Source organism: Pollachius pollachius (genome assembly GCF_949987615.1).
Source record: "Pollachius pollachius genome assembly, chromosome: 15".
Taxonomy (NCBI): Eukaryota; Metazoa; Chordata; class Actinopteri; order Gadiformes; family Gadidae; genus Pollachius; species Pollachius pollachius.
Window position 1 is genome coordinate 22,000,751 of NC_136948.1, and position 144,179 is coordinate 22,144,929.

Here is a 144,179-nt window from a genome sequence, read left to right on the forward strand (position 1 = left end):
TACTGGTATCAAGTTTCCAAAGGTATGTTCTCACCTTCCAGAGCTGAACTTCTGTGTTGTAAGTAGTCGTGATTCGGCTCAACAGGCGGCCCAGGTTTCTGTCGTTAATGGTGTATCTGTTGAAAATGTACAGCTTTGATTATAAAGAAAATTCAATGCTCCATCTCCTAACCAAAAAATAGCTTGTCTAATACAACAATGTTACCAAATTGTTGTTGCGCAGACATTAGTTTAGATAATTCAATTAAAAAAATGTATTGAATTGTATTACTACTGTTGTTGTTATTATAATTATTATAATTATTATTATTATTATTATATAGTATTACTGGTACAGTCAATTTGACATTTGAGGGAAGATCCCTGCTTTTCCGTTCCACTTTGGCCATTGGATTGCACTGACCTGTTCACTAGGTAGTCCCAGTTGAGGGTGCTCCAGTCCCAGGCCATACTGCTGCCCAGTGGATTCAAGGACACATACCGCACCACAGTGAACAGATCCTGGGTCCTCATCACACTCTCATCCTTAGTGGCCTCTAGCAGCCTGGGGGACATCACACACTAAGTGTTTCCAAGAAATATATACAAATAGAGAGATAATAATCCTTTAATGGCCCAAAAAATTGCCTCACTGTTCCAATTTTGTCAACCGTATTGTGTGGAAAGCTGCCTGAGAGTTCTAGTAATAGTACGTAAACATGGTTGTTTGGTGTGTACATGTGTGCATGTCGTTTGCCTTGAATATACACATTAGTCTTTTTTTTTCAGGAGATTCTTCAATTGTCTAGTCTATTTGGTTGTTTCATTGCGTCATCATGTCGGATTCTTCACGTTCTATCACTAAATATACACATACGAGGGTCCATCTTTTATACTTGAACTATGTCATTGTCTGTTCTTAAGTAAAGTAAAATAAGTTAATAAATACATAATAATAATAACCATGTACAATTTATATTTGTGCACATAAGATGAGGAGGCTTTAAGTTACTTGTAGAGAAGATTCACATCCTTCACAGATGCCAGCCCATACAACAGCTTGTCCTTCTCTTGGGCCAATGTAGAATCTTTGTATCTCTGGAACATAACGTTCCACTGGTCCTTTGTGCCAGAGTTCCTCATCCCATAGCGGTAGACCAGCAGCCTCAGGTTCACCGCCACATGACTGAGGAGGGAGAACATTGGATTAGTCTACGTGGAGCACACGTTAATGTCTGTATCAATGATGTCTTTTAAGTGAATGTGTGGTGGCATGACACTGATAAGACTCAACAACTGTATTGTGGGCAGATACCTGATGTTTCCAACAATCCACTTATCAAAGATCTCTGATGCCTGAGCTGTTGCAGTAGGATCCTCCATCTGGCAAGCAATGCCCAAAACGGTCTCTCTCAGTAACCTGAGAGAATATGCCCGAATGAATTACAGTATAAATGTAATAAATAGCAGCGAAGTTAACTCCACACATGATTTACTTGTCAACAAATAGAGTTTATTGTTTAGATAAAAACAAAAGAATAATTTAAGTGAATGCATTAAATAAGCAAACAAATGAATCAACTATCATCATTGTAATGTATTTGCTAATTTAGTTAAAAATAATGAGAAAACCAAATCAGAACTGAAGAAAGCAATGGGTAGTATAACAGACTTGATTCAACAACAGTTATTTTTCTTTCAGGCCCTACCTTACTGTCTGTGTTCCTTGATCTTGCCAACCAAGTTGGGTTGATATTGGAAAAACAAGGTCACGAAATAATTTCTGAAACATAAAAGTTAATAGGTTACATATGTAAAATGTAAAAAAAAAAGGATCAAATGTAAAATGTAATGCATTCAATCTTTTATTTTATTTAAATATAATGTTCATCAATGTTGTAAGCGGAATAATGGTTTGACAACTCGGGGGCGGGGGGGGGAAAAAAAAGGTGACTTCACCTGAAACTTTGGGTACAGTGTTGTGTCTGACAACATGTCCCGGACGTAGGCGATGGAGGATGCCAGGCGTTCCCACACTATATATTCCGTCTCATTGACCAAGTACTTGGTCAAATCAAAAGCAGTCCCATAATCTACCACGCCAGCCCTGAGGAAGAGAGAAGGAAGAAGGGCACAACATACAGCGGGAGGAACATGCTCAATATGATACGTTTAGAATCAATGTATTATCTACCTGGCCAGTGCAAAAACATCATCAACATAACCGGTACGATCCGCTGCATCAAACACCTGTTGAAGAGGGATGATAAAAGTTTTTTTCTTCTCAATTCACTGTCAGAAAAATTACAGTAGCATTGCATCCTAAAATCTGCTTTAAGGACATGTGGGCATCCATTATCTGTCTGTTTGTATAAATTGCAAGTAACCTTTCCCACAACCAGTTGCATTCCACACAACCATATTAACATCAAATTTTTTCAAGCCTTAAATTGTTGTCCCCTGTTCAATTATGCTGTTGTGCACTTATGATTCACTAAAAGTGAATATGCAGATTTAGGATGGATTACCAAGTGGTTGGTTTGAAATTGTAGACCTATTGCCATCCACATGTCTTTGTCATGGTTGACTCTGTAGAATCCGACGTAATTGTTGTTCACTTTAATAAGTTCCCCTGAGAGAGAGTTGTCCCTAATAACAAGACCTGAAACATCAGAATCATCATTTCAGACTGCAGGTCAAACCACATCAATTGCTTTATATTTAAATGATAATAATTTCCAACGTTTTCTCTAATTCAAAAGGCAATAGTACTTGAGCTAGTTTTGTTGAACATCGAAGTTATGTTGACATCACTTCTCAAAACCTTTGCTTTAACTGGAAATGTCCACTTGTAGCTGCAATGCAAACAAAAAACACAAGATATACTTGTCAACTGCGGATCATGGATCAGCACATTAATGCTTGTCTGTCAGATGCTTCCTGGAAAATATTTTCTGGCCGCAGCCGGTACTACAGACATTTTAGTTAGATTTTCATAGCCGGATGAGTCGATTAACTTTCAAATAACTAACTTTAATAAACTTTAAAGAAAGTCTCTGTTGAGGAAAACATTACAGCAGTCTTTTTTGTCTTTATAAATAAGATAATGCTAGCGTTACTACGGTTTGAATGGAAACATCCGTGACAATTATGGAGTTCAGAAGGAAGAGGTTTCTGAATCCGTTCAGTATATCAGACCCAAGAGATGACGGAGGCTGGCTCGGGTCGGCTTTGGGATCCAGGAGAAAGCGCTTCTGAGTCAAAGTGGCAACGCGGCCTGAAATTAAAAGGTCTAAAACGGGATAGCCCATCTGCTTGGTCCATGTGTCCATCACCTCTGCAACGGGCAGCCCATTCACCTGTGGGAGGATTCCAACCAATACCAGTTTGAATATGTTCTCTAAAACAGTGGCCCAGTCCGGAGATATCATCTCCCGGTATATTACAATGAATTACGCTAACATGTAATCGAAAAGATGACCAAATACAACCATACACTAGCAAGTGATGCCCAGAAGTCCTCAGTCTTGGCATTCTTAAACTGGTTATCCTTCAAGTATTTCTATTGGGAGAAAAATAAAATGAACACAACTAACACAATAACTTTCTTTTTATGTGAGAAAAGTACACAGCAAAAGAAAATAGCAACTAGTATTGGAATAAGTTGGAAATATTTGAGAGTTATGGTAATGTAGATATTGTTATAGAATAGCTAATTATACTAAACAACTTCAATTCGATTTGGGGGCACTTCCAACGGCTAAATATCAAGTGTATGTATTTCACGTACCCGACAGCCATCTCTGAAGTTGTCTTTTCCCATCCAGTCCTCCAGCATCCGCAGGATAGACGCCCCCTGACACCAAGAACAACTCAACATCACATCCTCAGAACAGACTCCCTCTAACACCAAGAACAACTCAACATCACATCCTCAGAACAGACTCCCCCTGACACCAAGAACAACTCAACATCACATCCTCAGAACAGACTCCCCCTGACACCAAGAACAACTCAACATCACATCCTCAGAACAGACTCCCCCTGACACCAAGAACAACTCAACATCACATCCTCAGAACAGACTCCCTCTAACATCAAGAACAACTCAACATCACATCCTCAGAACAGACTCCCTCTAACATCAAGAACAACCTCAATATCACTGTGGTCTTCATAACATCTGGCTCCATTACATTTTAATTTATAGTTGATTTTCCATCGCCACCAGGTTTAAATGTTTCAAAATCAGGCGCGCCACCACCTGCCCCCTTGACACTATCCCTTCCTCTCTCCTCCAGGCTGTCTCAAGCGACATCCTGCCATTTCTCACCGCACTTTTCAACTCCTCCCTCACTTTAGGCATTGTTCCAGCGTCTTTCAAGACTGCCAGAATAAAGCCTCTCCTCAAAAAACTGACCCTTGATACCACCGACATCCAGAACTACAGACCGGTATCTTTTCTTTCATTCCGCTCTAAAAAACTGGAACGTGCCATCGCATCTTGAATCTGCCCCTACCTGGTTCACATCCTACCTGACAAATCACACTTATCAGGTAACATGGAATGGCTCCTTGTCCAAACCTTGCACGCATGAAACTGGTGTCCCTCAAGGCTCTGTACTGGGGCCTCTTCTGTTCTCCCTCTATACCAGATCTCTGGGCTCTGTAATTACATCACACAGCTTTTCCTATCACTGCTATGCTGATGATACTCAGCTATTTCTCTCTTTCACCTCATCTGACAAAGCCCTGATAGCAACACACCAGACATATCTGAATGTCTGGCAGACGTCAGCACTTGGACAACTGCCCTTCACCTGAGGCTTAACCTCAACAAGACTGAGCCCCTCCTAATGCCAGGGAAAGATTTCCCATACATGGAGTTACTGGTCACTGTTGAGAACATCACTGTATCTCCTTCTCCAACTGCCAGAAACCTCGCTGTGGTACTGGACAATCAGTTATGCTGCACCGCAAACATCACTGCGGTGGGCCGATCCTGCAGATTTGCACTTTACAACATCCGCAGGATCCGGCCTTTCCTCACAAGGGAAGCAGCTCAGATTCTAGTCCAATCACTGGTCTTCGCCCGCCTTGACTATTGTAACTCGCTCCTGGCTGGACTCCCTGCCTCTGCGATTAAACCTTTGCAACGCATCCAGAATGCGGCAGTGCGTCTCGTGTAGAACCTACTCAAGTTCTCCCATGTGACCCCCCTCTTCCAGGACCTCCACTGGCTCCCTGTAATAGCTCGCATCAGATTCAAGATGATGGTACTGGCATACAAGGCAGTCGATGGAACTGTCCCTGCCTACCTCCAAGCATTGGTAAAGCCACACACCCCAGCTCGATCCCTCCGCTCAACTACCTCAGCTGGACGTCTGGTACCGCCACCGCTAAGAGCAAGCAAAGGTCGATCAGCGAAGTCACAACTTTTCTCTGTTTTGGGACCTCAGTGGTGGAACGAGCTCCCTGCCGATGTCAGGATTGCAGAGTCGCTCACCAGCTTCCGCAAAAGACTCAAAACTCACCTGTTCAGAGTTCACCTCGACTCTGCATAGCTACCCAGCCCCTTCCGGCCACCATTGTATTTTGTACGTCCTGGCACTAAATGTACGCACTTATTGTACGCACTTAATCTACGTTGCACTTATTCATAGTACTTAATGGTGTAACATCTGGAGTAGCTGCTATCACTGCTGTACACGGGGAATGGGTTAGCCTAGCGATTGTTATTACTTGCACTTGGTTCTATGAAGATCTTTACTGTACTGACAGCGATATATTGTTTCACTTCTTATGACAAATGTACTTACTGTAAATCGCTTTGGATTAAAGCGTCTGCTAAATGCCCTAAATTTAAAAGTAAATATAGCAGACAGATACGCCTATCTGTCTACTTTATTTACTTTTAAATTTAGGGCATTTAGCAGACGCTTTTATCCAAAGCGACTTACAATAAGTACATTTGTGTCACATTTAGTGTCATTACACTAAATGTGTAATTTAAATTAGTTAAATTCCAATGAGATTAAGGGCATTCATGTTTCACCTTGCTGTATGATATGCCATCGAACACGGAGGTGATCTCTGCAGGTGTGGATACGTCCACAATGATCGGGTGAGATGACAAGAGGGCGTCGTCTACCATGACCGGCAGCACGTCACTAATGAGCATGATATTGCGCTGTTGGAAATGTGAACAACATTTAATGGTGTTGAAAAACTGTATATCTTCAATGTGTAATACATATGAATACATCAAATCATACACATCACACCATATTCTCAGGCTATTATGTTTCCATTGAACTTAGCTGATGAGTTCACGTAATAATGCAACAATAACCAGGGCAGGAAAGCTCACCATTCCCCAGTTAGGTTCAGCCTTCTCTACGCCGATGTACTCAAAGAAACTAGCAAAGCCCTCATTCAGCCACAGGTCATCCCACCAATCCATGGTCACGATGTTTCCAAACCACTGTGGAACCAACATAAAGCACAACAGACGGACAGATATAGATGTAGATAGATAGTCAGAAAGATATATTTGATATGCATGAAAACAGTGTATCTACTCCCAATGACATCTCATTCCAGTCAGTGGTAGTTGTTGATGAGATTTCTCATGACTGCTTGCTGATAAATGATACGAGACAAAAAAAATCTATTATCTTATCTTCCATGGTGCAATGTTTACTATCATAGAAACCAATCTTTACAGTACCCTCTATAGTATCAGCCTTGAGCTCTTTTTCCGAAGTCATAACGACGTTTACCTTGTGTGTCATGCGCAGATGTATTTCCTTATTGATTTGATAAAAAATTAAAACAAAGAAGTTGCTATCAATGTTTGCTGTTTCCGCTCAATGTGATTAAAATCAAGTTCTTTGATCTAATCTAAATGAGTGAGGTAATTCAGTCAATAATTTGTGCAAATATCTTAATCAATTGTATCAATAAACACTGCCAACAATTCCACGACACATAAGGTATTATTTAATTTCTCGGGTTTACGAGGCCCAACACAACTCAAGGCCTATTAAACCAGTAGCAGGTGGTTGCTAGGGACAACTACTCAACTTAAAGGTCAGCGTTAATTCAGTCTCTGGTTAAACATTGGTGCTTGTTATGGCCCTTTCCCCTTGAGGTTTTGGCACTTTCCCCTACTGCAGTGGTCAGCAACCTTTTCAACATCTGTGCTAGTTTGACATTTTCTCGTTAATGAGTGTGCCTTAAGCAACAATAGATTAAAAGTTAAGCTGAATTATGACACAGCGACCAAAACATTTCCAGAAGACCTGGAATTGTACTATTTCCATATAGTCCACAACCATGCATCAACATTTTAAATGTTTTTTGGGTTGTTATATTTGCAACATGGGCTTACAAATTATAATTACATATCAGAAACATTCACAAACTCATTCAAAAAACATATTTGCACTGTGAGAAATGTAAAAAAGAAAAGTTTCAGAACACTGCTTTCTGTAACTGATTTAAACATATTTGCACTGGGAGGAAATAGCCAAAAAAAAAAAAAATGGTAGTAATGATTATGCTAACGCATTGTGCTGTGAATTTTTTTAAGAAAATTAACAAAAAATAGAGTTGTTTTTGTGCCAATGATTCTGTGCCAATGATTCTGCTGCCCCGTGCCAGTGGTGGCACGTGTGCCTAGGATTGCCCACCCCTGCCCTAGTGCTTATGGCCCTTTCCCCTAGAACAGTGGTTCTCAAACGGCACTATTTAGTGGTAGGCAGAGGAATTACATTATTATTATTATAATTAGTAATCCTTACTAGATTGACCTGGACTCAAAATTCTTTCATCATATTAATCTCTAAAATCAAAATCAAATAATCATCTAAAATCTGTTTCACTCTGGTCTTCTGCTCTAAAAATGTTTACTTTTCCCACAATTTCATAGAAAAGCCAAACGTCCACAGTCTCAACCCATTTTGCCTATATGTCCATTTTGTTATTGTATAACTACCATACAGCTATCATTAGGTGGATAACATTAAAAGTGCAAATTTTCAGATCTGTACTCTTTTAAGAAAGCCCTTAAATCTCTTGTGAAATGCGTGCTTGGAGTTTTCTTGATGTTGTGTGCTTATCAATCGACATTTTCACCATGTGAATGAGGCTTCATGCAGTTCAGGAATGTCAGTGGCTCAAATGGATAATGCCGTGTACTGGTGATCCTTGGGTTGAGAGTTTGAATCCTGATTAGAGCATGATGAACGAGCTGAACAAGACATTCTGTCATTGCCACTCATTTAAGAAACACAGCATTGAACAGCACCTGAAATCCATCAGGCAATCAACATTCCGGCTCATTAGTTTCCAAGAATCTGACTGCCAAGACACAATATGGCATTAAGGGGAACTTCTTCATTAGCCATTTTCCCTTCATAATTAACTCTCATATTTATATTTCTCCTGTTAGTGTTCTTGACTACAAATGTTTAATTTCAAAAGATTTTTCATGTAAATGCTTTGAAGAAAGCCCTTAATTCACTTGAGAAATGTGTGCTTGGAGTTTTCTTGATGTTTTGTACTTATCAATAGACATTTTGACCATGTGAATGAGGCTGCAGTTCAGGTTTATCAGTGGAACATCTTTCCTTAAATATGACAATTATATGTTATATTTATATATCTTCCATTAGTTGGTTCTTGACTTTTAATTTTGCTCGGACCCCGTTAATCACCGCTTGCGGTTATATTTACTTTTATTTTTTTTGGCCTTAGTTTTTCCCTTCCTGTAATACTTTTGTTTCAATATCAGCCTGTTTTGTAGACATCCACAATTACAAGCTAAACTGACGGCAAGATATACACTGTAAGTGCTATTATTAATGGTTAAAATACACTTCGATCGAGGCTCCAAGCAGGATCTATTTGGAAATGAAGTGCGGACAGAGGCAGAATATTTCTAGCAGAACTGTAAAAATCAGTGACAGTGAACAGAGCAAAGGTGGTATGTGGTGGTATGTGGGGATGTTCTTAGAAATGAATCCATGAAACCATTGCATCTCAAACATCATCTTACAACCAAACATGCAGCCTCCTCCTTGCCCTTATTATTTTATATAATAATTCCCCTAGAGGTTTCCCATCAGTGTCCAATGCGTTACTTCTTGACATTATGTCACCTGATGGACCAGCTCGTGGGCGATGACGCTCGCCACCCTCTGCTTGTTGTAGGAGGAAGACTCCTGCTCGTCGTACAGCAGGTTGTTCTCTCTGTAAGTGATCAAGCCCCAGTTCTCCATGGCACCCGTCCCAAAGTCAGGGATGGCGATCTTATCTGAATAATGATAACAAAGTGTAGACGAAAGAAGGAGGCGGTTAGGGATTTCTATCAGGTGTTGAGGTGAGGTGTTAATGGATTTTACTATGATCATGACAAACATTGAGCAGTGACGCTCCTGAGATTATAACCATGAGTCGGCTACGTAGGTTTTCTAGGATTTTCTGTCTGGTATTAATAAAGTATTATGATTGATTCCCCCATAATAGGAAATATTAACCCAACGCTATTGGTTGGCATGAATTGGAATTGCCCAACTACAAATATCTAAACATAGTATTTAGTGCCCTGTCTATAGTTGCCAAGCCAATAGAGGGTAGCTTGCTCGATTTTTTAACCATTAGGATCTAATTGTGTTATGGTCTAAAGTTAGACATGGAATAAAATGCATACAATGAAATGCATTAATTGTTTTTAATATGGCATCCATTAATTGTACACTTATCTACACATGAGAAGGAGTGCATACTTATGCCAATAGCTGGTATGGTAATGCAATTTCTTTTAATTACCTAGTTTTCCTATGGGGTACGCCATGTTGAAATATTCCTCAAAATAGTCAAAGATTATTTTGGTGGTGTTGGCTGCGTAATCTGCTGTTTTGATCTGGCTCGGCTGGGCATAAATCCTTAGCTGTGAAAAAAAATTAAACAGGACAGAAATGTGTGTATGCATGCGTGAATGTGTGTATGCGTAACATGGCCTCAGTTACCACCAGCCCTTCTCAGTTAACAACGACATGCATTAGGGGGGAGCTTCTGTTAGAGCTGGCTGTAGAAGCTCAGAAGCATTTTCTCACCCTACATGGTGTAAACCTTTTATTATCTGTTCTCTGAAACATTTCTTATCTGTTTCACATTTAGCATTGCAGGGTGTATGAAAAAACAAAGACAAACTCACTGGAACGCCTTTTGCAGAAATTCTTTCCAAGTGGCCAAATTGGTGCACAGCAAAACAAACTAGATAAGTACTCATTGGTACTGACTTCTCAAATGTGGTTTTCATTTTGTTGTTGGGCAGTGTTTCTGGTGTCCCCTGTAATATCAAGGACAAAGGGTAACTGGCGATTTCATAATCCAATGAGCTTAATAAAAAGAGGCAAACCAGACATTTTTCCACGAATGGTAAAACTGGGTGTTTGTGAGTCTTCCTTTCATATGAATGAGCAGAAGACTGACTGATATCTGTGTAGCATTAAAAGACAGAATAACCTATTCTGTCTTTTAATGCTACACAACCATATCTCTATTGAGGTTGTTAGGTACCAGATAGAAGTTTTTTATTGAAACATAGTTTTTTTCTCTAGACAACCGAGTAATGCAGGAGTAGATTGTCTTCTCCTGCATTACCCGGTATGTTGGCCGTCTAGGACTATAGGCTGTTAAATGAAACAGAAACAAGAAATGTATAAAATGTTGGTATCAAGAAATCAAACATCCTGGTGCCAACCGGTCAAAGTGCCAACCGGTCACTGAAACATACTGGTTGGGGTGAGTAAATAGCAGACTTTGAGGATAAAGGACCACTTATTAAAGGTTTAACCTCACAGTTGTACCTTTTGTGGCATGTTGGAGAGAGCTTTATAAGTATGGTCGTGTGTAATGGAGATTTGATATGTAGACTTTTTGTTGGGTTCATCGAAGCAAGGGAACGACTTGCGGGCGTCTGTAGGCTCGTGATCGGTCGCTGCAATCTTTCTGATACACAAAATAAAAATTAAAAAGGTCTTACTGGTAAGGCAATAAAATAGGGATCATGCCATTCTGGATAGTCACAAGATTCACACTAACCAACACAACCAAATACGACACACACAGCAACATATGATTAGCACTTTAGTAGAATTGACTTCAGTTCACCGCCTGTGGAGTACCTGCTTCATTACCGGGTATGTAAGATAACCATATTTATATATTTTGTTAGCATTCTCAAAAACATATCTGATACTACTTTGATGACTTTTAGCCCATTGTGTTGAGTTGTCAAATTTATATCAATGAACTTACTTGACAATCCCATCTTCGGTATAGATGACCCTGTAGAACCCAACCACCGACCCATTGAGCCATCCATGAAAGTCCAGGGTAAGGATGTACACCTCCCCGGGACCGGTGGCGGCCAGCTCCTCTGTGGCCTCCACCACCACATACTCCTGGGGCTTGTATTCAAAGCACGCCTTCACCCCCACCTCCTGCGGACCCCCTTGGGTCACCAGCTGCAGCCTTGGGACTGCGGTGACAAACGTCTCCCGGATGTGGAGCCACAGGTGGTGGGTGGGCCGGCTGACCTCCAGATGGATCGCCACGCTCCCTTGGTAGACGTCAGTGATCAAGTCGGGCAGCATGTGGAGGTCGTAGTGCACAGGCTTCACGTAATCAGGGAGACGGAAATCCCTCCAGCCCCCGCTGGCATCATCCGAAGGCGTGCACGGTCCCCTTTGGACGGGGGGCGGTTCAGGCCCGGTGGTGGGACCCGGAGGCTCGACCTCAGAGCACGAGGGGCGGCTGAGACCCACCCCGAGGCCCACAGCCACGGCGGAAGCCGCGACAGCGAGGCAGATGAAGGCTACGTGCTTACCACGAATACAGTGGTGCTTGACCGGCTCCTCATGGTCCATGCTCTCCATCATTCAGTCTGGGTTCAAACTGTAGGATAGAGGGACTTATGGTTCTTCTAACAGGTGTGCAAAGTTCAATGATATCTCATGTCTCCAGAGTACAGGCCCTCAAACACACACACACACACACAGACGCACACACAGACGCACACACACACACACACACACACACACACACTCAGGGACACAAAAGATCAAATATGCCAACTGCACAGTTTTCGGCTATTGCCCTGTTTTATCTTTATTGTCGGCCTTGTTCTTTAAAGAGATAAGGTCACCTAGAAACTTCATCTGAACATAAAATATTCCGGCTCATTTAATAATTGTTGTGTCAAGAACATTGCAAAAATTGGTAACTTATGAAGTGGGACACATAAAAAGAATATAGCACTACAACAGGGGTAATTTTAAAGATTCATTTAATAAGTAATCAAGAGTTAATAATAAATTATAGATATGTGGCCCTCCCACCAAATCCCTTGATAAACAAAGAAGGAACTAAACAATGTCTGCATGGGAGGCGACTTGATGAGAACTACAAAAAATAAAAAGTCTGGTAGCTTAAAATGTAGATATCCTGTTTTCAAAGAGCATGAACTTCCATGCACTACAATCTATCATCCATTTTCCCTCAAATGTATCATGGGTTGAATGAAGAAAACACATCAAATATTAAAAGAGAAAATACTTGCTGATCAATGAATTCTGAGGTTGACATTTATTTTAATGAAATGAGTAAGCAAGTGACTAAGTAAATAAGTAAGTTCCTCACTTAACATAAATTAAATAAACCACTCGTATAAAATGAAGAACAAATACCAAAAACAAAATAACCCAGGACTTCAATCAGTAACAAGTCAGGCCTTTCTCTTTTAGGTGTGCTTTCTTGGAGCTCGTTTCAATTGTCGACGACAAGAAAAGAAGGAATGTTTCCTACTCACGAATCCCAACCAAACGGAAAGAGTGAGAGATGTAGCTCAAGCTCAACTGGAGAACCGCACTTCAATTGAGTGAACGATGAAGACTGAGATAACGTAGAGAACCACCGGCTGCTGTCCCGTGGTCTGAGGGTTTCTCTTACTCTTCGTGGTGATTTGCACGAGGAGTACCTTGCTACAGTTCTTAGAATCAGGCTCCACATACAGGAAGTCCATCCAAAAAAGGTCCCTTGGCCCATCACTTGAAATGTGAGGCAACACAGCTGCAGTCTGGAGTGATTAAGTTTCACACACCGACCACAGGTTTGGCAGTGTTTCTCATGGCCAATAATATGTTTTCTTGCTCTAAACCAATCGTTATGTCGGTCATCAGAAGAGCAGAAGACTGGAGCCAAACTATTGAGCAAGCAACAACTGCTGCCAAATTTCCTCTTTTGGGCTTGTGAGACTCTGTGTGAACTCCAGCACTGATCTACAGCTTTCCCCAGTCAGAAACAACCACACAACGGCCTTATCATCTTATATTGTTCTCAGCAGTATTATTTCAGTTTCAATTTTTTTTAAACGATTTATATTTTAATTGTATTTCAGTTATTATTATGTTAAGTTATCCATTATTGCCCATTTTTGGGGGCAATTCTTTCTCTGCTTTTGACCAATCTGGGAGCTGGGGCCCACAGGGACCCCCGGAGCGGCGGGCACCCCCGGAGCGGCGGGTTGCCGCAGTGCAGCGCCCGGGGAGCAGGTGAGGGTTTCAGGTGCCTTGCTCGAGGGCGCCTCATCCGTGGATGAGGACGTAGGAGAGTGCTGCACTACTACTACTACTACTACTACTACTACTCCCCCCGTCCACATCTTTTGTGGACCGGTCGGGATCCGAACCGTCCACCCATCCGGTTGCCGGTCCAACTCCTTAACCAGTAGGCCACGGACGCCCGGGTTACAGTTTCTGGAACCACCCAAATTGTAATTAGCATGAAACTGCAAGGCATAAGGCAAGTTTGGGACAGCAAATGCCAAGGGAGGCTATTCTGTTAAAATTGGCTTTAGATTATCAAAAGTAGTTTCACACCCAAATGGTAAATTACAAGAACATGAAAGTCTTCATCCTCTTGTTCTTTTGTTTGGTCGTATCCCATCATTCCTTTTGTTACAGGAAAGATAGAGAATATGAAATGTATTAAAAAAAAGACCCCCTACGAGGGGACAGACAGACCCTCTGAGGGGACAGACAGACCCTCTGGGGGGGACAGACAGACCCTCTGGGGGGACAGACCCTCTGAGGGGGACAGACCCTCTGAGGGGGACAGACAGACCCTCTGAGGGGACAGACCCTCTGGGGGGACAGACAGACCCTCTGAGGGGACAGACAGACCCTCTGGGGGGACAGACAGACCCTCTGAGGGGACAGACCCTCTGAGGGGACAGACAGACCCTCTGAGGGGACAGACCCTCTGAGGGGACAGACCCTCTGAGGGGGACAGACCCTCTGAGGGGGACAGACCCTCTGGGGGGACAGACCCTCTGAGGGGGACAGACCCTCTGAGGGGGACAGACAGACCCTCTGAGGGGACAGACCCTCTGAGGGGACAGACAGACCCTCTGAGGGGACAGACAGACCCTCTGGGGGGACAGACCCTCTGGGGGGACAGACCCTCTGAGGGGGACAGACAGACCCTCTGAGGGGGACAGACCCTCTGAGGGGACAGACCCTCTGAGGGGACAGACAGACCCTCTGAGGGGACAGACAGACCCTCTGGGGGGACAGACAGACCCTCTGGGGGGGACAGACAGACCCTCTGGGGGGACAGACCCTCTGAGGGGGACAGACCCTCTGAGGGGGACAGACAGACCCTCTGAGGGGACAGACCCTCTGGGGGGACAGACAGACCCTCTGAGGGGACAGACAGACCCTCTGGGGGGACAGACAGACCCTCTGAGGGGACAGACCCTCTGAGGGGACAGACAGACCCTCTGAGGGGACAGACCCTCTGAGGGGGACAGACCCTCTGGGGGGACAGACCCTCTGAGGGGGACAGACCCTCTGAGGGGGACAGACAGACCCTCTGAGGGGACAGACCCTCTGAGGGGACAGACAGACCCTTTGAGGGGGACAGACCCTCTGGGGGGGACAGACCCTCTGAGGGGACAGACAGACCCTCTGAGGGGGACAGACCCTCTGAGGGGGACAGACCCTCTGAGGGGGACAGACAGACCCTCTGAGGGGGACAGACCCTCTGAGGGGACAGACCCTCTGAGGGGGACAGACCCTCTGGGGGGACAGACAGACCCTCTGAGGGGACAGACCCTCTGAGGGGACAGACCCTCTGAGGGGGACAGACCCTCTGAGGGGACAGACAGACCCTCTGAGGGGGACAGACCCTCTGAGGGGGACAGACCCTCTGAGGGGACAGACAGACCCTCTGAGGGGGACAGACAGACCCTCTGAGGGGGACAGACAGACCCTCTGAGGGGACAGACCCTCTGAGGGGGACAGACAGACCCTCTGAGGGGGACAGACAGACCCTCTGAGGGGACAGACCCTCTGAGGGGGACAGACAGACCCTCTGGGGGGACAGACCCTCTGAGGGGACAGACCCTCTGAGGGGACAGACCCTCTGAGGGGGACAGACAGACCCTCTGAGGGGGACAGACCCTCTGAGGGGACAGACTCTCTGAGGGGGACAGACAGACCCTCTGAGGGGACAGACAGACCCTCTGAGGGGACAGACAGACCCTCTGGGGGGGACAGACAGACCCTCTGGGGGGACAGACCCTCTGAGGGGACAGACAGACCCTCTGGGGGGACAGACCCTCTGAGGGGACACACCCTCTGAGGGGGACAGACCCTCTGGGGGGGACAGACAGACCCTCTGAGGGGGACAGACCCTCTGAGGGGGGACAGACAGACCCTCTGGGGGGACAGACAGACCCTCTGAGGGGACAGACCCTCTGAGGGGGACAGACCCTCTGAGGGGGGACAGACCCTCTGAGGGGACAGACCCTCTGAGGGGACAGACAGACCCTCTGGGGGGACAGACAGACCCTCTGAGGGGACAGACCCTCTGAGGGGACAGACCCTCTGGGGGGACAGACCCTCTGAGGGGACAGACCCTCTGAGGGGACAGACCCTCTGAGGGGACAGACCCTCTGAGGGGGACAGACCCTCTGGGGGGACAGACAGACCCTCTGAGGGGACAGACCCTCTGAGGGGACAGACCCTCTGAGGGGACAGACCCTCTGAGGGGGACAGACAGACCCTCTGAGGGGGACAGACAGACCCTCTGGGGGGACAGACCCTCTGGGGGGACAGACCCTCTGAGGGGACAGACAGACCCTCTGAGGGGGACAGACAGACCCTCTGAGGGGGACAGACCCTCTGAGGGGACAGACCCTCTGAGGGGGACAGACCCTCTGAGGGGACAGACCCTCTGGGGGGGACAGACAGACCCTCTGGGGGGACAGACAGACCCTCTGAGGGGGACAGACAGACCCTCTGAGGGGACAGACCCTCTGAGGGGACAGACAGACCCTCTGAGGGGACAGACAGACCCTCTGAGGGGGACAGACCCTCTGAGGGGACAGACCCTCTGAGGGGGACAGACAGACCCTCTGAGGGGGACAGACCCTCTGGGGGGGACAGACCCTCTGAGGGGACAGACAGACCCTCTGAGGGGACAGACAGACCCTCTGAGGGGGACAGACCCTCTGAGGGGACAGACCCTCTGAGGGGGACAGACAGACCCTCTGAGGGGGACAGACCCTCTGGGGGGGACAGACCCTCTGAGGGGACAGACAGACCCTCTGAGGGGGACAGACAGACCCTCTGAGGGGGACAGACCCTCTGAGGGGGACAGACAGACCCTCTGAGGGGGACAGACCCTCTGAGGGGACAGACCCTCTGAGGGGGACAGACCCTCTGGGGGGACAGACAGACCCTCTGAGGGGACAGACAGACCCTCTGAGGGGACAGACCCTCTGAGGGGGACAGACCCTCTGAGGGGGACAGACCCTCTGGGGGGACAGACAGACCCTCTGAGGGGGACAGACAGACCCTCTGAGGGGGACAGACCCTCTGAGGGGGACAGACAGACCCTCTGAGGGGGACAGACCCTCTGAGGGGACAGACCCTCTGAGGGGGACAGACCCTCTGGGGGGACAGACAGACCCTCTGAGGGGACAGACAGACCCTCTGAGGGGACAGACCCTCTGAGGGGGACAGACCCTCTGAGGGGACAGACAGACCCTCTGAGGGGGACAGACCCTCTGAGGGGGACAGACTCTCTGAGGGGACAGACCCTCTGAGGCCATAAGCTTCAGATTCCCGGGCTAGTCCTGTCTCTGATCAGTCATTGAGATGCTTTATAGGGTCTTCCACATTGCATCACGTATTTATTAAAGCATGTATTTCATGTTTTAATAATAAGTAATTATGTGTTTATTCATTTACATTTGAATGAATGAATTGATTTAGGAAGGGAAGGAGATGTGACAAAGGTCTTGATGTGTGGTAGCACAAACATCACAGATTAAAGTGTTTTTTTCAGCATTTTCAGCATTGTAAAACAATATTTCCATTTTATTGTGTATTCAGGACTGACAATAAATGACATTTAACATAACTTGTATGCAGTCAAGCCATACGCTAACTGGCTGAATCACCAGGAGCTGATTAATCATATTTAAATATTAGTTGATATATATGTTATTATATAGAATATACTTCGATATTATTATTATTATTATTATTAGTCATAAAAAACAATATACTTAAAAATTCTCTTTTACTTCTAAAATAATATTATATATCCACAAGCTTTAATGCATATTCCATAAATAGTCCATAAAAAATACTTGAGTTTAGTTAAACTTTAGTTTGAAGGGTCATTTGGGGTTCAGACAATAGTTTATTTTGAATGAAGGACAGAATCATTTCCTGAGGTCTTAAGTAGTGTCAACAGTTTTTTCGACAGCTCTATTTTTCTCCTTGTTTGTGACGGGGCTGTTCTTGGTAATGACGTGTGTTTATGACCTTTCTTTAAAGTTAAATTGTATCTGGACGATACAATTTAACAGATGTTTTCAGCTGAGCTTTAACCAACTTATTTGTAGTAGGATGTGTGCCTCCTATCACCCCGACCACCTTAAGCTTGATGTTTGCTTCAGCTATTCCCGCCGTGTTGCGTGCTTGGCAGCGGTATTCCCCAGCGTCCCTGAGTGACAGCCCGCTCAGGCTAATGATGGACCAACGTAATCCCACTCCAGGCGACGCCTGCAGAACTGTGAAAACATTCAGGTCAACATTGGGATCTCTTGACGGGAACCTCTTGGAACGCAGCGAAACAAAAGCAACAAAAAACACAAACGATTGAAGAGGACCTAAATGTAACTGACAACAAACAGGCTGAGATGTAAGTGGCTCTGTGCAGGAGTGGTCTTCAACTTTTATTTGCACTTCTACGCTCAGATTTTGATCTCCCTTAAAACAGTCTCACCATAAAAGTCAAGTCAACTTTGTCACCTGAGTGAAATGTTTATTATTCTGAATTTAAATCTCCTAACTCACCTGGCCTGTTAACATTCTGGTTAGTGAAATGTACTACAAGATACATTGAGACAAATTGTGAAAGGTGTGGCTACCTGCAGGCATCCTAGAGCAAGAAGGCTATAGGCTTCTTTAGGCTGCTCAAAACGGATCCAAACGAATCACTTTAAGCTACCTTGGAAAAACAAGTCAAATAATTGACTGAACTGCTCACATATAATCGACCGCCACACACAGACCTTAAAAATTAAAACATACTTACAACTCTGTAGATTCTTTGGTAACGGTTCAATATTTTCAGGGGTGTCTGGTGGACAGCATCCTGCAGTAAACACATGAGTCTCATGCTTTGTTGGTTGACTTGTTACATTATCTCTGCATAGATAATATTGATTTCTTACCAGAGTAGGCTGATGTTTTGATCCAGGTCAGAGTTGGTGTCGGGAAGCCAGTGGCATCACAGCGAAGGATTACATTACTGCCTAGAGAGGAAATGACTGTTGTTGCTGCTGGCTTGACTGAGAGCCGTATACAGTGGGATGTCTCCTCTCCTGGTACCTCCACGGTGGGCCCGTCAATAGACCTGCTGCAAGTCAACATCTGGTCAACCAGAACCACAAGGCTTCCCAGAGACATGGAGAAGGACCTGACCATGGAAATCTCACAGTTACACAACCAAGGGTTGTCATGGAGCCCTGGGGAGAAGGAACACGGAAGGTTAGCAAATGATTGTGGTATGCTGAACACTATGGATATTTAAAAACAAAGATCGTACCTAAAATCTTTATTTTCACAAGCCCACCCTCTCGACCCGTTCGTGGGAACCACAGGTTAAGCAGCTCGTTGGGCAACATAGTTAATCTAAAAATAAGGAAAAATAGGAAAAACATTAGGAGGAAAGAGGAGCAGAGATTATCCACGTTAGAACCTGATAACATAACAAATCGGAAGTACATTGCCTATGACTTTGCCTCTCTAATGATAGCTTGATTTGTCCTATAAGCCCACAGTCATACCTCGATGAATGTGCTCTTGCTGCCTACAGACCTGTTGCTGGAGAGGTCCAGGTAGGTGACGTTGGGCAGGGAGAGCGCGGCCTGTGCGGGCAGGCTGGACAGACGGTTGTTGTGTAGGCCCAGGGTGCGAAGGAGGGGCGCGTCCCTCAGGCCCTCCCAGGGGAAGGCCGAAAGCAGGTTCCCGTCCAGGCGGAGCTCGTGGAGGGACCTCAGATTGAGGAAGCTGCTCGGGTGGACGGACGTGATGCGGTTATAGGTCAGCCACAGGAAGCGCAGCTGCGAGAGGTTGTAGAAGGCTGCGCGAGGCACTCTGGAGACCAGGGTGTTCTGCAGACGCAGCCGGACCGTGTCCGCGGGGGCGTTGGCGGGGATGTACCGCAGCCCAGGGCCCCGGCACTGGACCCATCTAGCAGATTGGGATAAATAGAAGGTTCCACACACAGACACAACAACATTTCTGAAAACAACTCAGCTTGTGCAGCAAAGGGTATGGATGGGCTTCATGACAATTAAAGGATAGACATATTATGGTGTTTTCCCAACAAGTAAACATAGTATGAGTTATGAGTTCCAGAAAACATGTTTTTGAAGCTGTTTGCTGGAAATAGCTTTTAGGGAAAATAAATCTCGCCTACCGCTATTCCCCTCTGTTTCAGTCCCTTCAGAATGCACTGTTTCTGGTGTCTGTAGCTTTAATGCAAATGAGCTGCTGCCTGTTATGTATGATAAAGACGTGATGTCACAGAGCTCTAGTCGGCGCTTCCTACTCCATTTATTCAACCAACTAACTCACGCATGCACGACTCACATCAAGAGTGCGAAACCAATTAGAACATGGCATGTCGTAAACATGCGTAACATAACATGCATTGTTGCAGCAATGTCAAACATAACATTTCCCCCCCTTCACAAGAATTCTAGTGTGATACTCAGTCTCAAAGTCCTGCAGACGCCCAGGCCGGTTCTTTGCACGGACCGAGCGGGGCGCAGGTGGGCCACTGGCCTCAGGGTTGGGCTCCGGGCAGGAGGCAATGGCGCATCACTTTGCAGTGAGTCCCAGGCTGCAGAAAGGTCTGACTGCCGGGCTGAAGAAGCTGTCGCAGGGGCTGTGCTCAGGCCAGGCGCAGGAGGAGCTAAAACCTTGCGCAGACGGCTGCCATGCCAGCGGGTACCATCTACAAGCCTGAACGTGGCAGGGCCAAGCTGCTGGCTGACTTGCATTGGTTCCGACCAGAATGACACCAGCTTGTTGTTGCGATGGGGTCGTCGAATTCTGACACAGTCTTGAGCGGCAATGGCTGGTGTTCTGGCTCGCCGCCTCCGGTCAAACCGGTTCTTCATCTGGCCCTGACGTGTATTGACCCTTGCTTGGGCCGGGCGCACTGGAGTGTGGACCGGACCAGGGCGAAGCCTGTCCAGCGCCAACTGTAGCCCCTGCCCCAGCGTGAGGGAGGCCGGAGAGACCCCATTGGTTGCGTGGGGGGTAGCACGGCAGTGCAGTAGTGTCTAGAGAAGACTGGTGTTGAACGTGCACCCTTGAGCCAGGTGAGCCCTAATTCCATTCTTTAGTGACTGATTTAGCCGTTCGACCCCCCGTTGGCTGATGGGTTATAGAAAGCTGTGCGAATATGGTGAATTCCTTACTCTTTCAGGTAGGAACAAAGTTTGTGAGGCACCATTTGGGGCCCGTTGTCAGTGGTGATTTTCTTAGGTAGACCCCAGTGAGCGAACAGGGAGTCGAAGATGTTAATCAGTACCCCAGTGAACCACAGCATGGAGGAGAAGTGATTGTTGCCGTTTGTGGACTCCTGGAGCTCTATATCTATATAATATAATATAATATAATAATAATAATATTGTTATATAATATATAGGTATTTATATAACATTATATTTAATATCACGGCCAAAAGCTATGTGCGCCTCGGATGATATTATGAATCATAAAGACTGCGTCTGACGTCTCTGGTACTTTCACAACAAGTAAAGACTCGTAGTGGGGGTTATCTCCGCCGTGGTTGAGAAGAATTGGGGGAAAGGAACTTGGGCCTTGACTTTCTGAAGTCCATGAACCGTGACATGGAGGAGAAAGGGATTGTACTCCGGGAGCTGAGCTGCCAGAGTACAATCCCTTTCAGTACAACACCCTGTAGGCGGGGTACTTTCAGAAATGCAAAAAATCCTGTACAGACTTTTTTCAGAGTTTGTATGCGTGTGGGAGCACCAGAGACCCAAAACAACACCCCAAATCCCAGGAAAACTGTTGTTTTCATTATATGTCAATTTTAAACGTATTAACCTATAAAAAAAACAACTATTACCTTAACGTGTATTAAATATTTCAGCAGAACCATTCCAATAACAAAAATGTTGAATGCAAAACTAAAACAAATATCGACACAAGCCTTACCCAACCTGAGCTCCAGCTTGCCTTTCACTCCTTCAGAGCAGGAGCACTGGGCGGGACAAGCAGCAACCGTCAGGAGAACACTCTGGAGAACCAAGAACAGCAGAACATACATTCTTCAGCACCGAGCTCCGACCCAACCAAAGCTCCTCATGGCTTTATGCTCCCGGTCCGGGTCTGGTCACTCTGGGATCTCCTCGACAGCACCTAGTAAAACTAAAGATTAGCAGGGATTAAGCAGGGTACAAAAAATACATTAATCCTGAGTCTTAGTGGGAGAGTCCAGAACTTCAGGCAACATAAGAGACTAACACATGTTAAATACACAGCATTGAAATATGCATTGGATATGTTTCTTGTACTCATTCATCTTTCATGGAGGTATATCTGACCCTATAGAATGAGTGACAGGTTGAATACGCCAGGTCCTGGTGACGTCACTCCCACCGTGACGGTGATGATGGCTCCCCCCGCGTCATACCCCACGTGATGCGGAAGAATTCTGCAGGCCGATCGCTTGTTTTGATATCGTGTTATGCAGTGTCAATCAATCATGTCCACCGCACTACCGCCAGTAAATGACCATCATGTCAATCGCCACGAGTTTGAAGGATATATGAGTGACAGCAGGTACCACGATCCGTATAGGAGAGACCCACAGCAGCAGCTCTACCAGGTAAAAAAGCCACCCAGTGATCTGAGTAGCAGAAGTTATAATAATTCTACTTCTATAAAGAACTGACAGTGTGTTGCATGGCATCCCTTCGGGTTAACAAGGTCCCGTTAAGATACAATCAAGTTGTGGTACAGTTTGAAAGCATGACGGTGCTCCCCGGATATGTGTGTGTGTGTGTGTGTGTGTGTGTGTGTGTGTGTGTGTGTGTGTGTGTGTGTGTGTGTGTGTTTGTGTGTGGACTAGGATGTAAAGCAATCTCACGAACGTTTACAAAGTGTTTATTGTGTACGTTCATATGTATTAATAACTAATAATAATACTTCTGACTGTGTATTACTGCCAACTACTGGCGACCATGGTGATGCACCTTCCTCAATAATGGTAAAGAAAACAATGTAAGATAATGTTATTTTCATGCCCCATTAAAGCCCAGCTTTGATTTCTTCGAGTACTTTAATACACCTTTATCCCATTGCCAACTCCAATGTCTCCTTATGCCTGAACCTGTGTTCAGACCCCTCTCATTAGCATAACCCCACCCCTCAAGTGAATAGCCCCGCCCAGTCCTCAGTCATAGGATGCATGGAGCTCAGTGGAATGCGCATCCTGCTCAACATTTCGGACACTTAGTATAGTATACACCATCCGTTGGTCTGAGCCTCATTACAGAGGCGGTCTGAGCCTCATTAAAGGGGCGGAGCCTCATTAAAGAGGCGGTCTGAGCCTCATTAAAGAGGCGATCTGAGCCTCATTAAAGAGGCGGTCTGAGCCTCATTAAAGGGGCGGCCTGAGCCTCATTACAGAGGCGGTCTGAGCCTCATTAAAGGGGCGGTCTGAGCCTCATTAAAGGGGCGGTCTGAGCCTCATTAAAGGGGCGGCCTGAGCCTCATTAAAGGGGCGGTCTGAGCCTCATTACAGAGGCGGTCTGAGCCTCATTAAAGGGGCGGAGCCTCATTAAAGAGGCGGTCTGAGCCTCATTAAAGAGGTGATCTGAGCCTCATTAAAGAGGCGGTCTGAGCCTCATTAAAGAGGCGGTCTGAGCCTCATTAAAGGGGCGGCCTGAGCCTCATTACAGAGGCGGTCTGAGCCTCATTAAAGGGGCGGTCTGAGCCTCATTAAAGGGGCGGCCTGAGCCTCATTAAAGGGGAGGTCTGAGCCTCATTAAAGGGGAGGTCTGAGCCTCGTCTGAGCCTCATTAAAGGGGCGGTCTGAGCCTCATTAAAGGGGCGGTCTGAGCCTCATTAAAGGGGAGGTCTGAGCCTCATTACAGAGGCGGTCTGAGCCTCATTAAAGGGGCGGTCTGAGCCTCATTAAAGGGGAGGTCTGAGCCTCATTACAGAGGCGGTCTGAGCCTCATTAAAGGGGAGGTCTGAGCCCCATTAAAGGGGCGGTCTGAGCCTCATTAAAGAGGCGGTCTGAGCCTCATTTAAGAGGCAGTCTGAGCCTCATTAAAGGGGAGGTCTGAGCCTCATTAAAGGGGAGGTCTGAGCCTCGTCTGAGCCTCATTAAAGAGGTGGTCTGAGCCTCATTAAAGGGGAGGTCTGAGCCCCATTAAAGGGGCGGTCTGAGCCTCATTAAAGAGGCGGTCTGAGCCTCATTTAAGAGGCGGTCTGAGCCTCATTAAAGGGGAGGTCTGAGCCTCATTAAAGGGGAGGTCTGAGCCTCGTCTGAGCCTCATTAAAGAGGTGGTCTGAGCCTCATTAAAGGGGCGGTCTGAGCCTCATTAAAGAGGCGGTCTGAGTCTCATTAAAGGGGAGGTCTGAGCCTCATTAAAGGGGAGGTCTGAGCCTCATTAAAGGGGCGGTCTGAGCCTCATTAAAGAGGCGGTCTGAGCCTTATTAAAGGGGCGGAGCCTCATTAAAGGGGCGGTCTGAGCCTCATTAAAGGGGCGGTCTGAGCCTCATTAAAGAGGCGGTCTGAGCCTCATTAAAGGGGCGGCCTGAGCCTCATTACAGAGGCGGTCTGAGCCTCATTAAAGGGGCGGCCTGAGCCTCATTAAAGGGGCGGTCTGAGCCTCATTAAAGGGGCGGTCTGAGCCTCATTAAAGAGGCGGTCTGAGCCTCATTAAAGGGGCGGTCTGAGCCTCATTAAAGGGGCGGCCTGAGCCTCATTAAAGGGGCGGTCTGAGCCTCATTAAAGGGGCGGTCTGAGCCTCATTAAAGGGGCGGTCTGAGCCTCATTACAGAGGCGGTCTGAGCCTCATTAAAGGGGCGGTCTGAGCCTCATTAAAGCGGAGGTCTGAGCCTCATTACAGAGGCGGTCTGAGCCTCATTAAAGGGGCGGTCTGAGCCTCATTAAAGGGGAGGTCTGAGCCTCATTACAGAGGCGGTCTGAGCCTCATTAAAGGGGAGGTCTGAGCCTCATTAAAGAGGCGGTCTGAGCCTCATTTAAGTGGCGGTCTGAGCCTCATTAAAGGGGAGGTCTGAGCCTCATTAAAGGGGAGGTCTGAGCCTCATTACAGAGGCGGTCTGAGCCTCATTAAAGGGGCGGTCTGAGCCTCATTAAAGGGGAGGTCTGAGCCTCATTAAAGGGGAGGTCTGAGCCTCATTAAAGAGGCGATCTGAGCCTCATTAAATATTCCCATAACTAGGGCTGTCCCGATAAGATAAGCCTTTATTGTCATTGTACAGTCGCCTATACAACGGAATTGGGAGTGCCAACTGAAGGTGCATTACACATGCAAAAATACAAACAAGGAATTTAAGTTAAAAATATAAAAAACAAGACAGAGATAACAGAAAAACATTTGGAACAAGACAAGGACAGGCGAGGTCAATAATAATCATAAAATATAAAAGTCCGTAAGCATATTGCACTTTAAGTGTCCTGATTGCCCAAGGAAAGAAGCTGTTGTTCAGTCTGTTGGTTCTGCTCTTCAGGCTCCTGTACCTCCCACCAGGGGGCAGTAGGCTGAGCAGGTGGTGGTCAGGATGGAGGTGGTCACGGATGATCCTTCTTGTTCTTGAGATGCATCGAGAGCTGGCGATGTCATCCAAGGAGGGCAAGGGAGGGCCAATCGTTTTTTCAGCTGACCTTATCACCCTCTGCAGCCTTTTTCTGTCCGCCACTGTGCAGCCATCATACCACACAGTGATGGAGAAGGCCAGCACACTCTCGATGGTGGAGCGGTAATAGGTCACCAGCAGCTTCTCCTCCAGTTTGTTTCTCTTGAGTACCCTCAGGAAGTGGAGTGGTTGTTGGGCCTTCTTCACCACCGCTGATGTGTTAGCTGACCAGGATATGTCCTCAGAGATGTGAGTTCCCAGGAAGGCCCGCCTCCTGATCCGATCCACAGCCTCGGTGTCTGGCCGATAATGGCCCAGTATTCTGGATCGGATATCGCAGGGGAGAATACAATATGATCCGATGTGCGCAGCGCGTTAGGTGATAGCAACAGTAGTTGCCAATAAGGGAACCTGCGCATTAGAGCTAGTGCATGAGTGCTTCCTGTTGAACAGTCATGTCAGTAGTGTTGCAGTATTTCAGCCTTTAAGAAGAAAAAAATGCAACAGCCTAATGCAAAATTTGCTTATTTCAGTTGGTCTTCCGTTGAGGCTAGAGCGAATCACGTGATAGCAACGCTTGTGGCTATCACAAAAGCTAACCATTTTGAGCCTAACAATATCAATACATAACCTAGAAACACCATTCTAAGCTTAAATGGTTACCGTTTGTCTTGTTTCACTGGCTCTAAAATGATAAATCGATTGGAATATGATTCTTATATATCCAGCGTTTATGTGTGGGGACCCCCGTTTATATGGCTAGAGGCTAGGTGCTTGATATATATCCGATCTTCTTACGGTAGAAGCTAAATGCTAATATTTTTTGTAGGAGTCCGACGATACAAGCTTCATCATTTTGTGAGCTTATCTCAATTAACTAAATGTGAAAGAATACTGTCAATAACACTTTTCCTGGTTACTACAAGTGATGACACACAAACACACACACACACACTCTTGACAGTATGACTGACTTAATATAACCATTTCAAACTTTATCCGCTTCAACAAGTAAGCTCAAATCTCAAATGTATTCTATTCTTTTTCTAACTATCACTTTAGCTATTTGTTTAACTCTTTACCTTATTTGTTTCCTTATTTGGAAGTGTGCATGTTTACAATGTTTACTCCATATAGACTTCTGAACTTCTGAAATTTTCAGATCTGTACTGTTTTAAGAAAGCCCTTAATTCTCTTGTGAAATGTGTGCTTGCTGAGGTTTCTTGATGTTGTGTGCTTATCAATCGACATTTTCACGATGTGAATGAGGCTTCATGCAGTTCAGGAATGTCTGTGGCTCAACAGGATAATGCCGTGTACTGGTGATCCTTAGGTTGAGAGTTTGAATCCTGATTAGAGCATTATGAACGAGCTGAACATGACATTCTGTCATTGCCACTCATTTAAGAAACACAACATTGAACAGCACCTGGAATTCATCAGGCAATCAACATTCCGGCTCATTAGTTTCCAAGAATCTGATTGCCAAGACACAGTATGGCATTAGGGGAACTTCTTCGTTAACCATTTTTCCTTCATAATTAACTCTGTCATATTTATATTTCTTCCGTTAGTGTTCTTGACTACAAAGGTTTAATTTCCCCAGAATTTCAAAGATTTTTCAGGTATATGCTTTGAAGAAAGCTCTTAATTCACTTGAGAAATGTGTGCTTGGAGTTTTCTGGATGTTGTATGCTTATCAATAGACATTTTGACCACGTGAATGAGGCATAACTTCAGGTTTGTCAGTGGCTCAATGGGATAATGCCTTGTACAGGTGATCTTTAGGTTGAGAGTTCGAATCCCGATTATAGCATGATGATGAACATGACATTCGGGCATTGCTTTGCAGCTCACCTGAAAGCCGAGGCACAGTATTGCATTAATTGCATTATCTTCATTATTGCATTATCTTCGTCAACATCTTTCCTTCATAATTATTTGTCATATTTACATATCTTCCATTAGTGTGTCCTTGACTTTTAATTTTGTTTAAATTTTGCTCGGACCCCGTTAATCACCGCTTGCGGTTATATTTATTATTATTATTTCTCCAACAGTCAAACGAAGTATCGGGCTGATATCGGAATCGGCAGATAGCCAAAGCTGCTGTATCGATATCGGAGGGGAAAAAGTGGTATCGGATCATTTCTATCCCTAACTATCCTATCCAGAGAACTTCTACACTGCAACTCTTTCTAATTGACCCCCATATAATTACATCCCACCTACCTCCGTATTCCTTGTTCTTCCAAACACCCCACATTTTGAATTCAATAGTTAGATTGTAGTCAGTAATCAGAATAATCAAATAATGTGCCACCTTCATAACTTTCCTAACTTTGTTTCAATATTTTTTTTACCAGAAGATCCTCTCATCAAACCATGAGTATTTCTTATACCCTGCCTAGATGACCATCTATAGATAGCCCTAATCCCGGATCTAGCAGGCCTAGTATACTAGCAGAACTTCTGGCGATGAGAGACTGCATAGAGTCTTGGCCACAATATTCCTGTATGGCTGTGGTAATGACCAATCTTTCACGACAACAACTAGTTGGGCTATCTTTGCATGATCACGTTCAACATTAACGCATGACCTCTATTCCAGACCACCACATCTGCACACATTTAAATTGATTCAATCATTAGAATGAATAACGCAGCACAATAACACAATAACCACACCTGCCTGTGGGCAGGGTACCATGAACTACCTCGAAAGTCCTTGACATTCTATTCCCACCTTCACCCAGATACCTCTGTCACACTAAAAGGCCATAACCCAGGTTAATAACGTTAATTTTCAAACGCTGGTATGGTTTTCACCCCACTGGTATTTGCGCAGTCAACACTTTGTTATGGTCTGGTAAGTTTTCTGTCAACCACACCTGTGTTCTGTATGTATAGTAACATTAAGTTAGTGTAGTCAGTGTGAAAATCTTGCCATAACTCCCTTTTTGATCAATGCCTTTGTTAAAAATAACAAAAAAAAAGTTCTCCGATCTTTGAGGGTACAAATGGACCACACATTAATTACCAACAGCAAGTTGGTTTTTGAGTAGAAATATTTGAATGGAAGAGATGCTCGGATTGGTCAGACATTAGCTGGGTTCACTCGTTAATGCATTGTCTGCTTGTTTATTTTGTCACCTTTCAGAACACCACATTCAGTATCCCACTTAGTACTGTATTGCCCGCTCTTTGCTACCTGTTTAAGATCAAAAACCATAAAGGGTAAAAACAACTCAGGCTGACATTGGTGTGATCTAAGCTACAACGATACAACTAATCAAATTGTGATTTGGGTGAGATTAACAGTAGCTTTGCCAATGATCGAGCAACGACAATAGTCAATAATATTGGCGGCATTGAGGCAATAGGGGCATCAAATTCTTAGTGCTCCATAAAGGCTTGGGCTGGCCCTCATCCTGCTGTTTGATGTGCTTCCAAAGCACAATGAATGAATGTGGTTGAACCAACGTTAATACACAGTACTTCTTTTACAGGACCTTCCAGACAGGCTTGGACCACGCAGCTCATCACAACCCAGGGCCCGGCAGCTATCTTCCTATAGTTCAACAGCCCAATGGACCCTTCTGGAAGACCCCACCACCAGGCCACAGCAGGACGACTGTGAACGCATGGGGACTTTGTTTGGGATGCTCAACAAGTGCCTTCGTAGGATGGGCTTCAGCCAGATGTACTTTGGTGAGAAGATTGTGGAGCCGGTAGTGATCGTCTTCTTCTGGCTGCTGCTGTGGTTCCTTGGCCTTCAGGCACTAGGACTAGTTGGAACCCTCTGCATTATCATAATCTATATCCAAAAGTAATGAAAAGAACTGCTTCTTAGACCGGACACCGTTTTAAGAGACAGTCGTTGGGATTGTGGGAAAATAGTACCTAGTAGATTCCAGAATTTAGCTTTTGTCAGCACCTGTCAGCGATTCTTTAACATTGTCACTTTTATATCTGTGGATATCTATTGAAGTGAGCCGCCATGGCCAGTGGGGGCTGAAGCGTGCTGTAGTTCCATCGGAGTAACAAAAGGAAAAGCCATTGCATTACCGGATTGCATGTTAAAGGATCAGTTAAATCAAGGTTCAAAGAGTTCAGGAAGTCCAAAATCTTATCTTGTAAACGATATATCTCAGACATTTTAGGCTTTGACTTTGACTTTGCACAGTATAAAAAAACAATCAATGACACATGGGTAAATTGTGTAAAGAAAAAAAGGAGTTAAATAAAGACGAATACCAAATTTACTCCATGCCGAATGTCATGTTTTGCATTGCCTTGCTTAATAATAGGATGACAACATGGATAACTTTGGGTTGCCATGGGGGACACACATTTACAGCATGGACAGTACCTGACTGTAAGAAATAGTTGTTCAGAATGTGGAAAATTCCCAATGTGTACAATATGTATTTTCTCATTTAAATTGTATGTACTTAAGTCCCATGATGGGTATGGTCCCATTTATCCCGCTGGGGTAAAAAACAAATGTAGACAACTGTCTGTAGAGGTGTTATAATGGTAAGTTTATCACAAATAAATACAATTCTTATGTTTCATAAATTTAGCTTGATCATGAATCTGAGGTCATGGTTTACAAATGCCTTATGACAGAGTCACACATAAAAATAATTTCTACCATATAGACCTAAAGAGTAAGAAGATACTGTTTATCTGTGGTGGTAGTTACCCTCCTTGTTCCATTTAGTTAAATGGTAAGAATAGGGTATGGGGGTTGTAATCTAAAGCAGTGTTTTACGTTTCAGTAACAGGGTAGGTACAATATATTTTCATTATGATCTGACCGCCCAGACTTCTGTATTGTGCTTTATTTACAGAAGGCACTCAAAGGTGCTACCAGACATTAAACCCCATAATGCACTCCTTCTGAATGGTTTATGAACACTTTGCTCATTGCTCTTGTTTTATGAGCCCACTCAAGCTCTCAGGGCCTGATCAGTGTTCCCAGGGTGTAAAACAAGCAAGGTGAAGCAGCTTTGGTGTTATGTTAAAATATATGCAAAATATATGTCTGCACTTCATTTATACCCATTTTATACTTTTAATTTCTTCTTTTTTTTTTACATTTGATTTTGTCTCTTGTTAAATTCTTTGAAAGGCCCTTGTCTTTAAATGGTTCTATATAAATAATATTGCCTTGCCATACAGTTGTAGTAGCTATATCCTTTTCAGACAACTGCCGTCTTGAGATTTTTCACTGTGTGCGTGTCTTTATAATAAAACATTTTATATCAAACAGTTTATAGCGACCAATTCCCTTGATGGATTGGGGGCATTGTATAAAATTGTTCATGGAGTAAATAGTTGCAGAGGGAAAGTTGAACAGTGCAGGTTCAACTACACTTTATTTACCTGCTAATGTGCTATGTGTGCAAATACTTAAAGCTGTACCACCTCATCATTAAGGCAAACTTTCATTCTAGCATGCAGAAGAGGATGATCAATTTATCAACTTATTAATCAACTTAATTTGGGAAAGACCCGGCCGCGGTGCAGGTGGAAAAGGTGCAGAAAATGTCTTTCCAGCTTTGAGTTTGGGGAAAAGGACGGCAACATCTCGTGAGGGGGTTGACGTATTGTCCTTAAGTTTTACCTGAGGAACGAAGAATAGAACCCTGTTGAGCTAGCCAATCAATCCAAAAAGAGACCTGTGTTCTGTTAGCATATTAAAAGCAAGTTAGTATAGTTAGTATACAATTCATAACTTCCTTTTTGCTCAATGCCTCTTTGTTAAAGAGGACAATAAAAGTTAGACAATAAAGTTATTTGATCTTTGAGTGTATAAAATGACCTCAGAAGCCTTTGACATTCTGTTCCCACCTTCACCCAGATAGCTCTGTCACACTAAAAGGCCATAACCCAGGTAACCACACTCCAATGCCCATTAAATGTAACTTATTAAAACACCATTTTTTCCAAACGGCGGTACCACTGTTGTTTTCACCCCACTGGTATTTGCCCAGTCCTCTACACTTTGATATGGTCTGGTAGGTTTTCTGTCAACCACAACTAGCCCTATTCGCCTTATTCCGCCACGCCCCTTTTTAAATGTTATTGCCTTCCGCTTTGTGTTGAAACCACCGGTCGGCTAGCTACGGCTGGATAGCTACATTGAAATACCCGGCGAATTAAGATGGAGAGGCTAACGTGGGTAGAGACAAAAAACATGTCAAAAGCTTGGATGGAGGGATTGTACTTCGCCACCCGAGGTTAATGAACTCCACCGAGTGGGTGGATGACATGCGGTGGTGACCTCAGGTGCCATATGGGGATATTTTTAATTATTACCCGCGGCTTCTACATGCAAGTACAAATTGGCTTGTTCTGCACAAAGCTAAAGGCATGCAAGTTACTGATTTGGTCTCATTCAAAACAGGTAACGGTTCACATCCCATATGATGAGGCTTTCTGTGCAAAGACTGTGGCTAGACTAAGAGCATTCTATTCCAGAGACATGCTTCCTTTTGTTTGATGAGTATAATGAAGGTCGCCTGTTGCTCTGTGAGCGTTATATGCAGTTATGCAAATGATTACTTTGTACTACTTGTACATATTTTAACTACTATTTGTACATATTACTGGCTATTTAAAGTAAGTTTATTTTATTGACCCTCTGACAAAGACATGTTTGTGTATAAAAATACAGATATCAGTTAAAGTTGTTATAGATTTGTAAAAATGAACAATACAAACAACAAGAGAAACAACATTTTAACCATGTAACCATTACAACTGATTGAACTTATAACTGATTGAACATCTTATTCCTCATCTTCTTGTATAATGTGGCATTGTTGCCTGGATCGTCTCCCTGGGCAGCCATGGAACATAACACCTCATCTTCTCCTCCATGAAGTCCAGCCACTGAGAGATTATCCTACTGACCACAGACTGAGACACTCTGAACCTCTCTGCGATGTCGTCCTGCAATAGGTTCAGCCGGAGCTTCATCAGGGTCATCAACAGTTGATCCTTGGGATGTAGCTGAGAGATGCTGCATCCTTCTTTCGGGTCGCTGGATAAAGCCTCAAAGGCATCCACTGACAACCCAGTGTACAGTAGACGCAGCCGATCATTCCGGAGAAGTTCGCTGTGTGCAAGATGTTGTTCAGGACACTGTGTTGCCTGGTCATAGAGGAGAGGACAATGGAGTGAGTCACTGACAGCATAGATGTGATCTTTCATGAATGTATGCTTCCCCTGTGTAGAAGCATCACGGTGTGTCGTCCCATCATTCATCCCATTAGTCTCCTGGATTGCAGAGCTGGTTGAGGGTTCTGTAGAAATAACAGCATCAGACATCAGTAAGTTATCAACGATAAGGTTAATCATTTTGCTGCCTTTCAACATAACCAGTCCTGGACATCAAATTAGAAAGCCTCGACCTGATCTTAACTTGTAATGCTGTTCATTTATTGAGGTCAAGCCAAGGCATACGGGTATATTCTGATCATACTCATTAGACGCTAGCTGGCTAACGACTAGCGATATTGATAGCTGCTAGTGCTAAAATGTTATCTTACCTTGGAGCCTCACAAGCATCCGACGAGCCTTTTTCGCCGGAGGAATAACATCCAAACCATTTCTCGGGGTATGGGTGATGGTCTGCCGTCCACAAAATGAAAAGAACAGAGCAGGGTTTTTTCGGAGGGTTCTTCAAATTTAGCGCCTTTAGCCACATACGCCGGTCCTCCTCGCTGGATGGCGGAGGATGAAGATTGAAGGTTGACCCACAACATTCTGCCCTGGTTTTCCTGTGTACAACGCAGTATTGTTGCAAGGACACCCGTCTTTTATTCCAGTTGTTATGGCAGCCCCGCATGGAACAAACAATGCTGGTCATCTTGACTAAAATTGCTAATGTATTGTGCCACTGTACGATAACGGACAGAGTTGCTCAACCGGAAGTTAGAACAAAAAACGGAACCAATATGGCGCCCCTCTTGTTTACGCGCGGAATAAGGTGAATAGGAAATCTTCATCAGCTGTGTGAGTCACACATTCAATGCAATATTTTTGGTGGGAAACGCCTAGCTAAACACTAACCAATCATCCAGCCTGGATGATTGGTTAACACACGCAATCGTCTGGTTTTTGAGCAACACACTCATCTAACGGCTTCTTACACTTGCATCAAGAACGCACCTCCCACCATCTTCCGAGCTATATCTCCCAAAGACACGCAGATGTAAGATTGGGATTTCTTTGAATGTATGTGAAGTAGGGGTTATATTGTCACATTTCATAGTGTTAGTCAGGCAGGGCAGGCAGGTGCATTTTGTACAACCGAAAGCGGTGTATTGAATGCTGTTCCAGAAATAAAGAGTGACATTTATTAAGGCAGGGTGAAACAAAAGCATGAATATGTTAAAAGTCATTGGTTAAAATAAAGCTTTTGACTAGTGTTAGCCATGTTTCTATTTTAACCTTGCGGTCAAAAAACCGCATTCTAAATTTATTCTAAATTTGAATAAATCCACAAGGTTATTTTTAATCTCACCCTTGAAGATGGTAGATCAAAGACGAAAACCTCTGATATGGGTACTTTTCTTAACCGTTGTGGAGGGTTGGGTGGATTGGTTCTTCAACCTCTGCTATAGCCAGACTCCTGGGGAGACTGAACAGCACCTGGGCCAGGAAGTGTGAGAGGCGGAGTGATGCAGTGTGTCTGGTCTTGTTACGGATATATTCTTTAGAAGAAAAAACGAATCTGCGAGTGTCAGGATGGAGCTTTCAGTATGCCAGGGCTGGCTTTGTGTTTCTGATGGACAAGGAGGGATATTGACATTGGGAAGAATATGATTTATCATTTATCATGATTTATCTATAATTTCTGTTGCAGTCCTCTTCTGTCAAATTCTTCCCAGTAGACCCATTCCATGTAGGAATGATTGATTGGTCGAAATACATTTGCAGCAAAATAAAATGAAACTCCCCATTCACACAGGTTTAAGCTAGTCTGCAACCAGTCTGATTTGTGAAACTTACCTCGTTGGACAATCCAGATATTTAAGTTTGTATTTTGCAATGAAAATCTGTCTGGCCTTGGCTGAACAGTAATTTATTTACACATTTGGGTACGGCTTACGTTGTTCATTTAATTTTTTTCCTCTGATAAAATCCTTCAATCTATCTTTGATAAAACTGTTTTGATTGCTCCGTCGACTTCTACACCTTCCTTGGGTGATGCCATTGTTTCGATTAAAATCAATAAATAAATTAGACATGAATATTGAGAATTCATGAAAATTAGGCTTCTGTCACCTTCTGTCATCCCTTTGCAGGGATGACAGAAGGTGATTACAGAAGCCCATTTCATAGCAATTTGCATTGCACCACACACGCTGCAGTCCCCAGGGAGCCGCGCGCAAATGCCAAAATGGAGAAACTCAGGTGGCCCTCCATAGCATTGGCCGGGACGGCCGAGAGCAGGTCATACTTCCTAAACTGCTGGGGTGAGTACAAGAGGGGCACTAAACTCATTCGGTCCGACGTTGTCACACAACTGCTACAGTGCTGCGAGGAGGATCTGAGAAAAGACCTCACCCGCGCAGTGGGCAGGAGCCATGAGAGCACTCGCCGTCCGTGCAGAGAACACCATGGTAGCTCGGGTGGCCCTATTCAACATGCGACAGGGACATGAGGAGCCCATCGGATCGTTTCATGCTCGCTTGAAGGGGCAGGCAGACACGTGTAAATAAGGTTGGAGACGCACCAGGTCGCGTATGTGACAGACACCTCAGACCATATATTCCTCTCTCGCACAGCCTGCGTGGACCTGGGCATGATGTCAGACAAGTTCCCAACACTCGGGGAGGTCAACCTGGCGGCCTCAGACTTATGGGGAGTGCGGCCAACCGCACTCCCCATTCTGGCGACGGAGGCTAACGGATATTCTACGGAAACACTTACTCAGGACGTATGCTCAATGCACGTTCAAAACATGCCCAAACCGGAATGGCAAGCCATGACTCACCGTCGACTTCCAGGCCCTGAACAAGCGTGCGTTCCGCGAGACCCACCACACGCAATCCCCGTTCCACCAGCCGAGACAGGTACCCAGTAGGAAACGCAAGATGCACGCCGGTCAGGCCCTTCTGCTGTGCGGATGGATGGAAGGTGACCCTGGTTGGCAGCAGGTTCACGCATGCAGCTGAATCCAGATACGTGCCCGTAGAGGGCGAGGCACTCGCAGTCGCGGACGCCTTGGACAAGGCACGCTACCTCGTGTTGGGCTGCAGGGACCTGATTCTGGCAGTTGACCAGAAGCCGCTGTTGAAGTTCCTTGATGACAGGGCACTTGACGACATACCCAACCCCCGCCTCAGGAACCTCAAGGAGAAGAACCTGCACTACTGCTTCTGCATCGTCCATGTCCCGGGCATGAAGAATAGGACCGTGGATGCCATGTCACACAGGCCGGTCGGCACCCCTCCCAGCATGCACGCCAATGTCCTGTCTCTTATAGGGCACTGAGGAGGGTGACCTGACATGGTGCGCTGCGGGGCTCGAATTATTGCAGTCGGTGACATGGGACAAAGAGGGACAGGGAGGGAGGCCACCAGCAGCGACGGTGGGATGCGCATATTGGAGGAGATGGCAGTAGACGGCTTCTCCGAGGAGAAGAGATGATTGAGATGCCGGAGGCCATTCGTGGCTTCCACAAGTAGCGCAAGGACATTACATCAGCTGACGGGGAAGTCCTGTACAGGGATAGGGTAGTCATACCACCCTCACTCTGTGGCAAAGTGCTGAGCGCCCTGCACGCTGCCCGCCAGGGCGTCTCCACGATGACCGCCCACGCAGAATCATCTGTGTTTTGGCCTGGCATGTGGGCCGACATCTGCGCCACCCGAAATAACTGCGAACACTTTCACCGGATGGCACCCTCTAAGCCCGCAGCATCCCGGCTGTTTTCCAGGCGGTGCGTTCAGACTTTGTCATGCACAGGGGTGTACACTACCTCGTGATGGTGGGCCGCTACTCGAATTGGCCGATCGTCTCGAGGTCGACAGATGGCGCCTCGCATCGGACGGGGGGCCGGAATTCACCTCTGCCAAGACCAGGTCTTTCCTTCGCAGATGGGGCATGTGCCACCGTCTCTTGTCGGTGGCCTTCCACCACAGCAACTGCCGCGAGATTGGGGTGAAGACGATGAAGCATCACAGACAATACGGGCCCGAAGGCTGAACTTGACACCGATGCTGTGCAGAGGGCAATACTGCAATACCTTAATACACCGGACCCCGACACAAACATATCCCCGGCGATATGTGTCTTTTGCCGGCTGGCACCTGGGCGGAGCACACCAAACGCCTCCCGGCTCTCAAGGTGGGGGACTTAGTCTGTGTACAGAACCAGACAGGACCCCACCCTAACAAGTGGGACAGGACGGGTGGTGACATGGAGGTGCGTCAGCACGACCAGTACGTGATCAAGATCGACAGTTCGGGCAGGGTCACGCTTCGGAACCAGAGATTCCTGCACAAGTTCTACCCGGTTCGCAACGACCAGCCACCACTGCGATCGATCTACGACGATCTGGCGCCTGGCGTCGCCGTGCTGCCACCGGGGATGACAACGGTGTGCTCTCCCCGGCGCGGTGCGTAGCCCCCTTCCATCATGCCGGTGTTGCCGGGCCGGGATGTCCTTCGTGCGTCACTTCCGGGGCCTCCTCTGAGGCCCCCATCCGTGCACATTGTGTCGCCGCCGCCGGTGACTGACCTGCGCCGGTCCACCAGGACGGCCAGTGTAGCCTTACATGGGTTCTATGGGTTATGCGTTGATGTTATGGACTTTGCCATTGTGTTGATGGTGCATTAGGCCATTCGGTCGATTCCGTTTTTCTTTCAGCTTTTTTTTTTTCTTGTTAAAAGCTCGGGGGGAGATAGGGAATATTGCACTATGGTCCTTTTATGCTGTTGCACGTAGCGGAAAAGGAAGTGGATGGATCTGTTTCAATGTAAACATACCAGCACTTTCAGACGATCATGAAATGTTTGATTATTGTCATTTCCCTGCTATCATTCATTAAAGCAAGTGAACAAATGGAATGTTGTTTTTATCTACTCCTTCTAGGAATGTTTACGAGTGCAATGGGTGCGATAATTGACATGCCATAATGGTATAGAAGCAGATGAAGACAACAAAGAGATTCACAAATGGACTCCAAGCTATTTAAGTGTTCCAGGGCGCCGAGTAGGCCTGCACGATATGAGGAAAATCTGCGATGTGCGATACCATTGTTCAATATTGCGATGAGATATGACTTAATAAATGATAAATAAACAAATATTGAAGTGTGCATATTAGCTATACAGTTCCTGTCTTTCTGCTATAATAGGTACACTGCTAACATAGACCCCAAACATTGAATAGCCTATGCCCACTGAATAAAGAAATGAAATAAATTATTTTATTTAACTTTTATTGAACAAAGTGCACAACATGAACACCCAACGAAGTTTAATTTCCCCTGCTCTATTTAAAATATTTTCTTCTAAACTGAACAAAAACATTGAACTCTTGAAATAAAAAAATATCTGGGGGAAAACAACTTAAATAATTAAATAAATATAAATTAAACATGGGCATGGCAATTTAAATTAAAATGCTCAACGTTTTTGGTTTTGTGGTTTGGCTAGCTTTGAATTGTTCGTGTAGTTCTTTATGGTTGTGTTGCAGGTGGTGATGGAGGTTTGTTGTGTTTCCTCTGGAAGTTGCCACAGCTGTTCGGCATGTTTTACACAGTACCTGTGTTTGTAACACGTCGTCGCTACGGAATCCAAAATAACTCCAAATTGCAGAAGTGCAGTTCTTTTTCACCACAAGGTCTTCGTCAACCAAATTTTCCTCGCTATTCTCTCCTTTCTCCGCCATCGTGTTACATAGCCTCGCAGTCGCCACAAAATTAACACCAATTAATTTGAGGGTGGCTCCGGAACACATAGGACCCGGGGGAACATAGGACCCGGGGACGCTGCCGGCGCCGACGGCTAGCTGTTGCTTCATCTGATTGGCCAAATGGTGTGAATGCATGGCGCATGTATCCAGGGCTCCATCTGATAGGTCAAATGTTCGCATGCTGGGTGTGAATACATGGCGCGTGTAAATAAAATGATTTTTTTTCATCGCGTTTCAGGCATCTTTTCCGATGTGTTAACCGCGCATGTTCATATCGCGATGACGATGAAAATACGATTTATCGGTCAGCCCTAGCGCCATTGGGTTCAGATCCACCAAATGCAGGACCCATCCAGTTGGACAAGGTGCTAATTCTGAAGTAAAAAACAGACAAGGAATAGCCAAGGAGCGCGATCCAAGATGACTCTACAGGAGAGCGTTAAAGACTGGAAGAGAACACACTAAAGGGAGGCCTATGGACGAAAAGCACAAGATTAACCATTATGATTTAAAATGTCTGTCAAGGCGTCAAAGATCTGTAAGCAGTATTGCAGAAGGTTCAGTTTCAGAAAATGGATTATATGTAGATATGGTGAACTCAGATGAAGCAGAGGGGAAATCAAACTGAAGCTGAAAGTATCTGCCTGTCACTATCTGCACGCTGCAAAACTATAGAGAAATATTAAGCTGAATTTGGGACATGGAGGACAATGCTTGAAGCCAAAAGGCAAGCGACGCATTAACAGAGAATTCAAACTAAAGTACCAGGGCATTGAATGTCCAATACTGGATGAAGACCTGCAGCCTCTTCCGGGCTAGAGGGCATTTGTGTAAATGGGATTCATTAAGCACATAGGAGAATTTAGAACTCTTAAACGCAAGAACATTGAAGAGCAAATTATGATGTATTGAAGGATTGGGATGCACATATGGTCCCAAGAAAGGTCCCGGTGACATTCAGAAGAAAATAAAAAGCAAACAGAGAAGGTGAGACAGGTGAGAATATTCATGGTCCCCAAAGATCTAAATGCAGCCATAACAGAGATTACCCTTTCCTATGAGAACAATCGAAGAAGACCCTAATGCCAAAGGAAGCTGAATTCCGCTGGGACAGAGAAACAATGCACCTTTAACCGTCACTATGGCCAATTTACATACAAGAGACTGTCATTTGGAATCCAGTTTGCAAAAGAGATTTGAGGTTTTTAAGTCATCATGTATAACCTACTGATCTGTTGAGAACATCACTGTATCTCCTTCTCCAACAGCCAAAAACCTTGGTGTAGTGTTGGACAATCAGTTATGCTGCACCGCAAACATCACTGCGGTGGCCCGATCCTGCAGATTTGCACTTTACAACATCCGCAGGATCCGGCCCTTCCTCACAAGGGAAGCAGCTCAGCTTCTAGTCCAATCACTGGTCATCTCCCGCCTCGACTACTGCAACTCACTCCTGGCTGGACTCCCTGCCTCTGCGATTAAACCCTTGCAGCGCATGCAGAATGCGGCAGCGCGCCTCGTGTTCAACCTACCAAAGTTCTCACATGTAACCCCCCTCTTCCGAGACCTCCACTGGCTCCCTGTAAAAGCTCGCATCAGATTCATGATGACGGTACTGGCATACAAGGCAGTCGATGGAACTGCCCCTGCCTACCTCCAAGCATTGGTAAAACCACACACCCCAGCCCGATCCCTCCGATCAACTACCTCAGCTGGACGTCTGGTACCGCCATCGCTAAGAGCAAGCAAAGGTCGATCAGCGAAGTCACAACTTTTCTCTGTTTTGGGACCTCAGTGGTGGAACGAGCTCCCTACCGAAGTCAGGACCGCAGAGTCGCTCACCAGCTTCCGCAAAAGACTCAAAACTCACCTGTTCAGAGGTCACCTCGACTCTGCATAGAAACCAATGCACAGCACCATTGAATGTTGTACGTCCTGGCACTTGTACATTGCACTTATTCAAGGTACTTAATTGTGTAGCATCTACAGTAGCTGCTATCATTGCTTTACACGGGGAATGGGTTAGCCTAGCGATTGTAATACTTGCACTTGGTTCTATGAACATCTTTACTGTACTGACAGCGATATATTGTTTCACTTCTTATGACAAATGTACTTATTGTAACAAATGCACTTATTGTAAGTCGCTTTGGACAAAAGCGTCTGCTAAATGCCCTAAATGTAAATGTAAATGTAAATGATCTGGGAACAATATATAAAGAACAGCCTGAAATGAGGCTGGAAGAGCTACTGCAGCGCATAAGAGAGAATACTAAAACTAAATCAAACCAAATGTCACTTCAAATGAAAGGAGGTAATATACACAAGCAACTCTAACGGCATAAGGGCTGAAGCCGGACCCTGAGAAAGTGGCAGCAGAATGGAACACCAACATTCCAAGCAACAAATCCTACCTACGGGAGGTTCATTCCTCTTCTACTAACTGTGACTGGTCGCATCTGAATCCTGCATGATACTGAAAGGATGGCCAGAGGAACAGCAAGATGTGCCAGTTTTAGCAAGGGAATTGGGACTACAAAGGTGCATGACAATGGAAAATGAAGGAGGCTCAAAGGTGAGAGAACAGTGATTCCATATAGCCAAAGTAAACAAATGTTGAAAACATTATATGCCAGTCCCCAGATCATGGAACAGAAAAGCAAAGTAGCATGAGTTTCTTGTCTTTTTTGCCTGGAATATCAGCACAAATCCTGATCTCAAGATGGTAAACATGAAACACATACAGATGATAAAACAGCTGAGAGCCAATGAAAGGACACGATATACCTGCTTGACCATAGCAGATAGTCGGCAAAGACCCATTTCAACTTGAGACGGAACAATGCATTGTGGTGGACTACTACTCGAAAGTCGAATATGATAAAAGCAGACAACCAGGACCCCTCTCTGGCCCTTGGATTACCGTAACGCGTGTAACACCCACGGATTGATTAGCATTCCGTGCCCAAACGCTGATTGGCAGCAGCGCAGAAACAGGGACGCCAATGACACAAAAGTGAAGAAGTGAGTGAAAGGAATAAAACAGCAACTACAAAGGAACCAAGACAAAGACAAGCAATACCCCGACTTTACAACAGAAGAGCAGCTTCAATCTTTTTACAATAAGTTAAATATGAGTGAAGGCTTGTCCTGCTGCTTCAAATAATATCGCCAAACGTATGCAAGAACCAACCCATGTGGGTCACCAACGCAGAGGTTGCAATACTTCCTGTTTTTGAGTCTTCAGAAATAACAAATCGTGTTATATTTGTGAAATAAAATTGAAATCAGAGAAGCACCAAGCCTTTGATGCTGACAAAGTGTGAGCAACACTGGAGCAGGGCCTGTGTGTTAGGTCAATGAGATCTACATTATGATTTACCAATCTGGTTACAGGTGGAAGCACATGGATATTTAAATATTTAAATTATGTGATATCTTCTTCTTTGATCTTGTTTAAATTCTTAAATAAAGATTTATTTAACCAAGGTTAGTCCCATTACTCATGGTTTTTTTCCATCCGAAACATGGTTCGCTAACCTTCAAATCCCTCCCACTCGTACTTATTATTTATTCTTCAAGCAAAGCATGTCCTCCTCCTCCACTCCTGTTCTGGAACACCAGCTGGTCGTCCTCTTCACTCTGCTAATCTTCCTGGAGCATCGTACAAAACCTCTATACCAAAAGTATGGCAACTGTAGGAAAGGTAAGTTCAGCACTTTACATCTACAACAAATTGAGTTTGTGTTTTTCTTTTTTAAATGTTATTTAATGCAATAAAATAGGATTTTTCAACCAATGTATTTTCTGTACAACATTTGTAGAAACACTGATAACCATTTCATGCCTTGTTTTTAGAAATGTTTTTTATTATGTGTAACCATCTGTCTTATTTCAGGTCGAAAAGATAAATTTCTTGCAGCCTTGGAAACGTGTTAGATAGCGATGGTACACCAGGCTCTATCTCTTGTGTGTATGAAAAAATAACTATTTCCTCTTGATATGCTACCAGTGCTGTCTTGAATGTGTCAGTATTATTGCTTATTATTAAACTAATAGTTTCCTAAATATTTAAAGTTAAATCGTTGATCCCAGTGATATCAATTTGGTAGAAAATGCTGTTATAGCTCAAAGCTCCAACTTCACCACACCCTCCAAAGTTCCCCATTCCAATTTATTTTAGAGTAACATGCAGGCTACAAACTGATTATATCTCTATACTTGTAGTGTAATTCATGATTATAGAAAGCTACGCCTACAGCACTGAAAAGTCTGAATATATATTTTTTCCCTATCTCATTCTGTGTTCCATTGAGGGTCAATCAGTCTCTCTGCTTCTGTTTTATGTAATGTTGACTTATCCAAACACCGTGTGGAAAAATGTGTTTACATTTGAAGGGCATTTATTTAATCTGGGCAGAGATGGAGATGATAAACAGAGTAGACAAAGTCCAGTGATAGACTTAACAGTCAACTATTAAATGGAGTTAAAGTTAAAAAGCTGCACAGAGTAGGTTTTACAGCATTCAAAGTCCATAGTATTTTCTCTATTTCTAGTTATCAAAAAGCTTCCTCTCTGTAAGATGCGGTTGTTTTTTTTAAAATAATGGAATCTAAATTCTCTTTCGAAAGTATTTGTATTGGCAAAGTCACTGCTATTATTTGAACCTTTGCCTGAATACTGTATTCCAGATAAGAATGAGAAAATGGCCTTAAATGGCCTCTGGACAGTATAATATAAAAAACAAAACCATTGGCAACTGATATGCATGTAACAAATATGTCACATATATATAACAACATTTAAGATACATTTTAATATCAAAGTGTATAATTTGTCAAATGCACAGCATTACACTATTGAGAATTCCTTGTGACCTGGGAAGCAACACAAATGTGGAAGGCATTTGCAAGAAAATACTATAATATTGAATCATTAAGTCCCCAATCCACATTTCTGTAAATCATTTTCTAAAGATTGGAATTCATTTTGATATGCTCCAGATTTTGATTTATACTTTAATGAATATTTGTCCCTTCTAGGTCATTAAGTGTAAGGCTGCTGTGGCTTGGGCGGCTAACAAGCCTTTGGTGATCGAAGAGATAGAAGTCGATGTTCCCCATGCCAATGAAATACGCATCAAGGTGGGATCTACCTTCCTTTGAAAGAACAGAATGTGTTCTTCTAAAAAATATTCGGTGCTTTCACACGCACGCACGCATGAACGCAAGCACACACGCATGAACGCACGCACGTGCGCACACAGCGCAACAATTCTGATTCTACCTTTTTATAGGAATAATAAAGGAACAGTAGCCTCTGCAGTAGCATGTGTGCAACTCACAAGTAAAGAAGTATACAGCATATCCCTGTAATTAAAACCTATTAACCGGTGGACTTGGATGCAGATCATTGCCACAGGAGTGTGCCACACCGACCTCTACCACCTCTTTGAGGGAAAACACAAAGACGGCTTTCCTGTAGTCCTCGGACATGAGGGCGCTGGCATTGTGGAGAGTGTCGGACCTGGGGTCACTGAATTTCAACCAGGTGTGGAAGCTGTAATCGAAGTGTAATGACTATGGATCGTATTATTCTGGGATGTCGGCATCTATTTAAATGATGTGTGTCGAAGTTGTTTGTGTTTACATGAAAGACATTTCACCCTTTAATTTGTCAAGGTCCACGCAGCAGAGTCCTTCCATCTCTGAAACAGATACATCCCCTCACACAATAAGTGGGCTAAAGAACAGTGTTTAACAGTGCATCGAAGTAAACAAACTGGAAAGATAGGGACTCTGTCTGTTTAATCAACCTAATTCCCATCTACATGTTAGGAGAAAAGGTGATACCTCTCTTCATCTCCCAGTGCGGGGAATGCCGTTTTTGCCAAAGTCCAAAAACCAACCAATGTGAGAAGGGATGGTGAGCATGCTGACAATCTACTCATAGTCTCTCCTTTTCCACTTTATCTGGAGAATGTCGTCAATGTTTATATTAAATTATTCCCTGAAAACTGAATTGGTTTATTGGTGTGGTTTTAACCTCTGCCCTTTGTCAAAAACATTGGAAGCAATGGAAAAGCAATGGAAGCCTGTTTTTTTCTTAGCTTACTTGGCTCGGTGCCGGCCCGCCAGTACTATGAAATGATTTCGTCAATGACTGTTCTGACTCTAAATTACCTTCCTATTGTAGGGCCAATGGCAGTCATGATGTAATGTCACCTAAAGAGACCAGGTTCACCTGTAGAGGCCAGAAGGTGCTGCAGTTCATGGGGACCAGTACCTTCTCCCAGTACACTGTGGTCAACCAGATAGCTGTGGCCAAGATCGACCCTTCAGCACCGCTTGATACTGTCTGTCTTCTTGGCTGTGGCGTGTGTACTGGGTTTGGAGCCGCTGTCAACACTGCTAAGGTATCCAAACAACTGGGTTATGGGTTCTCTTTTATCCAACGATTGTTCAATTGTATTGAAACTTTTTTTTAAAGGTTTTTTAGGTAAAAAAAGGTAAAAAACAATTGTTTAAGGTTGGTATTTTCAGTAACAAATCCTATTTTTGAAACCACAGGGTGTTTATTGGGGATATGGAAAGGAAAGACGTGGATGTGGTCGTGACTGTCTTTCTGTTTTTCTATCCTCAGATGTACATTTGTGCATATGCAAACATGAAATGTGTGTTTTCCACAGGTAGAGCCAGGATCCACTTGTGCCGTCTTCGGCCTCGGGGCAGTCGGCCTGGCTGCTGTGATGGGCTGTCACTCTGCTGGGGCCAAGAGGATCATCGCTGTTGACTTGAACCCAGACAAGTTTGAGAAGGCCAGGGTGTTTGGGGCGACCGACTTTGTGAACCCTAATGACCACAGTGAGCCCATCAGCCAAGTGCTGTCCAAGATGACAAACGGAGGCGTGGATTTCTCTCTGGAATGTGTGGGGAATGTCGGAGTCATGGTGAGATAAGTTGAAGTGACACTCAAAGGGACACAAAACACATATTGTATTTTGACTGAGTGCTGAATTTAAACACATATTTACAAGAAGTTTATATAAAGCTGAAGTGAAACAAACCATACTCACACCCTAATCAAGATCCACAATTCTACACATATATCTCAAATTATTAATTAATAATTAATCTGTTGTGACACTCTAACTGTTATACATTGTGCTTTTTTTGTAATGTCCCCTATAGAGGAACGCACTGGAATCCTGCCTGAAAGGATGGGGTGTCAGTGTGCTGGTCGGTTGGACAGACATGCATGATGTCGCTACGAGACCCATCCAGCTTATCTCTGGACGCACATGGAAGGGCTCCCTGTTTGGAGGTGAGTTGTATGAAAAGTTCCAATCTGACCTCACATTTAGGTTTTTATTACTTGAGGTTGATCCAAACATGTATTGGACCCCAAAATCCATTTCCCCCTGTAGAATAAAACCATATACATGTTGGAAAGGTTTCAGCTTGTAGGGTTATCTTTCCAATCAGGCTTCAAGAGTAAAGATGGTGTGCCAAAGATGGTTAAGGCCTACCTGGATAAGAAGGTGAAGCTGGATGAGTTTGTAACCCACAGAATGCCCCTGGAGTCTGTCAATGATTCCATTGACCTTATGAAGCAAGGAAAATGGTAAGTAAATGAACGGTTTATCTCTAATTTCACCAGTTGTCCTGGCGGCTTGTTAGTTCTAGCCCTAAATGTTATTCACTTCTGTTTTTCCGTACAGTATCCGCACCATCTTGAGTCTTGAGTGAAATCCAGGACCAAATCAATCGAGGACCTAATTGGAAGAACTACTTTTCTATGTTAGTTGTCATAAATTACATTTTGAAGAAAATAAAACAATGTGAAATCAATAAAATAAACTATAAAATAAACCAGATATACATTTTTCCACATATTACAAAATGATGCATTTCTCCAACAAAGAAATTCTTGACTGAATTACAAGTTTGCTTAGCAATGTTCTGATACCAAAACAACATCAAATATCTGATGCTGTAAGTCAAAAGTATTAATGTAGGACATTAATTCAATATATTTTAGCTTTTTTCTGAGAAATACAATTAGATTTGCATGACCTCTCTTCACTGTTCATAAAGAGTTATGATATAATTCAACAGATGTGGACACCGAAGAAGTCTGGTTACAAAACACTGCACCCTAGCTATTTTACTTCATACAATTGGGAAGAAACTGCTATTCTCAAATGTATTATTCCACCAAAGGTTATGTGCTAAGGTAGAATTGGAATCCCCCTGTCATTGCTATCTTTCGACTTGCATAGTTGACTCTGCCGTTGGTGTGTGAATGCTTGACGCTTTTTATAAAAGCGTTTGCTTAATGTGAATGATTGACGACAAAGACAATAAAATGCACATTTCTCGCTAGAATTTATCAAAACCCATTTAATGCCAAATCGATATCAAAATATAGCATTTTCCAGTGAAAAAAATAAATGTCAGAGATCTTAGTTTGTTTTCGCCGACAAAAACTTGACGGTCATGTGACGTGGACGCAGGCCTAAATAATAGGCCAAAAAAACAGACATCGCAGAAATTTAGAACCATTATTGTGAACCTTTTCTGCTGTGGACAAACGTACTATCCTAAATTTTGGTGTTAGCATGGGTTTCAGTATAACACATGGTCATTCTAAACAGTGGAATTTATTGTGACAGAGAGCTACATATATGTAAAAGACCATGGCAAGAAGATAAAAGTCCATCTATCACAAAAACATAGAGAATTTTGGCACGGTAATGCATGGAATGATTGTAGGCAAGCATATTGTAACGGGGGGAGGGGTCGGTTAGGCAGAACCCAAGAGCACAGACAGACGACAGTTGTGGGACAGTTTCAAGGATTTATTCTGGCACAGGATCGGGCAGACTGAGAGCAGACAGACCAACAGGGAATGGACGGCAGGCAGGAGGTCAGACAGGCGAGGGTTCGTTAACAGGCAGAGTGGAGTGAAACAAGAGACAATCTGGCAAAGACTGAGTGAAATGAGAGGGCCGTTATAGAGGGGTCACAGGTGAAGGTGGTTGGGTTAATTAGGGGAGATCAGGGTGGCAGGCAGGTCAATGGGAAAACCAGGGGCGGACCATGACACATATACCATTTTTAAACTCAATCATTTCTAATGTAGGACATTTTAATGTGAGCTGAATAACATCTCCATTATTGTCTACATTAAAGGAGGTTACAGGTTACAAATTACACAATATCTTGTATTTTGTTATCTTTTATTTGACCAGTCCCACTTTGATAAGCCTTCAAATCCCTCCCACTTTGACTCTTTGCTCAACAAAACCCCTGGCATAAATACTTATGCCAGGGGTTGTGTCAGTAAATACTTGTCAGCAAAAAGAGTCAACTCTCTTCCAACACTTTACTCTGGTACTGTTGAGTTGATCTTTATAAAATACAAACTATGGCAACTGTAGGAAAGGTAAGTTCGCCACTTTACATCTACAAATTATTTTTATTGCAATATGTTGTATAATTCAATAAAATGTACGTAGAGTGTGTGTGGTTGATGGCTGGTTTAAGCAGCCTCACCTGGAACTCAGGGCCAGGTGAAGCTGCTTAGCCATCCACTACACACACACTCCACAATGTGCATGAAATGCATTTAGTTTCATGTTTTTCAGAAATATATTCTATGTGTAATAATTAGGGCTGTCAAATGAACGCGTTAATTTCGATTAATTGATCACAGAAAAATTAACGCAGCATAATCGCGCTTCTATAGTGCCCTTTGACCCGGTGCGTCATTTGCGTTGAAACAAAATGGAGGCAGACGAGAAGACGCTGCTCGGCCCCGTGCACGGAAAGTTGAAGTTAAAACTCCCAGACAGAACTGTAGATAGGAACACCGTTATCTGCAATCTCTGTAGTAAGGAATTTTCCTATCACCGGAGTTCATCAACCCTTAAATATCACCGCAACGCAAAACGTTTGGTAGCAAGCTGGCAGATACGAGCTGCCACAGCCCCTGAAGCTGGCGCTAGCAGCCAGCCTCGTCAAGCCACACTCGACTGAGATGCATTGAATCCTGAGTGAGATGGAAATGTTATTCATTTGATCTTAATATGCACCGTATGTTAATGAAAGACATGTTTTAAATAAAAGAGGCATTGAACTTTAAAGTCTATTATGTCTATTATTCATTAAATAACTCATCTGCCATAATTTACTTGAATTAAATTATTTTTAAATACTTTCTCGGAAAAATGTAAGTATGCGATTAATTTAGATTAATTAATCAGAGCCTGTAATTAATTAGATTAATTTTTTTAATCGCTTGACAGCCCTAGTAATTTATCTTATTTCAGGTCAAAAAGATACATTCCTTTGTGAGAAATATCTTTAGGGCTTGTATATTGTGATGTAAAATCTTAACTGGCCCCAGTATAGGGGCATTGGAATGTTATTAGTAATGAAATTTTGGTCTTTGTTGAGTAGTTAATTGTGAAATATTTTGTCATTATGTTGTTTTGGAAAATGCCACACACTGTTTCTCATGTGAGATGTAGCAAAAAGATTTTATTTGTCTAGGGTGTGTTATATTTACATTTATTTAGGATTTTACAATACTACAACTGTCAAGCCATCAACAAATGGCGGAGTGTCCCTAAACAAACAATGCAACAAAAAAATATTTGTCCCTTCTAGGTCATTAAGTGTAAGGCTGCTGTGGCTTGGGCGGCTAACAAGCCTTTGGTGATCGAAGAGATAGAAGTCGATGTTCCCCATGCCAATGAAATACGCATCAAGGTGGGATCTACAAAATGTTCGGACACACACACACACACGCACACACACACACACACAATCTGCCACTATTGGGGTGGAGTTGTCTCAATATTTGATAGAAAGACAGATGACATCAGTGTGAACAGAGATTTGTAATCTGTATGCACTCCGTGTCTACTTTAGTTTTTCTTTAAATATTAAACTATTAATCAACCACTAAAAAATCACTAAAATGTATTTAGCAAATACAGGAAAAGTGTAAGTGTATCTCATTTCTATGGATAAAGGTGACACACAGTTCTGAGACATATCTTCACTATTTTTTTGGATGCTGACTCTTACTTTCTGTTCTGTTCCTTCTTTTGAAAATTAGTTTTCGTTATTGGATAACAGCTAGTTAGGTACAGCTACTCAAAGCGTGAAATGCTGGAAATAAAATGTCATACTGAACTTTACTGCTTTACTGCAATCTACTGGTCTCCTCTCTATCGACCAGATGATGAAGTGGTTCATTGCCGTATTTGTAAGATGAAAAGGAGGAATGGTTTCGACAGCTCCCACAGCATATCCTTGTCTGTCAGCTGATAATATAATATAAAACAAATAATGGTATATCTGGATTCTGTACAGTGGATTTTAATACCAAAGGATACTAGGTCAAAGGTCAACTACTAATAATACATAATGTAGTCATAATTGTATTAAACAAAAATGAATGCACAAACCAAAATAACCTGTAAGCATAATTTACATTTGATTATTGCAATTCGTTTGTAATGCGCAATCATTAACATTCAACCTACTTTGATAGAGACAAGGAATTTGCATCTGTTAAAAATAGAACAACAATGTCTTTCCTTTTTTTAAACAGAAGCAAATTTGGATCCGCTGCAGTGTCCATAATATAAAATAACCTAAATATATATGCATTCAATGCATATACATTGCATGTTCATCAATACGGCATCTAATTAGGAACAATGGAGGAAGAGTAGCCTCTGCAGTAGTGTGTTTGTGCAAAACACAAGCATAGAACACAAGTATACCACAACACCAAATTAGTTATTGGATGCAGATACAACATATCCCTTTAATTAAAACCTATTAACCGGTGGACTTGGATGCAGATCATTGCCACAGGAGTGTGCCACACCGACCTCTACCACCTCTTTGAGGGAAAACACAAAGACGGCTTTCCTGTAGTCCTCGGACATGAGGGCGCTGGCATTGTGGAGAGTGTCGGACCCGGGGTCACTGAATTTCAACCAGGTATTATCCTTGGATGTTGGCATCTATTTTAAAGATGTGTTGAAGTTGTTTGTGTTTTTTATTAAGTACACTAGTAGAGCAACAGTGAATCGCAGTTAACGATAGGGACTCTCGTTAAGGACCTGTTTTTAATAAACTTAAGTCACATTTTAGGTGACAAGGTGATACCGCTCTTCGTCTCCCAGTGCGGGGAATGCCGTTTTTGCCAAAGTCCGAAGACCAACCAATGTTTGAAGGGATGGTGAGCATGCTGATTATCTACTCATTCATCTCCCCTTTTCCACTTAATCTGGAAATATTTAGTCAATCAGTATTTTGTCAATCTCAAGCATCTATAAAGCAGGTTTTCATCAATGATTTCCATGATTTGTGACTGCTTTTACTATGAATCATTCTCTCAAAGTGAATTCTGAGATTGTAAATCCGACTGTAAATCTCTTACCAACTAAAGGTCCAGCGGCGGTCATGAGACGATGTCGTCTCCAGAGACCAGGTTCACCTGTAGAGGCCAGAAGGTGCTGCAGTTCACGGGGACCAGTACCTTCTCCCAGTACACTGTGGTCAACCAGATAGCTGTGGCCAAGATCGACCCTTCAGCACCGCTTGATACTGTCTGTCTTCTTGGCTGTGGCGTGTGTACTGGGTTTGGAGCCGCTGTCAACACTGCTAAGGTATCCAAACAACTGGTTCACCTTTAAACAGATGATTCCATTAATACCTTAATAAAATGTACGTTGATGGGACCCACAGGTTATTTGTAATTTTCTTACTTTCATACAGGCAATATATGCAAAAAAAAAAGAACCAATAATTGCCTACCTTTTTCTGAATGAAAATAAAAATAACAAAAACAATATATATCTCTCTGTATATAGATATGTCTGCATATACATATGTGTTTGTATATATCGCCCTCCCTCACTCTCACACACACGCGTCTATATATGCATACATGAAATGTGTGTTTTCCACAGGTAGAGCCAGGATCCACTTGTGCCGTCTTCGGCCTCGGGGCAGTCGGCCTGGCTGCTGTGATGGGCTGTCACTCTGCTGGGGCCAAGAGGATCATCGCTGTTGACTTGAACCCAGACAAGTTTGAGAAGGCCAGGGTGTTTGGGGCGACCGACTTTGTGAACCCTAATGACCACAGTGAGCCCATCAGCCAAGTGCTGTCCAAGATGACAAATGGAGGCGTGGATTTCTCTCTGGAATGTGTGGGGAATGTCGGAGTCATGGTGAGATAAGTTGAAGTGACACTCAAAGGGACACAAAACACATATTGAATTTTGACTGTGTGCTGAATTTAAACACATTTTTACAAGAAGATCCACTGCAAACTACACTTTGGCGTACCACAAGGGTCGGTCCTTGGTCCATTACTTTTTGCAATCTACATGCTTACCTTGGGCGACGTTATCCGCAGCTTCGGAATTAGTTTCCACTGCTACGCGGATGACACCCAGCCCTTCATTCCTGTAGATTCAGGGAACTCGGCCCAGATCCAGTGGGTTGAGTCCTGTCTAGCTGCGGTGAAGGGCTGGATGTCACAAAACTTCCTACAACTTAACACTGGGAAGACAGAGCTGATAATTATCGGCTCGAAGTGGGACCGGAGAGAGTTTGAGGATGTCTCACTGTGGTTGGATGGACTCGCCATCCCACAGAGTGCATCAGTCAAGAATCTTGGGGTCCTGTTCGACCCTCAACTGTGCTTCAACCAACATGTTAGAAGCATAACTAGAATTGCCTTTTTCCATCTGAGAAACATTGCAAGAATCAGACCAATGTTATCTGCAGCGGATGCAGAGACACTGATTCATGCATTTGTTTCATCAAGACTGGATTATTGCAATGCACTGTTCTCGGGACTACCAAAATCTACCACAAAAAGTCTACAGCTCGTACAGAATGCTGCAGCTAGACTGCTGACCAGAACGAGAAGGTTTGATCATATCACACCTATTCTCGCCTCTCTGCACTGGCTACCAATAACTTTCAGATCAGACTTTAAGGTGCTACTGCTAACCTATAAAGCCGTGCATGGATCTTCTCCATCCTACCTGAAGGACCTGATCATTCTTTATAGTCCTTCTCAGTCCCTCCGCTCTTCGGGAGCTGGCCTTCTTTCACTGCTGAAGGTTAAAAAAAAATCGGCTTGACAGAGAGCGTTTGCCTATCGAGCCCCCTTCCTATGGAATAGGCTGCCACCAGTGATCAGGGAAGCTGACTCTGTGGAGCTATTCAAAGGAAAGCTCAAAACACACCTATGATCTTGCATTTGAAACATAGGATTGTGTAAACGACAGATGCGAACGTGTTGCGGTGACTGGACTGGATGCCTGGACTCTCCTCATGGTCAACCGGCCAGCACCACATCACCATTTTAACATGATGTGCATGTATTTACCTGTATGTCAATTATGGCACCCATTGCACTCCTGACCATCCCTGGAAGAAGGGATCCCCCACTATGTGTTTCTTCTCAAGATTTCTTCCTTGCTAATGTCAAGGGAGTTTTTTCTTGCCCTTGTGGGGGCTTGGGTAAAGGGGGGTGTCATAAATATTTGACCTGTTAAGCCCTTTGAGACTGTCATGGTGATTAAGGGCTATACAAATTGAATTGAACAAGATTCACCTAAAGGAGACATTTTATGAATTTTGAAGCTGTTTGCTGGAAATAGCTTTTGGGGAAAAAATCTTGCCTACCGCTATTCCCCTCTGAATCAGCCCCTTCAGAATGCACTGTTTCTGGTGTCTGTAGCTTTAATGCAAATGAGCTGCTGCCCATTGACCAATGAGCTGTCAGACTGAACCACAGCATGGAGGAGAAGGGATTGTTGCCGTTTGCGTACTCCTGGAGCTCTATATCTATATAATGTAATAATAATATTATATATGGGTATTATATAATATATCTTAAATCACGGCCAAAAGCTATGTGCGCCTCGGATGATATTATGAATCATAAAGACTGTCTGACGTCTCTGGTACTTCCACAACAAGTAAAGACTCGTAGTGGGGGATATCTCGGCCGTGGTTGAGAAGAATTGGGGGGAAAGGAACTTTGGCCTTGACTCTCTGAAGTCCATGAACCGCGACATGGAGGAGAAAGGGATTGTACTCCGGGAACTGAGCTGCCGGACTGCCGCCGAGCTCCTCCCGCGCCGGAGCTGCTCTGCCGCCGAGGCAGTTCAGCTCCCGGAGTACACCGCCGGAGTACACCTTCGACGTCGGCCGGACGGCTTCGGCGGCGGCCGACGGCGGGGATAGGTAGCTCGGCGGCAATCCCGCAGCTCAGCTCCGGGAGTACAGTCCCTTTCTCCTCCATGTCTCCTCCTCCAGGGTGCCGCCGGCATCTCGTTTGTACATGATCAAAAAATCATGTACAAACTTTTTTCAAAGTTTGTATGCGTGTGGGAGCACCAGAGACCCAAAACACCCCAAATCCCAGGAAAAGTGTTTTCATAATATGTCCCCTTTAACACTTCTACACTTATCGTAAATATCGTTCTAAGTATTAAGATTGCTTCTGACTTGAAGACCCTAATTCTTTATAATTGTATGTATCTATTGTTGCTGTTACCTTCTAGAGGAATGCACTGGAGTCCTGCGTACAAGGCTGGGGGGTGAGTGTTGTGGTCGGCTGGACAGACCTGCATGATGTCGCCACCAGACCCATCCAGCTCATAGGGGGACGCACATGGAAGGGTTCCTACTTCGGAGGTGAGGCCCATATAAGGTTCAATGGTTCTATCACAATGGACCAACAAAGTTAAAATCTAACCCCATATTTGAAAACTTTAATTCGTGGTTGGTCGATTAGATTCTCCAATTGAGTCGCAAGAAACAAAAAAAGCCCAAATGATTACATTAATACATGTCGGAAAGGTCTCAGATTGTAGGAAAACCTGTCAGTTTTGAGATGTCAGTGGGCCCTTTAAGGTGCAAAATGTAAGATTATTAGTTAAATCATAAAGAAGATTAACAACTATAATCAACAGAATGTGACCAAATAAAAGCTTTTACGTTATGGCAAAATACGTTTACATACAGGTGTATCTCAATGAATTAGAATATTGTGGAAAAGTTAATTAATATCAATAATTCAATAAAAAAAAATTAAAATCATATTGTATCGATTGATTACACCCAAAGGGAAATATTTGAAGCCTTTCCTACTATTAATCTTTATGATTATGGCCTGCAGCTCATGAAAACCCAAAATTCAGACTTCAGAGAATTTGAATATTGTGGAAAAGTTCAATGTTGGAGCCTGAAGGTGTCACACTCTAATCAGCTAATAAAGGCTCGCTAGTTTCCTGAGTCTTTAAATGGCCCCTCAGTCTGGTTCAGGAGGCTTCACAATCATGGAGAAGACTGCTGACTTGACCGTTGTGCAGAAGACATGATTAACCCTTGTCATTGACAACAAGGAGGCTAAGCTCAACTCGCCTCGACTTGGCCCGCCTTTTTTTGCGTTTCTTTCGCCAAAATCTGGAACCTGGTAACTGGTACTTTTTTAGTCTCCCCTTCGTCGAGGTTCCATGAGAGCTGATCCTTTTGTGTGACGTAAACAGGCTGCTGGCCACTGATTGGCCGGAGAGTGACGCCACTGGACGAGCACGTCGTCCGAGCCTGACACCCGACACCAGGTGTTGTGACGAAAATGGAATCCCCGTCTGAATTCGCAGCCCCTCTCCGCGTTATAGCAGTGTTTATATCATATCGTTACAAGATGAGACGCTTAACACAGAAAGCTATACGTATGATTTTTTTTCTTCTGACGAAAAGAGGGTTTATAGTTTATAGCATTGTTTATATCATATCATCGCAAGATGAGCAACTTGTCACAGAAAGCAATGTTACATTTTATAGGCGACCCACAACGTAACATATCACATTCACAATATTGAAATAAGAGGGCACTAAAATAAGTAATAGTTTAAAAGTCATACATGTATGCATGGTGTGACCCAGGATAATAAGTAGTAATAGGTTAAACGCACATACATCATTCAGCTCCGCCTGTAGAAGGCTGATCCATATATATATACATAAAAATAATAAAATATGATTTAAATAATAATGTGGCGAGCACTACGGTAATGACCAGACTAGAGTCCAGGTAATGAAAGTTACATACACCTCACAACCCTGAAAGCTGCCTTTATCACACACACACACACACACACACACACACACACACACACACACACACACACACACACACACACGGCGGCGGTCCACTTCCGTGATCCCTTCCAGGATCCTTTTCCAGCGACCACAGCCGTGATCACCACAATAAAATTATATAAATATATGAACCCATCGGACTATATGTAACAAAACGGAATTATGAAATCATATTTTTAATTTGCGTAAGTGACGATGACCATTGATTGTTGCTGCTAGTTATGTGATTTGATTGGTCGATTTCTACCATGTTATTGCGTGTATTATTATTTTATTATAAAGGCCTGACTTTTATTGATTTTGGTAGACAATCGTAGAGTTCAACGGTCCATGTTTCCATGGTAACAGCGAGCTCAACCAATCAACGGCATCGTGTTGTTATAGAGGGATTATCAGTCTACGCTCTACGCGCATGTTTCTGGCAGAAAGAGACGAGGGCGTCAAGAGCCGCAATCATGTCTTGTTGTGCGGTTGGTTGCACAAACCCTTTAAATAAGACTGATTATCCCATTTATTCTACTTCTTGCTTGCCAACATAATAAAACAATTCAAATACTTTAATAATTATGCTTTTTCTTATTCGTATTGCATGCTTATTAAATGTATACTCTGTTAGAGTTCATCTCCCTCAAAAAGTAGTCCCCTTTAATTACGATCGATCAAACATGTTTTTGACACCTCGAAGGGCATTATCCCGCTAATACCATGGTCACTTGCCAAGGAAAAGAAATTAAGATCATTCATTTATATTTTCATGCGTTTTACAATCCAAATATATAAAGTTTTTCACATAAATAAGACGGACCTTAGCTACGACTTGGCAACGGGAGGTATTCTAGTCCGCTGAGCTATGAGCCGGAGAGCTAACGTTATGGATTGTACATATTTATAATTCGAAATTCGTCCAAGCCTTTATACCAAAGATACTCTAGGGTCTATAGCATATAACCGCGTTGTCTGATTACAGTTTAATTCATTTTTCACAATTTAACAGCTCTCGTTTTGAAGAATAATCACCTTGCCATTCGTTTCAATGGGAATCGCGACGGTCTATTCTTTCAACATAAAGTGTACATATTTATAATTTGAAATTCGTCCCAGCCTTTATACCACAGATACTATAGGGTCTATAACATATAAAAGCCTTTTCTGATTACAGTTTAATGTAACGGTAAGCTGACAAAATCGCTAATTAACACTGCAACTGCAAATTAACCACAGAGATTACCATGGCAACCGGTCAAACAAATTTTCTTTTTGCCATCATTCTGTGCGCGCATCCGCCGTGTTGATGAACAAATAATCCCCCTTTAGCAGTGTTTATATCATATCGTCACAAGATGAGCAACTTGCCGCAGAAAGCAATGTTGCATTTTATAGGCGCCCCACAACTTAAGATATCACATTCACGATATTGAAATACGAGGGCACTAAAATACATAATAGTTTAGAAGTCATAGGCCTACATGTATGCATGATGTGACCCTAAAGCAAAGATGAAATAAGCGAAAGCGCGTTCACTCGGAGAGGGGGTGTGATTTTCGACACACCAGCATCTTTAAATACTAGCATCAGCGTTCAGTCAACAATAGTGATTGACTATTGGCCTGTCGGTTAATGTGTCACGTGGATAAGCAGGCGCAGTTTAGCACATGCGTGCCTGCGACCCGCCCACGTTGAAGAGGTACTATTCTAGATGGAAACATGACGTGCCTGGAACCAAACCAAGTCGTGCCACGCTAAGTCGTGGCGAGTTGAGCTGGTACTGTCGGTGGAAAGAGGCATAAGCAACTGGGCTTCCATAACACCTCAGCAGGGCAAAAGGCTGATCGACTCCATGCCACTCAGTATTTCATGCAAAAGTAGCCCCATCCAAGTGAGTGCATATAACAGATCATACTTTTCAGAAAGCCTAGAATTTTGGGTTTTCGTGAGCTGCAAGATGTAATCGTCAAGATTAATACAAATGAAGGCTCGAAAAAATTTGTGTTTTTAAATAGAATCATTGGAATGAATTAACTTTTCACACAATATTCTAATTTATTGAGATGCACCTGTATTCTGTTGCAGAGATATTTAGTTAAATTATCAGCAAATGACTGCAGCATCCACTTCTGCCCTCAGTCCAACATGAGGATGAGGAAGAAGTAGAGCTAACCCTAACCATGTTGAAAGTAAACAGAAAATTGTAATTCTGGTTGATTGAGGATCCCTAGAAGCAAAAAAAATTAACAACAGTATTGCAGATTCACTGTTAGTAATAAGCATTACGCTATATTCAGTGGGGAGATGCACTTGGGAGGGACCAAAGACCTTTGGGAGGGACTAGTAATGCCCCGGCCGATGAACTTCAAAGACATGATGTAGTCATGTTCCAAGTCATGTGACCAAAACCTATTGTGGACAAGAGGCTCCGTCCGCAGAATCCGTCACTAGGCAAACAATTGGTTTGCATTTATCATCATTTCTCTTTATCAAATGTTTTTGTTGCCTTGCCAAAACATGTGCTTTTTATAAGGTTTCAAAGGTAAACATGATGTGCCACAAATGGTGAAGGCCTACATGGATAAGAAGGTGAAGCTGGATGAGTTCATAACCCACAAAATGCCCCTGGAGTCGGTCAATGATGCCATCGACCTAATGAAGAACGGAAAATGGTAATTTACAAACACACGTTTATCTCTAAATCCACAGCTTGTCTCAACAGATTGCTTGTGCTGACCAGTGTTATTCTTCTCTATTTTTTTTGAACAGTATCCGAACCATCTTGACTCTTGAGTGAAATCAAGGACCAAATTGGAAGACGTATTGGTATAATATGGTTTTCCTGGGGATAAAATCAAATAACTTGAAATCAATAAAATAAACCATAAATATGATAAAAGAAATATAAGAATGGTACACATACTGTAAACAAATGTCAATGTTGCAATTTTCTTTGAAATAAATTGTTGCCTGATATGCTTGTTCAGAAATGTTTTTAAACTGAAAAAGCATTGAGCATCTGCTTTCCATCTTAAACTAAATGGAAATTTGCACCGTTAGAATACATTTAATTTGTTGCATGCTGTAGGCCTACTCGCATGCATTAATCGCTTCAAATTGAATAAACGAACCCCTAGCTCAGCAAAGTGATCAATTAAAAATGGCCTGTTAACAGCATTGGAACATACGTATTTACAGTAGGCCTACAGCAAATTCTAGGACAGATCATTTTGTTCATTGAATTGGAGATGAGTTATTAAAAGAGACGGTCCAAATTCGTCCCAGCCTTTATACCACATATACTCTATAGTATCTTTGGTATAAAGGCTGGGATGAATTTCAAATTATAAATATGTACACTTTATGTTGAAAGTATAGACTGTCGCAATTCTCATTGAAACGAATAGCGCTGATTATTCTTCAAAATGAGAGCTGGTAAATTGTGAAAAATAAATTAAACTGTAATCAGACAACGCGGTTATATGCTATAGACCCTAAAGTATCTGTGGTATAAAGGCTGGGACGAATTTTGAATTATAAATATGTACAATCCATAACGTTAGCTCTCTGGCTCATAGCTCAGCGGACTAGAATACCTCCCGTTGCAAAGTCGTAGCTAAGGTCCGTCCTATTTATGTGAAAAACTGAATGATGAATGATCTTAATTTCTTTTCTTTGGCAAGTGACCGTGGTATAAGCGGGATAATGCCCTTCGAGGTGTCAAAAACATGTTTGAAGAAAAAGCATAATTATTAAAGTACTTGAATTGTTTTATGTTGGCAAGCAAGAGGTAGAATAAATGGGATAATCAGTCTTATTAAAAGGGTGCCATGATTGCGGTCCCTCTATAGACAGTGGTCCCCTTCGTCGGTTCCCTGCGCCTCGCTCTGGGTTGCAGCTGTCTTCGGACCTTGAACATGTCTGCTGTTTAGCCGAGCAGAACGGAAACCCATTCAGCGTTGCAAATGTTTGAATCGACTCGGGGTCCTGCGCTTACAGAGGACGTATTGACACAAGCCAACGGACAAAACCCGGAAGGGTTGTTTATAAACGGGGCTCAATCATGGACATAAAAAGAAGGCTCAATCCGTTTTGATTTCATTGAACGCAGACCGTTCTTTCGCAAAAAAAAAAGCCATTGGAAACACGTCTTAAAGCACTGATGAATGAATATGTAACCCAGTTCCTGTTAGGGACTCTTATTCTGAAGGAGCAGAACGGAAGTGTGCGTGTGGGTCGCTGTTTTGACTGTTGTGAGCGCTGGAATTAAAGTGGATCGCCCCGTTCAGTGAATGGAGTTAACGATTCTTCTTTTATATATTACCTAAGTATAGGCAACAATAAAACGCTTGGTTACACATATATTTTTATTTTCACATGTTAAAGTAATTATCACCTATAAAACTAATCCTATATTGATGAAAGCCCCCCCCCCCCCCCCCCCCCCCCCCCCCCCCCCGTTTATTAGCTGACGTTAGCCATCAATCTAAAGCCACAAATAGTATCTGGTCAATCTTTGTACATTAGATTATTATTCATAGATTAGAAAACAAAAGGAGATCGTTAATGTTTGGGAATAACATGGGAATGAATGAAACGCGCATGCGCATTTAATACAGCGTTTACAGGAAGTGCGTCATTATTGCGCATCTAGGACCCCAAGTCGATCTGGCCATAGACATCATAGACTGAGCATCGAACGCTAATTAACTGTCAGCGCATTTAATTAATCATTCCTCACTGAATACCACTGATTTTCATATGTTTTTAGTCATACGCGTAGCTATGATAAAGGACACATGGTTTGGCGTGTTTGATTATTCATAGTTGGCTTAACAGTAATAGAATATTCTATGCTATAAGAGACCAGACGTCCGAAATCAAAACTGGGAACATAATCCCCGAGAAGGGGAAAAAAACGGTCGGCTATTTTTAAATTGAAGAAACAATATATGATTAGGCTATATATACATATATATCCTACATAAACAATGTATGAATACATTAGATATCTATATCTTACCTTATAGACTATAGACTTTATTCTGTCATGACACTTTTTATTGATATTTTATATTTACTTTTATTAACATTCTTTCCTTAAATTATTATGTTTTCAGCGATTGTTTTATATGTATTTTTTATGTATGTCGCTTTGGAATAAAGCGTCTGCCAAATACTTAAACAACATATATAAAAACCTGAAAGTTTTTATATCAGCTAAAACCACCAATCTGTTTCACTGGATTCAGATAAAACCAAATTCTGTCTTACCAAACAATGTTAGTATTTCAATATTGTTACTTGAATGACTCCATTTATATCATGGTTAAAATTATACTGTTAAAAAAGTATTGTCTTGTACTTTGCCTAAAATGAGAATGCGTCATGATACAAATCTGCTGATGGAATGTTTATTTGTGGATGGATGGATGGAATGGACTGGAGTTTGCAGGTGGGAATTGATACAGGAAAATGATCAGACCAGAACGAGTGAATTCAAAATACAATAAAAAGCAGCCAGGATAAATGCAGACTGAACATTTACAGTGTACGCAAGGCAATGTGAATGTAAAAAATATCAATATCTGTGTGGGATTAAAACCCTGAAAGGACTGTTTTGCATAGCTTCTTTCTCGTGCTAACTTTCTGAAGTTCATGAGAGGCGAGTTTGGCAATGTGGTGCAGCCTTATCTTATGAAACACAGACACAACCAATGAAAACAAGTCCGAATGGTTGTCGATGCCAAACTGTTCCCCAAGCATCGTTGGTAACGAACGTCGTGAAAACGCTCGTAGCTATCGAGTACTCCAGGGGTACTCGTAGGATGCTAAGAGCATCGTTAGCCTACTATAGCCTCAGTGGCGTCACCAGCGGACATTCCTAGTATTGGATGTGTTTTATTAAAACACATCCAATACCACGGAATGCAGCTGGCACAAATTCGCAACCAAAAACAGTGGTTACCGCCAATGTATTACTCATAGACTACTGTTAGATTCAAACAGCAAAGATAGAGACATGTTAGAAGTCAACAACATAATTTATTGCAGCAATTTAAAATTCCAAAAATACATGTGCAGCCGAAATGTACCGATCAAACGCCACGTCACAAGGCATATAATAAAGTCAAATGATTCCATTGCTCTTCTGTGGGAGGTCGCTCAATGACAGAAGACATAGGCTACGCTATTGTAGAAATTAATCACGCTGAGACCAGCGGGTGTCGGATAATTTCTGCAGGCGTTTTTTGTTGCGATTGTTTGCATTAAACACTGTCGGCGCTTCGGTGAGGCTGTGATGAAGTTCACTATTTATTGGACCGTGTCTAGACAGTAACGAACACCCCTGACCATAGTTAATCGCGTTTGTAGTCTGCACTCAGACGTTAACTCATTATTGCATGCGGGTGTCTTCATTCATAAAAAAATTAAAACATTCGGGAGTATGCAATAATACAAATTATTCTAAAGAGGTCCAGACTCCGTGCTTAGCCCCGCCTTCTCCAGTGAAACAAGAAAGCCCGCGCCGTGACGAACGGGGGATTTGACCCCCTCGGTTTTACACAGGAAACTTGAGATAAGAAGGTGAAATCACCGGGCGTGCCAAGCTGCGACCGAAACGGCTTGGCAGTATAAAAAGGCCTTTAGCCTACTTCATCCTGCCCAACAATATGGGCAGGATGGGCGCGCCAATCAATGAAACCGTATGCGGATTCAGATAAACTCGGCTCTCATTGCTGCGCAAAGCATGTTTCAGAAATCAGCACCTAATTGTCACACAAGCTTTTTTTGATTTTTGTAATATGGAAGAGGGGAAAATGCAGTGAAAAAATGTACGCACAGTTCATTCAGGATTAGGCCGATACATATGTCGGCCTAGGCCTAATAAATTGTGTTTTAATATCTTTAGCATTCAAAGTATTGCAGTCTATTCTTTCCGTAGGATACTCTGCTGTTGGCCTTGATGGGGAGATATTTTAACCCTTTTTAACCCCATTTTCCTGCGACATTCCTGCGTCTACCCCTCCTACAAAGCCCGTTTCAGCACCGTGTCAGTGGACAGTTACAATCCTACAAACGTCGTGAGTGCAGTGAACGCGCGTTCATGTTAAGAAGAGTTACGGGAAATACTCCAAAGAAATGGTGGTTCGCAAGATCCATCGTGAGAATGATCGTACGAGCGAAGATCCATCGTGATCGGCAAACGAGGCCCTGGTTGCTCTGTGGTAAATGGTCGTAGAGTTCAACGGTCGATGTTTCCATAGTAACCGCGAGCTCACCCAATCAAAGGCGTCGTGTTACAGTAGGATTATGGGTGGTGTAGTAGTAGTAGTAATAATAATAATAATCTTTATTTATGCAGCGCTTTTCTAAACAGAGCTACAAAATGCTTTACAGATAAAAAGAAAGAAAGCAAAGCAACCAAACAAAAATAAATTTCTAAGAACAATTGTATTACAGTAGTGTAATGACCTCGCCGGTGACATAACAATGTCCAGTCATAAGTATTTTGAAGGAACTTTTAATGTTACAAAAACCAGGTCACTGAAACGGGTAACCAATGGCAAAAATCCCACACAAAAACAAACACCGGTTACCCGGGCAACCCCCCAACCCGGTCCCTCCAACGCGCAAGCCCCCACCCTCCTGTTCTCCCAAGGCCCTCCCCCAGCTGACCTGATGATTCGCCCCCCACACTGATTGACAAGAAGAACATCCAATGCATGCACAGAGAACAACTGGCATAACGGACAACGAAACACAATGCAACACATAACACACAAACTCTTTAAATGTCCCAGGGTCGCTACAGTAGTAATTAGTAGGTGGTCTCAAATGACATCGCGAATAAAACGTGTTTTTCTTAACACTTACTTTAACTCGTGGCTTCTGCAGGAGCTTATACCGTCGTCTCACAATATAGTTACGACATGGTTGGGACATTATGGCTGTTAATCATAACCATGGACCTATTAAAGAAGATCATAACCTGAATATGAAAGGGATTTTCACTTCCGGAACCAAACTGTTGCATGCGCATGTCGACCGTTTCCCGGGCCGTGGTGGTCAGCTGACATGTGGGTGTGGCGCCACGCGACACCACGACTATAAATTGGATCTCACTTCGGCTCGGATACAGATCAAAGTTTTTGCGTCATAAAGAAATGGCAACTGTCGGGAAGGTAAGAGTTGTTATCTTTTAATAAAACCCGGAAAAAACGTAACAAAAAGCGATTGCTCCATGAATACATAACTTAACATAAATTGTTAAGTTTATTTTTAAAAAAAAAAAAAGCAAAGCACTGCTTGACGAGTGATGCGATCCAAGTAAGTTAGGTTTTAACCATTGAACGGAACTAAAAATAGGTCGAATGCCTTGGATGTGAATGTGGACTGTGAAGGAAACTCTTTTATGAAGTCCGCTGCTGCACATTATCACCAACATGGATAAGATTCATTTATAATTAATAGGAAACTGATATAAACATCTCTCTTATGAAGTCAATAATAAAATAAGATGCATCAATAAATGCACATTATTAATGCATCGATCAGATGCATTAATAAATGCCGGTTTTGGGATGTTGGCTTTAAATTGTTTCTCATCTGCAGACAGAGCGGCGCATCAAATTATCATTTTTATTCCCGTTATGTTGCGACCGTATTTTCCAAATGTTATTGTTTAAAGTAACACATTAAACGTGGGTCTTAAAAATGGTGAAAGGAAAACCATCTTGTGACGTGTTTGCAGTGGGCCAAGGTGTTGAGCAACAGCACGTCGGCTTGCTTCACTGGGTTTCAACATGTTTCCAACTCTGGACGATAAGATCCAAGGAAAAGATGTGTCACCATAATGTCCACCATAATGTCCACCAATCCTTGAAGCTGAAGTTTGAGCTTCTTATAAAATATCCCCCAAAATGTCCACTTTACATCATCCTATATGTTGTGTGTTTTACAGCCTATATGTTGTGTGTTATACAGCCTATATGTTGTGTTATACAGCTTATATGTTGTGTTTTATACAGTCTATTTACTTCACATTATCCGCACCATGTTGTTTTTATAAGTTTTGCAGTAATAAACAATGCCTTCATGAACTGTTAAAACATTGCGCGAGTAAAAACCTGCAACAAGTGAAGCTAAACTGAATTAAATAGAAAGTAACTGAAATATGAAAATACATTGAACAATTTATTCATGGTCTTCTTCCTAAAAGTTTGTGCTCTGCGAGCATGCTCTGTGCTCACACACAGTTTGTGGCACAATTTCAAGTTAAAAAAATAAGTGTATAACTTTCTAAATAACTAGAATTTTGTCTTTGTCCTCTACCAGACGGGAAACAATTGTTTTAATATATAATCGTGCATTTTTTGACCTGCCAAATTGTCAAAATGGATCAGCCATTGCCTGGTGGCCGGTTTTCATTCTGGACCCCGAATACATAAAAACCAGGGCACTCGTGTGTGTGTGTTCAATCTGGGTTATGCTCTGTATGTTCTGAAGACAATAAGATGCAGAGCTGCCGTGGCATGGGAGGCTGGGAAACCTCTCTCCATGGAGGAGGTGGAAGTTGCACCGCCGCAGGCTGGAGAAGTCCGTGTTAAGGTAAACAGACCATTATCCGGTGCCACTGTATTCATTTACTTAATTAAAGTTTTAGTATGAAACTAAAGCATGAAGTAGCCATACATCATTTGTGTCACTGAGTAATGTTAGTCAGTATCAAGGGCATTTGTGTGTGTGTGTGTGTGTGTGTAGATTGTGGCCACGGGGATCTGCCACACTGACGCTTACACCCTGAGCGGCTCTGACCCCGAGGGCGTTTTCCCCGCCGTTCTGGGACACGAGGGTGCCGGGATCGTCGAGAGTGTTGGGGAGGGAGTGACAAAGTTCAAATCAGGTATTCTGACCTCCCATCGAGTGAATATCACAAACAATGACATGAATGCAATGGCATTTGTTACTGTAATAGGACTGAATTCATGTGTTATTTTAAGATAACATAAAATGTAACATTTTTTATGCCGTGGGAAAGTCAGGGTGTTATAGCACTAAATTAAAGAAATAGAAACAGTGCATGTCAAGGCAGAAAAACAATAACGCCCTACATTAATATATTAATACCGCTGTATACAGCTATTGGGGTTAGGAGAAGAATACGATAAAATAATATAGGTTCATAAAATGGATTAGATATCTATAAATGATCTGTTGCCTGGCGTCATTAATGGTTAATCCAGTCGTTGGACCAGATTAAATGGCACACACCTTCATAATGCCGCATAATACATGCAAGGATGGTGAGGATTATAATTCCATCTTTATCTTTAAGGTGATGCAGTGATCCCCCTGTACGTCCCGCAGTGTGGAGAGTGCAAGTTCTGCAAGAATCCCAAAACTAACTTGTGTCAAAAGATCAGGTCTGTGAACTGGTTTAGAAATGTCGTCAAATGTATTTTGTAATCATGTTCCCCGATAGCTAAACCTATCCATCTGCACTGCGAACGTTTATTTTCAAGGCTGACACAAGGAAGAGGCCTGATGCCGGACGGGACCTCACGCTTCTCATGCAACGGCCAGAGCCTGTTCCACTTTATGGGCTGCAGCACCTTCTCCGAGTACACCGTCGTGGCTGACATATCTCTTGCCAAAGTGCATGAGAAGGCCCCCCTGGATAAGGTCTGCCTGCTGGGCTGTGCCATTTCTACCGGCTACGGAGCCGCTCTCAACACGGCCAAGGTCTGTTTGGATCATTTGTGATCCAAAAAATATGTTTTCATTGTGTACCGTTTTGATTTAAACAGATGTGAACTTTAAAGGAGAATAACATTACCTAGCATCACATCATGGCGAGACTATTGTGTGGGTTGTCGTTTCCACCAGGTGGAGGCGGGATCGACCTGCGCTGTGTTCGGCCTCGGCGCTCTGGGTCTTGCAGTCATCATGGGGTGCCAGGCGGCCGGGGCTGGCCGAATCATCGCCATTGATGTCAACCCAGATAAATTCGGTATCGCTAAAGAGTTTGGTGCCACTGATCTGGTGAACCCTAAAGATCACAGCAAGCCCATCGAGCAGGTCCTGGTGGCGATGACCGACGGAGGGGTTGATTACTCTTTTGAGTGTGTAGGAAATACAGCGATCATGGCAAGTACAATCATTGAAGTGTATAAATCAAACTCATGGTATGTTTAGTGTACATGCCTTATACTTGGCCTACAGACTCTATAATGTAGTTTCTTCTGGTTCAATATTTAATTGTTATTTTTATGTCTCGATGTCTTTTATGTGCCAACCTCCACACCAAGTCACCTTTCTTGCATTTAGATTTTGCCAAATATGCTAAGCAAAGTCTAAATTCTGATATTACAAACCTGAATTCCAAAACGATTGACAGTACTAAATGTAGATAAAATGGAAATGGGCAAATCCTGTATTCAATTGAACTTTAATTTTTGTAACTAATTGTTTTTTTACCTATGTTTGAAAAACGTTATATTATATATTGTAATACAATATAATATTATATATTATATACATGTAAATACCTTTTTTGAAAGTGTTGCAGCTGAAATCTGTTTTGGTAGTGTTTCAGTAGCATTTGTCTATCTGTTTACATGGTTCTTCTTCAGAGAGCAGCCCTTGAAGCCTGTCATAAAGGCTGGGGTACCAGTGTGATTATCGGGGTGGCGGCCGCAGGGCAGGAGATCTCCACACGCCCCTTCCAGCTGGTTACTGGACGCACGTGGAAAGGCACAGCGTTTGGAGGTATACAGTTGGGAGTAGGGTTGCCAGTAATGTACCAAATTGTCATGCCAATGTTTGCATTTCAGAAGCAGTGTTTCTTCACATGGAAGTTGTCTATGCTTCGATTGGCTGTGTACCTGTGGAAATTTGCAAAAATAACATTTCAGAAAATTCCTGAATTTCCCAATATATGGAATGTTGGCTGTATATTCCACCAGTGCACATTGAAATTAATGGGATGTATCTCGCTATGGGTCAATTTGAAAGCACCCTTATAATGAAATGTATGAACAGTGTCCCGTCGATCAACTTATCTCTTTTTTTCAAGGGTATAAGAGTGTTGAAAGCGTCCCAAAACTCGTTGAAGAATATATGAACAAAAAGTTGAAGGTGGATGAATTTGTGACCCACACTCTGCCCTTTGAGAAAATCCAAGAGGGTTTTGATCTCATGGGCGCTGGGAAATGGTAAGTTGTTTCTTTAGAAGAGTGAAAACAAACGGTCTTCAATACAGTAAGTTTATGCACATGATACATGACGTTATACAATTCTGTTTGAAGATGCAGTGGTCTTACAGTCGCTGACTTATCCCTCAAGAGATGTGGCTATGAGAAAGACCATGTACACTTTCTAAGCCTATTGCTCACCCTGTCTAATCTTGTTTTATCTTCCAGTATTCGTGTCGTACTCAACTACTAGATACACCGAAGGCCACAACACCATTTTACCTAATGATGGAAGGAACATATTATGAAATTCCTGTAGAGGGTTTGAAGACATTAAAATATGAATTAAAATGGAATGTTGTACCGATGGTTGATATTTGATTTGCACCATACTCTTCTACTTAATACAGAATTGTAGAATCATAATTTCCTATTTCTTCATTATCTTAATTTTACTTTGAAGCAGTCCCATCAGTGCAACTGGAAAATTAACTCTTTGAAATGGTTCCCTGAAGTAGACCAGTAGCTTTAGTCTAACTGAAAATATTGGATGTTTCATCTCATTTTAAGGACTGGACTGAGAAAAAAAGATTATATAATCCAGCAAATATTTTTTAATGTTAAGGCTCGATTTGCTACACAAGGAATCTGACTCATGAAGCACCAAACAGGCACTACAAAGAATATTAAAAATTGTAGCACTTGAAAGACTAAATGTTATTCAATTACATTTCTGACATTATTTCAAAAGCCAAAATTTAATAAAGTAAATGGGGGTTTAGGGAAGGTTTGTGGTCAGTAGTATTTCTGAGTCTCTGTAGTCTGCTCTGTGAAACTGGCTGCTAGAAACTAAGATTGATCGTTGATTTGTCCCAATTGTCACGACAGCCATAAGAGACCTGGATTTAAAAGTACCACTTCTAGAACACACAAACTCATCACTAAATGTGAGATTTATAGAATAATCCCCAATGGTGAAACAACTGATCCACACTTGGTACGAAAACACATTCAAGAACTTCCGTTACATTGGAGTGACCAAGATATCAACTTAAGAATGAGGACAGCCACAGATGAGGGAGAAGGACCCACTTATTGTGAGACGCGTATCAACTTGTATTTCTGTGTCTCTGAACTAGAGATGTATCATCCAATCAGAGTCCTTAAGTCTGGCTGATGAAGTGGGCGTCGCCCTTGTCGTCCAATCGGCAGGTCAGGATCTCACAGCCGGTCTCTGTGACCAGGAGGGTGTGTTCAAACTGCGCCGAGCGCTTCCCGTCGCGGGTCACCGCCGTCCAGCCATCGGGCCACGTCTCGTCCTGCCAGCCGCCTGGGGGTCGGGTCAACACACACAATTCAAGGGTCATTAATAAACCAAGTAGAGCTGACTATATATTAGTAAAACAAGTAGAGCTGAGTATATATTAATATACCAAGTAGAGCTGAGTATATATTAATATACCAAGTAGAGCTGACTATATATTAGTAAAACAAGTAGAGCTGACTATATATTAATATACCAAGTAGAGCTGACTATAAATACACCAAGTAGAGCTGACTATATATTAGTAAAACAAGTAGAGCTGAGTATAAATACACCAAGTAGAGCTGACTATATATTAGTAAAACAAGTAGAGCTGAGTATATATTAATATACCAAGTAGATCGGACTATATATTAATATACCAAGTAGAGCTGAGTATATATTAGTAAAACAAGTAGAGCTGAGTATATATTAATATACCAAGTAGAGCTGACTATATTAGTAAAACAAGTAGAGCTGAGTATATATTAATATACCAAGTAGAGCTGACTATATATTAGTAAAACAAGTAGAGCTGAGTATATATTAATATACCAAGTAGAGCTGACTATATATTAGTAAAACAAGTAGAGCTGAGTATATATTAATATACCAAGTAGAGCTGAGTATATATTAGTAAAACAAGTAGAGCTGAGTATATATTAATATACCAAGTAGAGCTGAGTATATATTAGCAAAACAAGTAGAGCTGAGTGTATATTAATATACCAAGTATAGCTTAGTGTATATTAGTATACTAAGTAGAGCTGAGTATATATTAATATACCAAGTAGAGCTTGGTATATATTAATATAGTGTAATTAGTATACTAAGTAGAGCTTGGTATATATTAATATAGTGTAATTAGTATACTAAGTAGAGCTTGGTATATATTAATATAGTGTAATTAGTATACTAAGTAGAGCTTGGTATATATTAATATAGTGGAATTAGTATCCTAAGTAGAGCTTGGTATATATTAATATAGTGTAATTAGTATACTAACAGCTTGGTATATATTAATATAGTGTAATTAGTATACTAAGAGCTTGGTATATATTAATATAGTGTAATTAGTATACTAAGTAGAGCTTGGTATATATTAATATAGTGCATATTAGTACACTAAGAGCTTGGTATATATTAATATAGTGTAATTAGTATACTAAGTAGAGCTTGGTATATATTAATATAGTGTAATTAGTATAGTAAGAGCTTGGTATATATTAATATAGTGTAATTAGTATACTAAGAGCTTGGTATATATTAATATAGTGTAATTAGTATACTAGGAGCTTGGTATATATTAATATAGTGTATATTAGTACACTAAGAGCTTGGTATATATTAATATAGTGTAATTACTATACTAGGAGCTTGGTATATATTAATATAGTGTAATTAGTATACTAAGAGCTTGGTATATATTAATATAGTGTAATTAGTATACTAAGCTTGGTATATATTAATATAGTGTAATTAGTACACTAGGAGCTTGGTATATATTAATATAGTGTAATTAGTATACTAAGAGCTTGGTATATATTAATATAGAGTAATTAGTATACTAAGAGCTTGGTATATATTAATAAAGTGTATATTAGTACACTAAGAGCTTGGTATATATTAATATAGTGTATATTAGTATACTAAGAGCTTGGTATATATTAATATAGTGTAATTAGTACACTAGGAGCTTGGTATATATTAATATAGTGTAATTAGTATACTAAGAGCTTGGTATATATTAATATAGTGTAATTAGTACACTAGGAGCTTGGTATATATTAATATAGTGTAATTAGTATACTAAGAGCTTGGTATATATTAATATAGTGTAATTAGTATACTAAGTAGAGCTTGGTATATATTAATATAGTGTAATTAGTACACTAGGAGCTTGGTATATATTAATATAGTGTAATTAGTACACTAGGAGCTTGGTATATATTAATACAGTGATATGTTAATATGGTGACTGAACCACACACCTTCACAGATCATCGGCTCGATGGTAAACACGTGACCGGGCTTCATCACCCCCACCGCTTTGTTCTCTGAGAAGAACAGAAACAAACAGTACACAGTTCAAAGGTGTGTGTGTGTGTGCGTCTCACTGGCGTAGTGCGGTACGTTGGGCGCGGTGTGGAACAGTGTGTGTGTGTGTGTTCGTCTCACTGGCGTAGTGCGGTACGTTGGGCGCGGTGTGGAACAGTGTGTGTGTGTGTGTGTGCGTCTCACTGGCGTAGTGCGGTACGTTGGGCGCGGTGTGGAACAGTGTGTGTGTGTGTGTGTGCGTCTCACTGGCGTAGTGCGGTACGTTGGGCGCGGTGTGGAACAGTGTGTGTGTGTGTGTGTGCGTCTCACTGGCGTAGTGCGGTACGTTGGGCGCGGTGTGGAACAGTGTGTGTGTGTGTGTGTGCGTCTCACTGGCGTAGTGCGGTACGTTGGGCGCGGTGTGGAACAGTGTGTGTGTGTGTGCGTCTCACTGGCGTAGTGCGGTACGTTGGGCGCGGTGTGGAACAGTGTGTGTGTGTGTGTGTGCGTCTCACTGGCGTAGTGCGGTACGTTGGGCGCGGTGTGGAACAGTGTGTGTGTGTGTGTGTGCGTCTCACTGGCGTAGTGCGGTACGTTGGGCGCGGTGTGGAACAGTGTGTGTGTGTGTGTGTGCGCGTCTCACTGGCGTAGTGCGGTACGTTGGGCGCGGTGTGGAACAGTGTGTGTGTGTGTGTGTGTGTGTGCGTCTCACTGGCGTAGTGCGGTACGTTGGGCGCGGTGTGGAACAGTGTGTGTGTGTGTGTGTGTGTGCGTCTCACTGGCGTAGTGCGGTACGTTGGGCGCGGTGTGTGTGTGTGTGTGTGTGTCTCACTGGCGTAGTGCGGTACGTTGGGCGCGGTGTGGAACAGTGTGTGTGTGTGTGTGTGCGTCTCACTGGCGTAGTGCGGTACGTTGGGCGCGGTGTGGAACAGTGTGTGTGTGTGTGTGTGTGCGTCTCACTGGCGTAGTGCGGTACGTTGGGCGCGGTGTGGAACAGTGTGTGTGTGTGTGTGTGTGTCTCACTGGCGTAGTGCGGTACGTTGGGCGCGGTGTGGAACAGTGTGTGTGTGTGTGTGTGCGTCTCACTGGCGTAGTGCGGTACGTTGGGCGCGGTGTGGAACAGTGTGTGTGTGTGTGCGTCTCACTGGCGTAGTGCGGTACGTTGGGCGCGGTGTGGAACAGTGTGTGTGTGTGTGTGTGCGTCTCACTGGCGTAGTGCGGTACGTTGGGCGCGGTGTGGAACAGTGTGTGTGTGTGTGTGTGCGTCTCACTGGCGTAGTGCGGTACGTTGGGCGCGGTGTGGAACAGTGTGTGTGTGTGTGTGTGCGTCTCACTGGCGTAGTGCGGTACGTTGGGCGCGGTGTGGAACAGTGTGTGTGTGTGTGTGTGCGTCTCACTGGCGTAGTGCGGTACGTTGGGCGCGGTGTGGAACAGGCGGTGGATGCCGTGGCCGCAGTAGCTCCGCACCACAGAAAAGCAGTTGGCCTGCGCGTGTTTCTGGATGATGTTTCCTAGTTCCCTGTAGCGAATCCCAGGCTTCACTGTAGAATGGAAGAGAGAGTTACAATCTTATATTAATGAATTATGCAACTGGTGGTGGGGATGGTTTTCTTATATTCCCTTTTGGCCAATTCCTCCCTTTACAACTGGTTGCCCAGTAACATTGAAGTCGTCGTAGAGGCTGTGTTCTTTCCTTCCATCACTCCAGTAATGACGGGATCTCTAGAGACGATACATATTGTGCTTTTGTGACAGGCTCCTCCCACGAGGTTCAATATTAAGCCCCTCCTTCTGCACTGGTACCCTTGTTTAGAGCAAACACGCATTTGGAGCCTGTGTTTACACAACGTATGATGGCTGGATCAGTCTACCAGCTGCACTATCCATCACCTGAACAGACACTAGAGGGCAGGTTCTGAGGTGCTGTGGGACAGCTAATCCCACCTGGTGGTCACATGGCGTTAGAACCTTACCTGAATCAATAGCTTGCATAAGGCATTCATAGGTGGTTTGAACTAGTTTCCTGGCACCTTCATCCACCTCCCCGACATAGAAGGTCTCATTAAGGTCGCCATGGAAGCCGTTGTGGTAGACGGTGATGTCCACTGCAGAAGTCAGGGGGATTAGACCAATATATTAACATCATAGCCACCTCCACTTGTTCAACTAATGCATACATTTTGTCAATCTTTAAAACAGAGCTGGATAGTAGAAATGTATGCCATCTTGTTTTAACATAAGGTTAAGCTTTGAACTAGATAACAATGGATCTAAATAAAAACCACACACTAAATGCTCATCCACCATTTTGGACCGACCGTTGAGGATATCGCCGTCCTGCAGAGGTCTCCGGTCAGGAATGCCGTGGCAGATCACTTCATTGACCGATGTGCAGCAGGACTTCGGAAAGTTGTAATAGTTAAGAGGGGAAGGATAACATTTCCTTGCTGTGCAAGCCTGGACAGACAGAAACGTACAATTAATACGGTTATGAAAAAGAGCATATATATCTCACCTGAGAAAAGGCAACTTGGAATTGTACCCTCACCAAAAAATAGGTATAAGTGACAGGGAATACAAATGGAAACAGTATTGGAAGAAGTTAAATGTGCATTACCCCACACCATCTACCCAGATTCAATATGACTTTTTGTTTTAAATGTCTTTATAGTGTAGCTCTGGAAAGTCTGGATACATTCTAGATGTTAAATTAGTGCAGTTATTGCTTTTATTTCGTACTTGCTCATAATGTTGCCTCCCTCATTTCCATGGTTAACTCGGGTTCCTTTATTTGGTCTTTTAACCCAAAGGATGATTTCATTATTGCTACATAGGATATGGAATGCTAAGCACATTTGGTATAAATAGCACCTTATGATATGGAATGTCTTTGGTGTAGGGCTGAAACGACTCTATATATATATCGGGGGAGGAGACTGAGGTTTGAGTGACATCACAAGCGGAGTGTCCACCTAGATGTATGATGGATAGATCAGCAGCTAGTCCACTGGGTAGGCTGGCAGGCTGATCCATCGAGCCCCCCTGGTGGCCTGGTTTCCCCCCGGGCCCTCTCAGCAGAACGCTACAGGGTGTGTGGAGCTCTGAACAGCCACACCGGGGATTTCCCCGTCTAACCCCACGGTGTGTGACGTATTTCATATACAACATTGCATTCGCTCATACGCAACAACAGTACTAAAAAAGTATCACCAAGTTCTCCTCTTCCACCACTGCATGGACCCTGTCTATATATTATTTATTGTTATTACACGGCTCTTCTCAATGCCGTGGAACGCTCTGTTCACTTGCATGGGCCCTTCAAAACTTCCGGCGGTGAATTATCTTTGATAATATACCTAATAAATAGTCTGTCGCATCACTCCGCAAGTAGTCCGGTAACTTCTCAACCCCAGCGTACTCGGTTGCTAAGCGACGACAACGCCTTGGGCGGACTATTTCTCTAACAAATAAATCGTAAAAAGACACACCGTGTGAAGTTATTTTTTCGTTTTGGCAGTAGCCATGTTATATTATGATATTATTTTCCCAATAATGACTGGCGTTCTATACATTATCCCTTACATATTTGTGCTGTTGAACTTCTTGTTGTACGTCTTGCTCCGTGTGTGCTCATGAAACTGTAAAGCGACCTTTAGTGTGAGAAAGGCGCGATATAAAATAAAGACATTATTATAAGCTGCCGTGGTTCGTGCCGCGAACGGTTGCGGGCGGTGTATTTTGGGCTTAAGATATATGTCTTATATCATGATATACATCGTTACCGAGAAAAAAAGGGACCCATTTCGTGATCGATTTTGCCAATGTCACACAACCCTTGAGCTGTTAAATATTACCAGATGCACTGTGTGGTCGATCTCCTCAGTAGTGATGCCAGGTTTAACCATCAGGGCGGCTATGTCCAGGACTTCTCGTGCCAGCTACACAGTCCAAATCAAAGAGAATAGTGCAGTCACAAATTGAAGTATGCAAGTAAAGAATATACAGTAAATAGTTCATTGACTTAAGGAATATGTTGATGTTTACAAGGGCTGTTATGTTGTCAAAGTAACAATGAGTGTGGACACTCAGATCAGATCTATAGTATGATATACATTTCTTAACTCCCCATATAAAAACAGTCTAACACAAGCAAGTCTGGTGGATTTTCTAGTACCTTGCATACTACTCTCATGCCTTCAATGTCTTCAGGAGGCAATATCTTTATCTGCGATGTCCCCTTTAAAGTCTGTTCAGACTCAGACATACCTGTTAAAGACAAACATACATTTTTTCAATGAGTTAGACTTCGACATTTCCTGGCTGGAATCTTCAGTACCAATAAACTACAAATTGTTAATGTTGTCATCCTTCATTGTTCATTAAATTAGATATACATTTTTGATTATTACTTAAGTTGCAATTGTTGCTGCATTTATTAGTAATTGATTGGATCAGAGTGTTATTAGTGGTGGTGTAACCTATGGGCGACTAGAGACCACCTTGATTTAAGAATAAGACCGGCTCAAATACTTTGAGATCACTACTAAACATCCAACATAGAAATGCTTTTCTCACGTCACGCCTGATCAAGAATAGTCTATTTGCAATGTGCTGCATATTCATAATCTGTGAAAAAACTGATGGAATACTTAACCTATAGCCTAGTGAAGACGAGCTTATGCTCCATCCTTTCACCAACATATCCTGTGTATTAAGAGGATTCAATTATACTGGAGTTTTACCCTTTAATCCATGTGTTAAACAGTGTAGCTAATGACTGTTGGTGAGGGGGGGTTATGATGAGTGGGTGTCTCACCCTAGTCTATCACCCTTTTCATACAAGGTTGGAATCCAACACGAAACTGATGCGATACAACTGCACACTTTCACCTTATCAAATGCAACCTATATTGACGTAAAGCAGTGAGAGGAGACACTGGCTCGAAGCTCCGACTGCCGGATCAATACATGTAACAGATATGGTAATAACAGGTCTGAATGTAGTTTACCACTAAGATGATCAATACATGTAACAGATATGGTAATAACAGGTCTGAATGTAGTTTACCACTAAGATGATCAATACATGTAACAGATATGGTAATAACAGGTCTGAATGTAGTTAACCACTAAGATGATCAATACATGTAACAGATATGGTAATAACAGGTCTGAATGTAGTTAACCACTAAGATGATCAATACATGTGACAGATAAGGATGATTATAGGTCTATGCTGGTAGTTTACCTCTATGATGATCAATACATATAACAGAAAGGGATGATTATAGGTCTATGCTGGTAGTTTACCACTATGATGATCAATACATATAACAGATAGGGATGATTATAGGTCTATGCTGGTAGTTCACCACTATGATGATCAATACATATAACAGATAGCGATGATTATAGGTCTATGCTGGTAGTTTACCACTAAGATGATCAATACATATAACAGATAGGGATGATTATAGGTCTATGCTGGTAGTTCACCACTATGATGATCAATACATATAACAGATAGGGATGATTATAGGTCTATGCTGGTAGTTTACCACTAAGATGATCAATACACATGACAGATAGGGATGATTATAGGTCTATGCTGGTAGTTTACCACAATGATGATCAATACATATAACAGATAGGGATGATTATAGGTCTATGCTGGTAGTTTACCACTAAGATGATCAATACATATAACAGATAGGGATGATTATAGGTCTATGCTGGTAGTTTACCACTATGATGATCAATACATATAACAGATAGGGATGATTATAGGTCTATGCTGGTAGTTTACCACTAAGATGATCAATACACATGACAGATAGGGATGATTATAGGTCTATGCTGGTAGTTTACCACAATGATGATCAATACATATAACAGATAGGGATGATTATAGGTCTATGCTGGTAGTTTACCACTATGATCAATAACAGATAGTGATAATCATAGGTCTTTGAGGGTAATTTACCACTATGATGATCAATACACATGACAGATTGAGATAATTATAGGTCTATGATGGTAGTTTACCACTATGATCAATACATATAACAGATAGCGAAAATGGGTCTGAATGTAGTTTATGGACGCAGTAACAACACTGTTGAGAAACATAAATGACTTTTCCCTTTGCCCTGTCTCACCACTTGTGTCCATGATGACCAGGACAAACATACCTGAATGCGATTGGTTAAACTGGCCGTAAGCAATCGACCTGGGTGCGATTACAATTAATGTCGCCTTTTCGCACAGAAAACGCGTTGTACGTTTAGCCCATTTCAACACAATGATTGTGTGAAAACCTTATTTCATTAACGCAACCAACAATTGTGTTTAAGGTAAAAGGACCTCTGGAGTCAGTGCTCTCCATCACCAGGGACAACACATTAATATAATATCCTTTGGTTAAGAATGTTTATTGGTAGAATGCCCTCTAGTGGACAGAATGTTTTCAGAATGTGGTATTGGAAATGCATAAGCCTGTGAATACAGTGGAACATAGTGAGTATTAATGCTCAATTTCAGCATTACAATTAAAATATAATTACAATATTAAAAATAATAAGGAATGAAATTGGAAGATTGACATCTCTAATATGTTAATGAGGCGCTATGTTAAATGCAGTTTATCCAGGTCATCCTCTCCTTGTATTATCACTTGGTTTTAATCTTGATACCAAGGGAGGAAACATTATTATCTATTATATTCCTCATTTGGACACTAATATAAATGGCAGAGTGCCTGCTGGCCGGCTGACAGATCAAACCGCTCCGATGTGTCGTCCCGCGTGCCGCCTCACTTGAGGGGTTTTGTACCTCCAGGCCTGAAGATTATTCCAGTTGAAACACTGAAGAGGATCAATTAACCGGCTCAAACTGATTGAACTCACCATTGATTTCTCACACAGAATAACCACAATCTGAATAGTTAGCAACCATCTTCGAAATCGTTATCTACCAGCTGTCAACTGTTTCAAAATAAAGCCGCGTGACGGTTAACGGGAAATGGTGTCACTGTCTACTCTGAGTTCATCGGCTGAGTTCATTGGCTAATGCTACATTTTATGATGTGGATCACTTAGAGTGACTTACATAAAAACAATAAACACAATGGGGTCAGAATGATACGCTTGGTTTTAAAAGCAGGCAGAGACCTCTGAAGCTGCTCACCTACTCAAAAGGATATAACCTTTAACCCTATACTGGCTATGTTTTATCGCAGAATTGAAATAAATGTACTTTAGCGTGTTTTAAACCGTAAAAACAAAATCAACAAGTGTGTGTTCTCATAGGCTGTGGAACAATACAGTCACTGCTGCTCGTTCAATGACGCGAGTCAACGTGAAACAAGACGTAGTCATTCACACAGTGCTGCTCAACAATGGCAGCCAGCGTCGTATTTGAGCATATTTAGGCGCTGGTAGATTCAGACCGTCATGGAAGAGGGTGGGGCGAGAAATCTAGCACATTGCGTCAGTCCTCGAAAATATTGCAATTATATATTCCAGTAGAATATACTTATATATTCTAAGCCTCCTTAGGCACTACAATGCTTCAATACGTCGAGCCAGCCAATGCTGACAAACACTTTAATACTGCCGGTCAGAAACATTTTACGGAGGCCTGAGAGACAACAAAAATCTGCATCTACCCACCTATCCAAATAGCCTTGCATGCATACTCACGTACTGAGTTATATGCATTAATTATGACACCTCAATCTTAAAACATAATGTGCAGGCATAGAGGCAGGTTCTTATAGATACCTTTAAATGGTGATTCAAAATAAAAGGGACACATTGATAAGGAATTACGACATCATTAACGGCATGTATATTTCAGGCTGCTTGATTATAACAACCCTTTTTCAAATAGCACCCAACATTATGTTTGAGAACTTGGTACAGAAACAATTGCATGAGTATTATTCGGATTACCTCTTGAATGATCAGCATAGTCTGGTCTCTGGATGTCTCCGGGTACGAGTCTCAGCGGAGTCTACACCAGGAGCAACCATCACAACTTCAAACGTTAGAATTCATTCAGATGGCATCTCAAGACTCTCTCAAGACACTGAATTCACATCATTTTTGCAAAAGCATACTAAACTTTGTACATTGGATAAAGGTTAAGATAACATGCAGCAATTCGATTTTCTTAATTTGGTAAAAACAGAGTAAGCTACAAATTGTCCTGGGACCTTCCATCGCCAATTCTTCAGAACGTAAACAAAAACATCTCGTTGATCAGGGTTAGGGTTATGATATCATCTTGGCCTGATCTAGGGTCTGCTGGAGGCTCTTCTTACCAGTGGATAGTGAGGCCGTAGTTTCCCAGTGAAGCGGTATCCTGGCCATGGGTCTGTGTTAACATCCTTTGTGCAGTCGTTGGGTTCTTCATTGTTCTGCTCCTCTATAGTGACACAAACAGCAGTGATTAACAACAAGCCGCTTCTCGCTAACTGAACTGAGACTTTTGCTCATAAGAAAACATGACTTGATAAATACATACTTGCTTTTTTGTGCAGCAACTTGTGAGTCGCCCAATTCTTCTTAAAGCATTCCTGAGGGGACAAACAAAACTTAAAGTGAACACTCTTGGGGTTCATTATGCTTTAAGACATTAATACAGAGGATGCAACAGAATGTGATGCACATTAAACTGTTCAACACCTCCAGTTGCCAACATACCCATCAGTGAAAGTGATCCCATCCACGCTTACATTTAATTTAGGACTAATATGTCATCTATTTTAAGTAGGCCTGCGACCAATGACAACGTTTCCATTTATTAATCCGTCGACTTTATCGATTCCGCTTAACGATTTATTTTCAATTAAAAACACACCTGTGCTATAATTAGCGGACTTTCGGTGGACTATGAGAACGCATACAATTCAGTATAGCCGGTATACAAGTGTATGCTACAATTATTATGCATACATTCTTCGGCAACAATCAAGTCCTTTCAATGATATTGAGGGGAAATTTTATAAAATGATGCTAGAGATTGGCTTTTTTGCCAAGATAAAGGTGAGGACCACCGAGAGGATGTTATCTATTATTATTATTATTATTATTATTATTGTTATGGCTGTAAACAGCTCTACTAGGCTGGCTGAGCCAGCCTAATAACGTACAGATTAACGTAATGGTATGTAGAAACAGCAGCTGTTTCTACATACCATTACGTTAATCAAATCAGCGTTGATAACACTATTCTTTCTGAATCGTCTTTATGGCATGGTGTCAGTTTAATACACTCTTACAACAACAAAAACGAATCACATGTTGTTGTTGATTTCCCTGACATACTCACTGACATCGAACACCCGCTGAGGTAACCTCAAAGCACCACTTTGACCTATTCAAATCTCTGGGGGGCCTGTGGCTCAGGAGGTAAAGGGGGTCGGCTGGGAACCGGGAGGTTGCTAGTTCGATCCCCGGTTCCTCCTAGCTGAATATCGAGGCGTCCATGAGAAAGATGCCCAACCCTCACTGCTCCTGGCGAGCTGGATGTGTGCATGAATGTGTGTATGAATGAATGAGTGCGCATGAATGGGTGACTGTGAGACAGTATTGTAAAGCGCTTTGAGGGGCCACTGGTTAGGAAAGCGCAGACCCATTTACCATGGGCTTTTCACTGGCAATTGAATTAACACTCTAACACTGGCTCGATGTTATGCTTCATTAAGCCGGGCATGACACTCCTAAATAAGAGACACACACCACACACACATGGCTGGTGACACCGAGCTAGCTAGCCTAGCCCAAGGCCTCCGGGCACCGAGCACCTCCGTTTAAACACCCCGACAACATCCACACGCCGCAGTACCTGAGAGCAGAAGTAGGAGCCCTGGATCCCGAGGGTGATGCACCGGGGACACTGGAGCTTAGCCTCCTGGCAGCAGCCGTCAGCCTCGCACTCCTTTGCCTGTAGGCTCGCCATGCCGTCGTTGGAGAGGGTGGAGTCGGAGAGAGAGGAGGGGAAGAGAGGAGGACCAGGACGGATAGCTGGGGGTGGTCTGCGCCTGCGTGAGAGAGGACCCAGACAGCGAGCTAGGGGCGGTCTGCGCATGCTCAGAGGAGAACTGTCATGGTGTGTTCCAGATGCCTCGTACACCACCCGAACGAGTTGCAAGTGGGGAAATCTCCCGGCTTTCTTGCGGCATTCCAAGGAGGAACGCCACCTTTTGGTCGGTCCCACTCGGAAGATTAAGAGTATACCGAGTTCAGTAATTATGCTGCGATGCATTTGTTTGGTACACCGCCACGCCCGACCTGCTCTAGCGAGAACGTGACGTATTTTCCCGGCTTGCAGCACTTATAGCGTTCCAGTTTGTCATTGGCTAGTCATTGTTAAAGTTGGTCATTAAAATGACCAACATGACACAAAAAAATGATTCTCTTTACGGGCGCAGCCATTTATGTTGTCGAGTCGTACGGTCAGCCTCACTGAATTCGGTATACTCTCAGAACTACGAGTGGGACCGACAAAAAGGGGGCGTTCCTGCGGGGGTTTGCTGAAGAGGCTCATGTCATGTAGCTAACAATAACAATGACTAGCCAATGGCATGCCACAATCACAAAGACAAACGGGAACGCTATTATGATAATAATTGATGATTTTTTATAGCGCTTTTCTAAATACTCAATGACGCTTATTAATGTGCCGTTCATGTGCCTTGGTAATAACGGGACGCCTTGTCAGTGATGAAGCGCACGCTTACGTGTGTTCCCGACCACCACCGTTCATGTGCACTGCGTTCGGAATCTAAAAGTTCTTCACAGCAGGGTTTTTGTATCTGATAAAAAAAACTGTCAAAACTAAACAGAACTTAGTAGGATCAGTTTCAAGTTTGCACACCTTCTTTCCCTTGTAGCCTATCACCCAGGCACGGCGCCAGGATTCCAGTTGTGGATGGGCCAGACCAATTTTGGGTGGTCCTTAAATTAAAAACGTTATCAAATACTTGTTTAACCTAATACAAATGACTGACTAATATTCTGTTATATTATCTGTGCATAATAGAGATTTGAATAGCTTGATGCTCTTTAAATATTTTGTTGCATTGGAAAAGGTTTCGGTGCATAGGACAGACCTGTCCGCGGTCGCTCCTTAGGCCTTTTTACAGTACTGCCAAGCCGGTTCGGTCGCGGCTTGGCACGAAGGACCATTCCTCTGCGTCTTTCTCGTAGATCGCACCATCTTTCAACGTCTTTGTTAAATGCGACTGCATCACCTTCCCTCCCATGATGGTCAGCAGCTCGCGGATTTCACCGTCTCTCCAGTTAGAACTGCTCATGTTGATATCGCTGCGTTATTGTCTCTGTTGTAGAGACAACGCAGCAACACCTCTACCCAAACCCCTACCCAAGAGTTTTGGAATCTCCATTACGCACCATACCTGGCTGTGCTTTAGCGCTTCACTCTATAGATCCGAGGCCTGTAGACTGTAAAAGTGGTCAGGAATCGAATATTTCCCACATAGTTTAGTTATGCTCGTATAACATGAGGCCAACTATTCCAGAATTCTGTTGAATTGTTTTAAGTTTTCAACAATATTTCGATATCATTAGCAACAGACGGAGTTTGGCTTATTATACAAAGAAGATGCATTCAATTGCAGGCTACAAAATAATAACTAATACAATAGCCTACCGCCAATTCAAGGTCATCCACGAAGATAACAGCCCTTTAACACAAATACTCTGAGAAAATGTTTTCCCCATAATTCCCAGTGATCTGAACGCGCCATTAGTGCTACAAGCCAGGAAATGACGTCACAGGACTAACTCGTGCGGCTGGTGCACGAGGCCACCGCAGAGCAGCTAGTCTGTGCAGGCTCAGAGAACACCTGTCACTCACGGTGGACCAGGTCATAGGTCAGGCAGTCAGATGAAATGTACAGCACAGACGTGTTGAGAACAGCTGAGAGTCTATAATCTGAAAACAAGGACATGAGCCAACAGCTGCATGAAGCACAGGCCCATGTTTCTCACTACATTGTCAGTATTTGCACCCAATTAACTGTATTGTGAAGGTGTGTTCCAGATACCTCGTACAACACCCGCATGAGTTTCAAAGTGGGTAAAACTCCCAGTTTTCTTGCAGCATTTCACGGACGAGCATTTGGTCGGTCCCACTCGGGATTCTGAGAGTATACCGAGTTCAGTAATTATGCTGTGCATGTATGCTGTTTACATGCACAGCTTAATCCGATTAAAGCCATAGTTCGACTATGATCCTCAATCGGACAACTGCAATTGTCGGAGCATACATGGCGGTGAGAAAATCGATTCATTGGCCGAAGCATTTCATACCCCGGTTTGATAGGTGGCGCTGTGCCCATTTCAACTAGTGGTAGTTGAGCCACCGGTTCACTTCTTTACGTCACTAGCAACAACAAACTCAGGTGGGGATTTGAGAAAGATGTTTTCAGCATGGACCTATTAAAGAAAGGATAGCGGATTAAATAATGGCGCCCATTCATTCCTATGAAAACTGCTCAATGGCGCAGGGCAACATCAAGGAGAGATTTGCTTCCGCATCCTGGGAGCCATCCACGCCTGAGTGCATGATGTGCCGGATGCAGAAATATTCTCGCTGTCTAGCATTGTTAGCAGTGTAGCATCATAAGCGAGAGGTCTGTCTACACATCCCTCGGCGACTTTAGGTGATAAAAAGTCAACACAGTACCTAAAAACCATCAACGTCATTCATGTTAAGTAAAAGGAAGAACCTCGGATACGAGAAGTTAACGGAGCCGTGCACTAGGCCCTCTCGAATGTCGGGCCGAAACAACATTTGTTTCACTACGACTCCTTTCAGCTGCCCACCCCTCCTTCTCCTTAAAAAATAAATAAATAAAATGGCTAATAAAATGCTTGAGGTGGCGTTTTGAAAAGAGAAAACTTACATTTTATAAGTACATGGTATAAAGATAATAATGAGCCTTTGGTTGATATCCAGACATTTTTTTGCGGAGACACATTCCTGTTCCCCACTTGTATTGCAGTGAACGGAGATATCTACTTCCGGGCCCCTTGAACCGAGGGACCCGTCCACAGCCCGCTAAACAGCTGCAGTACCAGGCTTGGCCGCTGAGCGCTGGTGGATTGCGGAAGTATGCACTGTTCCTGGGGGTTTGGTTTTCAGTAGGCAGCTGTCACTTCGGGTCCATGTCATTTCTCCGACGCTCCATAGAATAAGTCGCGCCTCTGAGGCTCTTGGTTCCATGTTTAAATGTCTATGGAAAATAACATGGGGGTTTTGAATGATCGTTCATGACAAACCCTGTAGGTGGCGACGAAGTATAAGCTGCCCAGGTTTTGAACTACACACCTTTCCATCTAGATTCCACTTAGGGTTTTGGATGGTCGGGCCGTTAAAGCCCATGTTTCAATTTGAAGACCCCTGTGATGAACGTGTAGATGAATAATGTAGGAACTCGATTTGCGTGAAAGAATTGATCATAAATGCATTTAAAACGTTTTTGAAAGAAATTGTGAGTAACATTACTCCCGCCTCTCAAAAAATGCTCTGACCGGACGTGACCGGAAGTGACGCAACGACAGGTAAACATCATGTCTTCGTAATGGAGTCAGACAGTGAAGAGATTGCAGTAGGGGTTAATGTCAGCTCTTACAATGGGCCATTGCCATACAATTATGAGCCGCCTAGGCGAGAGAGGGGCCAGGCAGAGGAGGGTCCATGGACAGAGGAGAGAGATGGAGTTGTGGTGTGAGGAGAATCGGTGGAGAATTGGGCAGGTGTCTTGGTGAGTGTCCAAGGGTTATAGCTAATGGTGGCTAACGTTGTCTTCATGTTTATCACATTGCAGTATTTGTAAAATATCATTTTTAGCAATATTGCTGTTGACTTTGTTTTTTAAGCATCCATGTAGATTGTCACCAGCAACATGTGTCTTCTAATTTGCGTAATCTAGTCCCTCTGTCGTACAGGCATCTCTGACTTTCCTGGGCTCGGTGCAAGTGCTCACGTGACAATACCCCTAGTGAGTGAAGCTTTGCACAATTCCCACCCACGATATGACATGAACAACGCCTGCGCAACACTCTTCACGGAGATGTTGCGCAACGGAATTGCTTCCAGGTATCGGGTTGCGTAGTCATTCAGGACTAGCACAAATCGATACCCGTGTGCGGAACGTTCTAATGGCCCGATAATGTCCATGCCAATGTGGTCGAAGGGGGCTTCCACCAGGGGAAGGGGCCGTAAGGGAGCCCTGGGGACGGCCGTGAGATTCACCAACTGGCACTCGGGGCAGGATGCGCACCACCTGCGCACCTCCGCCCGAATCCCCGGCCAATAGAACCGGGCCATTATCAGAGTGTGGATAAGTGTAAGTGTCTTATCGTACCCCAAATGGCCCGCCATTGGGTTATAATGCGCCGCCTGGCAAACCATTTCCCGGCGGCTCCTGGGTACCAGCAACTGGGTGATAACCTCCTCACTCTGGGTGTCACGACTCACCCGATAAAGCCTATCCCTTACCACCATAGAGTTTGGGTAAGTCAGCGCTGCGTCTGGCCGGACCCGACTCCCATCAATACTTATCACCTGGTCGTAGGCTGAGCTCAATGTGGCGTCACGAGACTGCTCGAGGGGGAAATCCTCCACCGGTGGGAATCTCGGCGCTGGGACCTCGGGGTGAGGACCCCCCCCTTCCCTCGATCCCTGAGCAGCGTCGGACGCCCCCGCCTCGGCGCAGAATACCGCACATGACTTACATGTCCCCACCTGTCGTATCCGCATCCCCGTAGTCCCCCTAACTGCCTGTGGGAACCCCGCCCAATCCAACCCAAGAATCAGGGGATGCGAGAGGCTCGAACTAACCGCCGCCTTCACCCTATATTTTCTTCCCCCACAACGAATTTCGATGGGGACCAAAGGATACTCGTGCACATCCCCGTGTATACACCTCACGCTCGACGCCTCCACCAATGCCTCGGACCGCACCAGGCGCTGGTGGATCATGGTCTGCATGCAGCCCGAGTCCAACAGCGCCTGGTGCGTCCCCCTCTGTATCCTCACCGGGATACGGTACGCCTCGCCGGGACCGTGGGGAGGAGACGGGGCCCTGGTGACGCGGACGACCTGACCCACCTCCATCATGGGGCACTCCCGCCGGAAGTGGCCAGGCCGCCCACACCGCCAACACCCCTCCCCTGCCGCCTGAGCGCCCGTCTGTGGAAGGGGGGTGGAAGGCGACTCATGTGCCCGCTCTGGACCGCCCCCCCCCCATCTCACCCTCGGCGCCGGGGTTGGCCTCTCCCGCCGTGGGGCAGCCGCCCCGGTACGTGGGCCCGGTGTCGGCGGTCGCTGGCCTGCCGGTGGTGGCTGCAGGTGGCTCTCCACCAGGACGACCGCAGCAGTGAGGCTCTCGGGCCGGTGGTACCGGACCCAGGCGGAGGTACTAGCCGGCAACCCCTCCACGAACCTGTCCAGGGCCACCTGGTCCAGGTCGTCCAGGGCCACCTCCCAGACCGCCATGTTCATGTCTGGGACCGGAACATGATGTTCCTCCGGGTAGAGGCCCAGCCGGTCCCGGATGGCCCTGGTGATGGCGTCGTAGTCCCGCTGGGCCCCGGCCGGCAGACTGTGGGCCGCGAGCTGTGCCTCTCCTGTTAGTAGCGGCAGGAGACTCTGCGCCCACTCCGGGCGAGGCCACCCTGAGACCTCGGCCACCCCCTGGAAGGTTTCGATGAAGGCCTCCGCGTCATCTGCCTCCCCCATCTTCGGGACGTGGATATGGGTTGCGGGTCCCGCCCCTCGGGGTCCTTCGCCGCGTCCGCCGGAGGTGAGGAGCTCACGGAGCAAGGCCCGATCGGCGGCCAAGAACTGGGCCAGCTCCGCGAGCACCTCGTTGTGTGCCTGGTGGAGCTGGCCTTGCCGCTCGACCATCTGGTCCAGGTGCCCGAGTACGTTTCCCAATGGGGACTGGTCCATTCTTTCTGCGCTCGATCCCCACTTTGGGCTCCACTTTAGTGGGTCAGAGAGCGCACGGAGACCACAGTTCGTCGTCCCTCACTGGGAGCTCGTTTATTTCAAACTAAGTAAAACCAAACAGAGGCTTGAAACTATAAATCAACACAGTGTGGGAGAGTGGGGACCGCGTTGGGTCTCTCTCTCTCTCTGCTCCCGGTTCCCCCTACTACAACACAAAGCAGGCACATAAGTACATACTCCCTGATTGGCCTGATTGCGAGCAGGTGTCCGCAATCAGGTCCAACCCCCCAGCCGATCCATATGCATTAGCATTCAGATGCATACATAAAGATTAAGATTTATAGTAATGATTTAGCTTCAGATTAAATTTAGATTAAGATATAAGATTTCGATTAGGATATATATTTTGATTTAACATTTAGGATTTAGATTTAAGATTTAGATCTTATTAAAATGTTTATAGGTGAAAAAGTGACATGAAAGTAGCAGTGCAGTTTGAAGGGGTCAACCCTAAATCTGGAACAAGTCAAGCAGGTTTTTTAGGAGTCATGTTAGTAATGTAAATCATGTAGGCATATAGAACCGAGTGGTGAACTGATTGGTTACTTTTGGAAACAGGCTCGGAAGTTACTTCCTCAAGGGCGGGTCTATCACAGCTCTTATTACAACATCCTTTGTCACAACTTCTTCTGGATCTTCTCAAAGTGGTTTAAGGAGGAATAACAGAACCAATGAAGTAGGCCATAATGAGTTTCCATAGCGAATCGTCCAAAGACCTGAAGGATGAGCTGGAGTCACTGAGGTAAGAATACCATCTAATTCCTTTAAAAGCAGTATAATAAAATGAAAGCAGTAGGCTTACGTGATTTTCAAACTACTCTCTGTTATGTCGATCACATTCTGCTCATTATAATGACATTATCCAAATGATCCGGGGTATTCATCCACATCCACAGAACTCAATACTAATAAGTATACTAATAAGTATCAAAAACTTCATAAATATAATCTGCATATTCATGTTTTTCTCATGCTTCCTCTTTCTGCAACACCGATCACTGTTTCTGTTGGTGCTTTCCCCTTTTCTCTGACTGAACTATTATATATATATATATATAATCTAATATTATTTATAATATATATATGTATAATCAGATATAAATTTATTATATATATGTAATATATATATATAATATATATGAAAAACATCCTTTTCGTTTCCATGTGGGCTGCAGTAGAAAAAAATTTAGAAAATATTTGGCAGAATATATTGAGGCCTATATACTGTGAACTTAAACTTATCTTCTCACTCTTTGAGTTATAAAGTATTATCTCATGTATTTAGGGAATCCAATACACTGTGCAATTTTATCTTATTATTTATCATCGCAATATATATTCTTGTTGGCAGTGTATATTTAGTCTTGGAGTGGTTTTATCTAATCATTCATGCTTTCAGGTGGTACCACCATGAGCTGTCCCGTCACGCCGCCGAGGCCCTGCTCCTGTCCAATGGGAGTGACGGAAGTTATCTCCTCCGAAACAGTAATGAAGGCCCAAACTGCTTCGCCTTGTCTGTCAGGTCAGTCCGCTGCTGGCTGGGGGCTGTAGGGAAGATTCAAGAGCTGCAATTCAAGTAGAACCAATCAGGAAATCCCCTGATTGGTTTTGGGAATCCATTTTGCCTGTGTATCACAGATGCTTGAAATGCAACAATTCTCAATAAGGGAGAAACAAAGGAAGGGCAGGAACAGAGAGGGAGGGGATCTGTTGGTTGTTTAGTGTCTATATCTTTCGTGCTCTCCCTCATACAACTCTGGAAACTCCCATACAGCAACCAGAGTAACTGAAAAATTCTAATCAAACGTCAGAGGCATTGTCTTTCTTTGACAGTTATGATTGCTTTTCTTTGGCTTATGCTTTAAACAGGATTAATGTTCCAGGAACCAGTGAACTTTGTCAAGATTTGTATTATTTCTCAATCCATTCGCTTTCTGCGTCTCCCAACTTAGGGGGCAGTAGGACCCAGGGGAGCCTTCCCTGATCCTGCCCCTCTTCCAGCTCCTCCTGGGGCCAGTCTGGGGTACAGAACCCTCTCCAGGGAGGCCCCTGGCTACAGAGCCCACTCCAGGGGGCCCCTGGCTACAGAGCCCACTCCAGGGGGGCCCAGAGGCTAAAGAGCCCTCTCTAGGGGGGCCCCAGGCCACAGAGCCCTCTCCAGGAGGGCCCCAGAGCCCTCTCCAGGAGGGCCATGTGGCCCCCCCAGGAGGGCCCTGTGGCCCCCAGCTGTATTGGGTCCAGCTCTAAGGTTACAGGAGGCCAGCCTAACGGGTGAACCCCCTCCTCCGGCTGGGAGCTGGTGTTTGTATTGAGGGTTGCTTGAAACAGATTTGATGTGATTGTGTCGTTCAGGGCAAAGGATTCAGTGAAGCACTTCCATGTCAAGCGCGTGGACCAGGGCTATGTGTTTGGTTTCAACCAGTTCCAATCACTCCAAGAATTTGTCAACCATTTCGCCAACCAACCGTTGGTAGGAAGTGACACAGGTACGATTCAAATGTCATAGAAATAAAGATTTTAAATATTGTCAAGCATAAGACTGTTCCATTAAGTTAACACATATGTACAACTTCCTGTTAGATTCTTCAATTGATTATTATATTGTGTAATTACACTCTTACAAGGAAGCTGCAATCTAAGCCACGAGCAGTTTGCACTCTTATTTCTTATCTTATATATTTGAGGATGCCTGAAAGTCAGGAATTTCACAGCCATGGATGACTTCTTCCTTGCTCTAATGCACATGTGATGAATAACCTTCAATCCCACCCTGCTGGCCCCCTTTCACCAGGGACCCTCATTGTGCTCAAAGCCCCGTACCCCTGGCGTGTGGACGAGCCGTCCATCTACGAGTCGGTGAGAGTTCACACCGCCATCCAGACGGGTCGGACAGAGAGTGACCTCGTGGCAGACGCACCGTCGGTATGCTAGCCTCTACAAACTACATAATTGGTCATCGAAAAACCGGATGTGTTGAAGTCGGCTGCAGACGGCGCCCTAACCAAGGAGGTCTCTTAGGGTAGCACCTGCAGATAGATTTTTTTGCGCCCATTTATAATGTTATTGATTGCCAATTCCTGACTTATTTTTGGTTAGCCGTGAGTTGAATAAGAGACTTGTTGTGGGAAGGGCCAGGCATGGAAGGTCAGTGCACCAGTTGGCATTGTCTCTGCCAGTCTGACCAAGCCTACTAAATCAAAAGAACATTGGGAGCACAGTTTAGAAAGCACTTTTATTTATTCTGTGTGGTGTTTCTAATAGTAGAATAGAAATGTTATTCCCTGAAGATGGTGTGGGGCTGGGGCGGCTGAGTTCTGGCCTAAGGTGCCAGGATGGCCAACTGGTTGGTTGGATATTTTGAGTTCATTTCTTCTAGATTCAGTGTTATTCTGCAGTTCGAGAAAGAAGGTGTACCTCGGCTACACGGCCCAGGTTCAATACCTGGGATGGGGCTGCAAGAGGTCAAGTACTAAGCTGCAGCTGAAGAAATAACTCCTTTAAGTTAGGGGGTCTCTCTACGTTTAACCATGTAGCAAGAAGTGGCTAACACCGTAGCTCACAGACAACACTCCAGAGATTGAACTCCCCGCCAGGACAGAGCCATACATTTAAGCAGCGGTGTAGAGTCCCACAGTGACTTGGTGAGGCAGAAGGGCATTAATAACCTTTGGTCGGTGGGCGTGTGGATCATAGATTTTTTCACAAATGCTTCACTTACATTTTAAATGAATTATTTGTACCATTTATGCAGTTTTCTTTGTGTTGTTTTACAGTTGGGCACCAAGGAAGGCTATTTAGTGAAGCAAGGTGCAGTTGTTAAGGTATGGATTTCTTTGGTTTGACCATTTGATAGTATTTTCCATGATCTTTGGACATAAACTCCTTTTGTAAGTCATTAATTATCAACCCTAACCCTATATGTCAATGAGATAAACACTAAGTTAAACACACATATTCTATGAGTCACTCTTCTTAATAAGACTATTCATTCAATTCATGTTTAAATCAATTAGAAGAACACCTTTTCTGAATGTAGGTTTAAGGTCTGAATTCGATTTATTTTCAATAGAATTGGAAACAAAGATGGTTTACACTCCAAAGACATGAACTCAAATACTTCAAAGACAAAATGGTAAGTTTATTTGTATAATCAGGTATGGTGTTGTGTTATGGTTACGAGATGTAGCCTCTGCAATTTACACATGAAGTTTTGACACAAGAGCTTGTTGGATTGTTACGATTAGTATCTCTGAATTCATGTATTGTTATTGCTAAAATTTTTAGATCACCAGAGCTAATATACAGGCCTACCAATGTTACCATGCCATCCTTATGTTAAATAATACAGAAGTGTATCAGGCCAATGTCCAGAACTATAGCAGTTAAGAGTAGAATTATATCATTTAACTTGACATCTCTGTAACAAGGTCAGAAAAAATACACCGGTAATGTATTTTTCTGTTCCTAGTTTGAGGAGCCCATTCGTACTCTGGACCTCAGGGAATGTTCTGCTGTTCAGTTTGATTACTCTCAGGACAGAGTCAACTGTTTCTGGTAAGCCATGTTATATATATATATATATATTATTATTATGTATTATATATTATGTACTACCCTGATTGGCTTCAAAATTTTGTAAGAAGCCTCTGACTTGTTAATGAGAACAGAAGAAAAGGATTTTTCATTTTAGGTCAAACAAACTTCCTGAAGTTATTTTTGAGGAAACTATCTTTCTGTGTGCTTCCCGCATGGTAAGACATATTTTACTATTAGCTGGGTAAGAAATAAGGAAGTTCCAAGAAGACAGAAATGGTTGCCACCACCTGTTCACTAGTATGTGAACATGAATAAACTCCAATGCATTTATACAATACAATATCAGATGTTTTTCCCCCTGCCTTTGTTGCAGCCTGGTGTTTCCAGAAAGGACATTTTATCTGTGTGCCAAGACAGGTGTGGAAGCAGACGAGTGGATCAAGTTTCTGAGGTGGAAACTGGTGAGATATTCCTTACAGGAAAAAGGAAAAGTTTCAACCTCACAAAATATGTAATACTAGGAAAAACTGCAATGTATTAATCCGAACCGTACACCAAAAAACCTTAAAATACAGGACAGCTGGGACTACGTGTTTTTGACTTGCTTCTGCTTTTCAGGCCCAGAATAGAAAAGGAAGATGACAGCGTGTTGTCAGGTGGACCCAGGTGTGGCTCTCCATGTCAGTCACTGAGTTGATTATTGTTATGTGTGTTTCCATCCATGTATAACAACCACCTTTTTTAAATTAGCTTTGTAGTACAACACATTAATGCTACGACACCGACTCTGAAGTGGAAGAAAATGATATCATTATTTAAACCTAAGAATTTTAAGGGATTAAATCTGGTATGTGGGGAACTTTAAATGAATAAACAATCAGCAATATGACAGACAGCAGATTTATTTAAAGAGGAGTGGGGAACATGTTAAGACGAAGTGTGGGGAGGACAGTGGTTCCGAGCCCAGGACCAGAAGCTCTAAGCCGTCTACAATACTTGTCGTAGTTCTTCGATGAATGGGATCAGCTCCTTTTCCAGACTGATGATCAGACCTGAAAAATAGTTTGGAGTTTGGATTTGAGTAATTCAATAAGTTCTGTGAAGTGGTTTTCTGCTGAAAGTAGTGCGCAGGCAAAAAACTTTTCAGGGCGAAACTGCCCTATAATATGAAAAAGAAAAGGTTCTTATTTGATATACAATCTACAGAAATAAAGAAGTGAAACTGATTAAATTTGTACATGTGTTGGCACTGCTAATGGCGATGAGGCTTATTACTAGTGGTAGCCAATTTAGCTGCACAATCTGTTGCAATGGAGACAGAAACCAACCGCCAGTAAAGGGACATGCCACTCAGAACAATATCTGGGGTTCAAAAAGCTAATATTGTTAGCTTAATTGTTAATAATTTACTATTTCACCAGCATTAAGTACTATAACTGAGTTCACTAGATGAACACTTTAAGTCAAGAAATGGGGTTGTGTACATTGTACATTCATCTGAAACATTTCACAGAATCCATTGTATGTGGCATTATACCTTTAATAACCGGTGCACCGTTTCTGTCGGTCACCACGATTGCATAAAGATTTAACACTGGAGGAGAAGAACCACAGGGTTAGTGTGAAGGGCCCTCAACACTGGAGGAGAAGAACCACAGGGTTAGTGTGAAGGGCCCTCAACACTGGAGGAGGAGAACCACAGGGTTAGTGTGAAGCAGAGTTGTGGACTCGAGTCACATGACTTGGACTCGAGTCAGACTCGAGTCATAAATTTGATGACTTTAGACTCGACTTGACAAAATCTTAAAAGACTTGCAACTCGACTTGGACTTTAACATCAGTGACTCGTGATTTCACTTGAACTTGACCCTTTTGACTTGAAAAGACTTGCTACTTTCCTCGAACCCAAAGATTAAAAAGTATGTTCACACGACACTGATCGCTCTTTCTCCCTTTGCATCTGTGTGCATCTGTGTGCGTGATTCACGCAGCGTGAAGTGTGTATGGCAAGACATCCAATCAAATTAGATCCACGTTGTTTTGACCCGACAGCATCCAACCAATCAAAGTACGAGACAACCAATAAAGAGGAACAAACTAAACGCGCGCAACAGTAGGCAAAAATGATACCAAAGGTAGTTTTGTTTGCAGAGACTGAGCAACCTGTGCTTCTTGTTGATGAAGAGGAAGAGGACCTTGGAGAAGGAGAAGGGCTGTTTGCTGCATACCATAAGAGGCAGAAGAAGGATGTTGGGGGCTCTCCAGCACTACAGCTAAGTCACTACCTAGACATAGCCGATGGACAGAATGCCCTTTTGTTCTGGGCACTGAACATGAAGACTCTTCCTTCACTCTTCCGAGTGGCCATCAGAGTGTTAGCAGTGCCTGCCTCTAGTGATCCAGTGGAGCGAGTTTTCAGCCATGGTGGCATCATTCTACGCCCCCATCGTGCACAAATGACTGACAGACTTTTGGCCAATTTGATCTTTTGCAAATGCAATGCAGCATAGGGCCCTGGCATAGAAAAGCACAACTCTGTTCATTGTTATGTTCATGACACTTCCAATCCAGTCCCCTTCCAATCTCTCTCTCTCTCGCTCTCTCTCTCACACACACACACACACACGCACACACTCACACACACTCACTCTCTCTCACACACATACACACACACACTCTCACTTTCTCTCTCACTCTCTCTCTCTCACACACACACACTCACTCACACACCCAATCTATCTCTCGCTCTCTCTCTCACTCACTCTCTCTCACACACACACACTCTCACACACACACACACACACTCTCTCTCCCTCTCACACACACACACACATACACTCTCTCTCTCTCACACACTCAAACACACACTCACTCTCACACACACACACACAATCTCTCTTTCTCTCTCTCACACACACACACACACACACTCTCTCTCACATACACACTCACTCACTCTCACACACACTCACTCTCACACACACACACACTCACTTTCTCTCTCACTCTCTCTCACCCACACACTCTCTCACTCTCTCACACACACACACTCACTCACACACACACAATCTATCTCTCGCTCTCTCTCTCACTCACTCTCTCTCACACACACACTCTCTCTCTCTCACTCTCACACACACACAACACACACACACATACACACACACACTCTCTCTCTCACACACTCTCAAACACACACTCACTCTCACACACACACACACACACAATCTATCTCTCTTTCTCTCTCTCTCTCACACACACACACACTCTCACACACACACACAGTCTCTCTCTCACACACACACACACACACACCAGTCATACACCTATGGATGCATGCCAATTGATTATCAAGGGAGCAACCTGAACTGATAGAGGCATGAATGTATTTCATGTAGATTATTTAATTTAATTTTATTGAATTTTATTTTTATTTTATTTAATTTTGAGTGTGAGGATATTTTTTATAAAGTGGTGACATGGTTGAGTCAAATGAGTGTTTGAACAATGTTCTTACAAAAAAAGGTTTAATAAATATATACAAATCTTAAAGGCATACATGATCTGTTTAAATATTATTTCTCTGTTGTTAAAAGGACTCGAAAGGACTCGAAACTCAAACGATAGGACTTGGGACTCGACTTGAGACTTGTCGGTCTTGACTTGGGACTTGACTCGGGACTTGCCTGTCTTGACTCGGGACTTGACTCGGGACTTGAAGGCAAAGACTTGAGACTAACTTGTGACTTGCAAAACAATGACTTGGTCCCACCTCTGGTGTGAAGGGCCCTCAACACTGGAGGAGGAGAACCACAGGTTAGTGTGAAGGGCCCTCAACACTGGAGGAGGAGAACCACAGGGTTAGTGTGAAGGGCCCTCAACACTGGAGGAGGAGAACCACAGGGTTAGTGTGAAGGGCCCTCAACACTGGAGGAGGAGAACCACAGGGTTAGTGTGAAGGGCCCTCAACACTGGAGGAGGAGGAGAACCACAGGTTAGTGTGAAGGGCCCTCAACACCGGAGGAGAACCACAGGGTTCTGAATTTCTTACATCTTATAATTACAAGTACAACGATTTCTTTTAAACAAATTCTAAGAGTAGGAATTCTTATGCTGGGTTCCTCAACAGCCAGACTGCAGCAACAATACAAGATAAACTAAATAAAGAGAAGAAAAAATATGTCAAAATAAGTAGCAACATAGATCAGAATATAAATAATAATAATAAAATAAAGTAAGCAACATAAGAAACTAATACGATGATAATAAGTAATGAGCTGCAGTAAAGTGTAAGTGTTCAGTGATAGTGGAATGGTCGTTTACATGCAATATCTAGAATAACCCACTGATACTACTAACCTTGGAAGCTGTTTGTACAGATATCGTCTTATATCCTGCAAGATAACACATTATTAAACATAACATCAGATTAACATCATCACATTGTGAGGACCAGCAGGTATATTTCCGACTGCTTTCAAAACCGCTATTGTGAAACCTGTACTTAAAGTCAAATCTTGACCATACCACCCTGAGTAACTACAGGCCTATATCACTCCTACCTTTCAAGAACAAAGTACTTGAAAAAGTTGTCTGTAATCAGCTAAATACCTTCCTCTACGAAAATAGTATTTTGGAAAAGTTCAAATCAGGTTTTAAATCAAATCACAGCACAGAAACGGCCCTTGTAAAAATAGTCAATGATCTCAGACTTGCCAATGACTTAAACAAAGTCTCAATCCTCATTCTCTTAGATCTGAGTGCGGCATTCGACACCATTGATCATGACATTCTAATTCACCGCCTTGGAAAGTGGGTTGGTCTCTCTGGAAAGGTTTTAAATTGGTTTCAAACCTACATCACTGGCAGAGATTTTTATGTTAGTGTTACGCCCCCTGGTGGTTAGAAGGGCGCAACATAAGGCAACAGACGTAGGGTGAGGGTGCAATGACACAAAACAGTGAAACCAGGTATCAAACAATAATGTTTATTTACACACAAAAAAACAAGCAACCCAGGGGTCAAGGAGGACTAACAGTGGCACCAAAGTAAACAAAAAGAAATAATAACCCATCCGCCCCCCTTGAAAGGTGCTAAGCACCCAAAAATACAGTGGGTGGTGCACACTCTAATCTAGGGTTCAACGGGTGAAACCTACGTGATGCAAGATGTAGTGGTGTATCCTCCTGTCCTCACTTGATCCCCAAAAAACTGCCTCCTGAACTGAACACAAAGGGGACTATATATCAGGTGAGGGGAAGCTTGATTGCTGATCAGGAACAGGTGGGGTGAATGATGGTGACTGAAACCAGGGGTAGATCTGAGAAGTGACAGGAGGGAGACAAAAACACCACAAAACAGAACCAAACAAGACATGCCTACAAACATACAGCATACATAAACCCCAGCCGTAACAGTTAGTCTAGGAGATCATGTATCTGTAAAACATGACTTGCCTTTTGGTGTGCCCCAGGGAAGCTGTCTTGGTCCTCTGCTCTTTCCTCTATATATGCTTCCGTTAGAAAAGATCATAAGTCAGCATTATGTAAACTTCCACAGCTATGCAGATGACACCCAACTGTATATTTCTGTGGAACCAACCAACCTAGATGGCCTTTCCTCCCTTATGGCATGCCTAACCTCCATTAATCAGTGGATGAGCAAAAATTTCTTAAAGCTAAATGATGACAAAACAGAGGTACTTTTGGTTGGACCAAAATCATAGCGAGACACCGTTCTTAGTATCTTGGGAACCTGACACACCAGGTCAAACCAAAAGTAACAAGCCTAGGCGTCATCTTAGATACAGAGCTAAGCTTTAAGCCCCACAGACAGCTTATTTTCACCTGAGAAACATTGCCAAAGTACGCCCCTTTTTAATGCAACAAGACGCAGAAAAACTAGTCCTTGCATTTATCACCAGTAGGTTAGACTACTGCAATGCACTATTTACTGGTCTTTCAAAAAAACATATTAAGAAATTAGAACTCATACAGAACTCTGCTGCTAGACTTTTAGCAAAGACCAAGAAGAGAGAGCACATCACCCCTGTGCTGGCTAAACTGCACTGGCTCCCCGTCTCCCCGTCTCCGATATTGGAGGGGACACGTCCCCTCCGTCCCCCCCGGTTCCTACGCCCTTGGGGGGGACACATATCGGAAACCTGACAGATCCGTTAATGGTTTGAACAGAAATATGTGATAAATTAACTACACTGAAAAAATTCACAAATATATTTTATTCTACTAAAAAGATACATTTGTAAATGTAAAGGAAAACACATTTTGAATGGCAGTAATGAACTGATAAATATCAAATCAATTATTTAATTGCACGCTCAATCATCCAGTTTTTTAGAATAAGAAGCGGTGACAAGACGCTGTGTTGCGCTTTCAAAATAAAATAAAATATTTTTCTCCCCCCGGTATAATTTTGAGGTGGGACAAATGCGCCTGTCTCCAATATTGGAGGACACGTCCCCTCCGTCCCCCCCGGTTCCTACGCCCTTGCATAGCACCTTCATATATCTCTGAGCTTTTTAAATCCTATCAACCGCAAAGGAAGCTTAGATCTTCCAACGCCAATATTTTAGCGGCACCCAAAGTGATCCACAAGCAAAGCAGAGAAGCTGCCTTTCGCCATTATGCACCAAAGCTATCTCTGTACATCAAGCAGGCGAGCTCAGTGGATATCTTAAAAAAATATCTAAAAACATACCTATATATGAGAGCGTTTAGCAACAAAGGACGGGTTGGGTAATTCTTCCTTTTTTTTAAAATTTTCCTTTAAATTTTTCCTTTAGTATTATGGTAAATGTTCTTGATTTTTTAAAATGTAAAGCACTTTGAGCTGCATTCTGTGTATGAAAGGTGCTATACAACTAAAGTTGTATTATTATAATTATTATTATTATGCGCTAGGCTATTGAGTTTCATTCCCTATGTTAGCTGTGAGAGTAGGAATGACAGTGAGAGGATTAAAACCACCAGCAGACCGTCCTTACATCCACCATGGTGGTCGGCTGGGTCTCCAAACCGGAGAAACCAATCGAACCAGTGGATTTGAGGAGGAGAAACGACAGAGGCTCATCAACGAGATCACTACGAACCTTCCTTTATACGGAACGGTCTTGAATCACCGATATGTTCACCGAATTACTTATAAAGTCACGATACATAACCTGTGTACATTGAGCAGACGTCACATGACGAGAAGAGGTCACATGACGAGCAGAAACCATGGCCCTAATAAAAAAGGGTCAAACACTAGAGCTGTGTTCGAAATCGTTCCCTATTCACTCACTCACTATTCCCTATAGTGTTCTTGATATAGTGCACTATATAGGGAGCGAACACACGAGAATTCGGACACTACCCTGAACATTTCTAAACGTCATTTGCGTCAGTAAATGCGCCGGGTATTTCTGTGACGCAGACAGATGCGCCAACATCATGTAAACAAACCCGGCACCCACGTGGAAAGCTGGAGGTTGTATTGATGTTGAATGTTACATTTCCTTAATCAAGGTTTTTTTTTTAAATTAATTTTGAATCTTACATTTTCTATGTTAAATCCCAAATAAATTGTTATTTTTTGTTTACATTTCTAAACGAAAGCCGGAGACTCCATCATTAAATGTATTCGTTTTCACGGTTATTCTGCATCTTCTTCTCCTCCGGAAATACAAAGCCGCATTGCATTGTGGTATACGGGAGTAACATGTAGGGAACTTCGTATGTACAGTGAAATCTTGGGTATTTTAAATCCACTATATAGTGCATGAAATTAACCACTGAGAATTCGAACACCAGTACAAAATGGCGAGCACCCTATCCGTGATAGGGAACGATTTCGAACACAGTTTAGGTCTATGGTCAAACATCACTTCCCTAACCCGAAAGTCTAAGTTTCATTTAATCCTTCACTATCTCATTTAAAAAAAAAAAAAAAAAAAAACCACAACAACAGAAGAAATATCTGCTAAACACGGCTGAACAAAAACAAAATAACAAACTATACAAATAATATATCAATGATTCAGTCATTGCGGGGAAAAAAGGGTTTCGTTTATCCCCCAGTCGGCTAGCAGGGGGAGCTGCGACCACATAAACGGGTTCATCATATAAAATGAGTTATCAATGACACTTTCAAAAAACGCACTGGTTTATAAAATTTATATTTTTAGAAATAATTGTGGTTTTACATGAAGTCAATGAATACAAACAATTTACTTTTTTTTATTTTTACAGTCCACACTTAATTCACTTCACAATTATATTTTAATGAATGAATAAATTCTGTTTACAAATCCACTGTAAGATGTCATCCAAAATCTAAAAGCTAAAAGCTCTGTCCAGCAAATAGAGTAACACCCCCCATAACAAGGACAAATATAGACACCTATTCTTAGCTCCGCTGTCCTCCCACAGGAAGAACACAGCTCTGAGTGGTAAAGGACATTAAATCATATTTCAGATTTATAGCACAATGGACCCATCGCGATAATAACTTTCAATCTATGTATGCTGCATTGTCAATGTTCTCCCACTCCATAGCAATGGTGGACATGGAACCGTTTGATCTGGACTTCTACAGCTCCGGGTACTATGTGGACGACCAGGGCCAGGCCGTAGCCTCGAACTACGACACCTGGGATGGCCCCCATCCTGAATACCCTCAAAAGTATGTTGCTTTAAAACATTGAGGTTTATATCCAGCATAGGAATCAATATTGTGAGTCTTACATTTAACACATTGTTACGAGTAGGTAAAACACCAAACTTCAGATTACTTATGGAGTATTCCCCTATTCTACTGTAACTGCTAAGCTACTATACCCTAACCCTGTGTCACTTACTCCATGCTTCCTATAGTGGGACAGAGGCCACGATGCCGGGCATTTTAGATCCATCTATAGAGCAAAGCTACACTGGACATGTCTTCCAGCCACAAAGGGGAGAAGCTGGGACACTAGGAGGCACAGATGCAGATTATTATGAAGAAGAGCCTCCCCTACTTGAGGGTAAAACTTCATCCGATCATCATCCATCATCCGTATCAGCCTGAAGCCTGTATTATCCAATTACAATTACAATTAGGGCATTTAGCAGGCGTTTTTATCCGAAGCAACTTACATCGGTTAATAGACACATTTTATCCAAACTGTTATGACGCAATGTGTCATAACATTCTAGAACAACTATTGTTTGTCTTTCTTTCTTTCTCTCCATATTTTTCTCTTTCTCTCCTTCTTTCTTTCTTTCTTTCTTTCTTTCTTTCTTTCTTTCTTTATTTCTTTCTTTCTTTCTTTCATTCTTTCAGCGAGAGGCCCTAGCCTTTTTTGCTCATTTATGATTAGTGGTGTGACAAAACTTCAATATGCCCTTCTTCACGCGATACGAGAATCAATACGCTGGCACCAAATATTTTAATTAATAAAATAAGGCACACTAAACAGATTTCCATCGTCCCAGCATCTCTAAACTTAAATGGAAATTAACTAGCCAAAGAGAGAAACTGAAAAACTAAGTTTGGATCATGAATAAAGAAAGAAATCCAGCACTTACCTGTCCCGGTCATTTTGTATCATAGTTAGACATATATCTTTATATACCATTATAGGATTGCCTCAATATCAATCAATCTTAATCAACAGGATTATTGCAGGATCGCTGTATCTCGATACAATCTGGATTTTGGGCCATGTATCGCGTATCATAATGTATTGTGAGGCACCCTGTGATCCCTACCCCTATTAATATGTTAACCATCATGTCGTAGACCTCACTGGATTTCTACAACAGTGTCTGCTCAATAGTAAATACCAGATTTGGAGTGCATCGAATATTCTGACCCAAGGTTTTGGGGTTTTCTTTTTTCCCTGACACATCACATTTGTATACAGTCATTAATGATGAAAATATACAAAATAAAAAGGAAAATTAATCATTTGACTTGTATCATTTCCATATCTTTCTCTCTGAAGAGCTTGGCATTAATTTTGACCACATCTGGCAGAAGACCATGACCGTCTTGAACCCGTTCAAACCGGCCGACGGCAGTATTATGAACGAGACCGATCTGACCGGCCCTATCCTCTTCTGCGTCACACTAGGGGCCAACCTGTTGATGGTGAGTCCCTGTGTTTTAGACACCTGCAACACATCTGTAGAAGCTGCTTTGAAGTGCTGCAAAATGTTTAAAGGTCCCATGGCATGAGGATTTTACTTGGTTTTCTAACATTAATCTGAGTTCCCCTAGCCTGCCTATGATCCCCCAGTGGATAGAAATGACGATATACGTAAAGCAAGCCCTGGGTATCCTGCTCCGCCTTTGAGAAAATGAAAGCCCAGTTGGACAGATTTGGAAATTTCCCCGTATGTCGTCCTAAGGGGAAAGGTTATATTCCCTTTCTCTGCTTTGCCTGCCCAGAGAATTTGGCCCGACAATGAGCTAATACCTGCGAGCGCCACATCAGGTGTGTGAATACACACACTGCTACGTGAGTGTTGTACTCTTCTTTATTATTTGGATAACCGTTTTGCTGTTGGTGTTTTATGGCGCATAACATGCAACATAATAACACAATAAAGCATAAAAATTGCGTTAAGCTCCCAGTTGGTGAAAAGACCAGACTGCGTTGGGCTCTCCGACGTCTCTAGTACTTCCACATCAAGTAAAGACTCGTAGTTGGGGTTATCTCAGCCATGGTTGAGAAGGAAATGGGGGAAAGGAACTTTGGCTTTGACTCCCTGAAGTCTCCTTATTGGATTAGCATATTAAGAATTCTTCATACAACAACATTCTGGGCCAGATTACTAGGTTCGACTACTGGAGCAAGATGGATAATTAATGAGACGACACAGTTTAGTGTGACGACTTATTATTCAAAAGTTGTTTCTTTAAACAGTACAAAACAAACTTAACCTTATACTTTATAAATCACATAAACGACATAACCTTGGGCCCAAGTAGGAAATAAAAGAGAATAAAATAAAATCCGGGATTGTAATTGTCTCTTTTGTGTTCTGATTGTGCCGTGTTGGATTCTCGCACGATATGCGGAATAGTAGTGGCCGTGTGGATCCTACCACTCAGTCGATAACTCACAACTATATTACATTATTATATTACATTATATTATTAAGATATAGAGCTCCAGGTCTTCGGCCGGTGCTCCAAGAGCGTTCTAGAATATCTTACAGGGCTCAGTTTCCCAATAACGATGGATCAATGCTCGTACCAACATTCTCACGAATGATCCTTCGAACGTAAAAAGAATAGACTACAATAATATGAATGCAAAAAATATTAAAACACAATTGATAAGGCTTAGGCTGACATATGCTATATTGCTAAACAGCCTATGGCGTTATTGTTCAATTAATTAATTGCTCACGTGAAATGACACCTATGTAACACCCTCAGGAAACAGAGAAGGCCTTTTGCAAAATAGCGGACAAGGCTCGAAAGAGGAGAGAAACTTTTAAAGCAGAAGAACTTCACATTCTCCTTGAGCAGGTAGAGGCCAACAAAGGCCTGTTATTCGACCGGTTCAAAGGTGCCCACACGAACGAGCAACAATCTAAGAAGTGGGGGGAAATAGCAGAGAGAATGACTGGGGTCACTGGTAGCAATAGGTCCAATGTGGAGGTCAGAAAAAAATGGCAGGACTTTGTCAGTCCGACCAAAAGAAAAGCATTGGAACTTCGACGTTGACTCTTGCGGTGTTGAACATGGCGCAGTCCCTCAACGATGAGGAAGAGCGAGCCATGGCCATCATAGGTTTCTCAGCATCTCAAGGCATCCCCGGGAGAATGGATATCCATGCGGGTATCACGGAAGAGGGAGACCGTTCAAGGGAGCAATGGCAGGAGGACGAGGAACCCAGGTTCCCCCACACTTCCTACCTCGGCTGCAACCACCTTCTCAACTCCTTCCACCGCCTCAACTGCCACCGCCTCAATCAGCGCATTTACCGGCTGCCAATGCAGCAAAGACCTGGTGGGGTTGGAGAGGGAGAAAGTGAGTCTGCTGAAGGACGTCTGTGGGCTTCTAAGGGAAGCCGCCAAGCCAGACTCCAAATTTCAAGAGGAGGTTATAAATTGGAAATTGAATTGATTGCTGCACGTCAGCTTGCCCTTGAGGAGAAGTTTGGGCAGCCCCAACTTTCCAATATTCTCCTGTTTATTTCTTTGGGTTTTGAGACGGACAGAAAATCAGACAGAAATAAAAAAAACCTTGGCTTGTCAAACCTGATGTGCATTTGTCATTCTTCTATTAAAGGTCCCATGGCATGAACATCTCACTTTATGAGGTTTTTAACATAAATATGAGTTCCCCTAGCCTGCCTATGGTCCCCCATTGGCTAAAACTTGCGTTCGGTGTAAAACAAGCACTAGGTGTTCTGCTCGCCTTTGAAAAATTGGAGCCTCAAGCGCTCTGATTTGGAATGTGGTCCCATATGTCGTCATAAAGGATCGAAGCTTCTCCCCTTTCTCTGCCTAGCCCGCCCAGAGAATTTGGCCCGTGTTACGCCCCTCTACACCCCACTGGGCTTGCAGTGGCAGTGCAATGGTCTTTGGGTGGTGCAGGGGCACAATCAAGTTAAACGTGCACACTTCAGCCTCAGAAGGGGGCTTGCTCTCTGTTTGTCCCTGTTCTGTTGGCATGTCTCAGCCCATGCTCAGGTGTGCTGCATCAGTGGAGCTGATTTGGAGCACCTGGACCGCTCGTCAAGACCGGAGTTAAAAGCGACAGATTCCCCTTCCCATGGGAATGCTTTTGGTCATGGGACTGCTGGCTGGTCATGCCACCGCTCTGGGATTTGTCTTGTCTTTGGACTTTGTTGTATATCTTAATGTTGTGTCCTTTTCATATGTTTATGTAAATAAATCCCACTGGTTGGGTTTTTGTGAAAGGTGTCCTTTGATATTTGGGGTCAAGGGTGGTTTGTTGTTAGCCCCAGTAGGGCCAACTAGAGGTGGGGCGTAACAGCCCGCCAATGAGACACAACTGTGCGAGCGCCACATGTGGGTGGGTGTGTGTGATTACACACACTGTAACGCAAGTGTTTGCTGTTGGCGTTAGGGCGCATAACACGTCGGTTCTTTGACGTCTCTTATATTTCTGTAGTTGGGTTTATCTCAGCCATGGTTGAGAAGGAATTGGGGGAAAGGAACTTTGGCTTTGACTCCCTGAAGTACATGAACTGCGACATGCTGCCTGCTGCCGGTTGTCGCGAGGCTCCACCGCCGCGAAGCATCACCACCCGACAGAGGGCGGTTCAGTCTACTTCAGATTGATGTGGAAGTGGAGAACCAGAGACGTCGGAGAACCCGACGAAGTCGTTTGTGATTCATAATATCATCTGGAGGCGCACACAGCTTTTGGCCGTGATAATATGTATTGTATGATATAGATATCTATGTATTATATGATATTATTTAGATATAGAGCTCCAGGACTGTAACACCAGTGTTGAACACTTCCTTGTTATTTGGATAACCCTTCTGCTGTTGGTGTTATGGCGCATAACACGTCAGACTCTCGTCTCTGGTATTTCCACAATGAGACTCGTAGTGGGGGTTATCTCAGCCGTGGTTGAGAATGAATTGGGGGAGAGGAACTTCAGCTTGACTCCCTTGGCAGATGAGCGAGTCGGTTTCGGCGCCTACTCTGACGAAGGAATAAGGCCCATTTGAATACCACCCACTTCCCAATCCCCCTCCCATCAGAGCATCAATACTATTTTTCAGAATTTCAGATGCAGGGAGATTCCGTCCAAAAATAGATTAATAAAATATAAATATAAATAAATGATGTCCAATTCGCTCCGCCGCCGCTCTCCCGCCGGACTCACGCTCCGCACAGCGCACATAGCTTTTGGCCGTGATGTTAGATATTATAATATAAGATACCTATATAATATATTATATTATTATTATTATTATTATATATGTCTTATATAATATTATATTATATAGATATAGTGCTCCGGGAGTGAAAACCTTGCACCTGATACGTCAGAGCATAGCTTCGGCGCATGGTTCGGAGTCGGAGCACACTGATTATTAGTTGTTGTTTTTTTACATAAATCAGGGTTTATACTTAGTAAATGAGGACTGACATATTTAAAAATTAGGGTAACAAAAAAAAATTTTTTAGATGCAATTTTTCTCACTCCAGCCAAAGTTCCAAAGTTGGCAACCCTGCCTATTGTATTCTAACCCTAAACCCAACCCAATAAGTGAAATACACTTACATTTAATTTTAGGGCATTTAGCAGACGCTTTTATCCAAAGCGACTTACAATAAGTGCATTTGTTACAATAAGTACATTTGTCATAAGAAGTGAAACAATATATCGCTGTCGGTACAGTAAAGATGTTCATAGAACCAAGTGCAAGTATTACAATCGCTAGGCTAACCCATTCCCCGTGTAAAGCAATGATAGCAGCTACTGTAGATGCTACACAATTAAGTACCTTGAATAAGTGCAATGTACAAGTGCCAGGATGTACAACATTCAATGGTGGCTGTGCATTGTTTCTATGCAGAGTGGAGGTGAACTCTGAACAGGTGAGTTTTGAGTCTTTTGCGGAAGCTGGTGAGCGACTCTGCGATCCTGACATCGGTAGGGAGCTCGTTCCACCACTGAGGTCCCAAAACAGAGAAGAGTTGGGACTTCGCTGATCGACCTTTGCTTGCTCTTAGCGATGGCACTTAGATGCCTGCCCTCTGTTATATGAATCAGGCATGAAGGCTGGTTTATACTACTCCGTAAAGTGCTGTACGTAGACACGGAGACGCTGTCGGAGACCCTCTCCATAGCTCTACATAGCTCTACGTGCGCATCCAATATTTTGTAACTATCCGTCGAGGCAACGGAGACGGACGGAGACGGCAAGGGTTGTGATTGGTCACAACATAATTTCCAGAATCACTTTTCCCGGTTTGATTTTGCACCTTATTTACTTTGCACCTTGTTTACTTTTCACATTAAGGACCAATAAAACAACAAATAAGATTTGAAAAGCTTTGGAAGTTTATTAACAACACTATTTACATGGTTAGTAGTCAGCATATAAGAATCGATTGGGCAGCAAATGCATTGCGTATCGGACCTCCCGACGGAGAACTCCGACCGCTCGAGGGGTCTCCGTAGTTAAGGAGTCGGAGAACAGATTAGGGAGTCGGAGTAGAAAACCTTGGCCTTTAGGGTTTGATTAGTAGATAATATAATATACATATAGCCCTACAGGAAGGGTCGTAATTAGTCGGTGATCTCAGTGTCAAGGGGCCTTATTTATCAACCGTGCGAAGAAAAGGCTGAAATTTTCTTTTACGAATGAAGTTTAGGACGTGCCTAAGTACAAAAAAATCTGTATTTACCAAACATGCGCAATGCAATTGTACGCACTTCAGTAAGTAATCTATCTTGATAAATCCCACCTGTTCTGAAGTATCATGCTCATGCACACTCAGACCATTTGCATTCAGAACAGCCCCTTAATCTAGCCCCCACAACCCGACCCTGGATAAGTGCTTTGTAGATGAGGATGAGGATATATTTTTTTAAATGTTGTTTTTTCCCGCTGTTTTGGCAGACAGAACCTTACTTTACGTGACGTATATCTTTTTCTAGAACAGTTGGTAGGGGTCTAAAACGCTCATATTCAAACAACCTATTCTATCGTTTAGGTTGTCATTTCTTTGTTTAAACGGACACATATTGGTCTTTGTCTTCTTGTGTTCTTCAATTGTTATAAAGTTGTAAAACTGCTTGCCCAAAACTTTTTAAATGCTTTTCTTGTGAAGCAAAAATTGAACCTGCTAGGAAAACATGCCATAAACTACATTTCTACCAATACTCAGGCAGGCAAAGTTCACTTTGGCTACATCTATGGAATCAGCGCCATGTCCTGTGTGGGGGTGTACCTGCTGCTCAACATGATGAGCTCCCTGACCGTGTCCTGTGGCTGTGTGGCCAGCATACTGGGGTACTGTCTGCTGCCCATGGTGGTCCTCTCCGCATTGGCAGTCTTTGTCTCTTTACAGTGAGTACAAACATCTTGTTCACACAACATTCAAATAGGGAGTTGTCTCGGTTTATTCATTCTACTTTTTCAGAATTTTATCAGGCTCATCCCACTTTGTTTTCGAATGAGTCTACAGTCATGCAATCAAATCTATAGCAAAGGCCAGTAGTAGAAAAAACATGAGAAAATGAGAACCACCAGACTCAATCAAAACTAAATTGAATCAAACATGTGGGGCAAGCAAAACTTGCTTATTGCTGGTTTAACGTAGCTTTATTAGTATTGGTTATCCTACTTGTGGCAGTATAGCACAATGGAAGCACATTCGTGTTTAAAGGTATAGATGATGTGTGGTCTGCATCTGACAGATGAACGGAGTCACACATTTCAAACAGGTTGTAACAATAATGAAACACAGAATAAAAGATCAAGATCAAGAAAAATGTACAAACAATTGAAGTATTTCTTAGCATTTACAACGCCCCATCCTTATAAACAACTTTATTCTCCAGAATTCAAAATCACTTCCGTAAGGTGTGTATTTTTTAGGCTGACATTTCCTGGAGTTTTTATTGAATGCGTTTTATTTGATGAATTTTCTTTACCTTTCTTCCAGAGGCTATATGGGGACCCTTGTGGCGTTGCTGGTTGTTGGATGGTGCAGTATGTCTGCTTCCAAGATCTTTATCTCCACACTGGCCATGGAAGATCAGCAGCTGCTGGTAGCTTACCCTTGTGCTCTGCTCTATGGGGTTTTCGCACTGCTTACTGTCTTTTAGATGTTACGTTTCTAGTAAAGGCTTAACCCAATAACATCATAACAAAGTGTTGTAGCAGATCAGTTTGTGGAAAGTATTGCTTTGCTATTTGACAATGTCCTTATTCATTTCTTTAACCTTTTCTTTCAAATGCAATCACAGTAAAAAAAAGTTTGTATTTTTTGTCCCAATGCTCAGGAGCTGTCATTATTTTGCTTGTTTAAAAAGAGTTTGGTATTTCGTCATTATTTTTAAAAACAAGATTGAATCAGAAACTTACTTGGCTGACTAGAATATAATTAAACTAAAAACGTTATCCTTTCAAAACAGATGTAAAACGGATAGTTTTAAATTCTAACTCTAAATACAAACAAAATATTTATTTTAATAAATAGTACACCTTTCATGAAATGGAAAAATAAATAATGCTAAGTAAGTTCATTTTCTCTTTTTAGTTTTCTCTTGCAGTAATTAGGAGCTTTCACCTTTTATGATTTCTATTTTCATACATATGTAAATTTTAATGTAAATAACTGTTTTATGTGTCCTTTATCATTCACCTTAAGACAAACAGTTGGTTTTCTATCAAACTTAATTATTTAGGAATCACTGTTATTGATATAACCATTTATTGCATGTAATATTTATATAATTGAGTTTGGAGGTATGGTTCCACTCTTTTTGTTGTGCTTCCTGCTGTAGGATTTAAAGCCTGACTTACAGAAGTCAGACACGAACATTTGACAACAGGAAGCAGTATACAATTCCCCTAGCCCAAAAGAGCTAACAATACACCTGTTAGTATGTATGTATTTGGCCTACCCGTTTACAACCAGGAATCTAAGAGACAGGCCACTCTAAACGATTTATTCATTTTTTACACACAATATTCATCATGTGATTTTTAAGGAAGTGAGTTACTTTAGGCAATGATGACAATTTTCATCTGCTTATTCAGTTTTGGACTGCTTCAGAAAAATAGTGAACATATAAAAGTGATTGGACAGACAGAGTGAGATCATCAGCAGGATCAGACATACTGAGATCATAAACAGGATCAGACATACTGAGATCATAAACAGGATCAGACATACTGAGATCATAAACAGGATCAGACATACTGAGATCATAAACAGGATCAGACATACTGAGATCATAAACAGGATCGGACATACTGAGATCATAAACAGGATCGGACATACTGTGATCATAAACAGGATCAGACATAGAGATCATAAACAGGATCAGACATACTGAGATTCAGCAGGATCAGACATACTGAGATTCAGCAGGATCAGACATAGAGATCATAAACAGGATCAGACATACTGAGATTCAGCAGGATCAGACATAGAGATCATAAACAGGATCAGACATACTGAGATTCAGCAGGATCAGACATAGAGATCATAAACAGGATCAGACATACTGAGATTCAGCAGGATCAGACATAGAGATCATAAACAGGATCAGACATACTGAGATTCAGCAGGATCAGACATAGAGATCATAAACAGGATCAGACATACTGAGATTCAGCAGGATCAGACATAGAGATCATAAACAGGATCAGACATACTGAGATTCAGCAGGATCAGACATAGAGATCATAAACAGGATCAGACATACTGAGATTCATCAGGATCAGACATACTGAGATTCATCAGGATCAGACATACTGAGATTCAGCAGGATCAGACATACTGAGATTCAGCAGGATCAGACATACTGAAATCATCAGGTTCAGACATACTGAGACCATCAGCAGGATCAACGTGTCGTATTCTCCCCGCACCTCAACAAAAATAGGCTGTGCAACATAGACTCCAGTTAAGTGTCTATGAAGGCCCTCATCCTTAAGGCCCTTAGTGAGACAGCAGTTTGTGCACGAGGGACAGTTTAAGTTGTACTGGAATCACTTTACTTATGCCATTGAGGAGGTCGATGTGACTCATATTTGGGTCCAAACAAATCCAAATCCCGGCCAGTAGAGCTTTGATGAGCTTTCCAGATGCATTTTCTCAACATTTTCCGAATCAAAACAGTGCATTATGAGTCCTGTGCTGTACAGTGCTGCTGCAAAGTAGCCACTGAAAAGGTGTTGCAAAATGACGAATAGTGGGACCAGACAGAATCATACGCTTTTGATGTTGAGCCACTCCGATTCTCATACATACTAAACATATGTTGGATTCATTCTGAAACTCAGTTTGAATGATTGACAAGATAGGATGGGAGTGGCTCACTGGGTAGAGCACGTACCTTTAAAGGCCAGTACCATCCTTACTGCAGCGACCCGTGTTCCATTCCTGCCCCCTTGGTCCTTTGCTGCACGTCCTCTCCTCTCTCTCCCATACCCTCGTGTCTATCTCACTCTATCATAAGCATAAAATTGCATAAACAAAATCATAAAAAAATGTGATGTATTGGCTCCCTGGCAAAGCGCTCGGCATGCCTTGCTAATACCCTCCGAACACACTGGACAGTGCCACGTCTGTATAAAAACGTAGTTTGGCAGACAATATACGACCTGATTGTAGAACAATGAAATGCCATTCCATCATTCGCAAAGAGGAAACCAAAAATTGTCCTCATCACTACAGCTCTCTGGTCCTCATCACTACAGCTCTCTGGTCCTCATCACTACAGCTGTCTGTTCCTCTTCACTAAAGCACTCTGGTCCTCATCACTAGAGCTATCTGGTCCTCATCACTACAGCTCTCTGGTCCTCATCACTACAGCTCTCTGGTCCTCATCACTACAGCTCTCTGGTCCTCATCACTACAGCTCTCTGGTCCTCATCACTACAGCTCTCTGGTCCTCATCACTACAGCTCTCTGGTCCTCATCACTACAGCTCTCTGGTCCTCATCACTACAGCTCTCTCACCAGAGTAGTGGTCTACTCTCTCTGTTGTTCACAGGTCAGGGGCTACCCATGGGAATGCCGATAAAAGAGAGAGAGAGAGAGATGGTCTAATGGTCTGATGGTCTGAGGGTCTGATGGTCTAATCATTAGACCATCAGACCCTCAGACCAATAGACCATCAGACCCTCAGACCATTAGACCATTAGACCATCAGACCCTCAGACCATTAGACCATCAGACCATTAGACCATCAGACCCTCAGACTATTAGACCCTAACCGTCTTTTTCGAGTCTGTTGCAATCTCAGATGTCGTTCTGCTAGTATCTGGCGCAGGTCACAGCTGATGGGGTCAGTTCAGCCAGGTCCTGGGGGCTGCACTGGGGTGCGTCATCACACTCCAGTAGGTGGGCCATTGTCTGTACTGCTCCACAGCTGTTTGTGTCTTCTGGCTGGTAGCTCCATGCTTTCATAAGTGATTTGCACCTCCCCTGCTCCACTCGTAGTCTGTTGAGTCTTCCAGGTTAGCAAGGTTAGGGCAGTTGCACGGATGGTTGACGGATCAGCGCCCGACCTTGAGTTTACCAGTTTGCGCAGGATGTTGTTACGTGTGTTGATCTTGGCTTTGGTGTTCTGGAGGTGGGTTTTGAAAGAGTGTCCTGTCGAGTGTGACTCCGAGGTACACGGAGTGGGAGTGGTTTGAGAGTTTGTGGCCATCCCATGAGATGCTCAGTTCTTTACCTGCATCTCAATTTTTAAGATGGAAGCTGCATAGTTGGGTTTTTGATGGGTTGGGTTTCAGGTGGTTGTTTTTGTAGTAGGTTGTCATCTCTTGGAGGGCGCTTTCCAGGACATGCTCGATCTTCTGGAAGTTCTCCTGTTGGATGGGATGCAGAGGTCGTCAGCATAGATGAAGCACCAGCATTGTGGGGGAGTGGTTGGTCGTTGGTGTAGATGTTGAAGAGGAGAGGGGCCAATACGCTGCCTTGTGGTAGGCCGTTCTTTTGGGCTTTCCATTTGCTCTTCTTCATTGTTGCCACAGTTACCTTGAAAAAGTAATCAGATTACTGATTACTAGTTACTCCTTAAAATAGTAACTTAGTTACTTTACTGATTATTTGATTTTAAAAGTAACTAAGTTAGATTATAAGTTTCTTTATTAGCTACATTTAGCTGCGACAAACTCCCCTGCCGCCTCAAAATTAAAAAATTACAACCGGTTTTGCCAATACTAACCCCCCCCCCCCATCAACAATTGTTCTTCCACCCCCCCCTTCAACAATTCTGTGCAGGGGGCTGGTAGGGGGAATTCGGGGGGGCCCATCAGTACCTCTTGTATACAGGGCCCAGGATCTGGTGCTACGGCCCTGGGTGCACACACTGACACAGGGCTCTCAACCGCTTCCGCCAACTTTTGATGCGTAGACAAAATATCACCGCGCGCTTTACGGGGCGATCACCGGACGCATCTCCACGTGCGTGAGGTAAACATTGCGTTCTAGCGCTCGAGGTGCTCGGACCTCCCCGTGGGTTTAGTTCTCTGGTGATAACGTAGAGGCTCCCACGCGCTCTCTCGGCTGCCGTCGCTCCAGCGCAACACACACACACACACACACACACACACACACACACGCACGCAGCACCGTGCGACTAATTCCGCCGCTAATAACAACTGGTGGCGCGGACTCTGGAGAGTCAAGGTCGACACTCGCCTCTGATAGATTGAAGTCTTTGGACGCTTCACACGCACACGCACTCTCACACAAACAGGCAGACAGACAGACAGACAGACAGACAGACAGACAGACAGACAGACAGACACACCACTCACACCATCGCTCTCAACGCCAATCCGTGATCCGGTAAAAAAAATAGTAACGCACAGTGACTTTGATGACTTTGATGAGTAACTTCAATCAGATTCAATCAGATCAGGTTTGGAAATAGCAACGTGCTAGATTACTCCTTACTGAAAAAAGTGGTCCGAGGCCAGTAACGCATTACTAAGTAACGCGTTACTGGCATCACTGCTCTTCTTATCGTTTAGTTGAACGGAGAAGCGCCTGTTGTTGAGGAGGCTTTTGATGACTTGGCACAGGTCGAGGTCACCAGTCATGTCAAAAAGTTTCCTGATCAAGGTGCGTTGTTGGACAGTGTCGTAGGCAGCGGTGAGGTCTATGAAAGCTGCTCCGGTGATGAGTTTGCACTCAAAACCGTCCTCGATGTGTTGGGTTACAGGGTTTCCGCGGGGTTGTAAAAGGTATTAAAAGGTAGTAAATGTAATTAGCCCAAATTAAGGCCATTAAAAAGTATTAAAAAGTAATAAATGTCATCTGACGAGGTATTACATTTCCAGTAGGCCTATGAGTTTTGCAATTTGTGTTACTTACTTAACTTTGTGTATCTCCAGTCCTAAAATTACAAAAACTTGCATGGATTTATTTTCATGTTGCGAGTCGGACCTGAGTGATATTGATGATGTCACGTGGTGCGTGCGCTAAAACAAACTGAATATACCCGGCTGCCAATCCTCTTCGCCAGTTCGCCTCTGTTGTTTCAAAGTCATTTAAAAGACAATTATGGGGAACTGCAAATTTTCGGACTGCTGGCTGGAGGAATCGACATTTAAAGACTGGCTGAGGCCAGTAGTTGGCAACAGCCGAGAGGCTTATTGCAACGTCTGTAAGAAGACTGTGAAAAGCGAGGGTCACATTCCCACAGATGCTACCATTTAGCCGTCTACCTTTACCTTTTTTGCATACACACATAGCACCACACTACAAACCACCACACACCACAGTTTAATACACTCTATTTATTTACCACATGCTAGATAATTCACACATACATTTGTTTGTCAACTACCCTTCTTCCTGTCCGTCCAGCAAACTGGTCCAGGGGGAACGCGTGCCGCATGGGAACCAGGGCTTTATTTTCTGTTCCGGGACAGTTCATTTTGGTTGCTAATGGCGGGGGTGGTGAGGTAGCGTTTGTACTTCTGAGTGTCGTGATGGTTGGTGTGATTTATTTATCAAAGACTGTGTTGTGTGTGTGTGTGTGTGTGTGTGTGTGTGGGGGTATATTTGTATGCAGCGTTTGATGAACATATAGTGTTGGGGCTATTATTCTTTGGTGTTTGATTGACCATGTTATATTGATGTGTCACCTATCCCAGTGGTTTCTCCCAATCGGCCCTGATTGGTAGGCCTATTTAATGGAGAGACATGGTGAGGGAAAGGGGTCGGGCATTTGATATGCAACAGCTTGCCGAGAGGCTGTATTCTTTTGTGTGACTTTTTGTACATTTGACACTGTAAATAAACCAGCACGATTTTTTTGCAACCTTCAACTCTCTGAGCCGACTCCTGCTTTTTGACCAACTGACTGCTTGGTTGCGTCCCGTCCCACATGTGAGTTGGGGGTTCAATACCTCTGTCTCACAAAGACGATCAATGTAACCTGGATGGGGGTGAATGCTGTCAAATCACATATGATATCAAGTAGCCACAAGCTAGGAAGCGCGGCCGTAGAGAGCAGCTTCCAATGTCAATGTTCTGCACTACGGCTACATTACCGCCCTCAACCTCCACTGCTTTGCCCTCAACCTCCACTGCTTTGCCCTCAACCTTCCCGCAAACCACTACCAGCAGTAGTCCTACCACCATCATCAACAGGTGCACGACAGACGTCAGACAGCAGACGCTATGCACTGTAAACACCTCTACGTTGCGAACTGAGGTACTGTGGTGTTTAGACCTAGCAACTAAACACCACTCTTTCAACTCGAACGAAGGCATTGGAGATCTGTTTCGAAATATGTTTCCGGACTCCGACATAGCTAAATCCTTCGCTTTGGGCAAGGATAAGACCGGTTACATTATTAAATTTGGTATTGCACCATATTTCAAGAAGCAACTGGTTGAGACCATAAACAATGCCGGGCCGTTCGTCCTAAAGTTTGACGAGAGCCTCAACAAATCCTCAAAAAAAAAAAACAGATGGATGTACATATGCATATTTTCGAGGATGGTTGTGTCAGGTCAAGATATTTTTGCTCCGAATTCCTGGGACATGCAAGAGCTGAGTATCTGTTGCAGCATATCAAAGTAAGTTTATTTTCCTATAACTATTGACAGTGTTGTGCCTGAACGCGTTCACTGAACGAAAGTTCATGAACTCGTTCATATTTTGGGCGAACGTGAACTGAACGTACTGTATTACTGCCTGATGAACGTTACTGTGAATTCGTTCATTCTGGTGTCAGTGAACGGCACGCTCACTCAGTTTAACTTCGTTCAATGGGGGGGTTATTTGTTTATCAACACGGCGGATGCGCGCGCAGATCGCCGTGTCTTTTGACCGGTTGCCATGGTAATCTCCGTGCGGTTCATTTGCAGTTGAGGTGTTGCCAGCTTACTGTTACATTAAACTGTAATCAGAAAAGGTGGTTATATGCTATAGACCCTATAGTATCTGTCATATAAAGGCTGGGACGAATTTCATATTATAAATATGTACACTTTATTTTGAAATTATAGACCAGCGCGATTCCCATTGAAACGAATGGCGCGGTGATTATTCTTCAAAACGAGAGCTGTTAAATTGTGGAAAATGAATTAAACTGTAATCAGACAAAGCGGTTATATGCTATAGACCCTAGAGTATTTGTGGTATAAAGGCTCAGACGAATTTCGAATTATAAATATGTACTATCCATAACGTTAGCTCTCTGGCTCATAGGTCAGCGGAGTAGAATACCTCCTAGAATCATTGCTTGTTGGCCGGAAACGGAAAGGGGGGCTGTTCACGTTTGGTTGTAGTCTTTTCGCTCGGTTCTCCGTCTCATCAGTAGGGCTAGAACCGAGCGAAAAGACTACAATCAAACGTGAACACCCCCCCTTTCCGTTTCCGTCAATGAGCAATGAGTCTTCCAACAGAAATCAATGGGATTTACAAAATGCGCTAAATGTGCAATAAAACACGATAGAAACTGTATTTCGCTACGATACTTGATTCAACCACTCTATATCATCCTAGACAAACCACAAAGGGGGCTCAATGTTCAAAATACCGGAAAAAATTAAAAGCTCACAGCAACATATTGAAAAAAAGAACTATGAACTAGTTCATTTTTTGGAACTGTGAACTTAGTTCAAAATTTTGAATTATGAACGTTTAACTGAACTAGTTCATTTTAAAATCTGTGAACTGAACTTTGAACTAGTTCACGAAGAAAGTGAACTTTCCCAACACTGACTATTGATACATATTTACATAGGGGTAGGGTTGTACGGTTGCTACGGTTGTCTAAATGTTTCATTTGAAGCATATACAGTATTACTGTCTGTATATTAAGTGTGGTTTACCTCAACAATAAATGTTATTCAAACAAACTTTCTTATGTGTGACCATTCACAGGAATGTGTTGCACAACTCAACATGAGGCAGCTTCTCTCAGTAGGAATGGATGGCCCCAATGTCAACTTCAAACTCCTGGATCTCCTTCAAAAGGAGCATGCTGAGCTGCATGGAGGTTCTCAAATCCTGATGGTTGGGAGCTGTGGACTTCACACCCTCCACAATGCCATGAAGGCAGGCTTTACAGCCTGGCAAATTGACAAACTCCTGCGAGCGCTCCATTTCCTCTCCCACAACGTTCCTGCCTGGAGAGAGGACTACACCAACATCACTGGGTCCTCTTGCTTTCCCCTCTCTTTCTGCGGCCACAGATGGGTGGAGAATGTGCCGGTTGCAGAGAGCCCTGGAAGTTTGGCCCATGATTCAGATGTACGTCAAGGCTGCTGAGGATAAGAGGGTCCAAAAACCGAACACGGCCTCTTATGACGCCATCCTGGCAGCACAAGGAGATCCAGTATTAATTCCAAAGCTTCAATTCTTCCTTGCCATTGCAAGAAGTTTTAACCCGTTTCTGAAAAATGATCAAACAGACGAGCCAGTGTTGCCTTTTTTGGCAAAGGATTTAACTGAGCTCCTGATGGTAATTATCACTGTAAAGATTTTGATTAATTCATTTGAATGTAAACCTGTATTAATTGATAGGAATGGATAGGTAACTATCTGCTTGTTGTCATCATCAGGGTTTCCTGCAGCGTTTCACCAAAAGGGAACTCCTACAGGACCAAACCCTGCTGCAGTTGATCAAAATGGACGTCTCTGAGGAGAAGAACTGGGCCTCCCTCAAAAGGGTAGATATAGGCTTGGGGGCTGAATCTGCCATCAAGGTATTTTCATTGTAGTTTATTGGTTTTTTGAGGTGAATGTGTAAATTGCCTGCACAAATCAATTTTCTTTCAAAGAAAGCATTGATGTGAATGTTCCTTAGTGTTCCTTAATAGGCACTCCTGGGCAAACCAGGAGCCAAGATAGGGGAACTCTCAGTGCTCCACCTCAGAAAAGAGTGTTTGCAGTGTCTGATTAAGATCGTAAAGAAACTGCAGGAAAAATCCCCATTGAATTTCCCCGTTGTTAGGCAGATAACCTGCTTGGATCCCACAAGGATGGCCAGGGGTCAAGAGTGGTGCATCACACAGATGAAGTCATTAGTATAGACCATCATCCAGGGACAGTAGCTGGCAGCTGGTAAGAAAATATTGTATAGGGACTAGAGGTGGATGGAGGTGGTGGAGGTGGTTATTTAAATTGATTAAGATCTTGTGCTAGGAATCTCATTTGTGGTTTTCTGCATTTTTACTCTGAGAGGTGTGAAAGTGTCTTGCTTTTACCAAATTAAACTTTTAAGATCTGAAAAACTATGCTCTTACAGCTCTCTATATCAGGGGTTCTCAACCTTTTGCAAGCTGGGTCCCCCTTTCGAAGATTTCATTTTATCATTAGTTTTTTTGTCTCACCCATTGACCTTGCTGTCGCCCCCAGGTTGAGAACCACTGCTCTATAGAGATACTTTTATGTGTATCGATGATGTACTGAATGGGATGGAATGGATGATAAAGCAGTATTAATGAAATTAATATATATTAATTTTCCTGTCAATATTGTAGGTGATGTCATCATTCAGCAATTCACATCCTTTCTCTCGGTTGTGGGCAGAGAAGAAGAATTTCTTTCCTTCCAACCCGAGGCAGCGTTTGGATGTCTTTCTCCACTCTAAACTATGCCGTCCCACCCTGACCTGTTCTGCCAAAGTGCTCTCCTCCTGTCCCATGGACAAGCAACAGTGGAGAGAGTCTTCTCAGTAAATAAAGAGGTAGAAACGTGCAACCTCCATGATGAATCTCTCGAAGCCCTCCAGTTAATCTGTGATAAAGTAATTGGCTGTGGTGGCATTCTTAAAGTTCCTCTGACCAAGGAGCTCCTCTGCTGCTTCAGCGAGGTCACAATACAGGCTTTACCTGGATAATGACCGGGAAAAAAAGGAGAGCGCCACACAAGAGCTGAAGAGGAAATCAGCGGAGAAAGAGCTGGAGGTCCTCCGGAACCAGCGGCGGGTACTCAATAATGTGTGCGATTCAGTTGTTATTGACGCCGACAAGTGTGCAGAGAAGTGTGCTTAACCGATGTAAGTCGCTTTGGATAAAAGCGTCTGCCAAATGCCCTAAATGTAAATGCAGAGATGGCCGAGGGAAAGGCAGGAACAAAGATGGCTGAGCTCATTACGAAGTCCAACTCTCTTCGCTTCTCCACTTGGAGAAGCTGAACTTCTCCAAGTGGATAAAATGATAGAAGAAAAGGCCACACAGTTGAGGCACTTGACCCTGCTGAGTCCCCTATCTAGCACAATTCATTTCTATCTGTGATATGATAAAACATATACTGTAAAATGTTGATCTATATCACCCTTACCTGGCATCAAAGTTGAGCTTGTAGTACACTTACCGTATACAAGCTCAACTTTGATGCCAGGTATGGGTGATATAGATCTTTTTTTATTGTTCTAGGCCCTCTCTCTCTCTTGCTCCTCTCTCTCTGGCACTCTGTCTCTGTCCCGGCTCTCTCTCTCTCTTTCTGTTGGCCTCTTTTTGTATCCAATGTTGAAGTTAAGTTATAATTACCTCGTTCAATATTGTTATTGTTACGGTGTAAAGTTGCACTTTATTATAATCTAGTTTCTTCCTGGTTTTATTTTTCAAAGAAATTCATTAAAAATATCTATATATTTCACTAAGTAGCTGTTCATTCAAATGTCCAGCATGCCTGTTTTCTAATTGTTACTTATGCTATTTTTGCTTTGTGATATATTGATTAAAAACTATGGACCAAGGCCCGTTCGGACATCTTTATCAATCAAACTCCTATGGTAGAGTTCCCTCTTGCGTAAATGTAGCTCACTCGCTTACTCAAACACACACACACACACACACACACACCTTACTCTACAGTGTCTCTATCTCGGCCAGTTTTTGCGTCAGCTTGAAGTCGTGCTGGTATTAAAAAATATTGTGAAGGTATTAAAAAAGGTATTAAAAGGTAGTAAATTCAACTTAAGAATGTCTGTATAAACCCTGGGTTAGGTTCAATAGCTGCCAAGGATCGGCCAGGGTGGAAGCCAGCTTGATCTCAAGTAAGCTTGGTGTCTATAAGTGGCATAAGGCGTTGGAGTAATAGCCTCTCGTAGAGCTTGTAGGTGATGCAGAGGGAAATGGGGATGATGGGTCCTTTCCAGCTTTGGGAATTGCGACAGTCTTGGCCTTTCTCCAAACAGGTGGGATGGTTTTCTGTGCCATGCATGAGTTCAGCATTTCTAGCAGCCAGGTCTTCGCTTTAGGTCCCACGTGCTGTATCATTTCATTTCAGTACATCATCTATTCCTGCTGCTTCCCCAGGTTTCAGCATGCTCATTGCAGCTTCGAGTTCTTCTAGGTCGAAGGGCTTGGTGAGAGCGCTGGCTGGTTGTTGGCAGTCTGGTACCGCTGTCCGGCGATATTCTCCTGTGGGTCTGCGCCGGTTTTGGCTGCGATCGTTTGCCACCAGCTGTGCTGCAACTGAGTTTGCTGTGACTGTTGTGAGCGTGGGCGGCGTGGTATTATCTTCACCGAGACGGCGGAGTGTGGCCCATGCCTTGCTGCTTATTGGTCATGTTGGTGTTTTCTATCAGCTCCTTCCAGACTTGCCTTCAATCTTCCCAGACTGTGTTCAACAGGATCTCTCTGACTTCCATGGTGGTGGAGGAGAAAGGGTCCTCGTGGTATACCCTGTGGTAGGCTTCCAGTAGATCACTGGATGTTTCCGACAGCCAGGGATGTACTCAGTCTGGCATCCTCATGGTATGTGTCGCCTGGCTGACCTTTTCAGAAGTTCTGTGAACATGGTATAGTTGTTGGAGTGTGGTGGAATGCCTGGGATGGAGTCTTCAGTCTCCTGTTGGAATGACATCCAGTTGGCCTTCCGCAGATTGAACCTTCTGCGGAAGGGGACGGTTGTTGCTTGGAGAACGGATCGGATGGTTATGGTGATTGGCCGGTGTTGCGTGTGGGGGATAGGGTCCAGGACCTCTTCCACAGCTCTGGATGTTAGTTCGCTGCTCACACAGACAAGGTCTGGGTTATATCCTCGTTTCCATCTGGCTCTGTGGAAAGATTTTGGCAGTTTGGCGTCGTGGATCAGGGTCAGGTGTTTCGACTCGAGCCAGGTTTCGACTTCCTCTCCATCTTGATTGTTCACTGCATAACCCCAAAAGGTGCTATGGGCATTGAAGTCCCCAATGTTGATGTGGTATCTCCTCTTGCATCCGTCTAGCAGTTCAGAGCGGAGGAACGGACTTCTGGGGGGTTTGTACACTGATGTGACAGAGACGTTTGGGAGGGCAACTGTGATTGTTTCCATTTGCCCTTCTGTGGTTTGGGTGCAGACCTCTTCGATCGCGAGGTTTGGTCTGCTGAATACAGCTGACCCATACTGTCTGTGTCGGATCTCGGCCATCAGCTTCATTCCAGGGATGGCTGGTCGGTGTTGTGCAGGGCCGATGTGGGTTTCCTGCATGCACACTATGTCAAAGCGTTTGGCCGCTAACGCTAGTATGTCTGCATTGCAACTGGAAAAACCTTCAATGTTGATTGATGCGATTGACAGTGCAGGCCCCGAGGGGGGCGAGTGTCTGTGGCGCTTCGCCATCGTCATCTATTAGATTGCTCGGGAAGGTACACAGATATTGGGCTGCTGATAGTAATAATCATAGTAATACGAGATTGTACAAATCAGTGTTTCCCAGGCTGCACCACGGGGAGGTTTCTGTAATAGCAGACCCTGAGATCATTAGACTCTAATGATCTCAGGGTCTGCTGGTCTAATGGTCTAATGGTCTGATGGTCTGATGGACTAATGGTCTGATGGACTAATGGTCTGATGGTCTGATGGCCTGATGGACTAATGGTCTGATGGTCTGATGGACTAATGGTCTGATGGTATAATGGTCTGATGGTATAATGGTATAATGGTCTGATGGTCTGAGGGTCTGATGGTATAATGGTAGAATGGTCTGATGGTATAATGGTATAATGGTCTGATGGTATAATGGTCTGATGGTCTGCTGGTCTGAGGGTCTGATAGTCTGGGGCTGGAGGCCTCGTGGAAACCCTCCACCCTAGGCCTGCTCCAGGGTCAGATGGTCTGGGGGCTGGTCGCCTTTAATGAACCGGTTTGGTCTCTCAACTTCATTTTCATATTGCTATTTCCGAGAGCCATTACCATTAGGAAAAGTGACTGTTTATTATTTTCGGGTGATTGATTTGGACACAAAACTAAAATCATGATGACAACACACCCAAGAATAATCTTCCCCACTACAACACAAGCCTTCAGGTCGGCCGAGGGATCTTCTTTTGGAGGTTGGCCAGTTGCTCCCTGTTGATGCTGCTGCCACCGCACACGATCACCACAAGATGACCCAGAGGCCTAGGCAGACGACCTGGAAACACAATGTGCTCATACATTTTGCATTGTGGAGGTTATCCTGTTGGATGATAACCTTCAAAGTAATGATGTTGTAAGATAGCTTTACTAGGAACTTTCAGATATATACAATATTTTACTTTATATTTGGGAAATCGTTACTATAAATAAATAAATATATATTTTTTTAAAGGGGACATATTATGAAAACAACACTTTTCCTGGGATTTGAGGTGTTGTTTTGGGTCTCTGGTGCTCCCACACTTATTCATACTTTGAAATAAGTCTACATTATTTTTTGAGTGAGAAATGCATTTCTGAAGGTACCCTACAGTTACCAAACGAGCGAGTCAGTTTCGGCGCCCCCTCCTACGTAGGAAGGGGGCATATTTAAATACTACCTCCCACTTCCCCCCCCCCCCCCCCTCCAATCAGAGCGTAGATACGATTTTGTGGACCAGCGGACCAGCGCTGGGCGAAGATGTTCGCGCATTTCAGAAGCAGGGAGATTCCATACAAAAATAGATGTCTAATTTGTTTGCCATGTGACTGCCTGGCAGAGAGTCCGGCGAAGCACGGAGGCTCAGCTCCCGGAGTACAATTCCTTTCTCCTCCATGTCGTGGTTCATGGACTTCAGAGAGTCAAGGCCAAAGTTCCTTTCCCCCCAATTCTTCTCAACCATGGCCGAGATATCCCCCACTACGAGTCTTTACTTGTTGTGGAAGTACCAGAGACGTCAGACAGTCTTTATGATTCATAATATCCTCCAAGGCGCACATAGCTTTTGGCCGTGATATTAGATATAATATTATATAGATACCTATATATTATATTATTATTATTATTATTATTATTATTATTATTATTATTATTATATATTATATTAAGCTATTTCCAGCAAACCGCTTCAAAAACATGTTTTCTGGAACTCATATACCATGCATACTTGTTGGGAAAACATGATAATATGCCTAAAATATTAGATCTATGCATATAAAATAAAGCAGCTATATCCATAAGGAATACCTTCATCCTGCAGGCGCTGAATGACCCCGCTGTAGACCGCTGCTAATGCCGCTCCACACGCTAGCTCCACCAACACACGTTCCTCATCTGAGCACACACACACACACACACACACACACACACACACACACACACACACACACACACACACACACACACACACACACACACACACACACACACACACACACACAAAGAGCAGAAAGAGATGTCATGAAGAAAGCCAGCAGAAACAAATGCTTTTCCATTGTTCACAATGAACATACTCAAAGAAATGCATTTTGGGAGCTGGAGTCGTCTAGCTCTTATGACCCTCTTATGACCCAAAGTTCCTCAAGTTGTTGACAACATGAGGAATGAGGATGTGTAGGGACCCCCATCCCAGACCCATCTGATTTGGCTCCCTTCACGAGTCACTAATTGACCTGCAAAATGTCGTCGCGTGTAAAACTTTGCATCTGTCGGATACATGGCCCATACTATAATTTAAATATATTTCCAAGCCATGTGGTTTGTCGGGGCAGCTCAGTGAACTATTTCCCTAGTTCAGCTTTTGTTATACCTCCAGGTAACCCTAACCTCCCCTCATGTTAGAGAAGCCAACACACACTTGACTTACCAAGGAATGTTTCAACCGCATGGAGAGCTTGCTGGTCTGTGACCAGTTCAGATATGATGGCCTGCTCAGTGGACTGGCTGTACTGGAACGCCTTTCTGCAAACCGTCTTCGCTCCGAGACATTTAGCCTCACTGTATTGGAGGTTTGGATTAAAGAGAAGGTAAAGAATGATGAAACAACAGAGAGGTAATGGGGTGATGTCCATTGTACTGGTGACATTTAGCATCAGAAACTTCATGAGTCATGTTCTGTTTTACAGAATAGAGAAAAACACCAGAGAGAAGGTGGAAAAAATTGCGTCTTTAAGTCGTAGCTTTATAGGGATGGCAGGATACCACTTTCCATTAATGATCAAATACCAATACTGCAATCTGAAGTATTGGCTTATTCCAATACCGATCAGATATACCAATGTTTTGTTTTTTTCTTTCATTAAAATGTTTAATATTAGGCTGGCCGATTTATGAACTTTGTAAAACATGAATTTACTTATTCGCACATCACTGCAGCAACAAATACTTTTTATGTTGCTTTTCTGGAATATTCATCCAGTGCAAAGGTCAGTTTTGAATTGAGTATTAACTTGAAAAAATGGGATTTCTGTCGTATTATGAAGTACAGTGGGGCAAAAAAGTATTTAGTCAGCCACCAATTGTGCAAGTTCTCCCACTTAAAAAGACTAGAGAGGCCTGTAATTTTCATCATAGGTATACCTCAGCTATGAGAGACAAAATGAAAAAAAAAAATCCAGAAAAATCACATTGTCTGATTTTTTAAGAATTTATTTGCAAATTATGGTGGAAAATAAGTATTTGGTCACCTACAAACCAGCAAGATTTCTGGCTGTCACAGACCTGTAACTTCTTCTTTAAGAGGCTCCTCTGTCCTCCACTTGTTACCTGTATTAATGGCACCTGTTTGAACTCCTTATCAGTATAAAAGACACCTGTCCACAACCTCAGTCACACTCCAAACTCCACTATGACCAAGACCAAAGAGCTGTCAAAGGACACCAGAAACACAATTGTAGACCTGCACCAGGCTGGGAAGTCTGAATCTGCAATAGGTAAGCAGCTTGGTGTGAAGAAATCAACTGTGGGAGCAATTATTAGGAAATGGAATACATACAAGACCACTGATAATCTCCCTCGATCTGGGGCTCCACGCAAGATCTCACCCTGTGGGGTCAAAATGATCACAAGAACGGTGAACAAAAATCCCAGAACCACAAGGGGGGACCTAGTGAATGACCTCCAGAGAGCTGGGACCAAAGTAACAAAGGCTACCATCACTAACACACTACGCCGCCAGGGACTCAAATCCTGCAGTGCAAGACGTGTCCCCCTGCTAAAGCCAGTGCATGTCCGGGCCCGTTTGAAGTTTGCTAGAGAGCATTTGGATGATCCAGAACAGGATTGGGAGAATGTCATATGGTCAGATGAAACCAAAATAGAACTTTTTGGTAAAAACTCAACTCGTCGTGTTTGGAGGAGAAAGAATGCTGAGTTGCATCCAAAGAACACCATACCTACAGTGAAGCATGGGGGTGGAAACATCATGCTTTGGGGTTGTTTTTCTGCCAAGGGACCAGGACGTCTGATCCGATGACGGAAAGAATGAATGGGGCCATGTATCGTGAGATTTTGAGTGAAAACCTCCTTCCATCAGCAAGGGCACTGAAGATGAAACGTGGCTGGGTCTTTCAGCATGACAATGACCCCAAACACACCGCCCGGGCAACGAAGGAGTGGCTTCGTAAGAAGCATTTCAAGGTCCTGGAGTGGCCTAGCCAGTCTCCAGATCTCAACCCCATAGAAAATCTTTGGAGGGAGTTGAAAGTCCGTGTGGCCCAAAAACATCACTGCTCTAGAGGAGATCTGCATGGAGGAATGGGCCAAAATACCAGCAGCAGTGTGTGAAAACCTTGTAAAGACTTACAGAAAACGTTTGACCTCTGTCATTGCCAACAAAGGGCATGTAACAAAGTATTGAGATGAACTTTTGTTATTGACCAAATACTTATTTTCCACCATAATTTGTAAATAAATTCTTTAAAAATCAGACAATGTGATTTTTTAGATTTTTTTTTTCATTTTGTCTCTCATAGCTGAGGTATACCTATGATGAAAATTACAGGCCTCTCTCATCTTTTAAAGTGGGAGAACTTACACAATTGGAGGCTGACTAAATACTTTTTTGCCCCACTGTATGTAGAGACAAAAAAAGCACCAGAGCTAGATTCACTGCAGCAACGGGTACCAAGCCCGTATCTCAGGCCCCTATCAGCCCCGTACTGGTACCCAGTATCAGATTGGTTCTTCCCATTCCAGTCGAGTAATAAACCATGTTAAATACAAATGTAATTCCTTAAACAGTAATTCCTTACATGTAACATTTGCAAGACAGCAGCAATGTCTCAAATAAAGTTCAAAGTCCCAATCCCACTGGGATAATCCTAAAACATTCACATGTTTCCACCTTGTGATAGCCTCCAGCGTGACGATGGTCCCGGCCTTCACTGCAGCATTGAAACAGTCTGCTCCCTCCGTCTCCATGGTAACGATAGGTACATCCTCCCAGCCCACGCCTCTGAGGCCCTGGGCGACCCCACAGAGGAGGCCTCCTCCCCCAACAGACACAACCACAGCCCCAGGCTTCTGCTTCGGTCCCATGGAGGCCGCAATCTCTGGAATCACCGTGGAATGGCCCTCCCTGGTATGCGTGCGTGTGAATGCAAGGGTGTGGGAATGAATAAGTTTGAAGAGGGCATTCTTAAAAAATATAAAATAAAAAAATAAAATAATAATATACACAAAATGTATTTTTATAGACCAGAAGTTTTATGGTAACTACTCATATGTGACATGTATGACCCTTGGTGTGAGTGTGTCTGTCCGTGTGTGTGTGTGTGTGTGTGTGTGTGTGTGTGTGTGTGTGTGTGTGTGTGTGTGTACCATAGCAGTGGGTGGTCAAAGGGAGGGACATAGGTCAGTCCTTCCGTCTCCGTTAGTCTGAGGGCCTCAGCGTTGGCCTCATCCCAAACCTGGAGATAAAGAGTCTTTAAAGATCTGCTACATTTGAATTGTGCCACAAGGATGGGATCGGCATTTCATATAAAATACACATCCTAGACATTCACCCACACTCATCTGCATTTTCAATCTGCATCACTTTAGCGCCGCCTCCAAAGCCTGAGTCTAATGTTTTCATATCACACAGGTAACACTTGCTCTGTTACTATAGGTTGAATTATACCTTTAGTCTACCACAGGTCCTCACTGGCAGAGCCAACAGTGTGCTGCCATAAGTCCACATCTCCATCTGAGTCGCTTCTAACGCTAACCCAATACAATGAGCCGTACCTCTGGTCGTTATTGGACAAAGAAGTAGAATAATTCCACACTACATTCTCAGCCCATACGAGCCTCTTCACCAGCGTTTTGAAATACACGATTACATTTTGTTTTTCACATTCCAAGCAGCCATTATAAGATGCATACATTTTGGATGTTTTCAATAAATCACTTTTGATGAAATTGTACAAGGCCTGCTTTGAGTTTACAAAACAGTTAAAACAAATCTACTATAACAATTAGCAGAGAATTGACCTAAAACAAAGTGCTGCAAGTACAATGAACTCCTACACCTCTCCTGTTATCTTCACAGTGGCTCCCAGATCCTGGAGGTTCTGGACAACAAGTGGTGGAGAAGAAGAGGGAACTACGATGGTGGCTGGCAGACCCATCCTTCTGGCAACATGAGCTGCAGCCATACCCGCATTGCCACCTGAAAACATTATCATTAATTGGTGCGCTGTATGGAGAAGAAAACATTAGTACCACGACAACATTTATATATCGTATGGACAAATTTTCGGAGGGCTTGAGAAATGTGTGTCTTGATGTATTGTGTAGTATTGTATTTTGGATACAAGGTGCTATATAACCTGAAGAACACACAAGTCCTTTGGATTGCATTGCCATCTGTAGAGGAGAGGTAGAAACCAAAAAATAAACAGCAGAGAGAATGGAAACGTCAAGTAAGTTTCTCAGACATGACACTTACATTTAGAACTTACATTTAGACACCTTTATCAGAAGCAACTAGGCAGAGACACAGGTAATTGGGCAGGTGTAGACCCAAATGTGATCATTTAATAATAATAAGGTAGTATTCATTCGATAGACGATATGAATCATATATTATATCGGTGTATATGTTATTGGTATTAGTGCTAGGCCTAGGTAACCGCATATGAAGTGAATCTTCGTATTAGGAGTTTTATCCTTTCAAAGATGCGAATTATTGGGTTTGTTGTTTATTTTTCTATTCAATCACTTTGATTAGAAAGATGTCCTAATGACCAACTGTCAGGGTTGGTTAGGGTAAACCCTACCTGCTGGCAGAGGTGACCGATGCCACGGATCTTGAAGGAGCCAGAGGGCTGAGAGCTCTCCATCTTCAGGTACACAGTAGTCCCCAGCCGTCTGGACATACCCACGCTCTCCACCAGAGGGGTGTTGATGTGGAAGGGCCCCGGCATGGCGGTCAATGAGTCTGGAATAAAGGCCAACAATGTTGAAAAGCAGCCTTATTCCAATCAGGGACAGAACAGAAATAGGCCTACATATGACAATCATGTTCGATGTACACTACTATCTACCAAATAAAGAACAAATGACTATTCCTCTAGTGCAGGGGTCTTCAAAGTTTTTAGCCCGAGAACCCCATATCTGACCCCATACCCTCCAATAACATGTAGGATAGCCTATAGTCTCATGTATAAACCTTGTTATAAAACCTTGTTATTGCGCATATAATATTAAGGCTTAGTAACAAAGCTCTTCAAATAATTTATTTATTTAGGTCTCCAAGTGACGCTGCATCTTTGATGGATTCATAGACTCATTTGATAGCACTACAGAGCAGATGATGCACATTGGCAATTCAGAGCCCTCAGTCTGAACGTGGAATCCAAATTTGAGATAATTCTCAGAATAATTTCGTTTGCGTTTGAGTTTAGATCTAGACGTAGCTGCTGTTGGACCCTGTTGAGCAGTTGAAGCATGGCTAGTGCTAGGTGCAATAGCCCCATCCTCTGCACTTTGGCAGGTTTTTTCTGAGGTGGAGGGTTTGTCCGAGTCCCTTGCTCAAAACGTTACGAAACGATCCATTGTGGCTCACAAGAGGCACAACATGTTTGAATGAATCTTTAACAAGAACGAACCAAACTGATTCTTCTCTCGTTCGTCTCGTTCGTTCTCAGACTCGACTCCTCCCAGACCCACTAGTCACTGACTCGCTGTTCGTTCACTGACTGTGAGTGGTGAAGAGGGAAGAAGCTTTGTGAGCGAGCGTACGATAATACGATTCAATATCAGTGAAATGGTAAATGCATGCTGTCTTTGTACATTGTGTCATGCCAGATTAATCAAATATTTGAATGTCTCGTCAATCTGTCTCGTTCTTTCATGGTTCCTTCTCCACCTGGAACCCCCACCATCATTGCTAAATCAAGTCTATTATCTTGCTGATATGTTAAACATCCAATAATCAACTACACCCCCCCATCCCGCTGTGTTTGGTTGTAAAGTTGTAATGTTGTGTTGATTGATGACCGACTTCCACGATCGTTTGAGAATGAGAATGAGGGAGGCGCTGAGTCTGAGCTGTTCATTCCATGATTTGATTCACCGCTACCGGAAACTCGACTGAACGAACGAACAAACGATTCTGAATGATTCTTTTTGCCGAACTGACCGATGCAAACTGAATCAAGGGAAATAATCATGAAGTAATTATACTAATACTAATACCCAACTCACAATTTGTTTTAATAAAAGGTCCCTACTTGATCGCTGGAATGACTAGGTGATATTGATGGTGACTGATACTGATCTTACCGCAATGATTCATGGGTAGCTTATCATCAATGTTGTATATATATAAAATATGTTATTGACTGCATCTCTGAAAAATAATATTTTGGATTCATGTAAAGATTATTAAAAAAAATTAAAGAATAATTTCGCTACCTCACTGCAGTTCCTCTGCGACCCCACTGTTGAAGAAGACAACTGATCTGGTGTATTTAAAGGAACACTCCACCCATTTGCATTAAGCTTTGCATTGTTAGAAACCCAGTCATACTTTTGAATGGTCATGCAGCACTATCTCATTTTCCCCTGAGACGGGAGAAATCCGTATTTACCTCTTACACTTCCTTCTGGCAATGACGCAAAAATCGTCATTTTGCGTCATTTCCAGAAGGAAATACAAGAGGGGGGATTTCTATTGAGACTACAAGCGCTAGTCCCACCCTTTCAAACCCGCCCATAGGGGGTGGGACCTAATGCGCAAACAGACCTATCACAGATCAGTGCCAGTGTGTTAGACTTCACCTGCAGAAAACATGACCGAAGGTACTGAATACGCAGACGGACACAATATGGAGGATTGGGATTTTTAAGAAGTTATGGTAGAAACGGATGTTCGTGGCTACCTTTATGAGCCACAATATAGTGACGAGCAGCTGAGGGCTATGGAGCAACCGGAGGCGGCTGTAGCTGCCGCCGCTACAGCCGAGGCAGACGACCTGCCTGCCGCAGACGAGGAGCCAGCAATGGCTCGAGCTGGGGCAGATTGGTGGTGCTGTCACACCAAAATTGTACCGGGGGCGAAAATTGTACCGCCTACATAATCCGCGTTCGAAACATAACTTCATCGTTCGACGCGATTGCCCGTTGCCAGGCAGGTTTCAAAAAACATGTGCGCTCATGTTGCCAAAGACGAAATAACATAACACAGATAACACTTGTTTTTACTTTATATTTGTATTGTATTGAATTTAGCTAGTAAACTGAGTGTATCATAGTCTAGCTAGCTTGTGTTAATACACTCAGTTTACTAGCTCAATGCGATTAAACAATTAAAAACAATACAAATATAAAGTTAGCAACGCTAATAAATGTCATTTGTAAAATAAGGGTTACCTGTTTAATGTTATTTCGTCTTGTGACGCTCAATGAATGAGCGCGAATGTTCGCGAATTCATGAACCTTCCTACATCGTTCGACGCGATCGTCTGTTGCCAGGCAACGTTCGACACGATCGTCTGTTGCCAGGCAGGTTTGGAATTTTCGAACGCAGATTATGTAGGCGGTACAATTTTCGCCCTCGGTACAATTTTGGTGTGACAGTGCCTGTGCTCTCACTGTGCGCCAATGGACACAGAACAAGAGTCTGTCTGCTGCCCAGAATTCCAGCGGTGCCAATTTCTTCTGGACGAAATCACGGAATCGGAGGATGGCACAGACGTGTGTGTTGTCGATCACCCGAGTTTCGCACCCCAGGCTTTACGCCTCATCTGAACAGTTGGGTATTGGATGCATATTTCCGGACCCAGAAAGTGAACTGGAAACACCAGCCAAAGCCCGCCGGGAGAAACAGACGTCTGAGCATAGAGTAAGTGTTAGTTTTTTTACTAACACAATGGCTACAATAGTTTTGAGTCCCGGGGAATGTGACAATGTAGCTATCCGAAAGTAGCCGATCGTATTGGCAGAGCATAGGCTAGTTACCTTAGCTTGAAGTCTGCGTAATGCTGTATTTGGCTACTCGATGCATAATTTTTATTTTGCTTTGCTGATGTTGTTTTCTTTCTTTCTTAGACAGTATCGGCTTCCTGTGTTGTCCAGGCCATCAGAGCTAATTACCCAGCACAAGATGGGCAGTACCGTGGCTACCAGGAGACAGTAGATGCTCAAGATGAGCTGTGACTATTTTGACTCTACCAAACGCACACTACACGTTTTATTTTGTAAAGAGTTCATATGTTTTCATGAATAAAACTTCAAATTCATGTTGGTTGTTGTGATTTGTTTACTAACCCAAGTGCTGATATACTTAAGTAGCCTTCTGAATAAGATAAACACTTATTTCAACTGGGGAGAAAAGGTTGAGTACAAATACTTGATATGCTGAGCTACTGTAATTAGCAAATGTTTTTATGCCATAGGCCTACAGTAATATACAAAAGATGCGTTTGAAAAAGCGAGGGCAGAACTAGCAAACGTATCACGGGGATATGTTTACACAGTTTGCCCACGCTACCTCTCGCGCTAGGACCATGGGTCCTTCCCCCTCCCAACGGAAACAGGCGGGCGGTGCAGCGAGCGCAATGCACTGTGGGAGTTGGAGGATTTCTTACTTTTGAGCCAGAGACACTTTCTGCCTTTTCTCAGGCTACGATGAACCGATTTCAATTTTTTTTGCACATCTATAATACATATGATTATTTACTTCATTAACCTTCAAATCCCCACCGGTGAAGTATCCCTTTAAGTTTGGGTTATGTGTATGGTTTGTCCCTCAGTATTTTGTTTGAATTCCTGGTAAGAAATCGGTCAAGTGTGGGTGTTGTCCAGTGTGATGTGATAAAATAGTGTTCACCCTGGATTAATCGTCGGCTCTATTGTGTTTTTGGGACATAAGATCGACCCAAACGACATGATGAACACCAGAAACCAGCATAACACAGACTCCCATGTCGTGCACATCATCACATCGCCATAACAAATCAATAAGAATGTTAAAATAACAACGCTGTATTAAACCGTTTAATGCGAAGGATCAAAGCTTACCCGTTTGCCTTAGTCATTAGCCTTTAATTGTCTTCAGAATTTTCACATGAATATAAAAGCAAGCGTTAACCTGTGGACCTCCGGGTGGTGGACCTGCGGGCGACGGACCTCCGGGCAGTAGACTTCAGCAGTCCTCCGGGCAGTAGACCTCCGGGCAGTAGACTTCAGCAGACTTCCGGGCAGTAGACTTCCGGGCAGTAGACCTCAGCAGACCTCCGCGCGGCGGACCTCCGGGCAGTAGACCTCAGCAGACGTCCGGGCAGTAGACTTCAGCAGACCTCCGGGCAGTAGACTTCAGCAGACGTCCGGGCAGTAGACCTCCGGGCAGTAGACTTCAGCAGACCTCCGGGCAGTAGACTTCAGCAGACCTCCGGGCAGTAGACCTCAGCAGACTTCCGGGCAGTAGACTTCAGCAGACTTCCGGGCAGTAGACTTCAGCAGACTTCCGGGCAGTAGACCTCAGCAGACCTCCGGGCAGTAGACTTCAGCAGACCTCCGGGCAGTAGACCTCCGGGCAGTAGACTTCAGCAGACCTCCGGGCAGTAGACCTCCGGGCAGTAGACCTCAGCAGACTTCCGGGCAGTAGACCTCTGGTAGAAAACGGAGCTGCCTGCTGGTCGAAGGTCTTAACGGTTGGTGTTTATTGGTCCACTGTCAACCGGCTCAGTGCTCATCAGGCCTAGGCTGCCCCTGCTGGTTAAACCCTGAACTCTCTCTGTCTCTCTCTGTCTCTCTCTGTCTCTCTCTCTCTCTCTCTCTCTCTCTCTCTCTCTCTCTCTCTCTCTCTCTCTCTCTCTCTCTCTCTCTCTCTCTCTCTCTCTCTCTCTCTCTCTCTCTCCCTCTCAAATTTAAATTCAAATTCAAATTCAAAAAGCTTTATTGGCATGACTATTGGTAAACCAAACAGTGTTGCCAAAGCATTACAGTATTACAAATATTACAATAATAACAATAGAGAACGTCAGAACAATATGTACATATATCAACCTGTAACAATATAACATAACATACAGATATACATATGTACATATATATTTAAAAAAAAAAGGCCTTAAATTAATGAAATGAAAAGCTACATAAAACGCATTATAGGTTACTAATAATCAGTAATCAATCAAACAGTGAGGCCTGGTGTAGAATTTCATCCTCTCATGTTGTGGCAGGCTGAAATAAACTGTCCTGAGAGGACGGAGCTCTCTTTTCTCTCTCCCATTAATATTTGTAGTTGGGCTACATGGTAGTTTATAAAATGTGGGTGTTTTTGGCCAAATTTGTTAAAGTATCTTCACACTGCTAGCAGAGCCGCTCCTCTTTGGGCAGCCTTGATTTCTTATGGCGGCCTGTTTCTATGGCCAGGCTGTGAGCGCTCAGTCTGTACTTTGTTAACAACACTCTGTGTCTAGCATCAGTCACTGTGGTCAGGTAGGGGGCCACAGTGTACTGTCTATTTAGGGCCAGATAACACTTCATTTTGCTCTGTGTGTGTGTTTTAGTGTTCCAATGGGTGAGGTAGGTTTGTTTCTGATGTTTTATAATTTGGTTGAGTCTAATTGATATATTCTCCGACTGGTCCTGAGGCAGAGCAGAGGGGGAATCTGTCTGTGGACAGAGCCTCAGGACCAGCTGAGTAAGGGGACTCCTGTTCATCTCTTGGCTTTGCAGGGCTTTGTACTGGAAGGAGTGGGGGTCACTTTGTTTTAGATGTAGCCAATATTTAATTGATCGTTTTTGGATTTTTAATAGAAGTGGATACTGCCCTAATTCAGCTCGGCAGGCGTTGTTAGTGGTTGTCCTGTGTACCTGCAGAATGCTTTTACAAAATTCAGTGTTTGCAATTTCAATTGAATGTTTTTCCGATTGGTCAAATAGTTGGTTTGTTTGTGAGCCCCACACTTCACTTCCATAGAGCAGGATGGGTTCAATAATTGCTTGAAGTAGTTTGAGCTAAATTAGAATTGGAATCTGAATGTAAATTTGTCTTTTGATTGCATAAAAAGCCCTGCGTGCTTTCTCTCTCAGTTCATTGACTGCTGGATTGAAACTTCCAGTGGGACTTATTTTCAGGCCTAAATAATAATATTCTAAACAATTTTCTATTTTATGTGTTCCTATTGTGAAGTGCAATGTGTTTCCCAGACATCTGGGTCTTTTCTGGAATATCATGGATTTTGTTTTCTTAATGTTAACAGCCAGGTCTCAGGTCTGACAGTAACGGTCTAGTAGGTCTAGACTCTGTTGAAGTCCTTCTTTTGTGGGATTTAACAGGATTAAATCATCTGCGTGAAGTAGGAATTTGATCTCGGTGTTGTGGAGAGTGAGACCCTGTGGACCGTTCCAGAATGGAGGCCAGCTCATTTATGTAAATGTTGAACAGTGCAGGTGATAGACAGCAGCCTTGTCTCACTCCCCGCTCCTGAGAAAAAAAAACTGTTCGCTTGTGTCCAATCTTGATGCCGCACATGTTGTTTGTGTACATTGATTTTATTATGTCATATGCTTTACCCCCTACACCGCCTTGAAGAAGTTTGTAAAGTAATCCAATGTGCCAAATTGAGTCGAATGCTTTTTTGAAATCAATGAAACAAGCAAATATTTTGGTTTTGTTTTGGTTGATATATTTGTCTACTAGGGTGTGTAGGGTCTAAATATGATCTGATGTGCGGTGATTTGGTATGAATCCAATTTGACTTTTGCTCAGGACATTGTGTTTCATAAGGAAGTGTATGAGTCTCGAATTAATAATGCTACAAAAAATCTTCCCCAGGTTACTGTTCACACAAATGCCTCTGTAATTATCAGGGTCAGATTTATTTCCATTTTTAAAAATAGGTGTTATGAGACCATGATTCCAGACGTCTGGGAAGTAACCTACACTCAGGATCAAGTTGAATAATTTTAGAATAGCCAATCTGATTTTTTACTGCTGTGTTTCAACATCTCGTTTAGGATGCCGTCAATTCCGCATGATTTCTTTGGCTTAAGGTTGTTTAATTTTTCTTCCACTTGTTTTTCAGTGATATATAGATCTAAAGGGTTCTGGGAGACTTTGATGGCCAATTCTAATTTGTTTAAGTTTTCTGTAATTTGAGTTTGCTCCGAATCTGATTTGATAGGGATGTTGCTGTATAGGTTTTTGAAGTGATTGATCCAAATGTCTCCATCTTGTATAACTGGTTGGTTGGATTTGGTTTCGTTTAGGTTTTTCCAATTTTCCCAGAATTTGTTTGTGTTTATGGACTCCTCAATTATTGTCTGTTGTTTGAGTGTGTATTGAGCCTTTTTGATCTTGAGTGTACGTTTGTATTGTTTGAGCATGTAAAGAAGGTGGACGTCTGTATTGCTTGGGTCTCTGTGTTTCTGATTGGATAATTTTCTAACTTCTTTTCTTTTTTCTTGACATTCTCTATCAAACCAATTGTTCTCTTTATGTTTTTGGGGTTTGTGGCTGGATTTTTTCAATTGTGATTTATGAGCTATAGTCATAAAGATTTGGTTAATTTTTCCAACTGCATTGTCTATGCCTTCTTTACTCTGAGCATGTGGGGGGTCCAGAAAGCTGTCTCTCTCTCTCACACAAACACACACTTACAAATGGTGAAAGTAGACATGGGATTTATTGGTACTTACAGGATAGTGCGTATACTGTAGACCTTACTCTAGACCCTGTGCTTACTACAGTATTCTAATTAGTTTCTGAAGTTTGATATAAAATAGCAATATGATTATCAACACAGGCTTCTCGTTGCGTGGACCCCAGCAGGTAGGCTGTAGAGTTGTCCTGCTGACGGAAGGTGATCATTGTGGTGGGGTTCAGTTTACCATCACCAGAGGGCCCATAAAGTCTCTTAATAGATAATACAGCAGTGCTCTTTCTTGCTTCTGAGTAAAGATGATTGATTTGTTGGCACATGCCACAATGTTTGTCCAAAAAGCGCTCATGCTAGCGGGAAGAACATGAGCCTAAAACCTCTATACGATGCACCACACAAATGCATAGCAGATACAAACAGATCGGGCTTAGAACTGTGAAAGCAACACATCGTTACTGTTAAACCCTCGGGGCTTTCATGTAAAAAAAATGTTCAAGGAAAAATATACATAAAATGGTTTGCCCTCAGGCCGTTTTTATTCCTTTCCTTTTCTTCTTTCTCTGCTTTCTACCGCATCGGAAACTGTCAGTATTCGATGATGCCAAAGAATACCAAGACAAAGCCTATCCTTCCTGTCAGAGAGCGTCTTCCGACGTACATGTCCCAGGGCACAGGTAGACGATTGACCTAGTCTGGTTTGGTCGATACTCATGATACATAAAAGGAGCTCTTAATGTTATGACCGTTACCTGGCTCTAGGACGACTCCTCCTCAAAGGGTTTCTTCAACTCTAGTGGACAGACCCGAAATTACAATCAATGTGAGTGATGGACATTCATCACTCTCCCTCATCTCTTTTCTCTGTCACTCTTCAGTATCACAGTGACAAGTCACATTCTTTGAACTATTAGAACTTGAAGTGGGTGGACAATATAATATCACCATGGTCCAGTCCACTGCCCTCCACAATTAAAGGCTTTTTCACTTTTCTTCCATTTTTAGGTTTTAAAATCGAGCTTAAGTACAAATAGAAGTGGGTTTCTTGAAAAGCCATGCAGGGCTTCTTTGGATGGAAGTTGAAAGTTACTGAATGAACAGATTGAGCCATTGAGCAAGAAACGGTGCAAGTAGACAAGATTATAGGCATTGCATCCGACTGTCAGTGTTCTCGATCAGAAAACAGCACGAGCTGTTATCAAAATAAAAATTCACAATGTCCTACCCCCATCTCATTCTGTCCTTACTTATTTGTTTCATCATGCCATTGACTTTCTTTTTTAGCGTTCTACACTGTCTACTTGAGGTCTTCTCCAACATGCCAGGATCCAAGCCTCTCCTGCTGTGCTAGATTCACTCAAGATGCAGGGGGTCCAGGAGCTACGCCAGGGACCGCTGTCTGGGCTTGATCCTCGGATAGAGCTGGAGACAGAGATAGGAAAAGAGAGTTGTAGGGGACGAGAGACACAGGAAATAGATGCATGATTCTACAGACATTCTGTCCGAACCATGTGGTTCCCAAATGCAGCTAATGTTCCCTTAAACCTGCACAAACCTTTTATTTCAAGAATAAAACGTGCTCAGTCAATATATCCGGGAATATTCTTCTTACTGGTCCACTAATGATAAAGCTCTGTGGGTTCACACCAAAAGCTGTAAAGCGTTTTGAGTGATAAACGCCCATTCACTTTCTATTAGACATGAGCGATAAAGCAATAGGAGTGATAAAACGCTTGAGCGATAGCTTTAAAGCTGTGAAGCTGTAAATGAGAGTTGAAAACAGCTCAACTCTATGAAATGACCTTGTAGCGTTTCGGCTGTAAATGACCGCCAGCCAATCGGAATGTAGATGTCTCTCGCCGGCGTGGGTCCCAGTAAACATACGCGAGAACTTTAGTTCATGTAATTGCTTGCATGCTAGATTATATCTTAGTTGATCGCTATCGTGTGTGTGTGCATGGTATTTTTTATTATGGAAGAGATCCGCTGAACGGGAGCATTTGTGCCAGGCAGACACACGGCAAACTGACAAATTAGAAATAGATTTTTGTGCGGTATCTCCCTGTTTCTGAAATGCGCGCACATCTCCACCCACCGCTCGTCCGCTGGTTTCCATCAGCATTCCACTGTGCGACCATCCCTTTTGCGTAATGCCGATTGCGTATGCCCTCATACATTGTTGAAATCATATGCTGGATGCTTTATTCTTTCTATGTGTTTTTTAGTTAATGACCGGGCTATAATAAGACCACGTTGGCTATGCAAATACGACGCCCTGCAATAGCCGCAATTATTCTCTCACGCACCATGATGAAGGAACAAATGTGTGGTAGGAACTAGGTACTAAAGTTCTCGCGTATGTTTACTGGGACCCAGGCCAGCGAGAGACATCTACATTCCGATTGGCTGGCGGTCATTTACAGCCGAAACGCTACTTGCTCATTTGCATAGAGTTGAGCTGTTTTCAACTCTAATTTACAGTTTTACAGCTTTAAAGCTATCGGTCAAGCGTTTTATCGCTCCTATCGCTTTATCGCTCACGTCTAATAGAAAGTGAATGGGCGTTTATCACTCAAAACGCTTTACAGCTTTTGGTGTGAACGCACAGTAACTGAAGCTGCTGCTAGAGGCTGCTAATTAAACATGTACACAATGCAGGTTTACGCCTTTCTTCGAATAAATATTTTTTCTGCGTGGTTGGAAAAATATCCACACAATAAGCCATTGCTTGGACCTACATTCTTTTTTTTTCTAAATCATTCTCTAAATTCCTTTATTCAAAGTTTCTATATTCCCAGAAATAATCAATATGAGGACATTTTGGAAGCCTTTTGATAGCGAAATTGATGGCGCAAAAATGACTGTGGATGTTATTCTAGATACAATTGTTTTGAAGGTGCATGAATAACTATACAGGGAGGCAGAGAATAACTCCACCTTGCAGACACAAGTCTACCATTCAGGTTAAATGAGAGTATAATGGTTTCCCATGTTGTTTGGAGCCAACCATCTGTTTAAGTGACCGCATAATGTATAGAGAAAAATATCTTCAATGTATCAATGTATGAATGATTCATATATTTGTGTTTGTGCTTGTGGAATAATTCTATATCACGTAGTTATGACGCATGCCTGCGCTGGCGTTAAACTGACAAGTATTTAGTCAGATGACATTGCTCTATTGGGTTCAGTCCGGTGTGTGTATATATGTGTGTGTGTGTGTGTGTGTATATGTGTGTGGTAACTGTTACGTTACAAAAGTGTCATTACCCCAAGGAGATTCCTTGGCACGTATCCCTGGCGGTCGCCGAGCCGTGCCCACCACCACTCCGTCTCCACGTCGTCAGAGCGCCTCAGAACGGCCAGGGCTTCCCCCTCGCTGAAGGTCAGCTCATCGGACTGCTGGGAGTTGTCGTCCCAGAGAGCGTAGGCACAGCCCTTGTTCATCACGCCTAGCTTCTCCTGCACACCTGCAGCCAGAGGAACACCTCTCTGTGTATCTGGTCATTATTCCACTGGTTGTGTCTGTGTGTGTGTGTGTGTGTGTGTGTTACATTTTACATTTGTCTTTAAGAACGTTGCTGCATGTTATCCTGCTGTTGTCATTGTTAGCATCAGCTGTAGCGTCAGCTGTAGTGTCAGGACCCCCCCAAAGGCAGACGCCACCCTAGATCCCCTGCTTTTTGGGCAAAAAGAATGTACGCGAAATCAAGAGAGAGGTTGCGGCTAGCGAGCTCCCAACAGAACAAGATGGAGGCCTCGGAGAGAAGGCAACTTTGGATTCAATACGTGAGGTGATGAGCGAAGTCATGAGTGCGGGGATGGCAGCACTTCAGGCCGAACTGAAAAGAGACCTCTCCGAATTCCACACTTGCTTCCGAGAGGATATTATAAAACAAATGGATGAAAACAAGTTTGAAATAAACCGGAAAATAAAAGACGCAACAGGTCGGATAAAAGGGCCAGAGAAGCGAGTAGGGGAAATGGAGGAAAGCATGGCTGATATGGAACAATGGGCCATCAGAGTCAGGGATACTCACACCAAACTACTCGGTAATCAACAAGCACAGGACAGCGTATTGAAAAGGAAAAAAGCCAAACATTTCTCAAAGGTGCAGGAAAAATGCTGTATCCGGGCACTTTACTCCTTTCCCACTGCAAGAATAAAGGGTGAATGGTAGTTCTTTGAACTCCATAACTCTGCAGCGTGGATGCAGGCAGGGCTGCCCCGCTCTGTTTTTATTCCTCTCTCCTCCAAAGATGTCAATAGATTAGTTAAGTCTAACCACGCCACCAGCTGCCCCCTTGACCCTTGAAGCTACGAACATCACTACGGTTGTTCTATCCTGCAGTTTTGCCCAGCAAAATTTGCGCGATGTGTGTCCTGCCATTTAATGTACGCACTTATTGTATATCGTACGTCCTGGAACTTAATGTACCCACTTTTTTTTAGTTATACGTCCTTGCACTTAATGTACACAATTATTGTATATCGTACGTCCTGGCATAGTACTTAGTTGTGTAGCATCTTATCCTATCTAGCTTTGTCTTTTATATTGTTTCTCCTTCTTCAGACAAATGCTCTTATTGTAAGTCACTTTGAATAAAAGTGTCTGCTAAATGCCCTAAATGTTAATGTGTGTTTGTGTGTGTGTGTGTCTGTGTGTGTGTGTGTGTGTGTGTGTGTGTGTGTGTGTGTGCGTGCGTGTGCGTGTGTGTGTGTGTCCGTGTGTCCGTGTGTCTGTGTGTCCATGTGTGTGATTGCCATTATCTTTTGACCTCATCTAGAAATATGAAGTGTTTGCAAATGTGGAGAAACGTTAAATAAGATCCATCGAACTCAAAATGTCTCCTTCCACCTAAGCATCAATCCATTGCTAGCCATCCATACAACTATCCATCCCGCTCATCGATTCATCCATCTAGCGATTGCTTCACCCATCGGCGGTTTCCACCCACCATAGAGGAACTGGGAGCACTGGGTGTAGCCCTCCTCCATCTCTTCACATTTGTCCGCTGCTGTTTCGACATCACTGATGGTGGTGGCAAAGATGGCTGCCCCGGATTCCACCAGCATCTTACAGAGCTGTACGCTGTTACAAGACGCTGCGCAGTGCAGAGGAGTCCTAGACGTTTGGAGGGAGAAAGAGATCATAGACACCGACACGAACATTAGACCTGGCCACTGAACAGTTAGCCATTGCATAGATAGCCGGAGCACAGTTAGCCATAGCATACACTTGGCATTGATACAGTTAGCCATAGCAAAATTTGCCAAACCATAGTTAGCTATAGCCTAGTTAAACTAACCATCCATCTGAGTCAGCGGCATTGACGTTTACACCAAAGTCCAGGAGGAACTTGACAATGTGATGGTGGCCGGCACAGACAGCGTTATGAAGCGGTGTTATCCCCTCGTCGTTGGGCGTGCTTGGGTTCTCCACCTGAGAGGCCCGTGAAGAGAGGACAGAACAAAGAGTAGGGACATGAGTGTGTTGGAACAGAACCTTTCACAATATTCCACTAAACGACTAGACTAAATCAGATCTTTTGTGCATGGTGATACTTAAGACCACCGTTTGTTACAGTTCCTGACAGGAGGATCCATCACTTGCCTCATATATGATTCTCTGGACCAGGTCGAACTCTCCCTCCAACGATGCATCCAACAGAAGCGCCAGGGGGTTGAACTTCACCCTCAGACTGTGGCCGGTACGCTCCGACGTCGACTTCTTCAAGTTGGTGCGTTTCACCTGGTAAGATGTGTGTGTGTGTGTGTGTGTGTGTGTGTGTGTGTGTGTGTGTGTGTGTGTGTGTGTGTGTGTGTGTGAGTGTCAGAGAGAATGAATGTGCATCCGACGGTGATAGAGCCAAAGATCAGGAAAATGACTTAATAGTTGAATTACACTTGCACTACGTGCATTTTCATTAGCGGACGCTAGTGGCTGTAGTTGGACCAGACAATTCATTTATAGAGAAATATTCCCTGGATGGATTGACTCGTGGATCTGTGTGATTTATTGTTGGGAATCTTTCTAGTTTTGATTATTTTTCAAGGAATAAAAAGCTTCAGTAGAAAATAACTTAGTGCCAGTTCAACTTCTAATAAGGCAGAGATAGGAAAACATTGTGGAAACACTGTGGTGAAAAATGATTGGATAATATATTCTGAATATCTCTAGAAGGTAATCCGTTTAAAAGCTACCGTCGGCTGGGCGGACGACCAGCAGGCTGGAGCTGGGACTTCGATATGTTGTCTGATATGTTTCGTATGTTTTACGAGCAATGCGCGTGGTGAAATGGATCGATGCCTCTTGTGAAAGGCGTAGGTTTTGTGGGGGAGTGGTTCTCAAAGAGACGGAGATGGGGTGGGGTCTCCACCTACCTTGGGTGGGGTGGTGGTCCGGGGCGACGGGGGCGGAGGGGTGGACTGCGGTAGGCCTCCGGGGCTGTGGGTGGAGCATGGACCTCTCTGCCTCTTGTTATTGTTCTTGTCCTCTGGCCTTTGAGGTGACGGCGAGGGGGTGGTCTGCGGGGGCGTGGCCGCGCCGCCTGGAGGCGTCGACGAGGCCACCGTCTCACCGGCTGTTTCTACAGCGACGGAAGGAGGGGATGTACAACGGATGTCTGGGTTCAGGTCATGGCTCTGGACTGCGACCAAATGCTTGCATTTTGCGACCAAAATGTGAGAGCGTGCGACTGAATTTTACATCTGATCGCACATGTGGGACCAGTAAATTTGCCCTTTTTTTTTTATTTTTGCACGTTAAACGGGGAAGGGGCGCATCAACCAATCCGGATTCTGTAGCAGGCCACTGAGCGTGAGAAGGACAGGGAATGGCCGCTGTTAGTGGTTAGTGTGGAGGGGGAGGGTCCTAGAGATTCGATACGAGCGCGCGATAATGTCTCCGTGAGCGAACTATTGGCTTTTTGTGCCAGTGCGGAGACCTGCACGGGTCTTATTTTGCAAACCCGCACCCGCCCGTACCCGTAATACTTAAAACCGCATCCGACCCGTGTTCCGACGGTAGCACGAATTACATTCCGCACCCGACCAGACCCGCTATGAATTCATATCGACGCCCGACCCGCACCCGAAGGAAAATTAGACACATTAGATGGAACGCCGGGGAATAACACGATGTGGTGTTTGCCGTAGTGCTTCAGTTTGCTGTGCAAAAAAAGCACATCATCCACTGTGGACGGTTTTAATTGACTCCTCCGCTCCTGAATAACATCTCCAGCACCGGAGAAGTCTCGCTCGCAATCGCAAAACCCGTGTCTGACCTGCGCTGTTCAGGCGTCCGACCCGCACCCGTGTCCGACACATTACATTATTTTTCACCCGTTTCACCCAAATTGTGCGGGTCACGGGAGCGACGTTCGCACTCCCGTGAAACGGTCGCTTCCGTGCTCGACGAACGCATGCGCGCACACGTGGAAACAGTTGGTATGGATGAGAATCACAATCAAATGTGACCCTGAATTTCAAACCGTACATTGTAAATTCTGCATCCATTATCAAAATATGTATCAGTAATACAAAAAAAAAGAGAAAATCACATTGGCATGTTGATTTACTCTGTGTGCCCCTAACATTTCTGGTTGTGCCTCTAAAATGTTCAGTTGTAGAGGCACCACCAGAACCAACATTTTTGGGCTCACTCCCTCACCTGAACCCAGGTGAGGGCTCACTCCCTCTCCTGGGTTCAGGTGAGCGCTCACTCCTTCACCTGGGTTCAGGTGAGGGCTCCCGCCCTCCAGAGGGACGGTGTGCCTCGTATCGTCCGCAGCAGTGTGTCCTTCCTCAGAGAGGATGTTGTCTGTCTCTGGCAAGGGGCTGCCAGGTTGGTAGAAGGGGTTGCCTGTAAAAGATGAACCATGAACCATGATACCACACCTTACACCATACTGGTGCAGTCACAATGCAAAGTCTGCACTTTTGGGAAAATATTGAGCGAGTTTAATAACTCCCCAATATCTACTAAAATGAAATATTGTTTCAC

The 144,179-nt window shown here is 43.4% G+C and overlaps 9 protein-coding genes across 11 annotated transcripts in view; 5 read left to right on the forward strand and 4 right to left on the reverse strand.

Annotated features, from left to right (window-relative positions):
- enpep (glutamyl aminopeptidase) overlaps positions 1 to 11,930 on the reverse strand; it is a gene marked incomplete at both ends in the record, with an annotated part of 12,117 nt that extends 187 nt beyond the window's left edge. Inside the window, 19 exons of the mRNA XM_079752830.1 lie at positions 35 to 116; positions 404 to 544; positions 992 to 1,165; positions 1,295 to 1,399; positions 1,689 to 1,762; positions 1,939 to 2,086; positions 2,174 to 2,229; positions 2,508 to 2,641; positions 2,752 to 2,834; positions 3,178 to 3,338; positions 3,476 to 3,541; positions 3,770 to 3,835; positions 6,035 to 6,169; positions 6,350 to 6,463; positions 9,144 to 9,298; positions 9,814 to 9,934; positions 10,202 to 10,336; positions 10,857 to 10,998; positions 11,308 to 11,930. Of these exons, the coding sequence (XP_079608956.1) occupies positions 35 to 116; positions 404 to 544; positions 992 to 1,165; positions 1,295 to 1,399; positions 1,689 to 1,762; positions 1,939 to 2,086; positions 2,174 to 2,229; positions 2,508 to 2,641; positions 2,752 to 2,834; positions 3,178 to 3,338; positions 3,476 to 3,541; positions 3,770 to 3,835; positions 6,035 to 6,169; positions 6,350 to 6,463; positions 9,144 to 9,298; positions 9,814 to 9,934; positions 10,202 to 10,336; positions 10,857 to 10,998; positions 11,308 to 11,930 (2,715 nt within the window). The remainder of the gene's footprint in view (positions 1 to 34; positions 117 to 403; positions 545 to 991; positions 1,166 to 1,294; positions 1,400 to 1,688; positions 1,763 to 1,938; positions 2,087 to 2,173; positions 2,230 to 2,507; positions 2,642 to 2,751; positions 2,835 to 3,177; positions 3,339 to 3,475; positions 3,542 to 3,769; positions 3,836 to 6,034; positions 6,170 to 6,349; positions 6,464 to 9,143; positions 9,299 to 9,813; positions 9,935 to 10,201; positions 10,337 to 10,856; positions 10,999 to 11,307) is intronic.
- Positions 11,931 to 42,135: 30,205 nt separating this feature from the next.
- Positions 42,136 to 46,196, forward strand: LOC307086557 (alcohol dehydrogenase 1; the record flags this gene model as incomplete). Its single annotated transcript, XM_079751803.1, has 9 exons — positions 42,136 to 42,153; positions 43,491 to 43,592; positions 43,857 to 43,998; positions 44,286 to 44,373; positions 44,644 to 44,863; positions 45,137 to 45,397; positions 45,639 to 45,771; positions 45,933 to 46,071; positions 46,169 to 46,196. The coding sequence occupies 9 exons, from the start codon at positions 42,136 to 42,138 to the stop codon at positions 46,194 to 46,196; spliced, it is 1,131 nt and encodes a 376-aa protein (XP_079607929.1).
- A 1,681-nt stretch (positions 46,197 to 47,877) lies between these two features.
- On the forward strand, positions 47,878 to 58,570 carry LOC307087261 (alcohol dehydrogenase 1-like; the record flags this gene model as incomplete). Its single annotated transcript, XM_079752762.1, has 9 exons — positions 47,878 to 47,895; positions 49,122 to 49,223; positions 50,330 to 50,471; positions 50,625 to 50,712; positions 50,923 to 51,142; positions 51,446 to 51,706; positions 54,062 to 54,194; positions 58,183 to 58,321; positions 58,419 to 58,570. 9 exons carry the CDS (start codon positions 47,878 to 47,880, stop codon positions 58,444 to 58,446), a joined length of 1,131 nt encoding a protein of 376 aa, XP_079608888.1. The 3' UTR covers positions 58,447 to 58,570.
- Positions 58,571 to 63,751: 5,181 nt separating this feature from the next.
- LOC307087151 (alcohol dehydrogenase class-3 chain L) lies at positions 63,752 to 68,234 on the forward strand. 2 transcript variants are annotated; one of them, XM_079752612.1, is made up of 9 exons: positions 63,752 to 63,835; positions 65,160 to 65,261; positions 65,415 to 65,556; positions 65,989 to 66,076; positions 66,176 to 66,395; positions 66,540 to 66,804; positions 67,290 to 67,421; positions 67,729 to 67,867; positions 68,075 to 68,234. In XM_079752612.1, the coding sequence occupies exons 1-9, from the start codon at positions 63,818 to 63,820 to the stop codon at positions 68,097 to 68,099; spliced, it is 1,131 nt and encodes a 376-aa protein (XP_079608738.1). In that variant the 5' UTR covers positions 63,752 to 63,817; the 3' UTR covers positions 68,100 to 68,234. The 2 variants fall into 2 exon arrangements, with proteins under 2 accessions (XP_079608738.1, XP_079608737.1); XM_079752611.1 differs by lacking the exon at positions 68,075 to 68,234 and having other exon boundaries at positions 67,290 to 67,814.
- Positions 68,235 to 68,452: 218 nt separating this feature from the next.
- Positions 68,453 to 81,455, reverse strand: metap1 (methionyl aminopeptidase 1; the record flags this gene model as incomplete). Its single annotated transcript, XM_079752610.1, has 11 exons — positions 68,453 to 69,176; positions 71,141 to 71,206; positions 72,584 to 72,727; positions 73,160 to 73,291; positions 73,505 to 73,643; positions 75,041 to 75,124; positions 75,361 to 75,452; positions 79,139 to 79,199; positions 79,510 to 79,613; positions 79,713 to 79,764; positions 81,036 to 81,455. The coding sequence occupies 11 exons, from the start codon at positions 81,453 to 81,455 to the stop codon at positions 69,010 to 69,012; spliced, it is 1,461 nt and encodes a 486-aa protein (XP_079608736.1). The 3' UTR covers positions 68,453 to 69,009.
- Positions 81,456 to 87,849: 6,394 nt separating this feature from the next.
- Positions 87,850 to 95,251, forward strand: dapp1 (dual adaptor of phosphotyrosine and 3-phosphoinositides). 2 transcript variants are annotated; one of them, XM_079753070.1, is made up of 9 exons: positions 87,850 to 87,975; positions 88,633 to 88,755; positions 89,562 to 89,719; positions 90,025 to 90,155; positions 91,007 to 91,054; positions 91,303 to 91,365; positions 91,702 to 91,787; positions 92,143 to 92,230; positions 92,388 to 95,251. In XM_079753070.1, the coding sequence occupies exons 1-9, from the start codon at positions 87,920 to 87,922 to the stop codon at positions 92,409 to 92,411; spliced, it is 777 nt and encodes a 258-aa protein (XP_079609196.1). In that variant the 5' UTR covers positions 87,850 to 87,919; the 3' UTR covers positions 92,412 to 95,251. The 2 variants fall into 2 exon arrangements, with proteins under 2 accessions (XP_079609196.1, XP_079609195.1); XM_079753069.1 differs by lacking the exon at positions 92,388 to 95,251 and having other exon boundaries at positions 89,586 to 89,719; positions 92,143 to 92,377.
- Positions 95,252 to 100,326: 5,075 nt separating this feature from the next.
- Positions 100,327 to 108,588, forward strand: LOC307086705 (protein YIPF7-like; the record flags this gene model as incomplete). Its single annotated transcript, XM_079752006.1, has 5 exons — positions 100,327 to 100,451; positions 100,643 to 100,791; positions 101,755 to 101,900; positions 107,646 to 107,827; positions 108,426 to 108,588. The coding sequence occupies 5 exons, from the start codon at positions 100,327 to 100,329 to the stop codon at positions 108,586 to 108,588; spliced, it is 765 nt and encodes a 254-aa protein (XP_079608132.1).
- Positions 108,589 to 121,938: 13,350 nt separating this feature from the next.
- Positions 121,939 to 133,081, reverse strand: sdsl (serine dehydratase-like). The gene is made up of 9 exons (XM_079752508.1): positions 132,657 to 133,081; positions 128,341 to 128,501; positions 127,891 to 127,927; positions 127,591 to 127,730; positions 126,899 to 126,987; positions 126,423 to 126,656; positions 123,945 to 124,075; positions 123,326 to 123,412; positions 121,939 to 122,314 (listed from the first exon to the last, which is right to left on the reverse strand). Exons 2-9 carry the CDS (start codon positions 128,485 to 128,487, stop codon positions 122,205 to 122,207), a joined length of 975 nt encoding a protein of 324 aa, XP_079608634.1. The 5' UTR covers positions 128,488 to 128,501; positions 132,657 to 133,081; the 3' UTR covers positions 121,939 to 122,204.
- A 3,255-nt stretch (positions 133,082 to 136,336) lies between these two features.
- LOC307087072 (apoptosis-stimulating of p53 protein 1-like) overlaps positions 136,337 to 144,179 on the reverse strand; it is a 51,686-nt gene continuing 43,843 nt past the window's right edge. The window contains exons 17-23 of the mRNA XM_079752512.1: positions 143,847 to 144,038; positions 142,559 to 142,764; positions 141,785 to 141,926; positions 141,484 to 141,634; positions 141,133 to 141,299; positions 139,444 to 139,643; positions 136,337 to 137,595 (exon numbers count right to left, since the gene is read on the reverse strand). Coding sequence (XP_079608638.1) covers positions 137,554 to 137,595; positions 139,444 to 139,643; positions 141,133 to 141,299; positions 141,484 to 141,634; positions 141,785 to 141,926; positions 142,559 to 142,764; positions 143,847 to 144,038 — 1,100 coding nt within the window. The 3' untranslated portion in view covers positions 136,337 to 137,553. The remainder of the gene's footprint in view (positions 137,596 to 139,443; positions 139,644 to 141,132; positions 141,300 to 141,483; positions 141,635 to 141,784; positions 141,927 to 142,558; positions 142,765 to 143,846; positions 144,039 to 144,179) is intronic.

Bases quoted from the DNA above. Each gene is read 5' to 3' on its own strand.
- sdsl (XM_079752508.1), bottom strand. From the start codon at position 128,487: ATGCCGGGGCCCTTCCACATCAACACCCCTCTGGTGGAGAGCGTGGGT. The intron at 127,928-128,340 runs GTAGGGTTTACC...TCTCCTCTACAG, and splicing joins TCGGTCACCTCTGCCAGCAG to ATGGCAATGCAATCCAAAGG. The intron at 126,657-126,898 runs GTACACACACAC...CACGCATACCAG, and splicing joins TTTGACCACCCACTGCTATG to GGAGGGCCATTCCACGGTGA.
- dapp1 (XM_079753069.1), top strand. From the start codon at position 87,920: ATGAGTTTCCATAGCGAATCGTCCAAAGACCTGAAGGATGAGCTGGAG. The intron at 91,366-91,701 runs GTAAGTTTATTT...TTCTGTTCCTAG, and splicing joins AATACTTCAAAGACAAAATG to TTTGAGGAGCCCATTCGTAC. The intron at 91,788-92,142 runs GTAAGCCATGTT...CCTTTGTTGCAG, and splicing joins GACAGAGTCAACTGTTTCTG to CCTGGTGTTTCCAGAAAGGA.
- LOC307087151 (XM_079752611.1), top strand. The intron at 66,396-66,539 runs GTCTGTTTGGAT...CGTTTCCACCAG, and splicing joins CCGCTCTCAACACGGCCAAG to GTGGAGGCGGGATCGACCTG. The intron at 66,805-67,289 runs GTACAATCATTG...TTCTTCAGAGAG, and splicing joins AAATACAGCGATCATGGCAA to CAGCCCTTGAAGCCTGTCAT.